Genomic DNA, 121,896 nt, shown 5'->3' with positions numbered 1-121,896 from the left:
CAAGCACGGTGGCTCATGCCTATAATCCCAGCACTTTAGGAGGCTGAGGTGGGTGAATCTCTTGAGCTCAGGGGTTCGAGACCAACCTGGCAACGTGGCAAAACCCCGTCCCTACGAAAAATACAAAAATGAGCCAGCATGGCCAGGCGCGGTGGCTCACATGTGTATCCCAGAACTTTGGGAGGCTGAGGCGGGTGGATCACAAGGCTAGGAGATCGAGACCAGCTTGGCCAACATGGTGAAACCCCATTTCTACTAAAAATACAAAAATTAGCTAGGCGTGGTGGCAGGCGCCTGTAGTCCCAGCTACTTTTGAGGCTGGGGCAGGAGAATCGCTTGAACCCGGGAGGCGAAGGTTGCAGTGAGCTGCAATCGAGTCACTGCACTCCAGCCTGGGTGACAGAGCAAGACTGTTTCAAAAAAAAAAAAAAAAAAAGCCAGCATGCCCCTGTGGTCCCAGCTACTTGGGAGGCTGAGGTGAGAAGATCACCTGAGCCTGGAGAGGTTGAGGCTGCAGTGAGCCATAATCACGCCACTATATTCCAGCAGTGCACTCTACGTGACAGAATGAGACCCTATCAAAAAAGAGAAAAAAACCAACCAACAGAAAAATCCCTCATGAGTGCCCAACCAGAGGTGAGCAGGATGACAGAGAACGTGTTGGCCATGGGATCCCCAGCCCGGGCCACAGCCTGTTACCTAACAGGTACTCCGTCCAGCTTACAACCTCCAGTAACTGCCTCCAAAGGCACAGAGTCTCATGGGGCAGAGAGATGAGCAGAGTTAACTCTCCTGTGGGTGCCCAAGCAAGGTTCCACACGGCCCAGCAGGCTTCAGAGAAGGGAGGGAAGAGGCCTCCCATGACACGAAGACCTCCAAAGGCCACTTTCTGTTATAGATTTATTTGATACTGTGACCGAGTCTCCAAGTTCAGACCCACATGTAACGGATTGCTTCATGGCTGTCAGAGGCTAGTGTGCATTATTTCTGAGGATTATATCCAATGACACGACGCAGAAAACACAAATGGACGGACAGACGGATGGACATAATCATTAAGACAAGAGACGCTAAAACGTGCCTTAGTGTCCACGTGATTGATCTAAGGCGGGGACCCTTCTAAGGTGGGGACCCGAGTGACTGATCTAAAGCAGGGTGGCTTCCAGCCACCAGGCGCTGACTGAGCTGTGTGCACTCCAGGCACCGGGGAAGGAACTGGCTTGGAACCAAAGCCTGCCCTCCCAGGGGCGACCTCCCCATTCCCGGCCAGTCTCTAAATGTCTGCTCTTCATGAAGGACCAGGTGGCGACAGGGCTGATGGAAGCAGCGAGGCCAGCGGTGGCACTGGGCACACCCATGCGGCAGGAGGTGGGGAAACAGAGTCTGGGCGAAGTGGCTCCTTTTGGCTCCTTAACACTGTGCGTGGAGAGGCCGGGCAGGCGCGAGGAGGAGAGGTGGGAATGGAGCACCGTTCATCCGGGGATTAGCCAACCCGAGTCTCCTCCCTCCTTGGCAGCTCCAGAACATTCCCTTTGGCCGAGAGCCACAGAAATGAGTGCCTGCCAAGACACATGGAGGAGAAAGAAAACAAGACACCAAAAAAACCAAAAAACAAACAAAAAAACCTCCCTGCCCCAGAAACAAATAGAATTCCTGGGCCAAGGTCACACCAGATCCGGAAGACACCCTGCACCCTGCGCCCAGGGAAACGAAACACAGTTCAACGTCTGGCTGCTTTGCTCAAGGGAAACTGCCACCCCACCCTGAGACTCCAACTCACTGGCCGTTAGTGTCTTCTTCTTCTTTTTTTTTTTTTTTAAGTGTTTTTTTTCTTTTTAATACCCAAACCATCCATTTTCAAAGCTTTTTTAAAAAAAAGTTTCCTGATTAAAAACAAAAAACAAAAAACTAAAACTGCCACAAAAACTGAAAAGGCAAGCTCCAGGCCTGGCCTTTCCAGCTGGAGGCCTGCTCTCCCGTGGACCGCACCGCAGAGCCCAGCCCGGCACCGCTGGGTGACCGTCCCATGGCTGGTTCACCCCGGACCACTCTGCTCAAGTCTGGGTGGGCATTAAATGCCCGGCGGCATCACTAAATAAGGACAAGGGAAAAAGGCAGCCCACCCTTCCTTGAACACCTTCCATCTGGGCTGAACTTTCTTGGGAATGTATAAGTTACCTGGATGAAGGAGGTGGGAGATGGAAAAAAATAAATACCAAGAACTAAAGTGAGAGTCCCAGGACCTCTGGTGGCAGCTCAGCCCCTGGGGCAGAGCTGGCCTCCAGGTAGGAGACCCTGATTATCCAAATACTGCGCTCTTGAGACTTGCTCTCCTCGACAAGCGCTTGCCCTGGGGGGGCGTGAGTCTCAGAGGGAGAAAAGGGGCCAGCCCTGCAGATACTGTCCTCTCGCTCTGGCCCGACTCACAAGCGGCCCCAGGCTCCTGCCTGGCCATGACGCTGGCCTGGCTGTCCAGGAGTTCTGGGAGAAGCTGGGCCTGGCCCTCTGGGCCTGAGGACTGGCCGGTGGTCCCGCTGCTTGCTGTGCTGGGCCAGCCTCGCTCAGGCCTGCTCCTTGTCAGCCCTCCAGAGCCGCTCCTTCACCTCGGGCGGCAGCGTGTTGAACAGGTCCTCCTCCACCACCAAGCCGCTGCGCTTGAGCAGTGGGCACTCGCCTAGCTCCACGGGCAGGCACTCCAGCCGGTTGCCTCGCAGCTCAATCTGCGTCAGGTTGGTCAGCTCGCCCACCCTGGAGGGCAGTGACTGCAGCACGTTGTTGCCCAGGTGCAGGGCCCGTAGCTTCCGGCACTGGAAGAGCTCTGGAGGGAGCGTCTCGATCTGGAGGGAAAAGAGCAGGGGTGAGAGTGAGGTGGGTGTGGCTCGGACGGGGCCTCTGGGCTTCCCTTCCTTCTCTCCCCCAGATCTCAGCATCTTTTCTGATCCCCAGGCCCTTTGCACCAGCACAATCTGGGCCAAACTCTGGTCAACATGTGCCTGTGTGCCAGGTCTCAGCTCTTCCTCACTTCCTCTAGGAAGCCTTCCTCCAGCAGTTACTTCCTCCAGGAAGCCTTCCCTGATCTCCTGGGTCTCATGGCCCCTGTGTCCCCACTTGCAGTGCTTATCCTTCCATCTGTTACCCCCTAGATGTGGGCTCTAAGGATGAGACCTGCCTGCCTCAATCCCCACTGTCTTCCAGCACCTGGCCCTGGGAAGTATATCACATTGGCCAGCTGCTCCCACCTCCGTCCCAGGGCTCACCAGGAGCCAGGCTGTTGGTTCTGCCCAGCTTAAGAACAATTTACAAAAGCAAAACAGCATGCTGAGAAAATCCACCCCCTAGGCCGGGCGCGGGGGCTCAAGCCTGTAATCCCAGCACTTTGGGAGGCCGAGGGTGGGGAATCACAAGGTCAGAAGTTCAAAACCAGCCTGACCAACATGGTGAAACTCCGTCTCTACTAAAAACATAAAAATTACCCGGGTGTGGTAGTGTGTGCCTGTAATCCCAGCTAGTCAGGAGGCTGAGGCAGGAGAATCACCTGAACCCGGGAGGTGGAGGCTGCAGTGAGCCAAGATCACGCCACTGCACTCCAGTCTGAGTGGCAAAGTGAGACTCCATCTCAATAAAGAAAAAAAAAAGAAAGAAAGAAAATCTACCCCGTTAACTCTTTCTGAGAAGTTGGGAGAGTTCACTGATAGGGGCGAGAATCCCAGCTGTGTCACTGCCCCTTCCTGGGCCCCAGTTTCCTCATCTGTTAAGTGACAGGGTGGGCATGCGTACAGGGAGCCTCCTCCTGGCCATCTGGAGCCCGCTCCTTGCACTTTTACCAAACATGAACGCAGGAGTCCCCCCTTATCTACGGTTTTGCTGTCTGTGGTTCCAGTTGCCCACGATCAACTGCAGTCCAAAAATATTAAATGGAAAATTCCATATTTTTTTGTTTTTGGAGAGACGAGGTCTCACTGTATTGCCCAGGCTGGTCTCAAACTCCTGGGCTCAAGTGATCCTCTCACCTCAGCGTCCCAAAGTGCTAGGATTACAGGAGTGAGACACTGCACCCAGCCTAAATTTTGTAGGAGTCTTGGTCTATTGCCCAGGCTGGAGTGCAGTGGCGTGATCTCGGCTCACTGCAAGCTCTGCCTCCCGGGTTCAAGCGATTCTCCTGCCTCAGATTCCTGAGTAGCTGGGACTACAGGCACCTGCCACCACGCCCGGCTAATTTTTGTATTTTTAGTAGAGACAGGGTTTCACCATGTTGCCCAGGCTGGTCTTGAACTCCTGGCCTCAAGTGATCTGTCTGCCTCCGCCTCCCAAGGTGCTGAGATTACAGGTATGAGCCACTGCACCCAGCCAAAATTCTGTGTTTTAACTTGCATGTCACTCTGAGTAGCGTGATGAAATCCATCCTGTCCAGGACGTGAGTGGTCCCTTAGTCCAGTGCGCCTACGCTGCATCTGCTACCCACGTCAGTCACTCAGGAGCCACGTCTGTGATTAGATCGACTATCATAGTCTCAGAGTGCTTTCAGGCAACCCTTACTTTACTTAATAATAGCCTTGGCCCGGCATGGTGGCTCACGCCTGTAATCCAGGCACTTTGAGAGGCTGAGGCGGGCAGATCACAAGGTCAGGAGATCGGGACCATCCTGGCTAACATGGTAAAACCCCGTCTCTACTAAAAATACAAAAACATTAGCCAGGCGTGGTGGCAGGCACCTATAGTCCCAGCTACTTGGGAGGCTGAGGCAGAAGAATGGTGTGAACCCGGGAGGCAGAGCTTGCAGTGAGCCAAGATTGCACCACTGCACTCCAGCCTGGGTGACAGAGCGAGACTCAGTCTCAAAAAAAAAAAAAAAAAAAAATAGCTTCAAGGCCTGAGTGTACTATGCTTAATTTATAAATTAAACTTTATCATAGGTACGTGTGAATAGGAACAAACAGAACATATAGGGTTCTGCACTACCTGCAGTGCCAGGCATCCATGGGGGACCTTGGACCGCATTCCCTGAGGATATGGAGCAATTACTATTAACAGACGACACCCTTACACAGCTTAATGCGTGGCAGGCTCACTCTGAGCACTGATACTATTAACTTATTTAACCAGCAAACTACCTATAAATACTCTGTCAATACTCTTCCCATTTTATAGATGGGGTAACTAAGGCCCAAAGATGCTGACTTGTCCAGCGGTTTAGCTGGTAAGTGGTGGAGTCAGGAGTCAGGATTTGAACCTGGGTCAACAGCCCATGCTCTGGTGAACCGTCCACACTGTTAGCGGAGCAAGGAGCAAACACGGGGCTGCAGTGGGTTTGTGTTGTGTCTCTTGGCAAACGGGAAGAGCCTCATGTATGCCAGTTTCTTCCCTGCCCTGCTGCGAGGAATCAGTTGGGGTCATGAGTTCTTACTACCTGCCTGTCCTGAGGCTGCCTCCTTCAGATGGGATGGGCAGGAGGGCAGGGGCCAGGAGCCCTGGGCCCTGATCCTAAGTAAGGATGATGGGGAGACTGCACAGCAGCCTTTCTGAGCTTGCTCTATCACCGCCCCCGTTTTCCTGCCAAGGAGACTGAGGCCCAGAGAGATGACATGCCACTCGTCTGAGGTTGCAGCCTCTCCGAAAGGGTCAGGAGAGAATGTACGTCTTACTTCCTCCCACTCAGAGCCCATCCTATATTCCCCTTCTGCCAAATACGGCACTCAGTTACAGGGTAACCCTGAAAGTCCCCTCCCTCTCTGGGCCTCAGTTTCCCCATCTGTAAAAGGCACAGGTTGGACTCGAAATGCCTCTGAGCTTGGACACTGTGGCTGAGGACCTTTTTGCAGACTTGGACCTCAACCTCACGGGCACTTGTTCTCTCCAGCCATTTTTGGAGGAGGACCCTTGTTCCTGGGGAGCAACTCGGCTTTCCCCGCAGGAAAATAAGCATGGCCAAGGCCTGGCCGAGTGCTTTTCCTTTTATTTATTTTTTTTGGCGGGGGGATGGGGAACGGAGTCTCACTCTGTCACCCAGAGAGTGCAGTGGCGCAATCCTGGCTTACTGTAATCTCCACCTCCCGGGTTCAAGTGATTCTCCTGCCTCAGCCTCCCAAGTAGCTGGGATGACAGCCGCACACCACCATGCCTGGCTAATTTTTGTATTGTTTGCAGAGATGGGGTTTCATTATTTTGGCCAGGCTGGTCTTGAACTCCTGACCTCAAGTGATCTGCCCGCCTCAGCCTCCCAAAGTGTTGGGATTACAGGCGTGAGCCACCACACCCAGCCCAGGTACAGTGGGTACTTTCAAGGAGGCTCCTCACCTGGGTATCTGACACTGCCACCACTGTGCCCAAGGATCAGGAATGCATCTGGGGTTGGGTTTGAGGTCAGCAGGGGCTGAAGGTCAGAGAGGAGACAGGAAGTGGGCTCTGGAGTACCCAGGGGCCACAGCCTTCCCAGAAAGTCCCCACTCCCACCCTGTGATCTCCTCTGCTGACACACGCCGTGGTCAGGGACAGTGGGAAAGCTCTGGCCAGCAAGCAGCAGAGCTCTGGTCCACATGGAGTCTGGCTCTGGAGCCCCCTCCCTGAAAGGCCTCCTCCCAGGAACATGCCCTTCTCTGAGCCAGGGAGCCTTCTCCAGGCCCCACAGAGAAAAGGGGAGGTGCTCTCAGTTGCTCGGCTCCCACCACAGCCACACCCATCCTCTGGACCGATCCTCCTCCGCCGAGTGTTGAGTGTCGCCTGCCTGTGCCTTGGAGGCCTGAAGTTGGATCCCAATCCCCCAACTGCACCCTCTCCTACCTCTCCAGAGACTTCAGTGGGTTTCCATCAGCACTGAAAGCCCTCAACTCGACCTGATCTTTGAAAAGGACAACTCTCCCAGGAGCCTTCCAGGCCCTTCCATTGTCCTTGGCTCTCTGGCCTTCCCGACCAACCGCCGGAAAGCCGCTGTCTCTCCTCACTCCGCCTCCACGACCCGGTTTCTGCCCCCGTCCACCCTTAACTCTCTGGCCAAAGTCACCAGTTCCTAATCCAGCCGACTCCCCAGGCCCCATGTGCCCCACGCTCTGGCCTCACTCTCCTCTTCTGTGGACTCCTGTCCTTCTCCCTCTCTGCTCTCCACAGTGACCGCGTCGAGAACCCCTCTTCACCCACGAGCGTGGAAAGGGTGACTCCTTGGGCTTCAGGCAGATTCAGGATGGTCCCTTGGACATCCCAGGGCCCCAGACACCTGACATGAGGCACACCTTGGCCTCTGAAAACTGGGCCTCCTCCAGTTTCAACAATCCATGCAAAAAACCTCGAGTCACTCAGACCACCCCCACCATCAACTCCCGTACCTTCGGCTTCTGCCTCCAGCATCTCCCATATCCATCCATATCTCTCCATCCCTACCTGCCTTGGCCATGCCAGGCCCCATGGCCTTACCTGATGGCTAATCGTGGTCTCTGAACAGCTCTCTTCTTCTCTCCCACCTCTCACTCACCCCACCCCACACACTACGGCAAGAGGAACCTCACGCTGCAAGTCGGCTCATTCCTTCACCCACTCAATCACTAGGAATTCGGTCAACATTTGCTTGAACAAAAGAGCTAGATCTTAGTCATCAGAGCCTATGGGCTGGCAAGGGACCAGCTGTTAAACAAATGAAGAGACAACTGAAACTGAGGTGTAGGACAGGACCCCCCATGCCAGCCAATCCCCCACCCGCCGTGCACCGCGTAGCCCCACCGCTGCTCTCCAGGATGCCCACATTCCTGGGCAGCCCATCTCACTGCTCCTCCCAACCAGAGCCTCCTGGACTGTCCCTTTCCCCTCCACCTGGCCTCCTCCTCCTCGTCCTTCAAGGGCCTGTTCCTCTGTGTTCCCAGGAACCTGGTGCTCCAGCAGAGCACCTACGCACTGTGCTAACTGCCTCGTTACTTGGCCTTCTTCATCCCTGTGTCCCCAGTGCCTTGTTCCATAGCTGGATTCTATGAATGCTCAAAATACATTTGCACAAAGGCCAGGCGCCGTGGCTCATGCCTGTAATACCAGCACTTTGGGTGGCCAAGGTGGGAAGCTTTGAGGCCAGGAGTTTAAAACCAGCCTAGAAAACACAGTGAGACCCTGTCTCTACCAAAAAAAAAAAAAAACCAATTTGTACAAATCAGTAAACAAGCGAACAAACGAATACCTGTCTTGTCAAGGCTTTCATTAGCAGGAGTATAAATCTGCAAAAACAGCACCCAAGGGCCTGGTCAGGCCACGCCCACCCCCCCTGGTCACCACAGGCCAAGGTGGCTGAGAAGGAGCCGTCAAGCCCCAGTGAGGAAGAAGAGGGGCTCAGGCCTCCCACTCAGAGTGAGGGGCCTGCCTGGGGTTGGCCCAAGTGAACTGTTTTCCCTATTAAGGCTCTGGTGTTCCAGGGGGTGGGGACAGGATGTGATTAAGCCGTGTGCTAAACAGGGTGTCCAGAGGGTCTCCTTCCTCTGGGACAGCACGCCTGCCGCCAGCTCCTTTCCTGAGGGGTGACCTCAGCCAGCAGGCACGACACTTAACAGGCAAGCTTGGTGGGAGGAGCTGGGGGTGGGGGACAGGATGGGGAGCCAGACTGGAGGCTCACACCCTCCCCCAACCAGGAGGACAGCCCCAGCACAGCACCTGGGACAGGGCAGGCATGGCAGGAGCTGTGAGGAAGTCCGAGCTTCTCAAGGGCAGCATTGTGCTATGGGGGAGCCAGGGGGTCTCTCCCTCCATAGATTAAAGAAGGGCTGGGTTTGTTCCGTGCTTCTCAAATGTGGCTTCTCCCCAGGGGACTCCAATTTTCCTGTTCAGTGGGCCTGTCCCGAAACTGCAAGAGAAAACCCTACCCTGGTCCACTCTCCCGCTGTGCTCAAGTCATAATATGGGATGGCGGGAGATAAGGACTTGTCAAAATCCCTGATACATGTGGGTTGCAAGTTGCTCTGCAGGAAGAGGGCCCTGGGGAAGAGCGGGGGAAGAGGGGAGGAAGGCTTCCAAGCCAGCAGGCTGGAGGGCCTGAAGCATCTAGTCTGAGTGATGCTGGAGAAGGTATGTCCTGTCCTGGAGCCCGGGAGGACAGACAGGGCATTCCAGGGGCCACCTCCCTCCGTGCCCAAGGATGCTATAGACAGCTCCTGTTGGGAGGACTCAGCAGGTTAGTAGGAGGAGGACAGGCGCGTCATGCCCGGCACAGGGTGAACACAGAGCAGGTGCCCATGAAACCAACAGGGGCTGCACCGTGAGGCTGCTGCATGGCAGATGCACCCAACAGTAACAACCGAACTAAGAAATGCGGCTCCAGGGCTCTTCATTTTTTTCTTTTTTTTTTTTGAGACTGGGTCTCACTCTGTTGCCCAGGCTAGAGCACAGAGGTACAGTCATAGCTCACTGCAGTCTCAAACTCCTAGGCTGAAGTGATCCTGCCTCAGCCTTCCACACAGCTGGGACTACAGGTACATGCCACCATGCCTTGTACCTGTAGATGGAGTCTCGCTCTGTAGCCCAGGCTGGAGTGCAGTGGCCGGATCTCAGCTCACTGCAAGCTCTGCCTCCCGAGTTCACGCCATTCTCCGGCCTCAGCCTCCCGAGTAGCTGGGACTACAGGCGCCCGCCACCTCGCCCGGCTAGTTTTTTGTATTTCTTAGTAGAGATGGGGTTTCACCGTGTTAGCCAGGATGGTCTCGATCTCCTGACCTCGTGATCCACCCATCTCGGCCTCCCAAAGTGCTGGGATTACAGGCTTGAGCCACCGCGCCCAGCCGATCATTTCTGTATTTTTGGTAGAGATGGGGTTTCCCTATGTTGCCCAGGCTGGTCTCGAACTCCTGAGCTCAAGTGACTGTCCCACCTTGGCTCTCGTAAGTGCTCGGATTATAGGTGTGACCCACTGTGCCTGGTCAACTCCGGGTCTCTTCTTTAGCCTCTTGAACCTGGTGGCATCCCTAGTGAAGTTCACAGGGGCCCCGGCACAACAGCTGCTGCTGTGTCGAGGGCAGAAGTGGTGACTAACTTGGCTCTCCCTTCTGTCTCCCAGCCCCTGGCCTCAGGCTTCCTCCACCACATGTCTCACTACGGAAATCTCCACCTGGATGTGAGGCCCAGGAGGACCTGCAGGTCCCCAAAAGGGGTGGAAGAGGGACGTTCCCCACAATGGCAGTGGCTTTGTTTCCATTTCGGAGACCAGACCACAGAGCCACAGGAGTACCCAGCCCTCCATCCACACTGCCTGCCTCCACCAAGGAGCCCTTGGATGGGGGCTTCCCCAGCCAGGTAAGAGACTGGCACCCACAGGCCACCAACAGTCTTGAAAGTATGTCAAAGGTGTGGCCTCCCAAACTCCCAGTGACAATGATTTGCACAATTTCCTTTTCAGAAAGACAGGCAGTGACAAGCTAGCCCCATCTAAGCCCAACTCTGCCTTTGACACCACCAAAAGCAGCAGAGAAAGGTGTGTGAGTGATGCTGGGAGCTGCAGAGACCATCTGAGGCTTCCCCTCTGCCAGCTCTGGCCAACCACACTGTGCTGGGTGGACCTGGATTGGCTCCTTGCCTCCAAATTCGACTGGGAACAAGTTGAGGAAGACATAAGCTCCAGGCTAAGTCTTGACTCCCACCACCCAGCTTTGCGAGAGAACCCCTGGGTTTGGACCTCCTGCCCACACACATCCCTGCTGAAGAGGAACTCGGCTCAAGGTCACCTTGGGGGACAGATCTTGCCTGGCCATACAGTCTCTCCAGGCAGGAGAACTGCAACATTTTGGAGCAAAGACAGGCCCCAGGCCCAGAGATTCGGATTCAGCAGGCCTGGGGATGGGGCCCCAGGAGTCTGTCTCTGGAACAGAGCTTCTATCCTGGGTGGTTCTGTAAACCCCCGGTGAGGACCACACTCAGGGGTATTGACGGTCCCAGGACACTGAGCCTGCTGAGTGCCCCACCACAGGCCCCGGCCAGGCTGCCCGCCAGCCCACGCACAGAGCCGTGGCCGGGCCACTCACCCGGTTGGCTGTGATGGCCAGGTTCTGGAGGTTCTGCAGGAGGCCAATGTCAGCGGGGAGGAAGGTCAGGTTGTTGTGGCTGAGGTCCAGGTAGCGCAGCTTGCGGCAGTAGAAGAGCTGGGTGGGGATCTTCTCGATCTTGTTGCGGTTCAGGTAGAGGCGCTCCAGGTTGGTGAGGTTGCCGATCTGGATGGGGATGTAGGCGATGTGGTTGTACCACAGCTTAAGGCAGGTGAGGCGGTGCAGGTGCTGGAAGCTGATGATCTCCTCGATGGTCTTGAGGTTGTTGTCCTTGAGGTCAATCTCCTGCAGGTTGTGGAGGCTGAAGATGGAGTGGGGGATGCGCTCCAGGTCGCAGCGGATCAGCTCCAGCTCAGTCAGGTTCGCCATCTTCTTGAGGCTGTTGAGGACGATGAGCTTGGTGCCCTCGTTGTTGATGGACAGCTTCTGCAGGTGCACGCCCACATCTGTGACCACCTGCGGCAGCTTGCTCAGGTTGCTCTTCAGCCGCAGCACCTTGAGGCGTTTGAGCTCCCGCAGCCCATCAATGACGATGTAGCGGTTGTTCTCCGCGCTCAGGTTGCCCGTCAGGTGCAGCTCCTCCAGGGTCTTCAGGCTGTAGATCCACAGCGGGATCTCCTTGATGTCGGTGAACTTGATGTGCAGCGCCCGCAGGTTCTCACGCAGGAAGGCCAGCGCGGGCGCCTCGATCTTGGCTGCCGTGTGGTAGAGCCACAGCTCCTTGAGGCCTGTGAGCTGGGCAATGCTGGGCGGGATGGTCACGTCGGGGATCAGCTCCAGCTTCAGGACCTCCAGCTCCACCAGGTCAAACACAGTGTCAGGGATGCCACTGAGCATGAACAGGTGCAGCTCCAGCTTGTCCTGCGCGTTCTTGGTGAGCCGCTGCCGGAGCTTGTCCAGCGTCCACTCGTTGTTGAGGTTCAGCTGCCGCAGCTTGTTCTCGCTCACCTCCGACAGGAAGACGGCGAAGCGCTTGGAGTAGAGCGGGTCGTATTGGTCGATGAGGTGCAGCATGAAGGCGAAGTCGTTCTTGACGTCGGGGATGTCGCTGTAGCTGCTCTCCTCGCGGATCGACTCGAACGAGTACTTCTTGAGGGAGCGCCGTAGCATCCACCACAGTGTGTACATGCAGATGAGGCCGTAGAAGATGACTAGGCTGATGTAGAAGGACGCCAGGATCTTGAAGAGTGTGGCCAGGGGGTGGGCACAGCGGTAGGTGCGGTAGCCTGTCAGGCTCTCAATGTCCACGGTGCAGTCCACGTCGAACTTGATGTTGTGCACGTAGTAGACGGTGTAGCAGATGATGAGGATGAACTTGATCACCTTGATGATGGTCTGCCGCATGTAGAGGCGGTACACAATGTCCCCCTCCTCCACGTGAGTCCGGAACTTCTTCACCTTCTCAAACAGCGCCTTGGCCTGCTCCCCCTCCTTCTTGTCCAGCACGCCTGTCTCTGAGCGGTCCACAATACCCTGCTCGATCCGTGACTTGGTCCTCTGCAGCATGGGCACGGTGGCCTCCACGTCCTCACTGACGGTCGATGACTTCTTGTCCATGGAGCCATTCATCTTGCTGAAGGCCGGCTTGGGGTCGCTCTCCTCCACCACCGTCTCTGACAGAGCCCTGGTGGTCCAGGGCGAGTCGAAGCACTTCAGCAGGATAGACACAAAGTGCTCCAGCTTCGAGCTGGTGCGCGGGAATTTGAACCAGAAGTTGCTGCAGGCCAGGAAGATGAGCGTGTGCAGAAGCACCAGGTAGGGGAAGTACTTGGCGAACCAGTGCAGCCGGTTCTCATAGCACACGGCGTCCACGTAGTTGTACTGGTGCCGGTCCAGGTCATACTTGATGCCTGTGGGGCCCGTGTCAGGGGTCGGTAGAATGGTGGAATTGGGGTAGGTGGGCTCCGGGCCAGGGGCTGCCCAGCCCCGGAACGAGTCATTGCAGGAGTCCTTGGTGACCCACTTACAAGGCAGGCAGATCATCTTGTCTTGAGTGACCTGCAGCGTCCCCCCGAAGACGGCGATCATCAGCATGACGATAGAGATGTAGTCCGTGAACACATCCCACCACGGCTTCAGGATCCGGTATGCTGGCTGCGTGTCCGCAAAGTAGCGGAGCTCTGTCACTGGAATCATGGTTCAACCTAAAAGGGACCCATAGGAGGGGGTTAGTGCAGGGTGGCCTGGCTTTCCTAGGACACAGGGGTCAGTGGAAGAAGACAATGAAAATTCTACCATTGTCCAAAATTCCACCTCAAATCTAGCTGGGAGCCAAAGCCTGCCCACTCCACAGGGCAGCCCACTTATCAGCCCTTCTGCAGAAAGCATGTGGCCACTTGGCTGGGAAACCACCCTGGGGGAGGCGGGCAGGCTCCCTATTTAACACACAGGAAGACTGAGCACAGCGAGATTAGACAGATCCCCAGTGCAGCCTCAGGGTTCTCTGCCCACCCCCTGCATTCCAGTAAGAGCATTTGGGAACTCCTTTCTAGAGCCCACCTATTTAACAAACAGACTGACCACAGGGACACACTTAAAACCCCCAGTTCACTGGGAACAAGCTGCTGTAAAGCTGCAGCAATGGGCTGGAGGGATTCCTGCAAAATATGAAAAAAGAATGCAACATGCAGAGGGGGTGCAACATGAACTCACTCCATAAAACAAAGAGCAAAGTTTAAAAATTCCACATGGTTCACGTCTGTAATCCCAGCACTTTGGGAGGCCGAGTCAGGCGGACCACCTGATGTCAGGAGTTCAAGACCAGCCTGGCCAACATGGTGAAACCCTGTCTCTACTAAAAATAAAAAAATTAGCCTAGCCTACTGGCAGGTGCCCGTAATACCAGCTACTTGGGAGGCTGAGGCAGGAGAATCACTTGAACCCAGGAGGCACAGGTTGCAGTGAGCCAAGATTGTGCCATTGCACTCCAGCCTGGGCGAAAAGAGAGAAACTCCAACTCAACAACAACAACAAAAAAATTCCGCATGGGGGCTGGCACAGTGGCTCATACCTGTAATCCTAGCCTGTAATGCCAGCCCTTTGGGAGGACAAAGTGGGGGGATCGCTTGAGTCCAGGAGGTCGCCTGGGTGACAGAGACCGTGCCTCAACAACAGATTCCACATGTGCGTATAGTTATGTGTGTACAAGATTCCGGGAGCACTCGGAAGACCAAAGGTCACACAGTGGGTCTTCATGACAGGCTCCTGGGGGAGCGGCCTCAAGACAGGGGATTAAGAATAAGGCTCTCCTCCCCTACAAACTGGGTGATCACGGAGAGGCCTTAATGTAAAATCATCTCTGGTGGCATGTGTATAAAGGAATAAAAAATAGCAGCAACAGCAGGCTCTCCCAGAGAGAGTCCAGTTTGACTACTATGGAGAGAAGCTGGAAACCTGATTTTTTTTGTTGTTTTTTTTGAGACGGAGTCTTGCTCTTTCACCAGGCCAGAGTACAGTGGCGTCATCTCGGCTCACTGCAACCTTTGCCTCCAGGGTTCAAGCTATTCTCCTGCCTCAGCCTCCTGAGTAGCTGGGACTACAGGCATGCGCCACCACACCCAGCTAATTTTTGTAATTTTTCGTAGAGACGAGGTGTCACCATGTTGGCCAGGATGGTCTCGATCTCTTGACCTCCTGATCTGCCCGCCTCAGCCTCCCAAAGTGCTGGGATTACAGGCGTGAGCCATCGTGCCTGGCTGGAAATCTGATTTTTGAGACGGAGTCTTGCTCTGTCAGCCTGGCTGGAGTGCAGTGGCCGGATCTCAGCTCACTGGGGCTCCGCCCCTGGTTTACGGCCATTCTTCCTGCCTCTCAGCCTCCTGAGCTGGGACTGGCTTGCGGCGCTCGGCCACCGCCTCGCTAGTTTTTGTATTTTTAGTAGAGACGTGGGTTTCACCGCAGTTAGCCAGGATGGTCTCGACTGGACTCCGCGGATCCGCCTGGGCCTCGGCCTCCCAAAGTGCTGATTACAGGCTTGAGCCACGCCCGCAGAAATCTGATTTTTAACACATAACTTGGGTGACTCTAATGATTGGCTGCTTGGGAAACTCTGGGCTGAGAAGCCACATTAGGAAACCCAGCCTGTGCCACAGGAGGCACGCTGCAAGATCTGTGAGAACTCCTCTCTGGCGGCCATCTTCGAGGTCACGAGCCAAGGCCTATTGTCTACAACGCCCGCAGAAGCTTTTTACGGAGGGAAAAGGTACCAGATGTCTCTCTGAAACACACACAGAAAATTGTGTTGTGAATATAAAAATCCCCTGTACAGTCACTCACCAGGATTACATTAATTGTTAACTTCTAGAATTGAATAATAACCTTCCAGTCCTTTCTGTGTATTTTAGATTTTTTTGAGACAGAGTCTTCCCTCTGTCAGCCTTCAGGCTGGAGTGCAGTGGATGATCTCAGCTCACTGCAAAGTCTGGGCTTCCCCAGGTTCATTAATCTATCTCTGCCTCAGCCTCCCAGTAGCTGGGATTCACAGGTGCCAGCCACCATGCCTGGCTATTTTTTTTGAGATCGGATCTGCCTCTTGCCGCCTGGCTGGAGTGCAGGGTCGGATCTCTCAGCTCACCAAAGCCTCCTCGAAGCCATTCATTCTCCCCTGCCTCAGCCTCCCCGAAAGTAGCTGGGACTATGTATACTCGGGCTAGTTTTTTGTATTTTAGTAGAGACGGGTTTCACCTGTTAGCCAGGATGGTCTCATCTCCTGACCTCGGATCCCCGCCTGCCTCGCCTCCCAGTGCTGGGATTACAGGCTTGGAGCCACCACCGGCCTCTGGGCTTTTTTATTTTTTTATTTTAGTAGAGACGGGTTTCACCTGTGTTAGCCAGGATGGTCTCTGACCTCCTGACCTCGTGATCTGACCACCTCAGCCTCCCAAAAGTGCTAGGGATTACAGGCTTATTTTAGAATTTTTTAATTTTTATTTTAAGAAACCAGATCTTGCTCTGTTGTCCAAACTAGAGTGCAGTGTCGTGATCATGACTCACTGCAGCCTCAACCTCCTGATCAAGCAATCCTCCTACCTCAGCCTCCCCCAGGTGGCTGGCTACTGGTGTGTGCCAGCATGCCCGCTAATTTTTTTTTTTTGAGACGGAATCTCGCCAGGTTGCTTCCCAGGCTGGAGTGTAGTGGCCGGATCTCGGCTCACTGCAAGTCTCCGCCTCCCGGGTTCACTTATCTTCCCCGCTTCTCAGCCTCCCGAGTAGCTGGGATCACAGGCTCGGCCACCTCGCCTGGCTAGTTTTTTGTATTTTTAGTAGAGACGGGGTTTCACCATGTTAGCCAGGATGGTCTCGATCTCCTGACCTCGTGATCCACCCGCCTCGGCCTCCCAAAGTGCTGGGATTACAGGCTTGAGCCACCGCGCCCGGCCCCGGCTAATTTTTAAAATTTTTTGTAGAGACAGGATCTCGCTATGTTGACCAAGTTGGTCTTGAAATCCTGGCCTCAAGCAATCCTGCCTTGGCCCCTCAGAGTGTTGGAATTACAGGAATGAGGCACAGCACCCAGCCCTTTCTGTGTATTAAAATAAATTGTGCTTTTACTTACTATTTATTTAGAGACAGAGTCTCGCTCTGCTATGCAAGCTGGAGTGCAGTGGCACAATCTCAGCTCACCACAGCCTCCGCCTCCTGGGTTCAAGAGATTCTCCTGCCTCTGCCTCCCAAGTAGCTGGGATTACAGGCACCTGCCACCACGCCCAGCTAATTTTTGTATTTTTAGTAGAAACGGAATTTCGCCACGTTGGCCAGGCTGGTCTCGAACTCCTGACCTCAGGTGATCCACCTGCCTTGGTCTCCCAAAATTCTGGGATTATAGGTGTGAGTCACCGCGCCTGGCCAAATTGTGCTTTTACTTTACACTCTATTTTTACCTTACACTGTAACCCAGAACCTAGATTTTTATCTAAACCAAGTTTTAAATGCCTGCGTCAAATGTGTCTGTTTCTCTTAGGAGAGGAACAGGGGTGCCCAGAAGATGGGCCACCTTTCTTAGATTACTGATAATGTTAATAACCAGAAGAGTAACAAACTCTTTTCTTTTTTTTTTTTTTCCTTTTTGAGACCATCTCACTCTGTCACCCAGGCTGGAGTGCAGTGGCATGATCTTGGCTCACTGCAACCTCCGCCTCCTGAGTTCAAGCGATTCTTGTGTCTCAATCTCCCAAGTGGCTGGGATTACAGGCGTCCACCACCACATCCAGGTAATTTTTGTATTTTTAGTAGAGACGAAGTTTTGTCATGTTGGCCGGGCTGGTCTTGAACTCCTGGCCTCAACCAATCCACCTGCCTTGGCCTCCCAAAGTGTTGGGATTATAGGTGTGAGCCACCGTGCCCGGCCTAGTAAGGAACTCTTTATGAACAGCACCTCTCGGGCCAGGCGCGGTGGCTCATGCCTGTAATCCCAGCACTTTCGGAGGCCGAGGCGGGTGGATCACGAGGTCAGGAGATCGAGACCAGCCTCGCTAACACAGTAAAACCCCATCTCTAATAAAAATACAAAAAATTAGCCGGGTGTGATGGCGGGCGCCTGTAGTCCCAGCTACTTGGGAGGCTGAGGCAGGAGAATAGCATGAACCCAGGAGGCGGAGCTTGCAGTGGTCCGAGATTGCGCCACTGTACTCCAGCCTGGGTGACAGACCAAGATGCCATCTCAAAAAAAAAAAAAAAGAACAGCATCTCTCTGCAAATGCCAAACACTCCCCATCCCCAGTCTTTCTAGGCTATGTTGGATGGGGAGGACAGGAGGAAAGCAGAGCAAGACCCCATGTGAGGCAGGTGGAATGGGGCACTCAGCAGGGGTGATGATGGCCACAGCCGGTGCAGTGCTGAGGGCCTGAAAGTCTGCCAGGCACCAGGCAGGCCTCCCCTGCAGGCCCTCCTAGGGTCCCTTTGATGCCCGAGAGACCAGGCCTCTTTAGCCCCATTCCATAGATGGGGGTGCTAAGGCTCAGGGAGGTGACATCACCTGCCAACATCACCCTGCTATTAAGTGGCAGAGTAGAATAAGAACTAACCCAGCAGGCCTGTCCCCCACTACCGGGCTCAGGTCCTCGCCACCATGTGGGACTTGCCCTCCGCCTCCCCAAGGTCTCACCCAGGCAGCGCCAAGAGAAACGGGCCTGGGAGTGCAGCTTCCCCGCCCCTCAGCATTACCAGTGCTCAGGTCACCAAGGGGCCAGCAGACACCACCACCCGCCCTGGGCTGGCAGCTCCAGCCCAGAAGTCAGCCCTCCTAGCGATGCCAGGACTCACGGGCCAGCACAAGCACCCGCCCCACAGGAAGGCCCGGGCCCTCTAATGACCAGCTGGGTCCACGCACCACCTACACTGCTGGGAAAGAAAGTGGCACTGGGAGGGTCTGCTGAATCACACAGCTGCCTCCACTGAGACACGCGGACACCTGGAGTCCCCATCCAGGGCCAGAGCCTGAAGACTGGGGAACGGAAGCGGGAGGAGAGGAGCCCGGTGCATGCAGCAGCCTGCCTGCCCCCGAGTCTGGAATGAGACAGCCAGGGCGGGCGCGGCCGGTTGAGTGGGCAGGATGTGGTGGCAATGATACTACGCCTCCCTCGTGTTCAGGGAGTGGGGTGTGTTCACTCACAGAAACACCCGCTTCCTCTGCAAGGGGCCGCCCCAGCGCCACCGGCCTGGGGCTTGTCTGCACCACCCACACTCCTCCTCCTGAGGCAAGAAGTGTTCCCAGCTCAGTCACACAGGTGAGGGAAACTGAGGCTCACAGAGGTAAAACCACCTGCCCAGGGCAGCAAACACCGTCCCGATCAGGTCTGATTCTGACCACCCGCCCCCACTCCGTGCTTGATCAGGGCACATCTGGAGTCTGTTCAGCCCTTGGCTAGGTCCAGTGGGGGCCAAAAAAATGACCAAGGTGGGACTTCTGCTTCAGGTTCCTCTCTCCAGTTTGAGTGTGTGGGGGGGTGTGGAGGAGAGCCCTGGGGTTCCAACAGGCACAGCCTGGGGCTGGCTGCAGAGCTGAGAAGGGCCTGGACTAGAGTCTCTCGCAGGCCTGGTCCGCCCAGTGCCTGGGCCTACGCTGGTGAGGGTAACCTGTTCAGAGGGGTCACCCCCAGCTGCGCCCGTTTCCTCGTCCTCTGCCGTGTGATTCTGGACAAGTCACTGCCCCTCTCTGATGCGGTGTCAGGGGAGATCAGGAAAGAGGGTACAGGCACCAAATCCAGGGCTGATTTCCCAGGGGTGTGGGGAAAGGAGCCCCACCCCAACAGGAACCAGCGGGTGGTGACAGCCGCCTGCCTGCCCCCTGCAGGGGCGGGCTCCCTCCCACACGGCTCTTGCTGAGGATGAAGAGGGGAAGCCAGCACCAAGGTGTGGGCCTGGACTCTGGCAGCCTCGCTGTGGGACCTTGGACAAGCTCCTCGCTGCTTGCAGCCTCAGTTTCTTCACATACACGATGGGCACCATACCACACAGGGCTGCTGAGAGGCCACGGAATTATTTTAATTAAATGGGACAGGGTCTTGCTATGTTGCCCAGGCTGGTCTTAAACTCCTGGCCTCAAGCAATCCTCCTGCTTCAGCCTCCAGAGTAGCTGGGCTGTAGGCGTGCAGCACCACACGGGGCTAAAAAAAATTTTTTTTTTTTTGAGGCAGAGTCTCACACAGTCGCCAGGCTGGGGTGCAGTGGTGTGATTTGGGCTCACTGCAATCTCTGCCTCCTGGGTTTGAACGATTCCCCTGCCTCAGCCTCCCAAGTAGCTGGCACTACAGGCGCGCCACCACCATGCTCGGCTAATTTTTCATATTTTAGTCAAGAAGGGGTTTCACTATGTTGGCCAGGATGGTCTCTATATCCTGACCTCATGATCCGCTCGCCTTGGTCTCCCAAAGTTCTGGGATTACAGGCGTGAGCCACTGTGCCTGGTTTTGTTTTTGTTTTTGTTTTGAGAGGGAGTCTTGCTCTGTCCCCCAGGCTGGAGTGCAGTGGCATGATCTCGGCTCACTGCAACCTCAGCCTCCCGGGTTCAAGCAGTTTTCCTCTCAGCCTCCGGAGTAGCTGGGATTACTGGCACGCAGCACCATGCCCAGCTAATTTTTGTATTTTTAGTAGAGACAGGGTTTTACCATGTTGGTCAGGCTGGTCTCGAACTCCTGACCTCGTGATCGGCCCACCTCAGTTTTCCAAAGTGCTGGGATTACAGGTGTGAGCCACTGTGCCGGGCCTTACACTGGACTAATTTTTTAAAACTTTTTAGAGATGGGGTCTTGCTTTGTTGCTCATCTGGCCTCAAACTCCTGGACTTGAGTGATCCTCCCACCTCAGCCTCCTAAGTAGCTGAGACTACAGGCATGAGCTATTGCACCCGGCAAGTCTAGGGAACCAAATGCTTTTATTTTTATTTTTATTTTGAGACAGAGTCTTACTCTGTCACCCAGGCTGGAGTGCAGTGGCATGATCTCAGCTCACTGCAACCTGTGCCTCCTGGAGTCAACCGATTCTATTCCCTCAGTCTCCTGAGTAGCTAGGATTACAGATACCCACCACCACGCCCGGCTAATTTTTGTGTTTTAGTAGAGACAGGGTTTCACCATGTTGGTTAGGCTGGTCTCGAACTCCTGACCTCAAGCGATCCACCCACCTCAGACTCCCAAAGTGCTGGGATTACAGATGTGAGCCACCGCACCCAGCCCCCAAATGCTTTTAAAGTGCTTTGTGCAGAGTGGGGTGCAGTCACCCCAGGCTGGTATAATCTTTCCTCCATCTTCTCAGCGCCTAGTGAAGTCGGATTCTCTTTGAGGACAAGAGTCAACTGTTAGGACTCGATACACTCAGAGGCTCTCCCAGAGAGTGCCTGAAAGGGGACAAGGTGGGGTGGGGCGCTGCAGGGCGTGGGCCCCAGGTGTGGTGGAGAGGCCGGCAGCAGTTTCAGGTGGATGTGGGTTGGGGCTGGGATAGGGAAGGCAGCTAAAGCCAGGCGGCCTGGGCCCTTCCTTTCCCTGCCCAGCCCCAAGGAATCCCCACAGGGAGGGGCCCACTGGAGGGACCCGCCCAGGAGCTCAGGACTGCAGATGACCAGACACCCACAAAAGAGCAGTTCCAGTTCAGAAACAGACAATCGAGGCCAAGGCCAGATTCTCCCTCGCGCAGAGCCAGGAGGTCCCCATTGTTTCCAGGTCCATTTTTTCCCTCAATTTTTTTAGACTGTCATAAAAGACATGCAACTGAAAATTTACCGTCTTACCCATGTTCAAGGGTGCAGTTCAGTGGCATGAGGCACAATCACTGTTGTGCAGCCATCACCACCATACACAGAACTCTCTTCACCTTGTCAAACTGAAACCCCGCACCCCTTAAACACGACACTCCTTCCCCCCACCGCCTCCTGGCACCCCATCCCACTTCCTGTTTCTGTCAATCTGGCTCCTCTAGGGACCTCGTGTAAGTGGAATCATAAGGTATTTGTCCTTTTGTGACGGGCTCTATCACTTAACATAATGTCCTCAAGGCTCACCACGTTCTAACACATATGAGAATGTCCTTTTGTTAAGGCTTTTTTTTTTTTTTTTTTTTTTTTTGGGTGTCCATTTTATAACCAGGGAAACCGGCTCGGATACAGAAGTCTTCTGCCCAACTTCATACCGCGGGGAAGTGACAGAGGCGGCCTTCGAACCTGGCTGTGCAGTGGGCCCAGACAGGCAGTGACAGAGGCGGCCTTCGAACCTGGCTGTGCAGTGGGCCCAGACAGGCAGCACCTCCAGGGTGGGCCATTCAGATGGAGCAGAGCCCCGTGAGAGCCCTTCTTGGGGCGCGCCTGGGTGTGGTCGGAAATGCCGCGGAAGGGAAGGGAGCCTCTGAGTCGAGGGATGGGGGTGGCTGGGCTATCTCTGCCTTCTGGAAAGTGCCCTTGCTTATCGTCCCTGTGCTCGGCCCTCTCAGCTGGCGCTGCGTCCTGGCGGAGCTGTGGAACAGCTTCTCTCCCAGGGCCGCAGTTTCCCTGTCTAGAAAGGAGCAGCAAATCTGTTAAAGATGTGTCCATGTTGTGTAAAAAATGGACCAAGGGGTGGGTGGGCCCAGGCCTCTGCCCAGCCTGGACTCCTCCTTCCCCCTCAGCTGCCCACCCCCGCGTCAGACTGCTGGGCTGTGACTGCAGAGTTGCCGCCACCATCACAGACACCCCTTGTCCTCACTCTTCTGGCCTCCAGCTGGCAGAGACGGAGGGGACTACCCAGGAGCCAGGACGCCTTCCCCTCTCAGCACCTTGGTTCCCCATCGTAACATGGGGGAAGGTGACAAATGCCCTGCGGGCTCTCAGGACCCTCATGAAGATCACAGATATGGGGCTTCCCAAACGACCTGTGTGAGAGCCCAGGGGGGTGGAGAGCAAGCCCTCTACACGAGCTTGGAGGCAAGGGCCGGGTCAGGGCCAACCTGGCTCTGCTACTTGTGATGCTGGGCAGGTGACTTCGCCTCTCTGAGCCTTAGTTACCCCATCTGTGAATGGGGCTAAAGATAGGCCCTGACTCAGAGGGCTGCTAAAAGGCCAGGGCCTGAAATACTCAACACATCCAGTGTGCCAGGACCAGTCAGAGCCTGCAGGTGGATGTGAACAGGAGGTAGAGAGCAAGAGAGGCCTGGCCCGGCCCTGCCAGAGCGACCCTGGCTTCAGGAGAGGCCTGGTGAGTGAAGGAAAAGTGTGTTCGAGAGTTAAGTTGGGAAATGGAAGAAGGAAAACCATCAGAGGACTCCGGGACACCTGGTAAAGATACAGTTAGGCGGGGCCTGGCACACAGTAGGTGGACAATAAGCACACCCTGGTTAAAGAAGCTACCAGACCAACTACTCGGGAGGCTAAGGCAGAAGAATCGCTTGAACCCGGGAGGCAGAGGTTGTGGTGAGCCGAGATCATGCCATCGCACTCCAGCCTGAGCAACAAGAAGAGTGAAACTTCCGTCTCAAAAAAAAAAGAAGAAGCTACTAGAGGCCAGATGCAGTGGCTCACACCTGTAATCTCAGCACTTTGGGAAGCCGAGGCAGGAGAATCACTTGAGCTCAGGAGTTGGAGACCAGCCTGGGCAACATAGCAAGATCCCATCTCTACAAAAAAATTAGCAGTGCATGTAGTTCTACCCACTCAGGAGGCTGAGGTGGGAATATTGCTTGAGCCTGGGAGGTCAAGGCTGCAGTGAGCTATGATTGCACCACTGCACTCCAGCCCTGAGTGACAGAGACTGTCTCAAAAAAAAAAAAAAAAGCAGCCATGAGAATGCAGTCGAGAGGGTCTGTTCAGTGGAATGAAGTAGCTCTTCATATACTGCCATTTAGGACAAAAGCAAGATACAAAATAATAAACAGCTGCTAATGGTGGCCTAGTGTCTCAGTAATCCCAGTACTTGGCAGGCCGAGTATGGGTGGATCACTTGAGGCCAGAGCTTGGAGACCAGCCCACAACATAGTGAAACCCCATCTCTACTAAAAATAAGCAAAATCAGGGCTGGAAAGCGTGGCTCACGCCTGTAATCCCAGCAGCACTTTGGGGAGGCTGGGAGGCGTGGTGGATCATGAGGTCAGGATAGAGACCATCCTGGCCTACATGGTGAAACCCTCTATCTCTACTAAAAATACAAAAAAATTGTAGGCCGGGCATGGTAGTGGCACCTGTAGTCCCAAGCTACTGGGAGGCTGGAGGCAGGAGGAATGCATGGAACCTGAGGGTGGAACTTGTGCAGTGAGATGGCTTCTACTCAAACCTAGCCTGGGCAGGACAGACAAGACTTGTCTCAAAAAAAAAAAAAAAAAATCAGCTGGGCGGCTGGTGGCACCTGCATCCCAGCTACTCCAGGAGGCTGGACGAGGAGAAACCCGGTTTGGAATCCAGGAGGTGGAGGCTGCAGTGAGCCAAGATAGCACCACTGCACGCCAGCCCGGCGATGTGCCAAAGACTCCGGCCTCAAAATAAAATGTAACAAAAGGCCAGGTGCATGCAGGCTCAATGCCTGTAATCCCAGCACTTTGGGAGGCCAAGGCAAGTGGAATCACGAGGTCAGGAGGATCGAGACTCATCCTGGCTAACGCATTGAAACCCTGTTCCTACTTCAAAAGATACAAAAAAAATTAGCCGGCAATGGTAGTGGGAGCACCTGGGTAGTCCCAGCCACTCAGGAGGCTGAGACGGAGAATGGTGTGGAACCTGGGGAGGCGGAGCTTCAGCAGTGAGCCACGAGACTCCACCACTGCACTCCAGCCTGGGCAACAGAGTGAGACTCCATCTCAAAAAAAAAAAAAAACGAAAAAAAAAAGACTTATTAAATGATCAGATAAGGGAATACTATGTAATCCCAAGGGTGTGTTAGAGCAAAACGCTTGATAACAAGAGGAAATGTTCAAAGTATGTTAAATCTAAAATGTAGGTAACCCCTCTGCCATAAATTACACGCACACACACTGAACAATCTTAGAAGTGAGATTAGACTTCTGTTTATTATCCTTTTTCACCCCAAACTTATCTTTTTCTTTCTTTTTTTTTTTTTTGAGACAGAGTCTCACTCTGTCATCCAAGCTGGAGTGCAATGTCGTAAGCCACCGCGCCTGGCCTCTATTTTTTTATTATAAGCATTTGTTACTCATAATTAAGAAAAAACATTATTTTGTCGGGCGTGGAGGTGCATACCTGTAATCCCAGCACTTTGGAAGGCCGAGACAGGTGGATCACCTAAGGACAGGAGTTTGAGACTAGTCTGACTAACATGGTGAATACCCATCTCTACTAAATACAAAAAATTAGCCAGGCATGATGCCGGGTACCTGTAATCCCAGTTACTTGGGAGGCTGAGGCAGGACAATTGCTTGAACCCAGGAGGCGGAGATTGCAGTGAGCCGAGATCATGCCATTGCACCCCCAGGCTGGGCAACAAGAATAAAACTCTGTCTTAAAAAAAAAAAAAAAAAATTTTTTTTAAATCACTATCTCAAAGAATCAAGAATAGCTAAGACAGGCCATGTGTGGTGGCTCACGTCTGTAATCCCAGCACTTGAGGAGGCCGAGGTGGGCGGATCACCTGAGGCCAGGAGTTTGAGACCAGCCTGGCCAACATGGCGAAATCCTGTTCCTACTAAACATTCAAAAAATTAGCCAGGTGTGGTGGCAGGAGCCTGTAATCCCAGTTACTTGGGAGGCTGAGGCAGGAGAATGGCTTGAGCCAGGGAGGTGGAAGTTGCAATGAGCCGAAATCAGGCCACTGCACTCCAGACTGAGCAACAAGAGTGAAATTCTGTCTCAAAATGAAAAGAAAAATCAGAGACTATCTTAATGTCATTAAGACAGGAATATCTTACCACAAAGTGTATAAATCCTTATAGGAAACGTAATGTATTGATCACATTAAAGTTAAAACATACATCGAAAGACAATAATATACAAGTGAAGTAGCTTACAGACTAGAAGATTTCTTTTTCTTTCTTTTTTTTTTTTGAGAGGGAGTCTCGTGACTGTCGCTCTTGTGGCTGGGAGTGCAGTGGCCGGATCTCAGCTCACTGTAAGCTGCCTCCCTGGTTTACGCTATTTCTGCCTCAGCCTCCTGGAGTAGCTGGGACTACAGGCTCACTCCTCGGCCTGGCGGTTTTGTATTTTTTAGTGAGATGGGCTCTACCAGGTGTTAGCCAGGATGGTCTCATCTCCTGACCTCCTGATCTCGGCCTGTCTGGCTCTCCCAAAGTGTGCTGGGATTATGGGCTTGCTTCACGCCCGCCAGGAAGATTTATTTCTAAAGTTTAAAACTACAAAAAGATTAATATCTAGAATACAGCTGGACGCAATTGCTCATGCCAGTAATCCCAGCACTTAGGAAGGCTGAGGCAGGTGGATCATTTGAGGTCAGGAATTTGAGACCAACATGCTGGCCAACATGCTGAAAACCCATCTCTACTAAAAATACAAAAAAATTAGCTGGGCGTGGTGGCACATGCCTGTAGTCCCAGCTACTCAGGAGGCTGAGGTAGGAGAATCCCTTGAACTCAGGAGGTGGAGGCTGCAGTAAGCAGAGATCATACCACCACACTCCAGGCTGGGTGACAGAGTGAGACTCCGGCTCAAAAAAAAAAAAGAAAAAAGAAAAGAAAAAAGAAAAGATTAATATCCAGAATAAATACAAAAATCCTGCATATATAAGACAAAGACAATCCAATGAAGGGAAATGGCAAAATATATGCACAGGCAATTCACAGGGGAAAAATGCAAATGGAACTATGTATGAAATAATTCTTAGCCTTGCTAATAATCAAGGAAAGTAAATTAAAATAATCACATATCATTTTACTCCCCCAAATTGGCAAACATGATGAGCTCTTAGAGAAGGTAGGATGCACATACTCTACAACCCGCAACTCCTCTCCTCATTATTTATGCATCTTAGAGAGCTGCTGCACACAAAAGTGAGAAACCACACACAAGAATGCTCACTGAAGAATCGTTCGTAATAGCAAACAATCAGAAATGACCTACATATTCATCAACAGGAGAAAGAATACGTTGTTCTGATCATACAATGGAAATGCTTTAAATCAATTAAAGTTAATGAACTGTAGCAACATGTATCAATATGGATGAACTTCAAAAGCAATGTTAATCCAAAAAACAAGTTGTAGATGATGCATACATTATATAAAGTTTTCTACAAGGTGTATACCCAAGGATACTGAAGATACAAAAGCATGCATGGAAAGTCTCCAAACCAAGATAATGATTGCATCTAGGGAGGGAAGAAAATGGGAAAGGGGCTTCAACTGTGCTTGGAATATCTTACTTAAGTGCATGCGCACATTCGAGTGTGGGTGAGCGGTGTGTGCATGCATGTGTGTGTGTGTGTGTGTGTATCTGAAACAATTACTGCAAAACACTGAAGTCTGACAAAGCTGAGTTCTTGATACGGATGTATCTGTTCTAGGTTTTATACTTTTCTTAAACCATTTCATCACAAAACTCACCGAAACAATCATGCATTCCTACCCTGCATAGCCAGTGCTCTCCCCAACCTCACACAGGCGAAGGCTCAGCAGGGAGCAGCAGCTACTGCATCTTACCGGGTTACCAGAGCAGCGGAGGCGGCTCCTCCTTCCAGCTGCTGCTCCTCGGCCCCTCAGGACTCTGCAGATCTCATAAGCACTCCCTACCTGGTCCTGCCTTGCTCCCAGGGAGATGTAGAAGTGGGTATCGTGCAGAACAGACCCTTCCCACAAGGCAGCTCAAGCAGGTGCCTTGGACAAATGAGACCAGGTTCCTGGCTAGGGCCAGGGCATCCCTGTGCCTGGGAGTTAAATGAGTAAACCAGAGAGCCCCAGCCTTCCCTCAGGCACAGGTGGATCTCAGGGAGCAGAGAGAGCAAGAGACTTGAAGTTTGGGACATGTGGGTCCAAATCCAGCTCCAGCAAGAAATAATTCTGTGACCCCAGGCAAATTGTTTAGCCTAAGCCTCTGCTTTTACAATTTCTTTTGTTTTGTTTTTATATTTTTGGAGACAGAGTCTTGCTCCACTCCGTGGTCCAGGCTGGAGTGCAGTGGCAAGGTCTTGGCTCACTGCAACCTCCACTTCCCAGGTTCAAGCGATTCTCCCACCTCAGCCTCCCGAGCTTCTACAATTTTAAACCAGGAATAACGCCACCTTCCTTGTAGACGTGTATGCAGTGACCCAAAAGACGTCTAAGAGCTATGAAGCATAAAAGAATGTTGCTGAGCAGTACATAAAATCTGTGAAAGAAGCCAGTCATAAAAGGCAAATACTCGGATTTCACTTATTCACCTAAGTGAATACACAGAAAGCAGAAGGGATACCAGGCCCTGGGGGAGTAGGAAATGGGGAGTGAGCATTTAATAGGTGCAGAGAGTTTCAGTTTTGCAAGATGAAAACAGCTCTGGAGATGGGTGGCAGTGATGGATGCACAACATGAATGTACTTAATACCACTGAAGTGTACACTTACAAATGGTTAAGATGGTAAATTTTATGTCATGTGTATTTCACCACAATAAAAAAAAATTAGGAAATATGATCTTTTTTTTTTGAGGTAGAGTCTCACTCTGTCCCCCAGGCTGGCGTACAGTGGTGTGGTCTTGGCTCACTGCAACCTCTACCTCCTGGGCTCAAGCGATTCTCCTGTTTCAGCCTCCCAAGTAGCTGGGACTACAGGTGTGCGCCACCATTCCTGGCTAATTTTTGTATTTTTAATAGAGACGGGGTTTTGCCATGTTGCCCACGGTGGTCTCAAACTCCTGACCTCAAGTGATTCACCTGCCTTGGTGTCCCAAAGTGCTGGGATTACAGGTGTCAGCCACTGCACCTGGCCTGTTACTGGTATAATTTTTGAGATAGAGTCTTGCCTTGTGCCCCAGGCTGGAGCGCAGCATGCATCTCGCTCACTGCAAGCTCACTTCCTGTAAGTTCATCATCATTTTCCTTGCCTCAGCCTCCCCAGTAGCTGGGACTACTATAGGGCGCCTCAGCCACTCAGCCTCCCAGCTAATTTTCTTGTATTTTAGTAGAGACGGGTTTCACCATGTTAGCCATGATGGTCTCATCTCCTGACTCGTGATCTCACCCATCTCGGCCTCCCAAAGTGCTGGGATTAGCAGGTTTGACAATCGCGACCGCCAATTTTTGAGACAGAGTCTCGGGCCTGTCGCCCAGGCTGAGCGAATGGCACAATCTCTGCTCACTGCAAGCTCCGCCTCCCAGGTTCAGGCCATTCTTCCGCCTCTGCCCTTCCCAAGTAGCTGGGACTACAGCAGGCCAGCCTCTGCCACCATGCCCAGCTAACTTTTTGTATTTTTAGTAGAGACGGGATTTCATCGGTTAGCCAGATGGTCTCACCTCTCTGACTCATGATCCACTCCGCCTCAGCCTCCCAAAGTGCTGGGATTACAGGCGTGAGCCACCGCTACCAGCAATTTTTGAGACGAGTTCAGCCTCTGTAGTCCAGGCTGATGCACGATCTCAGCTCACTGCAGGCCCGGTCCCTGTTCACGCCTCATTCTCCGGCCTCAGCCTCCCGAGTAGCTGGGACTACAGGCGCCCGCCACCTCGCCCGGCTAGTTTTTTGTATTTCTTAGTAGAGACGGGGTTTCACCGTGTTAGCCAGGATGGTCTCGATCTCCTGACCTCGTGATCCACCCATCTCGGCCTCCCAAAGTGCTGGGATTACAGGCTTGAGCCACCGCGCCCGGCCCCAGCAATTTTTTAAAACAAGAATGATGGCTGGGCACGGTGGCTCACGCCTGTAATCCCAGCACTTTGGGAGGCCAAGGTGGGTGAATTACTTGAGGTCAGGAGTTTGAGACCAGCCTGGCCAACGTGGCGAAACCCCATCTCTACTAAAAATACAAAACAATTAGCTGGGCATGGTAGCATACACCTGTAGTCCCAGCTACTCAGCAGGCTGAGGCAGGAGAATCGATTGAACTTGGGAAGCGCAGGTTGCAGTGGACTGAGACTGCGCTGCTATACTCCTGCCTGGGTGACAGAGTGAGACTCTGTCTCAAAAAATAAAATTGTATCAATAACAAACTTATTACTGTGTACAGAAAAAAATTTAGAAAGCTATGCATAGAACTGTATATAGTTAAGTCTACACGTGGTAAGACTGTAGAGGGCTATCTATATTACACATTCTTCCATTATTTAAATCTGGTACGTTTATGAGTTGAAAAACTACTTGAAAATAAATCAAAAGACCTTCCTCACTGTGTGGTTTCTCAGGATGATAAAAGAATTTATGAGTAGCTGCCATCCGTATATTAGAAACAGGTCAGCCTCATCCTGCCTGCCCTACCTCATAACACTCACTCTCAGCAGCTTGTAGTCCTCACCTCCTGGGAGCAGAGCAGGGAGGAGCTCAGACCCCAGAGCCAGGCAACTCAAAAATCCAACCCCACCACTGCCTCAATGGGGCCTCAGAGCCTCTGTGTCCTCAATGGCAAGACGGAAATATTACATTCTAAAATATTACAGCCTAAAATGGGTTATAGCTGTGAAATGGGTTATCGTGAGAAATAAAAGTAAGGCATCATATGTCAAGACAACACCGGACACACGCAGGCTGTCGTTCCACGGTCCCACCTGCCATCGCAGATGACCCTCCCAGAATTCAGTGGGGACTGACCTGGGTGAGGGTCGAGCCTCAAGCACCATGTCTCTGAGCAGGGGCCAGACCACTCGGAGACCCCCAGGACCCCCTAAGACTCGCTGGGACTCGCAGAACCTCGAACACTTGGAGACCCTCCCAGGCTCAGGACCTCCGTGTGGCAGAGTTGGCCATCTGCTTTCAGAGCCAGTCCTTAGCTTCAGCCCCAGTCCACATCCCCTGGATGCTTCTCGAAGACAGGGAAAGGAGTCAAGAAATGACAAGCTGCTCACTCTGTCCCAGAGAGAGACACCCCCCAGCATGCACCAGACCCCATGAGGGCCCACGGGGATTTGGCGTGGCTCCCACACCTGGGCGGCAGGCAGGCGGGCTGCGGGTAAACAGGGCACAGAGAGCCTTTTGTGAAAGCACAAACAAGGCTGAGCCGGGAAAACTTCCCAGGCAGGAGGGAAGGCGGGAGGCTGGCACCCCTCCTGTACCGGAGATGGGAAGGCTGGCCCTCCAGTGCTCTCCCAGGGAGCAGGAAGGGGCCGCTCTCAACAGGCCCTGTCCCGGGAGGCTTCCAAGCCTGTGGATCTGTTCCCACCACGGGCCATGAGTCATGTGCTTCCCCCATCCCAGAGCCAGAGGGGGAGGAGAGGTCTCAGCCTCCACCCTCCCCAGGGCGGCCACTGCCCTGGAGGCCCCCACACCCAGCTGGGGTGAGTCAGAGGCTGCTAGCTGGGGGTGCTGCCTGGCTTGGGATTCACCCTGTGTAGAAGGGCACACCCTCACTTCCTGGGGAGAGGAAGAGGGGAGATGCCAGGGCTGGATGGGGAGGGGAGCACGGGTCAGTTCCAAACTGTTCTCACCTGCGCTGGGCCCCCAACCAGGTTCATCCTCACGCCAACTTGTAAGGGCATGGCCCGCCTTCTAGGGTGAAAGGCGACAGGCGAGGGACACCCACCTGGGCTTCTCCCAGCAGCTCCAGAGCCAAGCACAGAGAGGAAGCAGGTGGGGCTGGAGGTGCAGCCTCAGGACCTGCCCTCACCCTGCTAGGCTGGGGCAGGAGCACCCAGTTACTGACTGTCAGCTAAGTGTCCTTGCCCCATCTCCCAACCTTCATGCAAAGCCGCAAGGTGGCACCCACCTCACCACGAGACCGTGAGAAAGTCCCTTCACCTAGCTAGGCTCTAGTTTCCTCATCCGTAAAATAGGCTGACAAGTCTATTGCTCGAAGGGTTGTGATGAGGACAGAAGGAGACAGTCCATATAAAGCTTTTGGACTAGTGCTTGCCACACAGTAAGGCTCTGGAAGCTTCGCTGGTGTTATTATTATGGAAGAGTTTATCAGTCCTTTCATGGGTGTGATGTCTGAGGCCCAGAGAAGTTTGGTAACCTGCCCAAGGCCGCTAGGGCTAGGAAGAGCTGGGAAGACGCACCCCAAGCCTGATTTTCCATTGTGCCAACCTGCCTCGAAGGCAAGTGGGCCTCCTGGACCCGCCTGGGACCCAGGCCCTTGAAGATAATTCTTGAGACAAGACCCTCTTTTCCCTAGGGGTACATGGAAGCCAGGGCTCTACAGGGAACCCTATCAGGCCATACTCAGATGGCTCTGGTCTCACAGGTACCGCTATAAGGAAGCTCTGGAAGGGAGCCTAGCTCTGGGTTTAGGGCCAGAAGGCAGTGTTAGGTCTGGGCCCTGGGGTCAGAGGGGCCTGGAAGGCAAGCCATTTTAATGTTTTTTGAGACAGGATCTTGCTCTGTCGCCCAGGCTGGAGTGCAATGGTGCGATCACGGCTCACTGCAACCTTGAACTCCTTGGCTCAAGCAATCCTTCAGCCTCAGTCTCCGAGTAGCTGAAACTATACGCATCTGCCACCATACCTGGCTATTTTAAAAAATATTTTGTAGAGCTAGGTTGTTACGTTGCCCAGGCTGGTCTTGAACTCCTGGGCTCAAGCAGTCCTCCAGTCTCAGCCTCTACGCAGCTGAAACTACATGCACATGCCACCACACCTGGCTAATTTTTTTTTTTTTTAGACGGGGTCTCACTCTGTCGCCCAGACTAGAATGCAGTGGCACAATCTTGGCTCATTGCAATCTTCACCTCCCAGGTTCAAGCGTTTCTCCTGCCTCAGCCTCCCAAGTAGCTGGGATTACAGGTGCATGCCACCATACCCAGCTGATTTTTGTATTTTTTAGTAGAGATGGGGTTTCTCCATGTTGGCCAGGCTGGTTTTGAACTCCTGACCTCAGGTGATCTACCCGCCTCGGCCTCCCAAAGTGCTGGGATTACAAGCGTGAGCCACTGCACCCGGACTAATATTTTTTATTTTTGTAGAGACAGGTCATTATGTTGCCCAGGCTGGTCTGGAACTCCTGGGCTCAAGCAATCCTCCCACCTCAGCCTCCCAAAGTGCTGGGATTACAGGTAGGAACCACCACGTCCAGCCAACACTCATATTTGCACATGGAGTCATGGCCACACATGGTTTACAGGACTTAACCTGTTACGAACACCAGCACTGCCTTCTTAGACAGGTTATGAAATGTGGCTACCAGTACCCTAGAGAGGCAGCAGATGCATCTTCTGTTGGGATCCCGGGGGACTGGGCACTGGCCAAGCCCTAGGCAGGTCAGGCGGAGGACTGGAGGGTCTGACAGAGGGTGAGTTGCCTGGTACCTGACTCTCTGGGCTAGAAGGGGGTTACCCCCAGTGATCCTGACCCATGGAGTCAGCTGGGAGATGCGAGGTGTCCTGCAGGGCCAGGATTCCCACCCACCACCCCCGCTGCTGGCCAGTGCGTTTGTCATGCTGACCGTCAGAGGGCGCAGGTTTGGCAGATGCACTCTGAGGGCGTCCAGGTAGCATGTGAAAGCTGTGGAATTTTACAGCCACTTTTACTCCAGTGGAACATCGCTCTAGGCGTGAGGCTTAGATTGCAGCAAGCAATTTAATTTTGAGGTTTTAAGCCCTCAAGAGACGTTTAGATGTAGACGAACTTGCTGCGAGACGCAGGACGCAACAGAAATGCATCTGGAAGACGGCAGGGAACATTTGTGGCCGGGAGTAAAAGCCCTTCTAGAAACCTCAGCCCCACACACCCTTGAGGAGGGAAGCTTAAGCCCCTCGCCTTCCCAACACACACACACACACACACACACACACACACACAAAATGAAGCCACTAAAAAACAACTGTCTGGCCGAGTGCGGTGGCTCATGCCTATAATCCCAGCACTTTGGGAGGCCGAGGCGGGTGGATCACCTGAGGTCAGGAGTTCAAGACCAGCCTGACCAACATGGTAAAACCCCGTCTCTACTAAAAATACAAAAATTAGCCGGGCGTGGTGGTGCACACCTGTAATCCCAGCTACTTGGGAGGCTGAGACAGGAGAATCGCTTGAACCCAGGAGGCAGAGGCTGCAGTAAGCCAAGATGGCACCATTGCACTCCAGGCTGGGAAACAGAACGGGACTCCATCTCAAAAAAATAAAAATAAATTTAAAAAAATAGGCCAGGCGTGGTGGCTCACGGCTGTAGTCTCGGAACTTTGGGAGGCCAAGGCGGGTGGATCACAAGGTCAGGAGAACGAGACCAGCCATGGCCAATATGGTGAAACCCCATCCCTACTAAAAATACAAAAATTAGCCAGGTGTGGTGGCGGGCGCCTGTAGTCCCAGCTACTCAGGAGGCTGAGGCAGGAGAATGGCGTGAACCAGGGAGGTAGAGGTTGCAGTGAGCCGAGATCCGGCCACCGCACTCCAGCCTGGGCGACAGAGTGAGACTCCGTCTCAAAAAAAAAAAAAAAATTAATTAATTAAAAAAGTAAAAAAAAATACCAACTGTCCAGTCCCAGTCCTGTGGGGAGCTCAGCCCTGCATCCACACCAAGGGCATGAGTTCTGCGGTAAACGACGGGGACTAAGGCTGAAAGAGTGGCCTCTGGTCAGTGTTTCTCAGCATTGTTTGTAGCCCACCAGCCTCACAACTGCTGGGGAGGCATCTTCAAAGCGCAAATTCCTGGGGCCAACCTTCCCGGGCAGACTCTGCAGGTCTGTGGTGGTGGGCTCAGGGGAACAGCATTTTAAACAAGCTCCCAGGTGACTCTGAAGGCCCCCAAAAGCCTGGGAACCTGAGAAAAAGGAGCAATGGAGAGTGAAGCAGAAAGAGCCCCGGCTGCCAAGTCATACCAACCTGGGTTCAAGCACTGGCTTTGCCACATGTACACTGTATAACTTTGGGCCAGAGACCTCATCCCTCTGGGCCTTGGTCTGTAAAATGGTAAAGCAACCTCACACACAAGGCTGTGGCGAAGGTAAGATGGGCAAATTCGTGCAGCATCCCAGCATGCGGCTTAGCACTGAGACACGGTGCTGAGGATGACCACGCACTGTAAAGGTGCTACTGCAGGAAGGAGGAGAAGCCGGAGATGCCGAGCACCATCTGTGGAGCGGCCAGCTCCGCGGCTCTCTCCCAAGCAGTGCATGGGAAAGAAAAGAGACTCCTAGGGTAGAATGGAGGAAGTGACATGGGGGAGGGACAGCGACAGGACAGTGAGCCTGAAAAACACAGGTGAGATGTCAGGAGCTCCAGCACAGACCTCACTCCCAGCGCGATCCTGCCAGACGCTCTGGCAGCCCCACAAAATGAGGCCGCCACGCCTGTACACTCTCCTTGCCCAAACCCTTCCTGAGGTCAGCTATACCCCAAAAGAGAGCATCTTTGGACCCAGGTAGCAGGGTGGACCCTCCTCCTGCTCCTCACCTGCCCACTCTCAGAACTAAAACTTGAAAGGAGCATGCCAAAAGGACCACAACCAACACTTTCTCCAGAGACAGCAAGGGTAAACTGAGTCAGGGTCTGCCTGTTCCTTCCTGTCCCCGGGAAGGGCCGGGCTCAGGAGAACAATGGCTCAGACTCAATTTGTCTCAGCTTGATTCATGTGTGTCCCCTGAACCCAGGCAGTGGGTGGAGGCCAAGACCCCTCAGGCGGGCCCATGCGGTTCACTCCACACCATCCTTGGCAAGGAGGAGGAATTATGATCTGACAAGCAGGACATGCTGCTTCCTGCTTAGCGCTGCCCAGCATGAAAGACTACAGTTCAGGCCTCCCCTCTCTCCAGGGGACAGAGTTCCTCAAAACCAACAGGAAACTCCTACAGGGCAGAGCCAGGAGTTGGCTGACCTTGTCCCATAAACAGGAGAGTGGACACAATCACACACCAGGCACTTCCCACCTCCCTCTGCTGCTGTAAATGCCCAAACAGCTCAAAACTCTCAGCATGTGAGGGGGAGGGGCCGGGGGGGTCTCGGGGGTGTGCATTCTGCCAGGACCACACACAACTCTATCTACCTCTTGCATGGGAAAGAGGTCCAGGGGATATCATTAAATGAAACAAAAGCAAGCTGTGAATCAGCAACTCAAACATGACCAGATTCATATAAAAATAAGCAAATGGTAATAACAGATGTGGAAGAGTATATCCCTTCCCATTCACACCTCTGAAGATGGGAATCAGCGGAGCCTCATTTCCTAGATGACATTAAAGATCCAAACAGGCCTGGCATGGTGGCTCACACCCGTAATCCCAGCACTTTGGGAGGCCAAGGTAGGAGGATCTCTTGAACCCAGGAGTTCGAGACCAGCCTGGGCAATGTAAGGCTCTATCTCCACAATAAATAAATAAAATTAGCTGGGCACAGTGGTGCATACCTGTAGTCCCAGCTACTTAGGAGGCTGAGGCAGGAGGATCACCGGAGCCTTGGAGATCGAGGCTGAATCATGATGGTGCCACTGCACTCCAGCCTGGGCAACAGAGTGAGACCCTGTCCCCCAAAAATAGCCAAACAGTATAAAAACATACAATGAATATGCAACTATGTTGGTAATGACAAAAAAAAAAAATTACTATTTCTTTTAAAATCCAGGCTGGGAGACTCAGGCCTTTCTTCACACAAAAAACTGAGGTGAGACGTAAAGGCAGGGAGGCCTCAGGGCAGAGAACGAAGGGCCCTGGCCCAGGATTCCAGGGTCTGGATTCAAGCCGCATGTCCTTGCCTTCTTTACAGATGAGTCTGGGCAAGTTGCTTCCTCACTCTGATCCTCAGTTTCCACATCTGTAAACTGGAGATAATGGCCACTGCCTGAGCATCCTCAAATGGTCAAATGAGATCACCGACCTGAGTATGTTTGGAAAATTATACAGCCGTCTATACATACACCAGCTATGACTCACGACCACCTTCTAGGACATGCACTCTGCCAACTGCCTGCTCTATGTCAACATATTTAATCCTCCACATGCTCTCAAGGGACTCTCCTGCCTCTGGGAACTGTTTTCCAAAGCACAGGCCAAGGAATCCGAGTCCCCAAAGATGTCTACACAATCAAATAAGTGTGGGGAAACATGAGTCGCTAGCTCCCTTATCGTGGTCAGCTCAATCCATTCAAGGCTCTGATAAGTCCTACAGCAAGGATAACAAGAAGTCTTTGTTTCCCGGAATGAACACTGTGACCGAAGAAACTGGTGTCTCATGGAGCACACTTGGGAAACGTGGTTCACGCTTTTTTGGGAAATGTGGTCATGAGGCTGCATTAGCAAAACCCAGACTGATAAGATCTGGGGTGAGGGAGCAAAAACAGAGGTTTGCAATGAAACAACTCAGCAGTCAATGAATGCAGCAAGCAGACATTACTCAGCGGGAGAAGGAAGAAGACAGTAATTCTGCTGTCTGCCACTCTGCCCTGAACCTACAGTAAGAAGAGCAAAGGACTGTGGGGACAGAGATGCTACCCTTTGTTCCCCAAGCTGGGAAGGGCACTTGACTGGAGCTGGAGCTGGCCGGGAAGGAGAGGGGCCCAGTCCTTACCCCAAGGACGGCTCTGCTATCTGCGCGTCGGCTGTCGGTGCTGAGGCTGGCCCGCGTCTGCCCGGGCAGGGTCCTGGCATTCCTTTTGCTCCATGGACGCTGCCTCCCTACAAGGAAGCGAGAGCTGCCGTCAGCAGGCACATGTGTGACTGTCGCAGTTACCTGCCGCACTGCCAGCACTTCCTGAGAGCCTGCTTGGTAGCAGGCCCTTGGCTGGGCTCTGGGGTGACAAAAGAGGTTTTTTTTGAGACAAGAGTCACACTCTGTCACCCAGGCTGGAGTACAGTGGTGCAATCTCGGTTCACTGCAACCTCCGCCTCCCGCATTCAAGTGAGTCTCCTGCCTCAGCCTCCTGAGTAGATGGGATTTCAGGCACGCACCACCAAGTCTGGCTAATTTTTGTATTTTTAGTAGAGACAGGGTTTCCCCATGTTGGCCAGGCTGCTCTCGAACTCCTGATCTCCAGCGATCTGCCCACCTCAGCCTCTCAAAGTAATGGGATTATAGGCATGAGCCACCGCACCTGGTGGACAAGAGAGGTTCTGACAGAGCACGTCCCTCCAGAACCTGGTCGACTGAGGAGGTGCCAAGTCAGTAGCGATGGTCTGAGACCTCAGAGCTCTGCTGCGGGGGAGCCAGGAGAAGCGCTAGACCCAGACTAGTCGGGTCAGGGAAGGCTTTCTGGAGGAGGAGTTGTCTGAGTTGACTCCTAAGAGTAGGAGCTGGAAAAAGAACATTCCAGGCAGGAGGAACAGCACACCTTTACCTGGAGGAGAGAAGACATGGCATCCGGAGAAGGCTTCAGGGCTCGACATGGCGAGATCCAGAGCCAGAGAGGGGAAGTGGCAAGAGATGAGCCACAGCGGGGTGGCTGGGTCAACCAGCCTCTGCCCAGACTCCAACTTAAACACCAAATCAACCCATCACCTCCGACAGTCAACCAGTCTCCAGTGAGCATCTACTCTGTATGCACCAGACACTGTGCAGAACTGTGCATGGGGGTGGCAGGGTGGGGAAAGAGGTGTGATTACCACAATACACGGGTTTCAGGGAGCCGGGAGCTTAGGAGAGTGGCCCAGCCACCAGAGAGAGCCAAAGGATCAGCAGGAGTTACCCAGGAAGGAGGAGGGCGGGGGCAGACAAAGACACCTGGACTGATCTAGGAGGGATGGCTGTTTTTCCAACATTTCTACCACTGGGTATTTATTTACTACACTGACTAAGTTCCAGGCACTGTGCTGGGAGGACAGACATGGAAGATGGTCATGGGAAGTAGGTCAACAACCCCGCAATTCCACATGGGGTGGGGGGGTGACTAGGCAGTAAAGCACCTACAGCTATATAGGCACAGAGGCCATCCAAGCCAACCTCTACCTCACTCTACCCTCCGTGTCAAGGATGAGGCACCCACTGAGGCTGTGTGGTCCAATCACCTGCCCATGGCAGAGTCAGGTCCAGAACTTGGGCCCCTGGACTCCGTCACTAATGATTCTAGTCCCTCCTCTTCCAGAAAGCATACCCTGACCACCCGCTACATACCCACCCCGAGCTAATTCCTTCTTCCTCTGGGCTGCTACTGTAATATTTCCATTAATATGGTGGCCATAGTGTATCAGAACTTATGTGTCTTCCGGTCTGCCTCTCCTCCCAGACTGCAGTTCTCAGGAGGACAGGGATGTTTTCCCAGCTACCCCAGGCCCCAGACGGGCACTTTCTAAAGAATGGCTGAATGAGTGAATGAATGAATGAATGAGTCAAGGCATGGAGAGACCGTGTGCTGGGCTCTAGAGCCCCACATCCATCCCACCTGAATCTCCAAGAGGTCTTGGCCCATCAGTGTGTGCCTCAGTTTCTCCATGTGAAAACCTAGAATCACCTCTACTCGAAGAGGAGGAAGTCAGGAACCAGGATGATTTCCTTCCAACTCCTACAGGCAAGGTCCAGGCCAAACCAGGCAGCAACCCAGGGTCTGGCCACTTCCCTGAGTTCTGACCCACGGGAGTGATCCCCAGGATCCCCTACAGTTCAGAATGGCCACTCAGAGTTTGCAAAGGAAATGGTTTCCTGGTGGGTGTGCCTATGGGATGGAGAACCACCACATCTAGTCAAGTTCTGGGGGGAAGTCATGAACATTTCCTGCGCCCCCTGCTCTGTTTTTTTTTTTGTTTTTATGAGACTGAGTTTTGTTCTTCTTGCCCAAGCTGGAATACAATGGTGTGATCTCGGCTCACTGCAACCTCTGCCTCCTGGGTTCAAGCAATTCTCCTGCCTCAGCCTCCCGAGTAGTGGGGATTACGGGCGCGCAGCACCATGCCTGGCTAATTTTTTGTATTTTTAGTAGAGACAGGGTTTCACCATGTTGGCCAGGCTGGTCTCAAACTCCTGACCTCGTTATCTGCCCACTTCAGCCTCCCAAAGTGCTGGGATTACAGGTGTGAGCCACCACGCCCGGCCCTGCGCCCCCTGTTCTATACCCTATGGTCCCTAGAAGGCAGGGGGCATGAGACCCCATGCCAAAGCCCTGAGACCAGGAAAACAAGGAAGCAGAGACCAGTCACCCAGTCACTCATCTCTGTCATGTCCACAACAGCCTCCTCCAGCACAGGTCATCTGTCCTTGCCTCCCTTCATGAGCCAGAGGAAGACTTGACCTTCACGGAAGCTACATCAGTGAGACTGAGCAATCAGCACTGCCCAGCCTCTCTGAACAAACTCCCACTCCCCCATCCCCTCCACAGGAAGTATCAGCAACAGCTGATCTCCTCCCCCTTCTCACAGTCTGTCTGCCAGGTGGTCTGCTCCAAAGGGCAGAATACAGTTTGGCAGGGGTTAAGAGTACTACCAACAGAAGAGGTGGAAGAGACCCTTGGGAACTTCGGGCTCCCCCAGTTCCCTTCCTCTCACCGGGTGCTCTCCCTCCACACCTCATTCTCAAAAGGCTTCCTGAGGTAGGGCAGGGGAAAAGGAGTCAGTGGAAGTGTGGCTCACGCAGGAACCACCCACCCTTCCAGCCAACTCTCCATCAGGAGGCGGCTACCAGACAACCCCTGACCCATCGCTCCTTCCCAAAAAAGGCAACAATCACAACAGCTGAGAACCCCGGTTCACTCCAGTCCAGATCAAGGGGAAGAAGCAGTCAGCGAAAGCAGCAGAATCATCACGAACTCCATGACCCCAGCTATGCCCCTTCAGCCTGGGAGCTCAGTTTGGTGGGTGTCCAGCTCACCTAGGGCTGGACCAGGCCCGGACCTCACTTGATCTGGCCCTCGGGGCCACCTGAATGCACAGGACTGGGACAGGGTCTGGGTTCTTAGATCCCGGACCGGTCTTCCCAGATATCCCATCCCAGACAGGCCCCAAGAGCCTAGCCGGGGATCCTGCCCCCAAGTCAGGGCACTGCCCCTATCGGGAACGAGAGGAAGGAGGGGTGCAAGGGAAGAGGAGGGGACCAGGAACTCAGGAGAAGACAACTACGGGAATCTCTGGAAAAGAAATGGCAAGGGGAGAGCCCACAAGTGGAACCTCTAGGAAGGGGAGAGTGTGTGTGGAGGGGTGAGGATCTGGGGGGACCCAGGGGATGACAAGGGGACATGGGGGAGCCGAGGCGGAAACTCCTGGTTTCTGGAGCACAAGGAGGCACAGGGGGGCCTGGGAGGGGGCTCGCGCGCCGCGGAGCCGGCAAGCGGTGGTGCCCCGGAGACCCCAGGCACTGGGGAGCCCAGAGGTAGGCCGAATACCGCGGGAGGTCCCCAGGGGGCCGGCCCCGGGACAGAGCCCCAGATGCCCCCGGGCGCCCGGGACCGGGCAGCTGGCCGAGGGCGTGTGTAAGTGGGTTTCAAGAGGTGACAGCTCGCGCCCCTTTCCACACCCCCTCCACTCACCTGGGCTCGCCGCGCACGGCCGCCCAGCAGGCAGCCCCAGGCCCCGGCCGCTCCGTCCCGCCGCCGGCCGCAGCGCTGCTCCGGCGCCTCCTTTTGTTTGTCCCTCACTGCACCACTCAGCCTCCTCCGCCCCGGAAGTGACGTCACCGCCAGGCGCGAACGCGGCGGCCAGGGCGTCGCCATCTTTATGAGGGGAACTCTAGCTGCGCCTTCACCCGCTCTCGCCCCCGCGCTACCGCCCTGTTGCTTCGGGGCGGAAGTAGCGGAGCCCGGGCTCGGCCCCCTTAAAGGGACAGGGACTGCTGCAACCTACCGGGTGTACTTGGGAACGAGAGGTGAAGCGGCCCAGGCGGGGGTGAGTAGCTGTGTCGGAGCGTCACTGCCCGGAGGTCAGGTGCCGAGGCTGGGAGGGCCTGCTAACGGTTCCGAGTTTGGTTGTGCTAGAGTGCTTAATGAGTTTAACGCTACTAAGGATAACGGAGTGGCTGCTCAGAATGATTGAGCCGCCCGCGGGAATCAACTGCGCGTGCTGCTCGCCGATCCTCGCTCGGACACTGGAGCTGGTCCTCTCTGCACCCAAATCCTCCTCCCACGACCGCTCCGGTGGAGATGGCACCCGAGACAACAGGGAATTCTGGGCAGATCTGGGGTTGGAACTGGGTCCCCAGGCTCCAGCTCTGCAGCTCCATGAATCCCCCTAGGTCCTCGAAAATTCCCTGGCTGATAACAGTAACGGCAACCAAATTAAAAAATAATCCATACAATGGAGTACTGTGCAGCCATTAAGACGAAAAATGTTTAATATGCACTAATATAGGGCGACTTCTAAGATACCTTAGGTTAGAAAAGGAAGCAACAGAAAAAACAGCGTTGATGGGTGCTGTCCGTCTTTGCGTAGAAGGACACGTGAGGGTGGGGGTATCTGCGGGTGTGCGCGCCAGCTGTCTGATAAGATGCATAAGAAGTTGTTAATTGCGGTTGTCTCCGACAGGAGAACTGGGATCCTGGGTACCTGGGCCAGGGCGAGAAATTTACTACCCTGTGCAGAGGTAGATAATTAAAAATAAGATGATGACGATAGTCACGGCTCCCATCCATCACGTGTTAAGCCAATGCCTGGTTTCACTTCTCCTGTTTGGAGGTCTTATTTTTCCCTTTTAATAGAAAAGAAAAGAACCTTAGAGGTTAACTTAGCAATATCATAGCCAGGGCCGGGCGCGGTGGCTCACGCCTGTAATCCCAGCACTTTGGGAGGCTGAGGCCGGCCGATCACGAGGTCAGGAGATCAAGACCATCCTGGCTAACAAGGTGAAATCCCATCTCTACTAAAAATATTAAAAAATTAGCCAGGCATAGTGGTGAGCGCCTGTAGTCCCAGCTACTCGGGAGGCTGAGGCAGGAGAATGGCGTGAACCCAGGAGGCAGAGCTTGCAGTGAGCGCAAATCGCACCACTGCACTCCAGCCTGGGCGACAGAGCGAGACTCCGTCTCAAAAAAAAAAAAAAAAAAAATCATAGCCAGGAAGTGGAGAAGCTGGAATTTGAACCCTGGACGATTTACACTGATGACCATGATCTAGCTTCCCCCCTCCACACTGAGAAGCTTTTTCTGTTGTCAGTCACGCAACACTCGTCTTGGGGCCTGGCACACAACAGGTGTCCAGTAACTATTTATTGACATGATGTGTAGTGTGAAAAGCAAATGTTGAAGGTCAGAGCCCAGGCTTAAAGTCCAGGGCTTGGGCACCTCTTTCCAACCTGTGGACTGTGGGCCTGCCAGGTACTCCATGGGCCTCCATGTCCCTGCCTGTAAAACGAACAACCAGAACCACAGTTGTAGACAGTGAATGTTCCCACGTATTACACTTTGTACTTTACACGCAGATAAGCCTCATTTTACAGATAAGTAAGTGAGGCACAGAGAGATTAAGAAAGTTGCCCGAAGGGGGCTCCTACAGGTCTCCCTCCCTCCCTAGGAAGACTGTTGGGCTTCTAGGCCTCTCCCTTAGCTTCCCAGGATCATCTGGGCTAATGCTTTGGGGACCTACGATGTGCTGAGTGAGCTGCCAGAGGCTGAGGATCTCTCGGAGAACAAGTCAAGCACATAGTTCCTGTCCTTGGAGTTGAGTGCCCCGGTGCTGAGTACCTTGAGGGCAGACATGTGGCTTAGCCTGGGTGGAGTCAGAAAGGGCTTCTCCAAGGAAGGGACTTTCAATGTGACTGGAAACTGTAGAATGTCCAGAAGGAGAAATGATGGGGCTGGAGACTCCAGGAGAGATGTGCTCCTACTCTGGACTTGGCCTTGGGGTCCACCAAGAAACTGAGGGTGACCAACAGGATTGGAGAATATGCAAGTTAGACCCATTTAGTCTGGCTTCAGCAGGAATCTTTCCTCCCGGAGAATGCCTCCATTAGGTGCCAACCACCAGAACTCCACACTAACCTTTCCAAGCTCCAAAGAGTAGGGCGCCTGATTTTATAATCCAGGTGGGGGCGATAAAGGAATGCAGAAGCGTTCGCAGCCATGAGGCAGTCACTGTAACTCCTGCCAGAAGAGACCTGGGGCCACATCCCAGTCCTGGATGGCACTACCAGTTCCCTGCAGAATTCCTTTTTTTCTTTTTTTTTGAGACGGAGTCTCGCTCTGTCGCCCAGGCTGGAGTGCAGTGGTGCAATCTCGCCTCGCTGCAAGCTCCGCCTCCCGGGTTGACACCATTCTCCTGCCTCAGCCTCCCAAGCAGCTGGGACTACAGGCACCCGCCACCACGCCCGGCTAATTTCTGGTATTTTTAGTAGAGAGGGGGTTTCACTGTGTTAGCCAGGGTGGTCTCGATCTCCTGACCTCGTGATCCGCCCACCTCGACCTCCCAAAGTGCTGGGATTACAGGGGTGGGCCACCGCGCCCGGCCTCCCTGCATAATTTCTAAAATGCTCATCCTGTGACCTCATTCCCCAGCTTGCAGCTGGGGGCCTCCTGGTGCTTTTCTGGGACTTCAAGTAAGTCATTTCCCCTCTCTGAGCCTCAGTTTGCCCACCTGTAAAGCTGATGCCACCTCCTCCGAGGCTCCTGCGAGGCTGTCTGTCTGCCTATCTCTTGTGGGTTCCTTCAATGTACGAAGCCGCCCTCAGGAGTGAGATTGTGGTTTTGGAATCTGGGTCCTGTGCCAGGGGGAATAAGTGGTGGGATACCTACTGTTTGTCTCACTCAGGTCTTCCTCCAACCCCTCCAGCCTGGAAACCTGCAGTCTGGACTCCAGAAGTCATTTCTCTCTCCTCTGCCAATTCCTAAGCCCAGGGGGACTGTGTCTGAGTGATGTGATTGTTAGATCTCCTTAGACAGGCTGTTCTCTCTAGGAAAACATTGGCTCAACAAATTGTCACCAAACATTTGTCTTCAGGGGATTCTGTTTTTTTTCTATCAAAAAAAAAATTGGATTAATTATATAATAAGAGATTCTTCATTTTGCTTGGTTACTAATTTTATGGAAAGCCTGGTAGGTTTAAATGTTAATAGCTTGTTGGCTGGGTGCGGTGGTTCACGCCTGTAATCCCAGCAATTTGGAAGGCCGAGATGGGACGATCGCTTGAGCTCAGGAGTTCAAGACCAAGCTGGGCAACTTGGTAAAACTCCATCTCTACCAAAAATACAAAAAGTAGCTGGGCGTGGTGGCACGTGCCTGTGGTCCCAGCTACTCTGGAGGCTGAGGTGCAAGAATCGCTTGAAACTGTGAGGCGGAGGTTGCAGTGAGCCAAGATTGTGCCACTGTGCTCCACCCTGGGCAATAGAGCAAGACTGTCTCAAAAACAAAAAAAAGTTAATAGCTTGTTGTCATTGACAGGTGGCTGAGCCAGGACCCACAGTATATTTTCTGTGGATTCTTGTCACCCCCATTGTACAGATAAGGAAGCTGAGCCTCCAAGAGGCTGCGGCCTGGCATGATCAAGGTCCCATAGCTAGTTTATGGTGGAGCTGGGACCATTTGATCCAAGTCCAAGGTTTGGTCCTCTGTGGTTATTCATGCTGTAGACTGGTCTTCCTGGGCATGGTATCCCCAGTCCTGTATGCCTTCTCTAGAGGTGCCATGATGTGTGTTGTCTCAGTAACTGGGAGTCTCCTGGCATTTTAAGCCCAGGGATGCTAAACATCCTTCAAGGCTCTGGATAGATCTCCCCAGTGAAGAACTGACTCACCTCAAATTCTAAGTGTGCCCCTGTTGAGAAGCTCCGAAACCGAATACTTGAGTGATGTGACGTGGGGCCAGCTTGGGAAGCCATGGTCACCTTACCTGCCCTTGTAAGCAGCCATACAAGGTGAAGTTGGACAAGATGTGGCTCCTGTCCCCAAGGGGCTGGTGGTCTCCTGTCAGCTGCATCACCCGCCTGAGAGGAGATTTCGGGGGACAGAATTTGGACTTTGGAAATAGGCAAACCAAGGTTTGAATCACAGCTGGAGTTCTCTAGGCTAAGTGAGTTTTCCTTGTTCTCCTTTTGAGCAAAATAGAGTAAATAATACCATCCTAATCAACTGTGATGAGGATTAGAGAATTTAGGCCGGGCGCGGTGGCTCAAGCCTGTAATCCCAGCACTTTGGGAGGCCGAGACGGGCGGATCACGAGGTCAGGAGATCGAGACCATCCTGGCCTGTGCAGTTTGAAACCCCGTCTCTACTAAAAACAAAAAAACTAGCCGAGAGGAGGCGGGGTGGTGAGCCTGTAGTCCCAGCTGCTAGGAGGCTGGAGACGGGAGGGGCCAGCTAAGCCGGGAGGCGGAGGCTTGCGTGAGCTGAGATCCGGCCACTGCACTCCAGCCTAGGTGACAGAGCTGAGGAGCCTCCGTCTCAAAAAAAAAAAAAAAAAAAAAAGAAATTTAGCATGGGGTTGGGGGCGGGGTCTCCAGGCACAGTGGAGAGCTCTCTGGGAGTTCAGCAAAGGGCCTGGAGTGGACTAGAAGCTGAGAGGAGAGCACAGGTGGAATGGAGGCCCTTCCAGGGGATTTCAGATTGGAGGGAGTAGCATGCCCAGGCAGGGAAACAACTTGAGTGAAAGGTGGGCAGCATTTATTGAAAAGCAAAGGGTGACTGGACATGGTGGTTTCAGCACCATAATTCCAGCAATTTAGGAGGCCAAGGCAGGCAGATCGCAGAGGCCAGAAGTTCAAGACCAGCCTGGCCAGCATAGAACTCAATCTCTACAAAAATGCAAAAATTAACCAGGCATGATGGTGGGTGCCTGTAATCCCATCACTTAGGAGGCTGGTGGGAGGAGGAATCCCACTTGAGCAGGAGGCTGGGGTTGCAGCAGCCAGGTGTGCCACTGCACTCAGACTGGGTTACAGGGTGGCAGAGAGAGACTCTGTCTCAAAAAGGGGCCCAGCATGGTGGCTCAGCCTGTAATCCCAGCACTTTGCCAGGAGGAGCCGAGGTGGAAGCGGATCCACAAGGTCAGGAGATTGAGACCATCCTGGAGACAATACAAGCTAGCACAGTGAAACTCTGTCTCTACTAAAAATACAAAAAAAAATTAGCCAGGGCATGGTGGGTGCCTGTAGTCCCAGCTGAAGGCGGGGAGAATGTGATGAACCTGGGAGGCCCGGGCTTCCAGTTAGCTGAGATAAGCGCCACTGCACTCCAGCCTGAAGTGACAGAACCAGACTCCATCTCAGTAAAAGAAAAAGAAACAGAATAAGAGGATGACTGGGTGTGAGTGTCTCAATGCCTATAATCAAGCTGTAATCCCAGGACTTTAGGGAGGCCAAGACAGGAGGGATCACTTGAGCCCAGGGTTCAAGACAGGCACAGACAACATAGGGAGGCTATACTCTATTTAAAAGTAGTGTTTCAGAGCCAGGGGTTAGAGGCATGCACCTGTAGTCCCAGCAGATACTCGGGAGGCTGGGGCAGGAGGATTGCTTCCAGCTCAGAAGGTTTAAGGCTACCCTAGGTGACAAAGGGAGACCTATCTCTAAAATGAAAAAAAAGAGTAAAGGGAGGGTGGAGGCCTAGTTACAGCCAGCTCAAGGCCAGGCCAGGGAGGAGCTGGACTGTCAGTGTCACCACAGGCTTCTGGGCAGGCTACCAGTCCAATAAGGGGTTGGGGTATATCCAGTGGCATAGCTGACATCAGCCCCTGGGTTATTGACATCAGCCCCTGGGGTGCATCAGTGGCATTCCGGCGGGCCCAAGATCATCCACCGCCTTTTAGATTAAAGCATGTAGCCAGTTGCCTTGGGCTGAGTGGAGGTGTGTTGGAGCAGGACACAGGCCACTGGCCCTCGGCCCCTGGCACAGCAGCCAGGGGAGGCCTCAGATCTTAGATGCCTGGGAGGCAGAGGTCCGGCACAGCTGTGGTCACACTGTGGTGCTGGGCTCTCGGTACCTGCCAGAGCACCTGGGCTGCCTCCCATTTGCAGCCAGTTCTCCCACACATTTTTTTTTTCTTTTTTGAGACAGAGTCTTGCTCTGTCACCTGGACAGCTATCAGAAGCTGGGTACCCAGTGACTCCAGTCTTGGCCCCTACAACCTCCGCCTCCGGGTTCAAGCACGCCTGCCTCCAGCCTCCTGAGTAGCTGGGACTACAGGTGCCCGCCACCACACCTGGCTAATTTTTGTATTTTTGTAGAGATGGGGTTTGCTATGTTGGCCGGGCTTGATCTCGAGCTCCTGACCTCAGGAGTGATCCACCTGCCTCGGCACCTCCCAAAGCGCTGGAGATTGCAAGGCGTGAGCCACCACGCCAGTGAGCCAAGGTCACATCACTGCACTGCAGCCTGGGCGACAGAGCAGGACTCCATCTCAAAAAACAAAAACCAAAAACAAAACCAAATTGAACATAGATGGAATAATGGAAGAAATAGCTAGCTGTGGGGATGTCAACTCTGCAGCTGTTCACTGTTTGGGAAACTTGGGATCTGCATCCAGAGAAACCTCACGAAGGCAAACTTATCAACATAAATGAGGAAAGTGGTTCTAAAGAAAAAGATAATGACCCAAAGGAAATAACACCAGCAAAATCTTCACATTAAAGGAACTCCCTGGGCCGAGCGCAGTGGCTCACGCCTGTAATCTCAGCACTTTGGGAGGCCGAGGTGGGCAGATCACTTGAGGTCAGGAGTTTGAGACCAGCCTGGCCAACATGGTGAAACCCCATCCCTAATAAAAATACAGAAATTAGCTGGGCATGGTGGTGTGTGCCTATAATCCCAGCTACTCAGGCGGCTGAGGCAGGAGAATCATTTGAACCTGGGAGGCAGAGATTGGAGTGAGCCAAGATTGCACCACTGCACTCCAGCCTGAGTGACAGAGCGAGACTCCTTCTCAAAAAACAAACAAAAAAAGAGACAGGACTATCTCACCACAAAATGTATAAAACAGGAACTCCCAGAGATATTTGACAACATTGAAAGCACAAAGGATGGCTAAGGATGACTTGTATTCACTAAGACATAGAAGATGTCAGGCGCAGTGGCTCACACCTGTAATCCCAGCACTTTGGGAGGCTAAGGCAGGATGATTACTTGATGCGAGGAGTTCAACATCAGCCTCAGCAACATAGTAAGACCCCCATCTCTACAAAAAATAAAAATAAAAAAAATAGCTGAGCATGGTGGTTTGTGCTTATTGTCTCAGCAACTCAGAAGAATGAGGTGGGAGGATTTCCTGAGTCCAGTAGGTTGAGGCTACAGTGAGCCGAGATCACACCACTGCACTCCAGCCTTGGCAACAAACATAGAAGAAATGCTCATTCTATATTGTAAATTAAACCACTGGAAGACTACAGCACTGTTCAGTTCAGAATATTCTTTTTTTTTTTTTTTTTGAGACGGAGATTTACTCTGTCACCTGGGCTGAAGTGCAGTGGTGCGATCTCCACTCACTGCAACCTCTGCCCCCCAGGTTGAAGCGGTTCTCCTGCCTCAGCCTTCCATGTAGCTGGGATTACAGGTGTGCATCACCACTTTTGGCTAATTTTTTTGCATGTTTGTTTTTGCAGGGGCAGTCTCGTTCTGGCGGTGCAGTGATGCTCACACATGGCTTCCTCATCTCCCGGTTTCAGGGATTATCCTGCCTCAGCCTCCAGTGGCTGGGATGGTTGGGTGCCCTGCCACACACAGCCTATTTTTTGTAATTTTAAGTAGGCAGTTTCACCATGTTGGCCAGCCTGGTCTCAAAAAGAGCTCTTGGCCTCAAATGACCTGCCTGCCGTGCTCCAAAGTGCTGGGATTGGTGAGCCACCGTGTCGGCCCCTTATTTCATGATAAATTTTTCCTTGATAAACTTTTATAAAGAGAAAACAGGCCGGGCGCGGTGGCTCCGGAAGCCATAATCCAGCACTGGAGGCAGCGTGGCGAATCGAATGGTCAGACCATCCTGGCTAACAACGGTGAAACAAATCTCTACTAAAAATACAAAAACTAGCGGCCCAGTGGCGAAGCCTATAATCCAGCCTCGAGAGAGGCTGGGCTGAAAATAAGCGTGAACCGGGGAGGGCACCACAGTGAGCTGAGATCTGGCCACTGCACTCCAGCCTGGGTGACAGAGCAACATCTCTGTCTCAAAAAAAGAAAGAAAACATCTTAATTTTCAATGTTTTTACAATATTAAATTGCAGTGTACTAAGTTCTTATTAGTTATATATTTTTTCATTTCCCTATACTTTTTTTTTTTAGAACCAGAGTCTCACTGTGTTGCCCAGGCTGGTCTCTGAGCTCAGTGATCTCCTTGGCCTCCAAAGTCCACAGGACTTCCCTGAGGCATGAGCTACCACACCTCGTTTTAACAGATGCTAGAGTTTTAAAGGTTGCAGAACAATTGTCTTATTATTTCTTTATCCAATATGCTTTCTCATTGATTATTAGAACCTATATTTTTAATTTCAGAGTATCGTTTTTCTTTGTTTGTTGGCAGGAGTCTCACTCCTGTCACCCAGCCTGGAGAATGCCAATGAGTGTGATCCCGGCTACTGGAACCTTTGCCCTCCCGAATTTCAAAGCAATTCTCTGCCTGAAGCCTCCCAAGTAGCTAGGATTACAGGCACCTGCCACCCAGGCCGGCTAATTTTTTTGTATTTTAGGCAGGGCCGGGGTTCATCATGCCCAGCCAGGCTGGTTTGAGACTCCTGACCTCAGAGTGATCTGCCCACCTCGGCCTCCCAAAGCACTGGGATTGCAGGCGTGAGGCCACAGCGTCCTGCCAACATGGTCATTTTTTTTTTTCCGGAGACAGTCTGCTCTGTTGCCCAGGTTAGGTACAAGTAGTGGAATAGAAACCGCTTACTGGCCTCCCACCTCCCAAGGTTCAACTGATCTCCTGTCTCAGCTTCTAGTAGCCGGGATTACAGGTGTGTGCCACCATGCTTGCCACCTTTAGTAGAGATGGGCTTTGCCATGTTGACCAGGTTGGTCTCGAACTCCTGACCTCGGAAGATGATCCACGCCTCGACCTCCCAAAATCCTGGGATTGAGTGTCTTCCACCACCGACACCTCCATACTGATGGCTCTTTTTGAGACGGAGTTTCGCTCTTGTTGCCCAGGCTGCAGTGCGGTTCAAGCGATTCTCCTGCCTCAGCCTCCAGAGTAGCTTGGATTACAGGCGTGTGCCACCACCCCCAGCTAATTTTTGTATTTTTTTTTTAGTTGAGACAGGGTTTCACCATGTTGGCCAGGATGGTCTTGATCTCTTGACCTCGTGATCCACTCGCCTCAACCTCCCAAAGTCTTGGGATTATAGGTGTGAGCCACCATGCCCAGACAACATGGTCATTTTTGTAGTCCCACACTACTATGGAAAATAAAGACTACCTGAATATGTATGTGTATGTGTATATATATAGTATGCATCCTCACATATGTATCTCCACAATTTATTTTGTGTGTTTATTTTTTGAGACAGGATCTCAGTCTGTCACCCAGGGATGGAATGGAGTGGTGTGATTACGGCTCACTGCAGCCTCGACTGCCTGGGCTCAAGTGATACTCCCAGCTGAGCCTCCCGAGTAGCTGTGACCGCAGGCATGGGCTACCACACCCAGCTTTTTTTTTTTTTTTTTTGAGACAGAGTCTCAATCTGTCACCCAGGCTGGAGTGCAGTGGCGCGATCTTGGCTCACTGCAAGCTCCGCCTCCCAGGTTCACGCCATTCTCCTGCCTCAGCCTCCCAAGTAGCTGGGACTACAGGCACCTGCCACCACGCCCGGCTAATTTTTTTGTATTTTTAGTGGAGACGGGGTTTCACCGTGTTAGCCAGGATGGTCTCGATCTCCTGAGCTCGTGATCCGCCCACGTTGGCCTCCCAAAGTGCTGGGATTACAGGCATGAGCCACTGCGCCTGGCCCACACCAGCTAATTTTTAAAAAATTATTTGTAGAGACAAGGTCTCGTTATGTTGCTCAGGCTGGTCAGGAAATCCTGGGCTCCGATCCTCCTGCCTCGGCCTCTCAAAGTGCTGGGATTACAGGTATGAGCCACCTTTCCAGGTGTGAGCCACCACGTCCAGCTTTCTCTACAATTTAAAAAAATGCAAATAGAGTTATATTGTTCTTCAACCTGCTCTTTTTGTTTGTTTTTGTTTTGTTTTGTTTTAAGACAAGGTCTCACTCTGTCTCCCAAGCTGGAGTACAATGGCACGACCTTGGCTCACTGCAGCCTAAACCTCCTGGGTTCAAGCGATCCTCCCACCTCAGCTTCCCAAGTAGCTGGGACTACAGATGCGTACCACCATGGCCAGCTAATTTTTTGTATTTTTTGTAGAGATGGGATTTCACCATCTCTACATTACCAGGCTGGTCTCAAACTCCTGAGCTCAAACAATCCACCCGCCTTGGCCTCCTAAAGTGTTGAGGATTACGGTCCTTGACCGGCCCCATACCTGATTTTAAAAAATGTAAACGGGTTATATTGTTCTTCAACCTTTTTAAAAAATTGCCATACTTCTTAATTGGTGAAATTCACCTAACATACAAGTAACTATTTTAAGGTATACAATTCAGTGACATTTAGTGCATTCACAATGTTGTAAGCATATGTCACTGTAGTTTCAAAACTTTCTCATTCCATTAGGAAAACACTCTGTACCCGTCAAATAATCACTCCCCATTCCCTCCTCCCTGTCCTCTGGTTACCTCTCGTCTGCTTTCTGTCTCTATAGACTTGTTATTCTAAGATATTTCTAGGAAGGAATCTCCATATAGCCTCATTGACTATTTTGTCAGCTTCTTTCACTTAGTGTGGTTTGTTTGTTTGTTTGTTTGTTTTGTTTGTGACAGGGTCTTGCTCTATCCACCAGACTGGAGTACAGTGGCATGATCTCAGCTCACTGCAATCTCTGCTTCCCCGGCTCAAGTGATCCTCCCACCTCAGCCATCTGAGTATCTGGGACTGCAGGTACACACCACATACAGCAAATTTTTGTGTTTGTTTTTGAGAGATAGAGTCTGGCTCTGTCGCCCAGGCGGAGTGCAGTGGCGGGATCTCCAGCTCTGCAAGCTCCGGCTCCCGGGTTTACGCCGTCCCGCCTCAGCCTCCCGGTGGCTGGGACTACAGAGAACCCCATGCCTCATCCCGGCTATAGAGTTTTTGTATTTTTAGTAGAGGCAGGGTTTCACCGTGTTCGCCAGGATGGTCTCGATCTCCTGACCTCGTGATCCGCCTGTCTCTGTATTTTTTGTAGAAACAAGATTTTGCCATGTTTCCCAGGCTGATCTCAAACAATGATCCTCCCACTTCAGTCTTCCAAAGTGCTGAGATTATAGTCATGAGCCATGTGGCTCGGCCTCACTTAACATATTTTTGAGGTTCATCTAAGTTACTACATGCATCGATACATGTTTCATTCCTTTTTGTGGCTGGATAATATTCCATTGTACAGATACGTTATAATTTATCCATTCATCCATTGATGGACAATTTGGTTTTTTTTCCACCTGTTGGCTATGATGAATACTGTTGATGTAAACATTTGTGTACATGTTTCTGTGTGGACATATGTTTTCAGTTCTTTTGGGTATATACCTAGGAGTGAAATTGCTAGGTCGTAAGGTAATTCTATGTTTGGACTTCATAAAAATTAAACAGTTTTGTGTGCCAAAGAACATTATCTGCCAGGCGCGGTTGCTCACGCCTGTAATTCCAGCACTTTGGGAGGCCAAGGCGGGCGGATCACAGGGTCAGGAGATCGAGACCATCCTGGCTAACACAGTGAAACCCCGTCTCTGCTAAAAATACAAAAAATTAGCCGGGCCTGGTGGTGGGTGCCTGTAGTCCCAGCTACTCGGTAGGAGCATGCCGTGAACCCAGGAGGCAGAGCTTGCAGTGAGCCGAGATGGCGCCATTGCACTCCAGCCTTGGCAAGAGTGAGACTCTGTCTCAAAAAAAAAAAAAAAAAAATGGGCTTGATACCGTTGTCAAAAATCAATAAGGCCAGGCGCAGTGGCTCCCACCTGTAATTCCAGCACTTTGGGAGGCCAAGGCCTTTGTATTGCTTGAGTCCAGAAATTTGAGACCAGCCTGGGCAACATAGTGAGACTCCCATCTCTACAAAAAATTTTTTAAAATGGCCAGGCACATGGCTCATGCCTGTAATCCTAGCGCTTTGGGAGGCCAAGGTGGGCAGATCATGAGGTCAGGAGATCGAGACCATCCTGGCCAACGTGGTGAAACCCCATCCCTGCTAAAAATACAAAACTTAGCTGGGCATGGTGGTGAGCACCTATAGTCCTAACTACTCAGGAGACTGAGGCAGGAAATTGCTTGAATCCCAGAGGCAGAGGTTGTAGTGAGCCGAGATCGTGCCACGGCACTCTAGCCTGGCAACAGAGCAAGACTCCATCTCAAAAAAAAAAAAAAAAATTTAAAAATTAGCCAGGCATGGTGGCATGTGCCTGTAGTCCCAGCTACTCAGGAAGTTGAGGCAGGAGGATTGCTTGACCCTAGGAGAACAAGGCTGTAGTGAGCCATGATTGCACCACTGCACTCCATCCTGGGTGACAGAGCGAGACCCTGTCTCAAAAAAAAAGGAAAAAAAGAAAACAAAAATATCCAGCTACTTGGGAACTGAGGTGAGGGAATCACCTGAGCTCAGGATGTCGAGGCTACAGTGAGCCATGATTGCACCACTGTACTTCAGCCTGGGCTACAGAATGAGACCCTGTCTCACCAAAGAAAAAAAGGAAAAAAAAATCAGTGGGCTAGGCTGGGCACGATGACTCATGCCTATAATCCCACCACTTTGGGAGGCCGAGGTGGATGGATCACCTATAGTCCCAGCTACTCAGGAGGCTGAGGCACAAGAATCGGCGGAGCTTGCAGTGAACCAAGATTGTGCCATTGCACTGCAGCCTGGGCAACAGAGTGAAACTCTGACTCAAAAAAAAAAAAAAAAAAAAAATCAGTTGGCCATAGATGTCTGAGTTTATTTCTGGGCTCTCAATTTTATTCCATGGGTCTGTCTGTCCTTAATGCTCATACCACACTGTTCTAATTATAAGCTTTGCAATAAGTTTTGAAATCAACCTGCATTTTTCACATAACCTGAATATCTTTCCATGTCAGAGTGCTAAAAGCAATCTTATTCCTTTTAGTGGTTGCACAATAGTTCATTCAATGGTTAAACCACACAGTGATACAGCGATACTGAACTAGCCCCAGGTTGGTGGACATCAGATTGCCTCCAGTTTTTTTTTTTTCTCTCATGCTCAGTGCTGCGTTAATCATCCAAGTGTTTATCTTTTTGTATATGTGTGTGAATATTCCTGTAAGATCAGTTTTTAGGGCTGGAGGCACTGGCTCACACCTGTAATCCCAGTACTTTGGGAGGTCAAGGCAGGAGGATTGCTTGAGCCCAGGAATACAAGACCAGCCTGGGCAATGTGGTCAGACCTTGTCTCTACTAAAAATAAAAAGTTAGCCCAGCATGGTGGCATGCACCTGTGGTCCCAGCTACTTAGGAGGCTGAGGTGGGAGGATGGTTTGAGCCCCAGACGTTCAAGCTACAATAAGCCATAATCGTGCCACTGCACTCCAGACTGAGTGACAGACCAAGACCCTGTCTCAAAACAAACAAAACAAAAAGCTTTCAGGAGAGGAAGTATTTGGAGTCAAGAGTGGTGTGTATTACTATTAAGTGCCCTCCCAGGGCTGGTGTCAGAGCTATGAAATCCCAGCACTTTGGGAGGCCGAGGCGGGTGGATGCAGAGGTCAGGAGATCAGAGACCATCCTGGCTAACACAGTGAAACCTCTCTACTAAAAATACAAAAAAACTAGCAGTGAGTGGCGCCCATAAGTCCCAGCTACTCAGGAGGCTGAGGCAGGAGGAGATGGGCGTGAACCAGGAGGGAGCTTGCAGTGAGAGCTGGGATTCCATTACTGCATCAGCCTGGAGCCAGAAGCTGAGACTCCGTCTCAAAAAAAAAAAAAAAAAATTGCCTCATTACTTGCCGGTGCTCTCACTTTTATTTTCTTTGTTTATTTTTTTTTTGAGGCCAGTCTGCTCCTCGCCAGGCGGGTACATTCTTGATCCTCACTGTGGCTTTCTCCGCCTCCTGGGTTGATCTCACGCCTCAACCCTCCCAGCCTTGGACCCCGCCCTCATGCCTGCTTGGCTGAGTTCCACTGATACAATGAGATAGACTCCCCGTGTTAACAATGTTTTCCTAAAATGATCCGCCGACCTCCCAAAAGTGCTAAGGATGAGCCAGCATCAAACTCTCTTAACCTAGTGCTTTTTCCGTCACAGAATTCTTACCTTATTTTGTGGATGAGTTTGGGTGAATTAAGTTTGTCTTCCATACATCTGAGGCAAAAATAGTATACTTTGGTTTGTCGTGGCCTGGTGCAAGCATCCTTTCGAGGTTATTGACTCTTTTTTTTTTTTTTTGTGAGTTGCAGGGCTGTGCATTTGGGATCTCAGCTCTTTCCTGGCTCCACTTTAGGGTTTCCATTCTCCATACCTCCCAGCCTCCCGAGTAGCTGGGACTGCATTCCCGCCCGCCTCACGCCCGGCCCCTAGTTTTTTTGTATTTTTTTGTGTGGGGTTTCACCGTGTTGCATTGGGATAGTCTCGATCTCTGACCTCGTGATCCGCCCGTCTGCGGCCTCCCAGTGCTGGGATTACAGGCAGAGCACGCGCTTGGCTTTTTGAGATGGAGTCTTGCCCTGTTGCCCAGACTGGAGTGCAGTATTTGCCGATCTGGGCTGCGCTCCGCCTCCTGAGTTCACGCCATTCTCTTGCCTCAGCCTCCCCGGTAGCTGGGACTACAGGCGCCCACCACCACGCCCGGCTAATTTTTTGTATTTTTAGCAGAAGCAGGGTTTCACTGTATTAGTCAGGATGGTCTCGATATCCTTACCTTGATCTCCTGACCTCGTGATCCACCCGCCTCGGCCTTCCAAAGTTTTGGAATTACAGGCGTGAACCACAGCGCCCAGGCTTTTTTTTTTTTTTTTTTTTTTTGAGACAGAGTCTTACTCTGTCTCCCAGACTGGAGTGCAGTAGCAAACACAATCTCAGCTCACCGCAACCTCCACCTCCTGGGTTCCAGCGATTCTCCTGCCTCAGCCTCCCAAGCAGCTGGGGTTACAGGCGCACACCACCATACTTGGCTAATTTTTTTTTATATTTTTAGTAGAGACAGGGTTTCACCATGTTGGCCAGGCTGGTCTTGAACACCTGGCCTCAAGTGATCCACCCGCCTCAGCCTCCCAAAGTGCTGGGATTACAGGCGTGAGCCACTGTGCCCGGCGACTTTTTTTTTTTTTTTTTTTGAGACGGAGTCTCACTCTGTCACCTAGGCTGGAGTGCAGTGGTGCGATCTCGGCTCACTGCAAGCTCCACCTCCTGGGTTCACACCATTCTCCTGCCTCAGCCTCCCAAGTAGCTGGGATTACAGGCACCTGCCACCACACCCGGCTAATATTTGTATTTTAGTAGAGGCAGGGTTTCACCATGTTGGCCAGGCTGGTCTCAAACTCCTGACCTCAGGTGATCCGCCTGCCTCAGCCTCCCAGAGTGCTGGGATTACAGTCACCATGCCTGATGACTATTTTCTTTTGTGAATTTCCCATTTATATCTTTTTCATACTTTTTCTTATTGAGAAACTGGTCTTTTGTTGTTGATTTATAAGAATCCTTGCATATTAAGGCTCATATTATATTAAAATGGCCCAATTACTTGTTTGTGTCCTTGATTAGATTGTGCGCTCCTTGGAGGAAAGGAAGGTATCCTATCACCTTTGTATCCATGGCGGCTAGCTTAGGGAATGAATAGCACAGTAGGAATTCGTTGCAGAGGTGTACACCTACCATATAGCAGGCTCTGTGCAAGATGTTGAGAATAAAAAGATGAACAGAAGAGAATCTTTGTTCTAACAAAGCTTACAGTCTGGTGCACGTGATAGACACTCATTCTTATTCTGAGGGTTTGTTGAGCAGCTACTTTGTGCCAGGTGCGTAACACCCATTGGAAGAGCCAGCTTATTAGGATGAGAAAAATGTCAGGACTGGGACTTCACTAATCTGGTCCTGGGAAATCTGGGTGGGTCAGTTCCCCATCCCTGGTTATCAGTATCCCCATCAACAAAATGTGAGTAACTGGACCAAATTATCTCATTTCCTATTGAGCATCCACCCATCTGTGCTGCTTTGGCTTTTGGAAAGTAGGAGTCAGAGTCCTGAGTTCAAATATTGGCTCTGTGCTGGGCGAGGTAGCTCATGCCTGTAATCCCAGCACTTTGGAAAGCCAAGGTGGGTGGATCGCCTGAGGTCAGGAGTTTGAGACCAGCCTGGACAACGTGGTGAAACCCCGCCTCTACTAAAAATGCAAAATTAGCCTGATGTGGTGGCACATGCCTGTAATCCCAGCTACTTGGGGGGCTGAGGCACGAGAATCGCTTGAACCCAGGAGGCAGAGGTTGCAGTGAGCCAAGATTGCACCATTGCACTCCAGCCTGGGTAACAAGAGCAAAACTCCATCTCAAAAAAAAGAAAAAAAAGAAAAAATATGTATTGACTCTGCTACTTATTAGCTGTGGCCTTGGGTGTATTACTTAGCCTTTTTTTTTTTTTGGCGGGCTGGGGGATGTGGGGAGAGACATGGTCTTGCTCTGTCGCTCAGGCTGGAGTGCAGTGGTGGGATTATGGCTCACTGCAGCCCCAACCTCCCAGGCTCAAGTGATCCTCCCACCTCAGCCTCCCAAGCAACTGGGACTACAGGCACGCACCACCACTCCCAGATAATTTATTATTTTTTGTAGAGATTGGGTCTCACTATGTTGCCCAGGCTGGTCTCGAACTCCTGGGCTCAAGGGATCCTCCTGCCTTGGCCTCTCTTGTAGGCGTAAGCCACTGTACTTGACCACTTAACCTCTTGAAGGAATCCTTCTTATAGAATTAAAAGTGATGGGAAGCCAGGTGCAGTGACTCACGCCTGTAATCCCAGCACTTTGGGAGGCCAAGGCAAGTGGATCACTTGAGGTCAGGAGTTCTAGACCAGCCTGGTCAACATGGCGAAACCCTGTCTCTACTAAAAATACAAAAATTAGCTGGACATGGTGGTGCACACCTGTAGTCCCAGCTACTCGGGAGGTTGAGGCACAAGAATCACTTGAAAATGGGAGGCGAAGGTTACAGTGAGCTGTGATTGCACTGTTGCACTCCAGCCTGGGCAACAGAGGAAGACTTTGTCTCAAAAAAAAAAAAAAGGAAATAAATAATAAAAGTGATGGGACCTGATTTCAAGTAGTCAAAATCATAGAGACAGCAAATGGGTTGGGCTATGGGCCAGAGGGTAAAGGGATGTAATTGTTTAATGGGTACAGAGTTTCAGTTTTACAAGATGAAAATGGTTCCAAAAACTGTATACCTATACATGGTTAAGATGGTAAAGTTTATGATATGTGTATTTTACCAGAATTTTTAAAATGAAAAACTTTTTTTTTTTTTGAGACAGAGTCTCACTCTGTCGCCCAGGCTAGAGTACAATGACGCAGTCTCGGCTCACTACAAGCTCCACCTCCCAGGTTCACACCATTCTCCTGCCTCAGCCTCCTGAGTAGCTGGGACTACAGGTGCCCACCACCACGCCTGGCTAATTTTTTTGTGTGTTTTTAGTAGAGACAGGGTTTCACCATGTTAGCCAGGACAGTCTTAATCTCCTGACATTGTGATCCCCCACCTCAGCCTCCCAAAGTGCTGGGATTACAGGTGTTGAGCCACCTTGCCCAGCCTGAAAAACATTTTTAGGTGGTGGGACCTGTAGGGCTCCACGGGGCACCTAGCACAGGAAAGCGTGTGGTAAATAAAAGGTCACTGCCAGGGCTGTTGAGGGGCTGACTAGGAAAGGCCTGCTTCCTAGAAAAGGGGTGAGGCCCAGGGCATTGGAGGGAGGCGTGCCTGGGAGGTCAGCAGTCCTGCCTTATGGGGGAACCTGGACCAGCACCCTCCCTGCTTTGGGCCTCCTCTGTGAAGTGAGGCATAGTCCCCTCCTGGGGCCAGCAAGTTGCCCTGTGACCCGGGCCAGCAAGCTGTAAGCCACGAGGGGTCTGGCTCCTTGCGCACCCTGCTGGCCGACTCGGGAACAACACACCCACAAGCCCCCAGGTTGCTTCCAAACCAACCTGGCCAAGTTGCTGGGTTAAGGCAGCCTAAGTAGCCCCCTGTACCCTTCCTGCCTTTGGCTCAGAACCTCCCATGACTTCTCCCTCCATCTCTCCCTCCCAAGTTCCTGTAACCTACCTTCACCACACCGATAAGTTCACAGACAGACACAGAGATATGTGCACATGCTCAGGTGCAAGCTCTTGTATTTGGATCCTTTTTTTGTTTTGTTTTGTTTTTTTGTAGAGAACGGGTGTTGTTATGTTGCCCAGGCTAGTCTTGAACTCCTGAACTCAAGCGATCTGCCCACCTCAGCCTCCCAAAATGCTGGGATTACAGGCGTGAGCCACCATGCCCAGCCTCCATGGATTATTATTATTTATTTCATACATACAGAAATTGATGTTTAGAGAGGTGAAATGGCTTGCCTCACGTCACACAGCCAAGGTCATCAAAGCCTGTGTTCTTTTTTTTTTTTTTGAGACGGAGTCTCGCTCTGTCTCCCAGGCTGGAGTGCAGTGGCCGGATCTCAGCTCACTGCAAGCTCCGCCTCCCGGGTCCACGCCATTCTCCTGCCTCAGCCTCCCGAGTAGCTGGGACTACAGGCGCCCGCCACGTCACCCGGCTAGTTTTTTTTGTATTTTTTAGTAGGGACGGGGTTTCACCGTGTTAGCCAGGATGGTTTCGATCTCCTGACCTCATGATCCGCCCATCTCGGCCTCCCAAAGTGCTGGGATTACAGGCTTGAGCCACCGCGCCCGGCCCAAAGCCTGTGTTCTAATCCTTCCCACGTCTCTCACCCACTGCCTTTCTCCTTGGGTGTCTACTTGGGGCCTGATCCTGGGTGTGATAGTAGAACATACCTACCCTGTGGAGGGTGCAACATAATATTCACTTCTGGCTGGGCGCGGTGGCTCACGCTTGTAATCCCAGCACTTTGGGAGGCCGAGGTGGGTGGATCATGAGGTCAGGAGTTCAAGACCGTCCTGGCCAACATGGTGAAACCCCATCTCTACTAAAGACACGCAAAAAAATTAGCCAGGCATGGTGGTGCATGTCTGTAATCCCAGCCACTTAGGAGGCTGAGGCATGAGAATCGCTTGAACCTGGGAGGCAGAGGTTGCAGTGAGCTGAGATCGTGCCATTGCACTCCATCCTGGGCGATAGGGCGAGACTCTATCTCAAAAACAAACAAAAAACAAACATTCACTCCTATGCCCAGTCTTACCTGGCCACACATAGGCCTGATGCACTGCCAGTCCCCTGCAAAGGAAGCCTATCCTGGTTTCCAGCCCCAGCCCCAAGGCTGCAAGATTGTTTAAGCATATCTGTATCCAGCACAGGTGCCACCCAGCTCCTTGGCCTCGTGGAGGCAATGCTCTGGACACACAGAAGGCACTGTCTTTCCTGAGAACTGGCAGTGCCCAGAGAAGGCAAGGGGCCAAGCCTGGGGCAGGGAGAGAAGAGGGCCACAACTGGTATCCGTTTCTCCTGAGTTTCTGCCCTGTGCTGGCACCAGGTGTACAATCTGCTGTAAGGCCTACAGGAGCTCAATGTAAGTGTGATTTTAGCATGATAGGAATTTCCTCTCCTGTTAATGAGGGTGAGGATAGCACTTGCTTTGCAGAGTTGTTGAAGGGGATCCAGTGACAACAGTATTGGGACAGAGTGAGTCCTAGTAAATTAAAGCTGATCGTATTATTAATATTATTCTCAGCCAGGTACGGTGCCTCACATTGTAATCCCAGCACTGGGAGGTTGCGGTGGGAGAATGCCTTGAGCCCCGGAGTTTGAGACAAGCCTGGGCGACACAGTGAGACCACATCTCTACAAAAAATACAAAAATTAGCTCAATTCACTTGAGACGATGAAGCCATAATTTAGGATGTTGTCACTTCAGGAAAAAAGACTGATTTGATAGACACAGAGTCCGACGTGTGGGAGAGTGTCAGAGAGAGAATCAACCTACCAGGCAGCTGTGGGTTCTTAACTCAGTGGTCAGAAGGCAGTAGAGTGGGGTCCAGTAGGATGAAATCCAGCTCCTCCTCTAGTCCTGGAGGAGGTAGCAGGATGTTGAGTCCAGGACAGGAAATGGCTAACCCAAGGGGACCCTTTGGCCCAGGATGGTTCCCATCCCAAGACACCCCTCAGTCCTGGGCCAACGGATAGTTGGTCTTCATAGAACAGGCAGAGGGCACAGGGTGCCTCCCATGACTAGCCCTGGGCTTGGGCCTGGCCTTGGGCCGCTCTCCGCTTTAGCTGAGTGCCCTGAGCTAAAGCACCAGACTCCCTCCCTTGAGGTGACACCAAGGAATGTCTCTCCTGGGATGGGACACTACCCTTTGTTGCTCAAAGCACAGGTACTTAGTTTCAGGGGTCAGAGTACATACCTCAGGCCTCTTGTGGGAACTGCTTTCAAATCTAAGCAATGAGAGGGTGAGCTCTGGCATCCCCTTGTGTGTTAGCCCATTCTCCCACTGCTATAAAGAACTGCCCAAGACTGGGTGATTTATAAAGGAAAGAGGTTTAATTGACTCACCGTTCCTCATGGCTGGGGAGGCCTCAGAAAACTTAAAATCATGGCAGAAGGGGAAGCAAACATAGCCTTCCCATGGGGGCAGGAGAGAGAAGTGCTGCTCTAAGGGGGAAAAGCTATAAAACCATCGGATCTTGTGAGAACTCACTCATTATCTCGAGCACGGCAGCATGGGGGTAACCGCCCCCATGATTCGATTACCTCCCACTGAGTCCCTCCCAGGACACGTGGGGATTATGAGAATTACAATTCAGGGTGAGAGTTGGGTGGAGACACAGCCCAACCTCATCACCTTGGATTCGATTCCTAAGGCTGTTGTCACCTACGAGCCATGCTTCGTTGTATTGCGTTTGGCAGATACCGTGGTCTGTACAAATTGAAGCTTTGTGAGAACCTTGCACCAAGCAAGTCTATTGGTCCCATCGTTCCAACAGAATGTGCTCCCTTAGGGTCTGTGTGTCATATTTTGGTAATTCTCACAATATTTCCAACTTTATCATTATTATATCTGATATGGTGATCTGTGATCAGTGATCTTTGATATTACTATTGTGCTGGTTTTGGGGAACCACAAACCATGCCCATATGAGATAGTAAACTTAATAAATATGTGTGGGCCAGAGGCAGTGGCTCATGACTAATCCCAGCACTTTGGGAGGCCGAGGTGGGCAGATCACCTGAGGTCAGGAGTTCGAGATCAGTCTGGCCAACATAGTGAAACTCCATCTCTACTAAAAATACAAAAATGAGCCAGGCGTGATGGCATGTGCCTATAATCCCAGCTACTTAGGAGGCTGAGGCAGGAGAATCGCTTGGACCCAGGAGGTGGAGGTTGCAGTGAGCTGAGATTGTGCAACTGTACTTCAGCCTGGGCAACAAAACAAGACTCCATATCAAAAAAAAAAAAAAAAAACAAGCCGGGCATGGTGGCTCACGCCTGTAATCCCAGCACTTTGGGAGGCCAAGGCGGGCAGATCACAAGGTCAGGACATCGAAACCACAGTGAAACCCCGTCTCTACTAAAAATACAAAAAACTAGCCGGGCGAGGTGGCGGGCGCCTGTAGTCCCAGGTACTCAGGAGGCTGAGGCAGGAGAATGGCATGAACCTGGGAGGCGGAGCTTGCAGTGAGCCGAGATGGCGCCACTGCACTCCAGCCTGGGTGACAGAGGGAGAGTCTGTCTCAAAAAAAAAAAAAACCAAACCAAAACAAAACAAAACAAAACAAAACAAGAACAAACTGAAAAACCAGCAGCTCTTTTTCAGTTCACTGGAAAATGAGGTCGCAGGGTCATCTGCTGCCCCCAGACTGGACAGACAGAAAGATAGACACAGAGAATCATGATTTGCCGGAGCAGAAACCTTCCCTGGAATCAGTACCTGGGTGGGAAAACCTGAACTGCCACTGTCGAATACCTGGCAGCGTGGATGTGTGCTGCTGGTTAACGTTAGGTGGCCGCTGGACTGGAGTAAGGGATACCTAGAGAATGGTGAAGCATGACTTCTGGGTGTGTCTGTGAGGGCATTTCCAGAGGAGATTGGCATGGGAGTCAGTGGACTGAGTGGGGAAGATCTGCTCTCAATGTGGGTGGCACCATGCAGTTGGTTCAAAGCTTGCATAACACAAAAGAGGAGAAAAGATTTTCCTCTCTCTCTCTCTCTCTCTGTCTCTCCTGGAACTGGGAGGTTCTTCTTGTCCGGCCCTTTGGATATCAAAACTCTAAGCGCTTCCACCTCGGACTGAGAGTGACTGCAGTGACTACCCTGGTTCTGAGGCTTGCAGACTTGGACTGAGCCACGCTACTGGCACCCCTTGCAGATGGTCTGTCATGGTCTTCTCAGCCTCCATTAATTGCGTGAGCCAATTTCCCTATAAATCCCCTCTGATTTCTATTGATCTAGCCATCATGTAGGTTCTGTCTCTTCAGAGAACCCTAACACAAGTTTGAGAGTTAAAAACTGGCTGGGTGGGCTGGCGCGGTGGCTCATACCTGTAATCCCAGCACTCTGGGAGGCTGAGGCAGGCGGATCATGAGGTCAGGAGTTCAAGACTAGCCTGACCAACATAGTGAAACCCCATCTCTACTAGAAATACAAAAAAAAAAAAAAAAAAAGTCAGGCATGGTGGTGTGCACCTGTAATCCCAGTTAGGAGTCTGAGGCAGGAGAATTGCTTGAACTGGGGAGGCAGAGATTGCAGTGAGCTGAGATCATGCCGTTGCACTCCAGCCTGGGCGACAGAGCGAGACTACGTCTCAAAAACAAAAAAACAAAAAAACAAAAAAAAAAAACTGACCAGGCAAGGTGGCTCACCAGCACAATCTTGGCTCACTGCAACCTCTACCTCCTGGGTTCAAGCAATTCTCCTGTCTCAGCCTGCTGAGTAACTGGGATTACAGGCATGCCCAGCTAATTTTTGTATATTTTTAGTAGAGATAGGTTTTCACCGTGTTGGCCAGGCTGGTCTTAAACTCCTGACCTCAGGTGATCCACCCACCTCAGCCTCCCAAAGTGCTGGGATTACAGGCTTAAGCCACCACGCCCAGCTGAGAGTCACTTTTTTTTTCTTTGAGACGGAGTCTCCCTCTGTCGCCCAGGCTGGAATGCAGTGCGTGATCTCCAGCTCACTGCAAAGCTCCACCTCCGGGTTCATGCCATTCTGCCTCAGTCCTACCCGGCTGGGACTACAGGCGCCACGCTGCCACGCCTGGCTAATTTTTTGTATTTTAGTAGTAGAGACAGAACCGTGTGTTAGCCAGGATGGTCTCGATCTCCTGACCTTGTGATCCACCTGCCTCGGCCTCCCAAAGTGCCTTGGCCTCCCAAAGTGCTGGGATTATAGGCGTGAGCCACCGCACCCAGCCAATTTTTTGTATATTTAGTAGAGGTGGGGGTTTCACCGTGTTAGCCAGGATGGTCTTGATCTCTGACCTCGTGATCACGTAGCCTCCAGGCTCCCAAAATGCTAGGATTACAGGCGTGAGCCACTGTGCCCAGCCAATTTTTTATATATTTAGTAGAGGTGGGGTTTCACCCTGTTAGCCAGGATGGTCTCGATCTCCTGACCTCGTGATCCGCCCACCTCAGCCTCCCAAAGTGCTGGGATTACAGGTGTAAGACACCGCGCCCGACCAAGAGTGACAGATATTCTTAAGTATGCCAGAGCATTCCTCCAAAACATTATTTTTCTTCTTTTTCTTTTTCTTTTTTTTTTTTTTGAGACAGACTCTCCTTCTGTCACCCAGGCTGGAGGGCAATGCATAATCTCAGCTTACTGCAGCCTCCACCTCCCGGGTTCAAGCAATTCTCGTGCCTCAGCCTCCCAAGTAGCTAGGATTACAGGTATGCGCCACCATGTCCAGCTAATTTTTGTGTTTTTAGTACAGACAGGATTTCACCGTGTTGGCTGGTCTGGTCTCAAACTCCTGACCTCAAGTGATCTGCCCACCTCAGCCTCCCAAAGTGCTGGAATTACAAGCGTGAGCCAGTGTGCCTGGCCCAAAACATTCTTTTTCTTTTTTTGTTTTTTGAGATGGAGTTTCACTTTTGTTGCCCAGGCTGGAGTGCAATAGTGCAGTGGCTCACTGCAACCTCCACCTCCCTGGTTCAAGTGATTCTCCTGTCTCAGCCTCCCAAGTAGCTGGAATTACAGGCACATGCCACACGCTTCGCTAATTTTTGTAGTTTTAGTAGAGATGGGGTTTCATCATATTGGTCAGACTAGTCTCAAACTCCTGACCTCAGGTTTATCTGCCCGCCTCGGCCTCCCAAAGTGCTGGGATTGCAGGCATGAGCCACCATGCCCGGCCTTTTTTTGATACAGGGTCTCACTGTGTTGCCTAGGGTGGAGTGCAGTGGAGCAATTTTGGCTCACTGCTGCAACCTCTGCCTCCTGGGCTCAAGCAATTCTCGTGCCTCAGTAGCTGGGACTACAGGTGCGTGCGACCTCACCCAGCTAATTTTTGTATTTTTGGTAGAGACGGGGTTTTGCCATGTTGGCCAGGCTGGTCTCAAACTCCTGACCTCAGGTGACCCACTCACCTCGGCCTCCCAAAGTGCTGGGATTACAGGCATGAGCCACCACGCCCAGCCTCAGCCATTTGTGTGTTTTTTTTTTTTTTTTTGAGGTGGAGTCTCACTCTGTTGTCCAGGCTGGAGTGCAGTGGCAAGATCTGGGCTCACTGCAAGCTCCAGCCTCTGGTTCCACACCATTCTCCTGCCTCAGCCTCCTGAGTAGCTGGGACTACGAAGCCGCCACCACTCGGTTAATTTCTGTATTTTTTAGTAGAGGCGGGGGTTTCACCCCGTGTTAGCCAGGATAGTGCAGTCTCCTGACCTCATGATCCGCCCGTCTCGGCCTCCCAAAGTGCTGGGATTACAGGCGTGAGCCACCACGCCTGGCCTGTGTATCTTTTTTTTTTTTTTTTTTGATCACGGAGTCTCGGCTGTGTCACCCAGGCTGGAGTGCAGTGGCGATCACCGGCTCACTGCAAGCTCCGCCTCCCAGGTTCAGGCCATTCTCCTGCCTCCAGCCTCCCGAGTAGCGGCTGGGACTACAGGCACCGCCACCACGCCCGGCTAGTTTTTGTATTTTTTACAGTAGAGGCCGGGGTTTCACTATGTTAGCCAGGATGGTCCTGCGATCTCCTGACTTCTCATGATCCACCCGCCTCGGCCTCCCAAAGTGCTGGGATTACAGGCTTGAGCCGCCGCCCGGCCTGGCCTGTGTATCTTTTCTGGAAACATTCAGATTTATGATTTTCAGATATTTCCTCCCATTCCATGGGCTGTCTTTTCATTTTCTTAATGGGTATTCTTGAAGCACAAAGGTCTGAATTTTGATAAGGTCCAGTTTATTTTTTCTTTTGTTATGTATACTTTGGATGTTATGTCTGAGAAACCCAAGGTCACAGAGATTTACTCCTGTTTTCTTCTAGTTTTATTGTTTTAGTTCATACATTTAGTTATGTGATTCACTTTGAATTAATTTTAGTATATGGGGCAGGGCACATGGCTCACGCATGTAGTTTCAGCACTTTGGGAAGCTGAGGAAGGAGGATCACTTGAAGCCAGGGGTTCAAGAACAGCCTGAGCTGGCCAGGTGCAGTGGCTCATACGTGCCATCCTAGCACTGTGGGAGGCTGTCAGGAGCAGAACAACTTCAGGCCAGGAGTTCAAGACCAGCCTGGCCAATATAGCAAAACCCCATCTCTAATTAAAATACAAAAATTAGCCAGGCATGGTGGCACACACTTACAATCCCAGCTACTCAGGAGGTTGAGGCAGGAGAATCACTTGAACCCAGGAAGTCAAGGCTGCAGTGAGCTGAGAAGGCACCACTGCACTCCAGCCTGAGTGACAATGTAAGACTCTTTCTCAAAACAATAATAATAAAGAAAGAAAATGAAAAATATATATGTGTGTATTCTGTGAGATAGAAGTCCAAATTCATTCTTTTCTTTTTTCTTTTTTTTGAGACGGAGTCTTGCTTTGTCTCCCAGGCTGGAGTACAGTGGTGTGATCTTGGCTCACTGCAACCTCTGTCTCCCGCTCAGCCTCCTGAGTAGCTGGGATTACAGGTGCCCGCCACCACACCTGGCTAATTTTTTGTATTTTTAGTGGAGACAGGGTTTCACCATCTTGGCCAGGCTGGTCTTGAACTCCTGACCTTGTGATCAACCTGCCTCGGCCTCCCAAAGTGCTAGGATTACAGGCATGAGCTGCCGCGCCCAGCCCCAAATTCATTCATTTACATGTGGATATTTAGTTGTCCTAGCACCATTTGTTCGTTTGTTGAAAAGATTATTTCCCACCCCCAACCCCCCCCTCCTTTTTATTTTGAGCCCGTGTCTCCCTCTGTCGCCCAGGCTGGAGTGCAGTGGCGTGATCTTGGCTCACTGAACCTCTGCCTCCTGGGTTCCCACGATTCTCCTACCTCAGTCTCCCGGGTAGCTGGGACTACAGGCACACACCACCACATCCGGCTAATTTTGTATTTTTCGTAGAGATGGGGTTTTACCATTTTGGCCAGACTGGTATCGAACTCCTGACCTCAGGTGATCCATCTACCTCAGCCTCCCAAAGTGCTGGGATTACAGGCGTGAGCCACCACGCCCGGCCTCCCCACCTGTTTTTTTGAGACAGAGTCTCATTTTGTTGCTTAGGCTGGACTACAGTGGCACCATCTCAGCTCATTGCAACCTCTGCCTCCCAGGTTCAAGCGATTCTCCTGCCTCAGCCTCACAAGTAGCTGGGACTACAGTCATGTGCTACCACGCCCAGCTAATTTTTGTATTTTTATTAGAGATGGGGTTTTGCCATAATGTCCACTCTGGTCTCGAACTCCTGACCTCAAATGATCCTCCCACCTTGGCCTCCCAAAGTGTTGGTGTTACAGGCATGAGCCACACCTGACCGCCCAAATTTTTTTTTTTTTTTTTTTGAGACAGTCTTGCTCTGTCACCCAGGCTGGAGTGCAGTGAGTGGTGCAATCTCAGCTCACTGCATCCTCCACCTCATGAGTTCAAGTGATTCTTTTGCCTGAGCCTCCCAATAACTGGGATTACAGGGCACACCACCATGCCTGGCTAATTTTTGTATTTTTAGTAGAGATGAGGTTTCAGCATGTTGGCCAGGCTGGTCACAAACTTCTGACCTGAAGTGATCCACCTGCCTCAGCCTCCCACAGTGCTGGGATTACAGGCGTGAGCCACCGCGCCTGGCCCCCATTTGAGTTTCTTAGCATCTTATCAAATAGGAATTGTCCATAAATGTGAGAGTTTATTTCTGGACAGTCAATTCTATTCAATTGACTTATATATCTGTCTTTAAGCCAGTATCATACTTTCTTGGTTCCTGTATGTTTGTATTAAGCTTCCAAATTGTGCAGTGTGATTTCTTCAACTTTTTTCTTCTTTCTCAGGCATTGACTTTTTTTTTTTTTTTTAAGACGGAGTCTCGCTCTGTCACCCAGGCTGGAGTACAGTGGCTTGATCTCGGCTCACTGCAAGCTCCGCCTCCCGGGTTCATGCCATTCTCCTGCCTCAGCCTCCCGAGTAGCTGGGACTACAGGCGCCCGCCACCGCGCCCGGCTAATTTTTTGTAATTTTAGTAGAGACGGGGTTTCACCGTGTTAGCTGGGATGGTCTCGATCTCCTGACCTTGTGATCCGCCCGTCTCGGCCTCCCAAAGTGCTGGGATTACAGGCTTGAGCCACCGTGCCCAGAATTTTTTTTTTTTTTTTTTTTTTTTTTGAGACATACCTCCCCCTGTCGCCCAGGCTAGAGTGCAGTGGATGGGATCAGGGCTCACTGTAGCCTTGACCTCTCCAGGATCAAGTGATCCTCCCGCTTTAGCTTCCCCAGTAGCTGGGACTACAGGTGTGCACCATTGCGCCTGGTCAATTTTTATATTTTTGTAGAGACGGTGTTTCAGTATGTTGCCCAGGCTGGTCTCAAACTCCTGGGCTCAAGAGATCCTCCTGCTTTGGCCTCCCAAAGTGCTGAGTTTACAGGTGTGAGACACATTGCCCTGCTTGAATTTGTTGATTGCATCTCCATGATGTATTTAACATGTTCTTCTGTCCTTTATTTTAGTCATTCAACAGTGTGATCTAATTTAGGGCCACTTTTACCGCAGGAATAATTTGCAGGTGGTGCGTGTGTTTCCAGAGTCAGAACGTGTTTGGTTTATGCTCTTGGTGATATTCCGTGCTATCAGTGGTCCTCTCCTGGATCATTTTTTAATTAGAGGTGATTTGTGTTTTGAAAGGGTCCCTTGGGTTGCTGGGGGGTGTAGTGTGCATGAGCAACAGAGTTGTTGCAAGGACGGAGTCAGATAATCGTGCAACAAAGCACTTGGTGCTATTCCTGGCACACAATGACCATATTGTTGTTGTTGTTGTTAGAGCTGTAGGGGGGTACTCAAGTCCTGAACTCAGAGGCATTTTCTGGCCAGGGCTGTCTCCTCCCTTCTCCTCTGCCCCTGGAGAAGTCTGCAGTGCCCCAAAGCTCTGGGAGGCATGTTCAGGACTGCAGCAGCCATCTCTGTGCACCTGGTGGGGCCCCTTCGGGGAAGGAAGGCTGGAGCCCCACTCACTCGGTGCTTGCACCAGACTGTAAGTGCCCTAACCCCAATACGCTGCCACCTGCATGGCCTGGGGCTTCTGGGATCTGGCTCATTCCTGGATTCAAAGCTGTGCATGAGCCTTCTCTTTTAGGGGCCCTCTTTAACTGCAGCCTGGATGTGTGCTTCTCCCTTGCCCCTGCTTCTCTAGTCTAGAACTTGTAGCTCTGCATCTGAATAATCTGCTTGGGCGCTGTAGGGCGCTGCTTCGCATGATCCCCTGTGCCCAGCCCAGAACCCAGTACATGGTAAGGGTTCAATACATGTCAACTGAGCCGGGCGCGATGGGGTTCCTGGGCTATGGAAGACCTGGCGCTTACTCAAATGGTCCCCAAGGCCCTTTCAGGACAGGGGGGCCTGGTGTTGAGATTACTGTGGCTGCCACCCTCACCAGGTCCTTGCCAGCTTCTCCTCTGACCTTGGGCAGGTACCTGAGCCTCTTTGAGCCTCAGTGTCCTCATCTGTTAGATGGACACTGTTGTGGCACCTCTGGTGAGAGTGCAATGGGAACTGAGCGAGGTGGAACCCAGCAAAATCCTGAGCCAGGGTTCACCATTGGCCACAGCAGGCAGCTGAGAAGAATGTTGGATCCCCGGCTCCACGGCCCACCAGCCATCTGGGACTGGCAAACCCATAGGGACAGAAGGTTCCTCAGAGACCCCAAAGCCCATGCGAGGTCTCTGGTGTTGAAGGGATTCTGAGGACAGGAGGAGCCAAATTGCCTATCCAGGGTCACCCAGCCAAGGCGGGTTAGGACCTGAGTTTGGTGGCTCTCAGGTCTGGCCAGTTTCTTTCTTTCTTTTTTTCTTTTCTTTTCTTTTCTTTTCTTTTCTTTTCTTTTCTTTTCTTTTCTTCTTTTCTTTTCTTTTCTTTTCTTTTCTTTTCTTTTCTTTTCTTTTCTTTTCTTTTCTTTTTTGATGGAATCTTGCTCTGTCACCCAGGCTGGAGTGCAGTGGCATGATCTTGGCCCACTGCAACCTTCGCCTCCCAGGTTCAAGTGATTCTCAGGCCTCAGCCTCCTGAGCAGCTGGGATTACAGGTGTGTGTCACGACGCCCAACTAAGTTTTTTTTTTTTTTCCAAACTGAGTTTCGCTCCAGTGCTCAGGCTGGAGTGCAGTGGCCTGCTCTCGCCTCACTGCAACATCCGTCTCCTGGGTTCAAGCGATTTCTGTGCCTCAGCCTCCCGAGTAGCTGGGATTACAGGTGCATGCCACCACGCCCAGCTAATTTTCGTATTTTTAGTAAGGATGGGATTTTACCATGTTGGCCAGCTGGTCTCGAACTCCTGACCTCAGGTGATCTACCTGCCTCAGCCTCCCAAAGTGCTGGGATTACAGGCATGAGCCATTGCACCCAGTCCCTGGCCAGTTTCTGCACACCGGTGGCTGGGTAGGGAGCTGGCCTGGGAGGAACACTGGGAGGGGAGGGGGCGAGCCGGGAGCCAGGACCCTGGAACTCTCCCAGGACTGGATTAGTGCCTCCCTCAGAGTTAGGACATGGCCTTGGGTCCAACAGGCCTAAGTCTGAGTGGGTGTGTTGTGTGGCCTTAAACACATCACTCCCTCCCCTGCACCCTCCAGCCTGTTTTCCAACTCCTGTTTTCTCATTGATAAGATGGGCCTGGCCAGGTCATTCTGGGAATGAAATGGAAGTGCTTAGCAAGACCTCTGTAAGTGGAGGCTGCTGCTGTCACTGTTGCCATTATCCTCCCTTTCTGCTCCACTGACCTCCTGCTCTTCTTCCTTAACCCTCAGCCCTTCCTGAGTCAGACTAACCTGACCAAGTCAGGGCTCTGTCTCAGGACACGTGGAGCCAGGGCTGGAAGCCTCCACTGGACAGGCGCCAGGCAGCCCCTGCAGGTTGGGGAGGTGGAGGCTGCTGGAGTCGGGAGGAGCCAGGTGAGGGTGTTGGAACATAACAGGCTTGGGAGGCAGGCAGAAACCTGCCCTTCTGGGAGCTCTGATCTCTGCCCCCTCCTGGGAGCAGACAGGGTAGGGCTGTGGCCTGAAAGCAGCTGTCCCTCCTTTGCACAAGCCCGGACCGCTGCACCCAGACAGACTCCATCTCTGACCTTCCACTTGTTCGTCTCCAGCTCACCATGGCCAAACAGCTGCAGGCCCGAAGGCTAGACGGGATCGACCACAACCCCTGGTGAGCCAGCTGAGCTGGGGAGGTGTGTGGGTGTCCCCTCGGGCATGGGTTGGCCATCTGTGGGTTCACAGCAACTCAGCAGTGCCCCGGATGGTGGCGGTACACAGACTGCCAGATTCCAGCCACAGCTCAGGAGAGGCAGGGCCCGAGGGAGCAGGCTTGGTTCAAATCTCAGCTTTCTCCTGCATGACTGTGGCACTAGGACAGGTGACATACCTGCTCTGAGCCTCATGTCCCCAGCTGCAAAATGAAGAATTATACCTACCTGGAGAGCACTGGGGAGGAGAAAGTGAAATGCCGTCCAAAGCCATTTACCCAGGCGCCAGGCTAAGCACTTTCCAGGGATGACTTTCTTTCTCACTTGGTACAGAATCAGTTACCCTAAGATAAGTAAGATAAGCAAGTAAGATATAGTTGGATCTTCACCAGACATTTGCAGAGGTTGATATTGTTTTCTTTTTTGACTTGTTTTCTTTTCATTTTATTTTTGAGATGGAGTTTTGCTCTTGTCGCCCGGGCTGGAGTGCAATGGCGTGATCTCGGCTCACTGCAACCTCTGCCTCCCAGGTTCAAATGATTCTCCTGCTTCAGCCTGCCGAGTAACTGGGATTACAGGCGTGCAACACAATGCCCAGCTAATTTTTTTTCTTTTTTTTCCCCCCAGATGGAGTCTCACTCTGTTGCCCAGGCTGCAGTGCAGTGGCATGATCTCGGCTCACTGCAGCCTCCCCCTCACGGGTTCAAGCAATTCTCCTACCTCAGCCTCCCAAGTAGCTGGGATTACAGGAGTGCGCCAGCCGGGCGCGGTGGCTCAAGCCTGTAATCCCAGCACTTTGGGAGGCCGAGACGGGCGGATCACGAGGTCAGGAGATCAAGACCATCCTGGCTAACACGGTGAAACCCCGTCTCTACTAAAAAATACAAAAAACTAGCCGGGCAAGGTGGTGGGCGCCTGTAGTCCCAGCTACTCGGGAGGCTGAGGCAGGAGAATGGCGTAAACCCAGGAAGCAGAGCTTGCAGTGAGCTGAGATCCGGCCACTGCACTCCAGCCCGGGCGACAGAGCGAGACTCCGTCTCAAAAAAAATAAAATAAAATAAAATAAAATACAGGAGTGCGCCAACCACACCCAGCTAATTTTTTTTTTTTTTTTGTATTTTTAGTAGAGAATGGGTTTCACCCTGTTGGCCAGGCTGGTCTCGAACTCCTGACCTTGTGATCCACCCGCCTCAGCCTCCCAAAGTACTGGGATTACAGGCATGTGCCACTGTGCCTGGCCCTAATTTTTATATTTTTAGAGAAGATGGGGTTTCACCATGTTGTCCAGGCTGGTCTCAAACTCCTGACCTCAAGGGATCTGCCTGCTTCGGCCTTCCAAAGTGCTGGGGAATACAGGCGTGAGCCACCGTGCCCAGCCAAAAATGACACGCTTTAGACATATTTATTGGTATGCAAATTCAACTCAGCCAAGTCTTGACTCTGCTCCAAACTAGCCCCAAACCACATACCAGCCTCTTCATCCAGCTTCCCAGCCTTTCTCCCACCTAGAGAGGTGGCCACCAGGCAGAGCCAGAACAGAGGATTATGGGTCCAGAGATGATGTGTGCCTGGGATGGTGGGGCCCTGTTCTGCCCAGAGTAGGGTAAAGAGCATAAAACTTTGCTTGAGGTGGAAGTAGAAAGGCTGACTGGCTGTGCCTTGTACTAGCTGGGAGGCTTTAGGCAAGTCACTCCACTCCTTATCCCCACAGTGGTCCAGGAACAGGACATGCCTCACAGGCCATTGTGAAGGTTGTATGAGCAGCGCATTTAACTGTGCTGTTGACAAATCCAAGGAGGAGTCATGCAATCTGTACAGGGAGTCTCAACTAGTATTTGGAAAGAATAGAGTAGGATAGGACAGGACAGGAAATACTGCAGGAGATTGCACCAAGAAGGATGAAGCTTCCATTCCATGTTTGTGCTGCACAGGGTTGATGATGCAAAGATGATTTCTTGGCCGGGTGTGGTGGTTCACGCCTGTACTCCCAGAACTTTGGGAGGCTGAGGCGGGTGGATCACCTGAGGTCAGGAGTTCGAGACCAGCCTGGCCAACATAGTGAAACTCTGTCTGTACTAAAACTACAAAAATTAACCAGAGCGTGGTAGAAGAGCCTGTAATCCCAGCTACTCGGGGAGGCTGGGGCAGAAACACTTGAATTTCAGGGAAACAGGAAGGTTGCAGTGAGTTGAGATTGTGCCACTGCCACTCCAGCCCTGAAGGGACAAATGAGACTTTCAAAAAAGCAGAGCTGGGAAGTGAGGGAGTGTGGCTCCATATAATCCCAGCACTTTGGGAGGCCGAGAGGCCAGTGGATCCATGAAGATCCAGGAGGATGAGACCATCCTGGCCAGCAAATTGAGCATGCGTCCTCTACAAAATACAGCCAGGTGCAGTAGAGGCGGGCACCTGTAGTCCCAGCTACAGGGCTGAGGCAGGAGGAATGGCGTGAAACCACAAGGCGGGGAGCTTGCAGTGAGCGAGATTGCAGCCTGGGTGACAAGCCAGAGACTCCGTCTCAAAAAAAAAAAAAAAAAAAAAGAAAAGAAAGAAAGGTCTTTCTTCATGGGGGACGAGTAAGGTGAAGAACTACAGAGCCCCGGGCCTGACTCTTGTGATCATCAGTGTGCCTGACTGACTAATCTCAATACAGGGGACCAGCTGTGGCACTCAGGCAGCTCTTCAGGCTAGGACAGTCGCTGGTTTTCCAGTTTTTGTTTTTCTTGCGTGTGGTTTTTTTTTTTTTTTTTTTAGACGGAGTCTCGCTCTTGTCATCCAGGCTGGAGTGTGATGGTGCGATCTCAGCTCACTTCAACCTCCAGTACCCGGGTTCAAGCGATTCTCCTGCCTCAGCCTCCCGAGTAGCTGGGATTACAGGCCCCCGCCACCATGCCCGACTAACTTTTATCTTTTTAGCGAAGACAGAGTTTCACCACGATGGCCAGGCTGGTCTCAAACTCCTGACCTCAGGTGATCCGCCCACCTCGGTCTCCCAAAGTGCTGGGATTACAGGCGTGAGCCACCACGCCCGGCCAATTGTCCAGTTTTTGTAAACAGGCCAAAGTCCAGGTCACCATGTAGGGCTGGTCTGGTGCTGATTCTCCGTTTGTTACCCAGGGTGGAGTTTGTCAAACTGGCCAGTGAGCATGACGTCGTGAACTTGGGCCAGGGCTTCCCGGATTTCCCGCCCCCAGACTTTGCCGTGGAAGCCTTTCAGCATGCTGTCAGTGGAGACTTCATGCTCAACCAGTACACCAAGGCGTTTGTGAGTCTCCCCGTCTCCCTGGAGGCACTGGGGGAGGAAGGGGTTGGGGCTTTCTGGACATCAAGCCCACACAGGCGTCAGGCTTCAGGGGACAGAGCCAGGGGATTCTGTGTGACCATAGTTCAGTGTTTACTGAGCGTGTCCTCTGTCCCAGAGCCTGTGCCTCATGGTCTAGTGGGGATGGCAGACAAGAAACCAGTAACGACAGGCAGTGGATATGTGCCGTGATGGAGGAGGATGGGATACCACGGGAGTGAGAAAGAGGGAATGAAACCTGGGGAGGGGACTGGAGAGATGCGCTAAGACTTCCTGGAGGAGGTGACACTTAAACCAAGTCCTGAAAGACAAGCTACTATTTGGATTACACTCTAAATCCAAACTTTTTCTGGAAAGGACCACGTAGTAAATACGCGACAGTACCTGGATTAGAACTGTGGTTCTTTTTTCCTTTTTCTTTTTTGAGACAGGGTCTCACTCTGTTATCCAGGCTGGAATGCAGTGGCGCGATCATGGTCCACGGCAGCCTCGACCCTGCCAGGCTCAAGTGGTCCTCCCACCTCAGCCTCTGGAGTAACTGGGACTACAGGTGTGCGTCACCATGCCCAGCTAATTTTATTTATTTATTTATCTTTGAGTCAGGGTCTCACTCTTGTCACCTAGGCTAGAGTGTAGTGACATGATCACGGCTTACTGCAGCCTCTACCTCTTGCGGCTCACATGATATGTCATTTCCTGGGGCTCATGTGATCCTCCCACCTCCGCCTGTAGAGTTGCTGGGACAACAGGGGTACGCCACCTCGCCCAGCTAATTTTTTTTGTATTTTTTGTAGAGACAGGGTTTCACCATGTTGCTCAGACTGGTCTCAAACTCCTGGGCTCAAGTGATCCTGCCACCTCAGCCTCTGAAAGTGCTGGGATTACAGGCGTGAGCCACTGCGCCCTCGTTCTTTGTTTTTTTGTTTTTTTTTTTTTTTGAGACAGAGTCTCCCTCTGTCGCCAGGTTGGATTGCAGTGGCGCAATCTCAGCTCACTGCAACCTCCACCCCCCAGGTTCAAGAGATTCTCCTGCCTCAGCCTCCCAAGTAGCTGGGACTATAGGCGTGCACCACCTCGCCCAGCTAATTTTTGTATTTTTAGTGGAGATAGGGTTTCACGATGTTAGCCAGGATGGTCTTGATCTCTTGACCTTGTGATCCACCCACCTGGGCCTCCCAGAGTGCTGGGATTACAGGCGTGAGCCACTGCACTCGACCGCACTCATTCTTTTTAATGGCTGCATACTGTTCTGTTGCCTAGATGTGCCATAATGTATTTAAGCATCCCTGCACTGATGGACTGCTTCTGCTATCTCAGTATCATAAGCAGTGCCACGGCGAATTTCCCTGTGTGGACATCTTTGTATACATGTGCATTTCTCTAAGATAAATTCCTAGAAGTAAAACTAGCGAATGAAAGGCTATAAATATTTATAAATACAATAGGTGGATATTGTTAAGAAATAGTGTGTGCCTGTAATCCCAGCTACTTGGGAGTCTGTGGCAGGAAGATCACTTGAGCCCAGGAGTTTGAGGCCGGTGCAACATAGTAAGATCCTGTCTCAAAAATTAACACCTAAGTAAATAATTGCCTTCCAGTAAGGTTTACTCATTTACATCCTTGCCAATAGGCTGGTCTCAGAGTTGGTTGTAACGTTCCTTCTTTGATCCAAAAAAAAAAAAAACCATCTGGATATGTATCTTTTTCTTGCTGCTTTTTCTTTTCTTTCTTTTTTCTTTTTCTTTTTTAATAGAGACAGGGGCCGGGCATGGTGGCTTACGCCTGTAATCCCAGCCTTCTGGTAGGCTGAGGCTGGCAGATCCCCTGAGGTCAGGAGTTCAAGACCAGCCTGGCCAACATGGTGAAACCCTGTCTCTAATAAAAATTAGCCGGGTGTGGTGGCGGGCGCCTGTAATCCCAACTACTTGGGAGGCTGAGGCACAAGAATCGCTTGAACCCGGGAGGTGGAGGTTGCAGTGAGCTGAAGTGGCACCATTGCACTCCAGCCAGCGTGACAACAACAACAACAACAACAACAAAATAGAGACAGGGTCTCCTTATGTTACCCAGGCTGGGCTCAAGCAATCCTCCCACCTTAGCCTCCCAAAGTGCTGGGATTACAGGCATGAGCCACTGTGCCCAGCCTCATTAAATATGTTAACCTCTTTCTTTTATGTTGCAATATTTCTCTCTTCCTGTTCTAACTTTGCTCATGGTGCCTTTTATTTTTATTTAATTAATTAATTTATTGTCTGAGACAGAGTCTCAATTCTATTACCCAGACTGGTGTGATCATAGCTCACTGCAGCCTTGATCTCCTGGGCTCAAGCAATCCTCCTGCCTCAACCTCCCGAGTACCTGGGACTACAGGCATGTGACACCACACCTGGATAATTTTTTGATTTTCCATCAGTAGAGACGGAGTCCTTCTGTGTTGCCCAGGCTGTTCTCAAACTCCTGGCCTCAAGCAACCCTCCTGCCTCATTCTCCGAAAGTGCTAGGATTACAGGAGTGAGCCACTGTGCCTGGCCTGTGCCTTTTGTTGTACAGAAAATTTTTATTTTTGTGTGGCCAAATCTGGTTTAGTGAGTTACAGAGTTAAGTTCTAGACAAGGTTTTGATCACTTGGCTTAGCCTTGAGTATTTTTGTTTTGTTTTGTTTGTTTGTGTTTTTTTTGAGACAGAGTCTTGCTCTGTCGCCCAGGCTGGAGTGCAGTGGTGCGATCTCGGCTCACTGCAAACTCCGTCTCCCGGGTTCACGCTATTCTCTTGCCTCAGCCTCCCGAGTAGCTGGGACCACAGGTGCCTGCCACCACGCCCGGCTAATTTTTTGTATTTTTAGTAGAGACGGGGTTTCACTTTGAGTATTTTATAAGTGTCCTCAGCAAACAAGTTTCTGGATCTAATCTTCCTCTCAAAAAGGGGTGCTTCCAAAACTGCAACATGAGGTTCCTGACCCTCAACTGTGTGTGACTTTAGACAAGTAATTTCTTTTCTCTGGGTCTCTATTTTTCTACCTGTCAAATAGTGGGAATCAGGCCAGGCGTGGTGGCTCACATCTGTAATCCCAGCACTTTGGGAGGCTAAGGCAGGCGGATTACCTGAGGTCAGAAGTTCAAAACCAGCCTGGCCAACATAGTGAAACCCTGTCTGCACTAAAAACACAAAAATTAACCGGGCATGCTGGCGTGTGCCTGTCGTCCCAGCTACTTGGGAGGCTGAGGTAGGAGAATCACCTGAACCCAGGAGGCGGAGGCTGCAGTGAGCCACGATTGTGCCATTGCACTCTAACCTGGGTGACATGAGTGAGACCCTGTCTCAAAAAAAAAAAAAGCCTCTCCTGCAAAGCTGCTGGGAGGATCAGGTGGGCACAAACATCACAAACATGCTTCTTAAACTTAGAGATGTGGAAAGTGGGGAGTTTCTACTGCCTCGCGGGCTCTTGGACTGAGGTTCATGGAGGCAAACACTTCCTCTGGTTCTCTGCTGAATCCCCACCCTGGGCTCCGGGCCTGGCACAGAACAGGCCCTATGGCAAATGCTGGTGGAGGAGATGGAAGAGCATATATCTGAGTCAGTGCAGGCCTGGTGGTTGGGACCCTGGAGTCTGGGACCATATAGATTGTGTAACCTTTACCTCCCAGAGTACACAGGATCACAATAGCACCTGCCTCTGGGTTGCTGAGAGGATGAGATCAAAGAAATCCCACAAATAGCTTGGTGTGTAGAGAAATCCAGAGTGTTGAAAGCTCATCTATTCCATGTCCCCTGGGGCCCAGGCTACCAGTATCTGACTTTGCCCCAGACTTGCTGCTGAAAGGTGCTAGAACTGCCTGGATACAGCTGGGCAGGAGGATGGGCCCAGCTGAGCTGGACAGTTGACCCCCGCTGTCCTGGCAGGGTTACCCACCGCTGACAAAGGTCCTGGCAAGTTTCTTTGGGAAGCTTCTGGGTCAGGAGATGGACCCACTCAGGAATGTGCTCGTGACTGTCGGTGGCTATGGGGCCCTGTTCACAGCCTTCCAGGCCCTGGTGGACGAAGGAGATGAGGTGAGTGGGCAAGACTTGGGCTGAGTGGGACCGAGAGGTCAGGGCCGTGCTGACTCCAGCTGATTTGAACCTTCTATCAGGTCATCATCATCGAACCCTTTTTTGACTGCTACGAGCCCATGACAGTGATGGCGGGGGGTCGCCCTGTGTTTGTGCCCCTGAAGCCGGTAAGGATGCTAGGTAGAGGATGGATGGGCAGAGGGATCCAAGGCATGGGCAGAGTTGGACCCTGGCCGTTGGAACAGGAGGAAGGAAGTGAAGGAAGCCAGTTCCCCTAAGCTGGGAGGGCAGAGGGGAGGTGTGTGTGTTGGGATCCCAGGGGAGAGAAGGTGGGGATGGATGCTGGGGGAAGAGCTGCACGTCACGTGGGTAAGTGGTACCACCCCTGCCACCTTGCAGGGTCCCATCCAGAACGGAGAACTGGGTTCCAGCAGCAACTGGCAGCTGGACTCCATGGAGCTGGCCAGCAAATTCACATCACGCACCAAAGCCCTGGTCCTCAACACCCCCAACAACCCCCTGGGCAAGGTACTGGAGGGACCTCCTTCCCTGGCCGCCCGCAGAGCTAGTCATGTCTCCTGCACTGTTACTGAGTTGCTGCTGTGGGGCCTCGTGTGGGAGGGCCATACACAATGAGCTCTGAGGACCAAGGCTCCAGAGGTCCCAGGACAGGGGCAGGAATACCCAGGGAAGGCCTGAGGGCTGGAACAGTGAACTGGGCTGGGAGCCCCCATCACTTCCCAGTGACCATGGAATAGTGACTATGCTTCTCAAAGTATCTCATGTGTAATGTGGGAACCTGAGGGGACTGACCTCATGGGTCATTGTTGCAGGGATCCAATGCAATGGTGTGGAACAGCCCATAGCACTGGGCTTGGCTGTATTCGCCATTTATTTATTTTTTCGTCTCGCTCTGTCTCCCAGGCTGGAGTGTAGTGGCGTGATTTTGGCTCATTGCAACCTCCGCCTCCTGGGTTCAAGCAATTCTCCTGCCTCAGCCTTCCGAGTAGCTGGGATTACAGGCACCTGCCAACATGCCCAGCTAATTTTTGTGTTTTTAGTAGAGACAGGGTTTCTCCATGTTGGCCAGGCTGGTCTCAAACTCCTGACCTCCAGTGTTCTGCCCGCCTTGGCCTCCCAAAGTGCTAGGATTACAGGCGTGAGCCACCGCACCTGGCCGCAGCTGTGTTCTTTAACCTCTCTGAGTAGGCCTCTGTGTTTGGGGATGGTCTCAGCTGCAGGTCTGGGCTCTCCTTGGGCATCCACAGGTGTTCTCCAGGGAAGAGCTGGAGCTGGTGGCCAGCCTGTGCCAGCAGCATGATGTGGTGTGTATCACTGATGAAGTCTACCAGTGGATGGTCTACGATGGGCATCCTCACATCAGCATTGGTGAGCCAAGCCTGCCCAGGGCCCCTCCCCTGCACATTGGTGGCAGGGCCTTGACCCCACCTGAGAGTCAGCGCAGGCCTGGTAGTTAGAACCCAGGGCTCTGGAGCCCTGCAGATCCTGTGACCTTTGCCTCCCAGAGTACACAGGAAAACAAAAAACAATAGCACCTGCCCCCCTGGTTGTCGAAAGGATGAGGTCAAAGAAATCCTATGCCGGGCATAGGATTACAGGCTCACGTCTGTAATCCCAGCACTTTGGGAGGCTGAGGCTGGCAGATCACTGGAGGTCAGGAGTTCGAGACCAGCCTGGTCAACATGGTGAAATCCCGTGTCTACTAAAAGTACAAAAATTAGCTGGGCATGGTGGTGCGTGCCTGTAGTCCCAGCTACTCAGGAAGCTGAGGTAGGAGGATCACTGGAACCCGGGAGGCGGAGGTTGCAATGAGCTGAGATGGTGCCATTGCATTGCTGCCTGGGCAACAGAGCGAAACTCCATCGAAAAAAAGAACGAAAAAAAGAAAGAAATTCTGCAAATAGCTTAGTATGTAGAGGAGTCCAGGATGTCAAGAGCCTATGGGTGCCCCCTGGGGCCCAGACCACCACCCTTCCCCTTACCCCTCACCCCAGTCTCAGCAGCTGCTCTGTTCGGCCTTGGGCAGCCAGCCTCCCTGGCATGTGGGAACGGACCCTGACCATCGGCAGCGCGGGCAAGACCTTCAGCGCCACTGGCTGGAAGGTGAGTTGCTGAGGGTGGGAGGTCACCAGCCCCTGCAAGATCCTTGGCAAGTGAGGTGGGCCTGGGAATGAAGAAGGCTTTAGCCAGGCCTGGAAGGACCTCCCCCACTACCTGTGCTCCTGCTCCAGGTGGGCTGGGTCCTGGGTCCAGATCACATCATGAAGCACCTGCGGACCGTGCACCAGAACTCCATCTTCCACTGCCCCACGCAGAGCCAGGTGAAGAGGGCAGGGGATGCCATGGGGGAGCAGGGAGACAATGAAAGAGCCCAGGCTGGCCCCCGCGTCAGGGAACAGCTAATCTGTCTGGGTGTCTGTCTGTCCTGCCTAGGCCGCAGTAGCCGAGAGCTTTGAGCGGGAGCAGCTGCTCTTCGGCCAACCCAGCAGCTACTTTGTGCAGTTCCCGCAGGCCATGCAGCGCTGCCGGGACCACATGGTACGCAGCCTACAGTCAGTGGGCCTGAAGCCCGTCGTCCCCCAGGGCAGCTACTTCCTCATCACAGACATCTCAGACTTCAGTGAGTGAGACTGGCCGCTCTGGGCAGGGCGCAGGGGCTGGAGGCTGCAGGGGGCTCAGTGTGGCCTCTGTCTCCCAGAGAGGAAGATGCCTGACTTGCCTGGAGCTGTGGATGAGCCCTATGACAGACGCTTCGTCAAGTGGATGATCAAGAACAAGGTGGGCTGGGCCTCTGCCGTGCAGCCATGTATGGTTTCACAGGTTGTGTGCTGCTCAAGGGTGCCCAGGCAAGAGGCTCCTGGGCCAAATCCTAGTCTGCCTCTGCCGTGAACCTTGGGGCAGGGTTGTATCCACTTAAAAGAACGAGGAGCCTTTTTTCTCTTTTCTTTTCTCTTCTCTTCTCTTTTCTTTTCTTTTCGACTTTCTTGAGACGGAGTCTCGCTCTGTCGCCCAGGCTGGAGTGCAGTGGCACGATCTCGGTTCACTGCAAACTCCGCCTCCCGGGTTCATGCCATTCTCCTGCCTCGGCCTCCTGAGTAGCTGGGACCACAGACGCCTGCCGCCACGCCCAGCTAATTTTTTTTGTATTTTTAGTAGAGATGGGGTTTCACCGTGTTAGCCAGGATGGTCTTGATCTCCTGACCTTGTGATCTGCCTGCCTCGGCCTCCCACAGTGCTGGGATTACAGGCGTGAGACACCGCGCCCCGCCTTTTTTTTTTTTTTTTTTTTTTGAGACAGTCTCACTCTGTCGCCTAGGCTGGAGTGCAGGGGCGCAATCTCAGCTCCCTGCTACCTCCACCTCCAGGGTTCAAGTGATTCTCCTCCCTTAGCCTCCCAAGTAGCTGGGTAGCTGGGATTATAGGCACATACCACCACGCCTGGCTAATTTTTGTATTTTGTAATTTTGTAGAGACAGGGTTTCACCATGTTGGTCAGGCTGGTCTCCAACTCCTGACCTCAGGTGATCCACCCCACTTGGCCTCCCAAAGTGCTGGGATTACAAGCGTGAGCCACCATGCCTGGCCCAAGGAACCTGTTTCTCACTTGCACAGAGATACTGTGTGGGCTGGCAGGATTTCCTGCCTCTTTGGATCTCCGTCTTCCCGTCTGTACAGTGAGGAGCTGGACCATTAACTCTGAGGTCCATCCAGGTTCGATCTGTGACTCTAAGGCTTTGTTCTTCTCTGGCTCTGCCCTGACCTGCTCCGTGAACTTCCCTCTCTCAGCGTCTGTCTGCCCTCTGTACCCAGGGAGGGACTTGGAATGGCGTTCTGGGATCCTTTTCCTCTGACTTTGTGTTTGTTTTTGTTTTGAGACGGATTTTCTCTCTTTCACCCAAGCTGCAGTGAAGTGGCGCAGTCTCAGCTCACTGCAACCTCCACCCCTGGGCTCAAGCAGTTCCCCTGCCTCAGCCTCCCAAGTAGCTGGGATTACAGGCATGCGCCACAGCGCCCAGCTAATTTTTGTATTTTTAAGAGATGGGGTTTGGCCATGTTGGCCAGTTAGTCTCGAACTCCGGACCTCAGGTGATCCACCCGTCTCAGCCTCCCAAAATGCTGGGATTACAGGCGTGAGCCACCACGCCCGGCCTTTTTCCCGTGACTTTGAGGCAGCACTAGGTGCAGGATTGGAGCTAACTCTCCTTCCCCGCCTGGTTGTGGGAACCTGTCTGTTCCCTCCGGGGCCAAGGCCTGCTGGGCCACAAAGCCGTGTTGAGACATGTCCTTCCTCCTCCCCAGGGCTTGGTGGCCATCCCTGTCTCCATCTTCTGCAGTGTGCCACATCAGAAGCACTTTGACCACTATATCCGCTTCTGTTTTGTGAAGGTAAAGGGCGGGGCTGGGGGAGGAAAGACCTCCCAGAGCTTCCCAAGGCCTGCTGGGGGCATGGGGAGAGTGTGGGACTAATCTGTGCTGGTGCAGGATGAAGCCACGCTCCAGGCCATGGATGAGAAGCTGCAGAAGTGGAAGGCGGAGCTCTAGCCCTGAAGTCACACCTTGGCCCTGACATCCCCACCTGCCCGCAGAGATACTCTTGGGTGTCTTGTCCAGGTTTCAGACATTTCCGGGTCGGGGAAGATGCTGTTAGGAAACCTCTTCTCTGTGACACAGAATGTCCTGGGTGGGAGCCGCCCTTCTTCATCTTAGAGAACCAAGTGCCTCCTGTCTGAAAGGTGAGGGCGGCCTGACCTGGGCCTCTCTCGGCTCCTCTGTAGGTGGGTTTGTCGGGTCTTGGGTTACTTCTGGTCTCTCCAGGCTTGGCCGATACCGACGGTAGAGTCCCACCGTGTTATCGATCACATCCCAGCCCTGCATGGGCCCTGCTAAGGCTCAGGCATAACCTCACCTTTCCTGGCTCATCTCAGCCTTGGGGATTTGCCTTTAGACTTGAGTGCTCAAGCCACTCCTTTTCATCCATAATAAAAGGTTTAAGTTATTCAAATCCTTCTTGACGTTTTCTCTCTGTTTCACACTCGAGCTGATGGCTGATCTAACTTGATAAGAATGCCCGGGAGAACCTCAGACACCCCCACAACTTTGTACAAATGATTTCTGTAGTCACATAGTTAGTGGCACAACCAGGCCTAGAACCCAAGGCCCCCAAATGAATTCCTTACTATTAATCTTTTTTCTTTTTGTTGTTTTTGTTTTTTAGACAGAGTCTCACTCTGTCACCCAGGCTAGAGTGCAGTGGCATGATCTCGGCTCACTGCAACCTCCACCTCCCGGGTTCAAGCAGTTCTGCTGCCTCAGCCTCCTGAGTAGCTGGGACTATAGGCACCCGCCACCACACCCAGCTAATTTTTGTGTTTTTGTAGAGATGGGGGTTTCACCATGTTGGCCAGGCTGGTCTCAAACTCCTGACCTCAGGTCATCCACCCGACTCGGCCTCCCAAAGTGCTGGGATTACAGACATGAGCCACCATACCTGGCCTCTCATATTAATCTGATGGTAGCAGTTATTGGTGCTGGGTGTGGTGGCTGGGGTGGGGGTGTCGTGTGTGTGTGTGTGTGGAGGGGATTGGGGCTTGTGACAAGGAAGACATGGACATTCCCACGGGGGTGAGAGAACAGCACAGTGGGGGCCAGGAGGACCCGGGACTTAAATAATTCTCAGGAGGAGGAGAACTGAATGTTGATCGTGCACGCCCTACCTGCCAGGCACTCGGACGCACATTATCTTACACAACCCTCTGAGACTGAGACCTGAGTTATCTCCAGTTCACAAGTGAGGAAAGCCCTCTGGAGGTGAGGTGAAGTGGTGTGCCCAGGCCAGGCCTTCTAGCTGGCCCCGATTGGGTCTCACTGGATAGCAATAGTAGCTCCTGAATTTCTTTGGAAGGTGGTGTTAGGGGCCTGGTCTCGAAGTTGCATTTGCATAGCAAGCACATGGGTTTGGCTCATATCATGTTTAACTGGGTGAGCTGATAGGAATATATCTTACAATAAAATACGTATTAGGTCTTTGCCCCTGGTCCTTAGTAAAGAATTCCTAAAATCCTTGGAGTTTCTGGAAGATAGGCATGTCGTGTTAGTCACATGGAATCCCTCTGCACTGTGCGATCACGGGGTCAGAACTTTTAGCCCATTGGGCCCCCTCCATCTCTGCCTCCAGGGAGGTGTGAGGGACTAGACTTTGAGCCCAATCACATGGTCTGTGTCTTTTTGTTAATCATTTTTTTGAGGGGGGGGGTTTGTTTGTTTGTTTTTTTTTCTTTAGTAGAGACGGAGTTTCTCCATGTTGGTCAGGCTAGTCTCCAACTCTTGACCTCAGGTGATCCACCCAGCTCGGCTTCCCAAAGTGCTGGGATTACAGGAATGAGCCAATCACAAGCCAGCCTCTTTCTTTAATTAACAGACTATATTAGTTGGGGACTACAAGTGAGTCACCATGCCCGACTAATTTTTTTTTTTTTCTTTTTGTACAGTGTCTCACTATGTTGCCAGGGCTGGTCTCAAATTCCAGGGTTCAAGCAATCCTCTCAACTTGGCTTCCCAAAGTGCTGAGATTATAGACATGAGCCATTAATGCCTTTAATTTTTTGAGATCTAGTCTCACTGTTGCTCAGGCTGAAGTGCAGTGGCATGATCTCTGCTCACTGCAACCTCTGCCTCCTGGGTTCAAGCAATTCTCCTCCCTCAAGCTCCCAAGCAGCTGGGATTACAGGTGCCTGCTACCAAGTCCAGATAATTTTTGTATTTTTTAGTAGAGACGGGATTCTCCATGTTGGTCAGGCTGGTCTTGAAATCCCAACTCAGATGATCCACCTGTCTCGGCCTCCCAAAGTACTGGAATTACAGGTGTGAGCCACCGTGCCCAGTCTCGAACTTAGATCTTATAATAAATTTGTTGTGATTTTTGACAGGTTTATTTTGTAGGCATGACTAAGACATTGGCCATGTGAAAAAACAAACACAGCCGGGCTGTGGCCTCGCCTGTAATCCCAGCACTTTGGGAGGTCAGACGTGATCACGCAGGTCAGAGATCGGGGACCATCCTGGGCTGGGAATACTCTGTGAAACCCCATCTCTATTAAATGCCAAAAACTAGCTGGTATGGAGGGCGGGCGCCTGTAGCCCCAGCTACTTGGGAGGCTGAGGCCGAGAATGGCGTGGAACTGGGAGGGCGGTTTCTGCAGTGAGCTGAGATCCAGCCACTGCAGTCCAGCCTGGTGATAGAGCTGGTACTCACCAAAAAAAAAAAAAAATTCCAGACTTTGGGGAGGCCGAGACAGGTGGATCATCTGAGGTTGGGAGTTCAAGACCAGCCTGACCAACATGGAGAATCCCGTCTCTACTAAAAAATACAAAAATTATCTGGACTTGGTAGCAGGCACCTGTAATCCCAGCTGCTTGGGAGCTTGAGGGAGGAGAATTGCTTGAACCCAGGAGGCAGAGGTTGCAGTGAGCAGAGATCATGCCACTGCACTTCAGCCTGAGCAACAGTGAGACTAGATCTCAAAAAATAAAAGGCATTAATGGCTCATGTCTATAATCTCAGCACTTTGGGAAGCCAAGTTGAGAGGATTGCTTGAACCCTGGAATTTGAGACCAGCCCTGGCAACATAGCGAGACACTGTACAAAAAGAAAAAAAAAAAAATTAGTCGGGCATGGTGACTCACACTTGTAGTCCCAACTAATATAGTCTGTTAATTAAAAGAGAAAGAGGCTAGGCGCGGTGGCTCATTCCCGTAATCCCAGCACTTTGGGAAGCCGAGCTGGGTGGATCACCTGAGGTCAAGAGTTGGAGACTAGCCTGACCAACATGGAGATACTCCGTCTCTACTAAAAATACAAAATTAGCCAGGTGTGATGGCGCATGCCTGTGATCCCAGCTACTCGGGAGGCTAAGGCAGGAGAATCGCTTGAACCCAGGAGTCAGAGGTTTCCGTGAGCCGAGATCACGCCATTGCACTCCAGCCTGGGCAACAAGAGCGAAACTCTCAAAAAAACAAAAAAAAGAGGCCAGGTGCGGTGACTCACTCCCATAATTCCAGCCCTTTGGGACGCCGAGGCGGGCGGATCACTTGAGGTCGGGAGTTCAACCAGGTTGGTCAACATGGGGTCAACATCAACCCCATCTCTACTAAAAACACACAAAAAATTAGCTGGGCATGGTGGCACGCTCCTGTAATCTCAGCTACTTGAAAGGCTGAGGCAGGAGAGTTGCTTGAACCCAGGAGGTGGAGGTTACAGTGAGCCGAGATCGCGCCATCGCACTCCAGCCTGGGCAGTGAAGCGAGACTCTGTCTCAAAAAAAAGGAAGAGCACATGAACGAATCTACAAGAAACCTGGATTAAATTATCTCATTTTCAGCTCCGAATCACACTGCAGCTCAAGGCCCCGGAGTCCCCATGTATAAAGCGTTATAGGAGCTAGGAGTGGTGCTGCGCACCTGTGGTTCTAGCTACTCGGAGGCTAAGGTGGGAGGATTCCTTCAGCCCAGGAGCTCAAGTCTGCAGTGAGCTAGAATCGCGCCACTGCACTCCAGCCTCGGCAACAGAGCGAGACCCTGTCTCAAAAAAAAATTTTTTTAACAAATAAACTACTCAGAGATCTGAGTGTTGTATTTGTCCCAACTCAGAGCCATCCAAAATTCTGGACAGTACCCGTGATGCCGCCCATTTGGACACCTATTCCCCCCAACCTACACCAGCCCGTTTACTCCTGCAGCAGTCTGGCGCCCAGGCCACGCCCCGGGGCGACATTGGCTTTCCGATTGGACAACTTAATGGAGGTGTGGCCGGAAGAGGCGAGTCTCATTGGCAGAGGCGTGACCGACGGTGTGTGCGAAACATGGCGGAGCGTGGGAGGAAGCGGCCGTGCGGCCCGGTAAGTGCGGGCGGCGGGACCCCGCGCAGGGCAGCACGGGGAAGGCGTGAGGACCAGTGGCGTGCGGACCTCCGCCGGGACCGGGCCGCGCCTCCTGCTGCCTGCTTCCCGCTGATCCCAGGCCGGAAGCCCCCGAAGGTGCGGCGTGAGCCGCAGCAGGATGGGAACAGCGCCCGTGTCCTCTCCGGAACCCCCCTGCGGCTCCCTGGCCCCCGCTGGATTACGGAGGCGGGACCCTGCTCTCAATCCTGAATCCGGTGCCCTTTCGTGGCTTACGTCTTCTGACTTCCAGGGCGACTGTGGGCAGTCCTGTCCCCTGAGCCTCAGTTTTCTACTCTGTTCTGTGGGAACTCATTCAACAGTTTCTTGAGCGCTTTCTGTGTGCCAGGCTGGGCCCCAGGCGCTGGGGATACAGCGGGTCCCTGCCCTCCAGACGCTTTCTGGGGCAGCAGTTTGCAGAGGTTCCTTGGCTTCCTTGCCGCCCCGTGTGGCGAGGCTGGCTGTGGTGCAGCAAACGGACCTCCTCCAGGTGTGACCATCAGCCTCACACTCATAATCCTCCTACCACTCCTTCTCCAGGGTGAACACGGCCAAAGGATTGAGTGGCGAAAATGGAAGCAACAGAGTAAGTAAGGGTGGGGGTAAGAGTATCTTCCCATAGACCACTCCACCAGTGCTCAAACCCTGGAGAAAGACACCAACTTTGTTCCCTCTGGGTCCTGCAGCACCCAAAGTGGGGAGGCAGGGTCCGGGAGCCCTGGGGAGGCTCCCTTGCTGCCCTCTGGCTGCTCACCCAGTAGCTCTCCATAGTCCAGGCTGACCCGATGAGTGGGAACTATCTCCTCGGCCAATTGGGATGTTCTTTTATCCAGAGAAAGAGGAGAAAAAGAAATGGAAGGATCTCAAGCTGATGAAAAAACTGGAGCGGCAGCGGGCACAGGAGGAACAGGCAAAGCGCCAGGAAGACGAGGAGGCAGCAGCAGAGAAGGAGGACCGCGGTGAGCTGGGGTCATGGGGAGGGCCACAGGTTGTGGCCCACAGTAGTTGTCCTGGAGGCAGAGCAGATCTGGAAGGGCCCTTACAGACAAGTAGGTCCAAATATCTTGTCCTGATGGAGAAGCTGAGGTCCAGAGAAGGGAGGGAGCCAACAAACTAAGTTCTGACCTCCTGCTTAGGTAAATTTCAAGCCTATGGAAGGTAAGCCTCATCTCTCTTTTTTTTATTTGAGATGGTGTCTTGCTCTGTTGCCCAGGCTGGAGTGCAGTGGCACCATCTCCTCTCACTGCAACCTCCACTGCCCAAGTTCAAGCAATTCTCCTCCCTCAGCCCCCCGAGTAGTTGGGATTACAGGCGTGTGCCACCACACCTGGCTAATTTTCGTATTTTTTAGTAGAGATGTGGTTGCACCATGTTGGCCAGGCTGGTCTTGAACTCTTGACGTCAGGTGATCCGCCCAATTCACGTCCCAAAGTGCTGGGATTACAGGCGTGAGCCACCGTGCCCAGCCCAAGCCTCATATCTCTTAGACCTCTAGAACTTCATGATCTTCCTGATTTTTTGACTTTTTTATTGAGCATTTTCTCTGTGCTTTAATTTCATTTTTCATTTATTTTGATTTCATAATAAAAATGACAGATCATGCCTGTAATCCCAGCACTTTGGGAGGCCGAGGCGGGCAGATCACGAGGTCAGGAGATCGAGACCATGGTGAAACCCCATCTCTACTAAAAATACAAAAAATCAGCCGGGCGAGGTGGCAGGCGCCTGTAGTCCCAGCTACTCAGGAGGCTGAGGCAGGAGAATGGCGTGAACCCAGGAGGCGGAGCTTGCAGTGAGCCGAGATCATGCCACTGCACTCCAGCCTGGGTGACAGAGCGAGACTCTGTCTCAATAATAATAATAATAATAATAATAACAGAAAACTACAAAGAAGAAAGGAACAATCCCAGCAAACATTGTAGCAAAAGTTTGTCCAAACAATTTTATCTACTTATCCTTGCCTTGCATAGCAAAGTATAGATACAATGTTACAACAGTGAAACCCTGTTATCTATGTGCTTCTTGGGATTTTTTGTTTGTTTTTGAGACAGTCTCCCTCTGTTGCCCAGGCTGGAGTGCAGTGGCGCGATCTTGGCTCACTGCAATCTCCACCTCCCAGTTCAGTCGATTCTCCTGCCCTAGCCTCTGGAGTAGCTGGGATTACAGGCATGCGCCACCATGCCCAGCTAATTTTTGTATTTTTAGTAGAGACAGGGTTCCACCATGTTGGCCAGGCTGGTCTTGAACTCCTGACCTCAGGTGATCCGCCCGCCTCAGCCTCCCAAAGTGCTGGGATCACAGGCATGAGCCACCTTTTGTGTGACCTTGGGCCATGTATTTGACTTCCCGGGGCTGAAGGCTCCTGGTCTATAAATGGGGATAATGGCAGTATCCTCACTAAGGATCAGGTTAATGGCTATCGGGTTAACGTGCACACACTAGATATCAGCTTTATTGGATATCAGCTTTCATTTTATCCCCATTTGATAGCTGGAGAACTGAGGCACTAAGTGGGAGAGCCAGGATATGAACTTAGGCCATTGCTCCTAACTGCTCCACAGCCTCGCCCAGTGGTCTGCCCTGTTCAGAGGAGCCATGGAGATTGCTGTGTCCATTTTCCTCCTGGGAGACTGAGGCCCAGAGAGGGGAGTTGAAGCTATTTTGCTCATCTCAAAATTCCTCCCACTTGGGAAATTCTCAAACCATGGGCGCTGGGGACAGAGAAAGAGAGAGGAAGGTGGGGGGCCCTTGCCTCTCAGGCTGACTGGGAACACCCCTCCCCTGCTCAGGGCGGCCCTACACACTGAGCGTAGCCCTGCCGGGCTCCATCCTGGACAATGCTCAGTCGCCGGAGCTTCGGACCTACTTGGCCGGTCAGATTGCCAGAGCCTGTGCCATCTTCTGTGTGGATGAGATCGTGGTGTTTGATGAGGAGGGCCAGGATGCCAAGTGAGGGGCCATCCCACAGGGTGCCAGGGCTCAGGGAGAGGGAGGGGCTGCCGGGATGGGCCGGGGCTTCACCCTGCCCCTGTCCACATGCCTGGCTCTTTCCTCGTGTCCTGCCTGAAATACTCCTTCTGTAATCCTTAGGGGGTAGGGTTGCCAGGTGGGGGTGATGACTGCAGAGGTGGGATTGGGAGCCAGAAGGTCTAAACCCGTATCTCAGCTGTCACCCAGGCTGGAGTGCATGCAGTGGCATGGTCATGGCTCACTGCAGCCTCTACTTCCTGCGCTCAGGTGATCCTCCTACCTCAGCCTCCTGAGTAGCTGGGATTATAGGCGTGCACTTGTAGAGAGGAGTTCTTAAAGGCCACAGCTGGTTCCTGAGCCCCCATCTCTCTCTTTCCAGGACCGTGGAGGGGGAATTCACAGGAGTTGGGAAGAAGGGGCAGGCGTGCGTACAGCTGGCCCGGATCCTGCAGTACCTGGAGTGTCCGCAGTAAGGGGGTCACTCCCCTGAGCATGAGGGAGGGGTGTGTCAAAGTGGAGGCCAGGGAGGAGGTAGCTTCCCCTGGGACCATCCTGAGGTCAGCATTCTTTCCTAGGTACCTGAGGAAGGCGTTCTTCCCCAAGCACCAGGATCTACAGTTTGCAGGTAACACTGTGTGGGCCCGCCCCCCATTTCCCCTGGATTGTGCCACAGACACTGAGAGACCACCCAGTCCTACCCTGCCCTGTCCAGGTGGGAAAGCAGGCCCGGGAGAGCAAGACCTGTGCCTGACGCCAAGACGCAGGTCTGTGGCAGAGCCGGGACTCTGCTCCAGGGTCCCCACTGCACCCTGTGTGCCCTAGCACTTCCTAGACTCCTCCCGGCCCTGCCTCCGCAGGGCTCCTGAACCCCTTGGACAGCCCCCACCACATGCGTCAGGACGAGGAATCCGAGTTCCGAGAGGGCATCGTGGTGGATCGGCCCACCCGGCCAGGCCACGGCTCCTTTGTCAACTGTGGCATGAAGAAGGTAGGAACAGAGAGGTGGGCTGGGTCACACCTCCAGGACACACCCTAGCGATGGAGCGCAAGCAGATGGATGTTGGGGGGAGTCCTGGAGCTGCCCCAAATCCCTCACTGATGCAAATTTGGGCCAGAGAATTGTGCAAAATGGGGCTCAACAGATAAAGCCAAGAATGAATTTACTGTTGCTTAAAAAGCAAATCAACAGAAGACAGTTCTCATGCTCCAAACAAAACCCTGCAGAAACAAGTTGAAAGTCACTCTGGAGCTGCTCCCGTGTGGCACAGAGCCAAGCTGGGACGAGGGCATTAATTTGCTACCTCTTTACCCTCAAGTCTTCTCAAATCAGAGGCAGAAACCTTTCCATGTATGGAGTCCCCTCCCATCAGAAAGCACAACCCAGGCGCAGTGGCTCACGCCTGTAATCCCGGAACTTTGGGACACTGAGGCAGGCGGATCATTTGAGGTCAGGAGTTTGAGACCAATATGGTGAAACCCCGTCTCTACTAGAAGTATAAAAATGAGCCAGGTGTGGTGGCCCGCGTCCGTAATCCCAGCTACTCAGGAGGCTGAGGCGGGAGATTCACTTGAACCCAGGAGACAGAGTTTACATTGAGCTGAGATCACGCCACTGCACTCCAGCCCGGGTGACAGAGCGAGACTCCATCTCAAAGTGGCAGAGCTACCAAAATGCAGAAAACTGGGTTTCATGTACTTCTTCTACCTTGTGCCATGAGCGCCCCAAAGGTGTGTGTTTGGCCAGTGACCTGTGTTTTGCACAAATGGTCTCTTGTGAGCAGGTTCAGCTGGTGCCAGGGGTGGAGGGTGACAGGTTGACCTGGACCCCTTGGTCCCTTGCCAGCCCCAGGGCTCCCCTGGTGGCATCTGGAAGAGCCGTGGCCCCTGCTGATCTTGAGAGGAATGGCACCCATTTCTTCTGGCTTTTCCCCAGGAGGTGAAGATTGACAAGAACCTGGAGCCTGGGCTTCGGGTGACCGTGCGACTGAACCAACAGCAGCTCCCAGGTATCTGGAAGGTTCCCCAGCCCCTGGGTTGGCCTGACGAGCTCCAGGGTTCAGCCACCTCCTTCCATTCCCTCACCCCATCTTTACAGACTCTGTTACCCCTCCAGAATGCAAGACCTACCGTGGCAAAGTGGTGTCATCACAGGACCCTCGCACCAAAGCTGGTCTCTACTGGGGCTACACCGTCCGACTGGCTTCCTGCCTCAGTAAGCACAGAGCTCACTTCTCTATCCATCCCTCTGGGAGGTGGCCAGGAGCCTTGCCTGATCCAAATATCAGACCAAGGTTTTTGTCCTATCAACTTGCTGTGTGTCCTTGGGCAAGTCCTTTTCCTTCTCTGGGCCTTGTTCCCCCTGGATGTACTGCCTGGAATGCTGTTAAGGACTCCTGAGCCAAAGTATCATCATTGATCAATAACGTTTCTGTAGAGTTGCGAATGGAGGCAAAAGGGCCAGAGAAGTCAGAGGCCCACTTCATGCTCTTGGTGCCTCTTCCTATCCAGTCTCTGCCCTGTTCCCCAGCCAAGCACAGGCTTGGTGTCCGCCCTGCTCAGTCCTTGACTTCCCAGGAACAGCTCTACCCACCGCTGCCTCGGTACACACACACACACACAGAGCTCTTCCCACCCACCCCTGCCTCAGTACACACACACATACCCAGAGCCCTTCCCACCCACCCCTGCCTCAGTACACACACACACACACACACAGCTCTTCCCACCCACCCCTGCCTCAGTACACACACACATACCCAGAGCTGCGGCTTATGGGGCGCAGGACCCGCACTGCGTTGGCCCCATCCCCAGGTGCTGTGTTTGCTGAGGCCCCCTTCCAGGACGGGTATGCACCTGACCATCGGGACGTCAGAGCGTGGCTCGGATGTGGCCTCTGCCCACCTTCCCAGCTTCAGGTGTGTACCTCCTGGGGCCGGGACCAGGGCAGGAGGAATGTGGCCAGGAACCTGCCTGGTGGGTGAAGCTGCACGGATGGGCCCCTGCTGTCTGGGGGATGGAGGGACAGGTCTGGGCGCTGTGCTGGGTGGGGCCTCGATGACCACTCAAGTCACCCCCTCTTACATGTGCCAGGCATGCTCTTGTGGTGTTCGGGGGCCTCCAGGGGCTGGAAGCTGGAGTGGATGCTGACCCCAACCTGGAGGTGGCTGAACCCAGTGTCCTCTTTGACTTGTACGTCAATACCTGTCCTGGCCAGGGTAGCCGCACCATCCGCACGGAGGTGAGCCCGCCTGCCTCCCCGACCGCCAGCCGTTGGGGCCTTGGGATCTGTCCAAGGGGCAGTTGCCACTCTTGCCCTGTCACCCACCCTTGCCCATGGTGCCTTGTCTGGAGGTGGTCCTCTCATCCCCTCTTGGCCTCTTGCCACAGCAGTCTTGCCACAGCGTTGGGACATGAGTGTAGCTGAGAGTCAACCATGGGTGCTAGTGCCCGTCCTGTGCTCCCAGGCAGGTGACCCAGAGGGCCCTGCCCACCCCTGCTCCGGGCCTCTGGTTCCTTAGCTGTGCGCTCAGTGATCTCCCAGAGCCCTGGTTCTGCTCCTTCCTTGTGTATGACCACGGTGGGCACAGCAGCTCTCCTCTTGGGGTCTCACTTGCATCTGTCCCACGGGGGAAGCCACGTGCAGCTGAAGCCTTCGTCCTGGGCCTCATGGAACCACTTTTGGAGTCAGGCGTAACACGCTGTGCTACAGGAACTGCCGGCGAGGCTGGTCCTCCCATCAGTCTCACAGGGCTGACAGCCCTGTCTACCTATCCCTAAGGCCTCGCCCAAGCCAAGCACTGAGCCTGATAGCCACACCCCCCAGCCAGAACCCTGGCTCCCCCGCTTCCCATCCCTGCGTGAGGGCTGAGAACTTCTTGCCCACCTCCTTGCCCTCCCCTGGCCCTGGGAGGTGGGCATTGTTACCTTTACCCCCATTTTACAGAAGAGGAGCCTGAGGTCCTCTTCTCAGGCTCAGAAGAGGAAGCTCTGTGGTCCTCCAGGTGGCAAGTGTGCAGTGTGAACCTGGGCCTGTCGTTAACCTCACCAGGCTCTGCTAAGGACAGGGGACCCCAGTGGGCTGGGTCTTGGGCAGCAGGCACTGAAGACAGGCTAGGAGTAGGGGCACCCGCTAGCCTCCCAGTCCCCAGCCCACTGCCACACTTCTCTTCCAGGAGGCCATCCTCATCTCCCTGGCCGCCCTGCAGCCTGGCCTCACCCAGGCCGGTGCCCAGCACCCCTGAAAGTTCTAAGGGGCCAGGACATCAGTGAAGCAGCAGTGAAACCAGGGGCTCTGCAGGTCACTTGGGATGGACGCCGCCAGACTTGTCTCCAAAAATCACCACCTTTAATGCTCCCCGGCCTGCACACGCCCAGCCTTGCTGGGCTCTGCCCTCACTTACTGCCCGCCGTGATGGCCTTGAGGCTGCCTGCCCGCGCCAGGATGTTTGGCACAAAGAGCAGCCCCGAGGCCCGCTCAATGCTCTCGATGGGCACCAGGAAGCGCTCCAGTGGGATGGCCTCGTCCACAGGTGCGTTGGGCATCACGTAGGAGCGGAGCTCAATTTGCCCGCCTGCGGCCTCCAGGATCAGCACCTTGAAGAAGTGTGTGGGCACTGCCACGTGGTTTTTGCCGATGACCTGGTACTTCACATAGGATTTCCCATCAGCCTCTGTCCTGTAGGCAGACCCAGGCACACGTGGGCAGGAGGCCTGGATGAACCCAAGGCCACCTCTTCAAGGAAGCCTTCCCTGATCTGTCCTTTAACTTCTGTCAGCCTGCAGGACCACTCCCTCATGTGAGGCTTCTGTAGCCCGCCTGGCTCCTCCTTGAGGCTGGAACTCTCTCCAGGGTGGAGGTTAACTCTCCCTCTGTTTTCCTTATGCCCAACACTGGGTCAGGCAGAGTGGGCGACAATAAATGCCGCTGGAAGATTTGAGCCTTCTGCACATTCACATTCATCTGGGGGGAGACTTAACAACTGTCTGTCTCTCCCCATGGAGGTGAGCACCAAGTGGGCAAGGACCATGACAGGTGATATCCCAGCACCAGCACGGGTGCTGGGACACCGGACGGGGGCTTCCCCTCAGCAGAGTCTCCTCCCTTGCCCCGGGCCCTAGGAGGCACCTGCTAATGAAATTTGATCAGTGCCCCAACCACCGCCTGTGGGCCAGGCCCTAGGGAAGCATGTGACATCAACCAAGAGGTCCAAGGTTTTATAGTGGGGGACACAGGTCCTTTGCCCACAGCACCAAGGAACTAGGGCATGAGGCAGGCCTGGACTCCATCCCGAGCCTGTGGATTCCAGAGTGAACTGCTCAGCTCCACATGTTGCCTCTCAGTCCCAGCCCTCTGCAGGCCAGAAAAACCACGGAGCATGCCCAGAGGTGCTCCGTTGCTTCCATCTGAGAGGCAGGGCTGCAGAGGGGCAAGAGTGGAGGCCCCGGGTCAGGCACATCTAGGTTCAAACTCCTGAGAAGGGTGGAGGAAAGTGCTCCAAGCAGAGCAGAGACTGAAGGTGGGAGAGCTCGGTGCACCGGGGACCTGCAGGGGTTTCCATATGGGCAGAACAGGATCGGTTGGGCATGCCAAGAGGTGACAGCAGGGAGAAGCGGGGGCAGATTCAGGGCCTGCTGCTGCCCATGGGCAGAGGAGAGATGGTCAGGGGTACCCGACAGGTCTTTAGCTGTGGAAGTGGAATGAGGGGACCCGAGGCAGGAAAGCTGACAGGCTTGCGAGGAAACCAGATGAGTAGGGAACTAGCTGACCTGCTTCCAGCGGCTCTGGCCCTGTAGGCAGGTTCTGCCTCTCGCCCCCTGGTTTCCACCTTACCTGGGCAGGAAGAGTGGCCCTGTGCAGACATAGACGTTTTGGTAGCTGCGGGTCAAGCTGCGGCTGTATTTCCAGGCCATCTGCACTCTGGGTTGGGAGGGTGCCCCAGGAGAGGTAGGGCTTAGCAGAACTGTGGCTGGCACCCTTCCTCCTCTATCAGAGGGCTGCCCCAGGCCCTGAGGGGATGGACACGCTCAGAGATGTCCAGTGAGAGACAAGCATGAGGAAACACTCAAGGAATGCAAGTCACTCTGAAACCACATGGACTCACACAGGGCTGACAAGTGTTAGCCATCGCCCTCTGTCCCTTCCACAGCCCGGCTGTCAAAGTCTTTTCTCAGCTCCCAAGAGCCGAATGAAGGAAGGAACGTGTCTCCACCTTTCAGAGAGAAGGACTGAGACCTATCCCCAGCCCCACCCAGGGGCTCATGGGAAGACCAGCCCTTCCAACCACCAACCCGTTCCTTTTCCCAGTCTGAGCCACAGGAAGAGCCTAGAGGGAATGTCATGAATCGACCTCCATCCTGAGCTCTCCAGGCCTCGGACAATGGAAAGTGGGTAGGGGGCTGTGCTCCCAGAAGGAAGTTGGGTCAGAGGCTGGTGCCCCATGGGCTCCACCCAGAGCCCCATGGCAGTCTCCATCCTTTGGTGCCAGGATGTGCTGGGAACAGGCTGAGAGGGCGGTTGGCCCAGTGCACAGTGCCTGGCACTAACAGCCTGACCATGGGTCAGGTGTCTGCCTTGAAACTGCCCATGGCCGGGCGCGGTGGCTCAAGCCTGTAATCCCAGCACTTTGGGAGGCCGAGACGGGCGGATCACGAGGTCAGGAGATCGAGACCATCCTGGCTAACATGGTGAAACCCCGTCTCTACTAAAAAAAAATACAAAAAACTAGCCGGGCGAGGTGGCGGGCGCCTGTGGTCCCAGCTACTTGGGAGGCTGAGTCAGGAGAATGGCGTAAACCCGGGAGGCAGAGCTTGCAGTGAGCTGAGATCCGGCCACTGCACTCCAGCCTGGGCGACAGAGCGAGACTCCGTCTCGGAAAAAAAAAAAAAAAGAAACTGCCCAAAGGCAGACAGGGTAGGACGATGTCTGGAGGCTCACGGTTTTATAAGCCAGGGGTCCCCAACCCCTGGGCCACGGACTGGTACCAGAACTGGGCCACACAGCAGGAGGTGAGCACAAGGCCAGCAAGGGAAGCTTCATCTGTATTTACAGCCATTCCCTATTGATCTCATGGCAGCCTGAGCTCCGCCTCTTGTCAGATCAGTGGCAGCTGGAGATTCTCATAGGCGTTGGAACCCTAAGGTGAACTGCGCATGTGAGGAGGTTGCGCGCTTCTTTTGAAAACCTAATGCCTGATCTGGCATTATCGCCGTCACCTCCAGATAGAACTGGAATAGATTGGAGGAAAACAAGCTCAGGGCTCCCACGGATCCTACATTACTATGAGATGTATATTTCACTATATATTACAATGTAATAATAATAAAGTGTACAATAAATGTAATGCACTTGAATCATCCTGAAAGCCGCCCTCACCCACCAAGCCGTGGAAAACCTCTCTTCCACGAAACCCGACCCTGGTGCCCAAAACGTTGGGCGCTGAGGTTCTACAACAGACAGCCTGCCTTCTGCTGTGTGGCACTGTGCCCATCACTTTGCCTCTGTGAGCCTCAGCGCCTCATCACTACCGCAGGAGGAAGGTGAATAACGGTATCATCCCCATTTTTTTAGACGAGAAAGCGACGCTCAGGGAGGTGCCCAGGGTTCCCAGTTGAAGCTCAAGCCCTGGTCGGCCTGCAGAGCCTGTGCCTGGAGCCCAGTGCTCCTCTCTCCCGTCACGGGATGTCACTGCGATGCCTGACCGGGGGCGCGTTGGGCGGCTGCCCCGTTCTGCAGAGGAACAAACCGAGGCCCCGAGAGGCCAGGCGCCCGCCCCGCATTCCGCGACCGGCCCGGGGCGCGGGCGCTACCTGGGGCGCGACGTTGCTCAGGTAGAACGTGTCGTCCATGGCCTTCTGGCTCCAGCGGTGGTTGGCGGCTGCGGCCAGGTGGCCGCGGTCGAAGCCGCTGCCGCGGTAGTCGGCGTTGGTGGCACGGTGGTACGCGTGCACCGAGTCGTCCTCGTGGAAGTCGCATGTTCGTCGGTCGCCGTCGCCGCGGAGACGCTCGGGTCGCAGCTGCTCCACCACCCAGAGCGCGCCGCGGGTGCGCGGGTCGTAGCACAGCACGTACGACTCGCGGCTCTTGAGCTGCGCCAGCCCCGGCAGCCCGTACTTGGCCAGCTCGCCCGGGCCGCGGCCCGCCGGTCCCCCGGGCACGGCTGGCAACTCAGCGGCCGCCGCCACGGGCAGCACCGGCAGCCGGCCCAGCAGCCCCGGCGCCGCCCGCGCGTCCTCCCGCCGCCGCCGCCAGCCCTCGGCGGCCGCGCCCAGCCCCGCGCCCAACACCAGGGTCAGGCCGGCCCGCAGCGCCTGCATGGCTGGGGAGTGACCTCCGGCGGGCGACCTGCGAGGCTCTTAAAGGAGCCGCACCGCGGGATCCAATGAAGGGACGGGGCTGCTGGGGCCGCGGACGATAGCGTGACCTCCCTTCCACTCACAAACGCTCCCAAGGGGTTGAGAATCGGAACCTAGAGGGGAGAAGCAGACCCCAGGCCGGTGTCCCTGGCGCCCTTTCTTTGCGCATTTAAGATGCCGGCATGAGGGGCGTGCCACCGTCGCCTCAGCTCGCGATTGGCCACCATGAGGCCTGGCTCCGCACCCACCTAGCAAGCCCCCTGCCGGTCGTGGGGTGGGGCGGCACCCACTTCTCTGCGCCTGCGCAGGGAGCTCCTGCTTCATAAGCTCCGCGGAGGGGTCAAGCACTGTCGAGCACTTTTATTGTCACTGGTTAGTCTCACCCTCTACCCCGCTCGGAGAGTGAGCTCCTAGTTCGCAGAGCAAGCACAGGGCCCCAGGTATATCTGGCCATCTGGCCCCAGGCTATGCTCCATGACACCATAAAATAAGCCCCGCAATTCTACCAGATCGGCAAAGGATTTTTTGTTGTTGTTGTCTTTGAGACGGGGTTTTGCTCTTGTCGCCCAGGCGCGAGTGCAATGGCGCGATCTCGGCTCACTGCAACCTCCGCCTCCCGGGTTCAAGCTATTCTCCTGCCTCAGCCTCCCAAGTAGCTAGGATTACAGGCATGCGCCACCACGTCCGGCTAATTTTGTATTTTTAGTAGAGACGGAGTTTCTCCATGTTGGTCAGGCTGGTCTCAAACTCCCGACCTCAGGTGATCCGCCCACCTCCTCCTCCCAAAGTGCTGGGATTATAGGCGTGAGCTACCGCACCCGGCCCAGATTGGCAAAGGTTTTAATTAACACCGGCGTGAGGACCAGGATGCAGGCGGCTAATGCTGGCTGCTGGCTGGAACAGAAACCTGGGACGAAGATTCCAAAAAGCAGCTTGACAGTACAAGCTAAGTCTTTTTTTTTTTTTTTGAGACGGAGTCTCGCTCTGTCGCCGAGGCTGGAGTGCCGTGGCCGGATCTCAGCTCACTGCAAGCTCTGCCTCCCGGGTTTACGCCATTCTCCTGACTCAGCCTCCCGAGTAGCTGGGACTACAGGCGCCTGCCACCTCGCCCGGCTAATTTTTTGTATTTTTTAGTAGAGACGGGGTTTCACTGTGTTAGCCAGGATGGTCTCGATCTCCTGACCTCGTGATCCGCCCGTCTCGGCCTCCCAAAGTGCTGGGATTACAGGCTTGAGCCACCGCGCCCGGCCCAAGCTAAGTCTTAAAAAGGTTCATACCCTTCAACCCGCCCAGAGGGCTGAGCTGGGGAAATCTCGGGAATGCGAGGATCTCGAACGCAAATATTCACCAGAGTATTACACTGCCGGTAGGAATAAGCAAAATATTCAGAAATATGGACTGATTAAGGATTTTTTTTTTTTTTTTTTCGAAACGGAGTCTCACTCTATTGCCCAGGCTGTAGTGCAATGGCACGATCTTGGCTCACTGCAACCTCTGCCTCCCAGGTTTTCAAGTGATTCTCCTGCTTCAGCCTCTCAAGTAGCCGGGATTACAGGTGCGCACCACCACGCCCAGCTAATTTTGTTTTGTTTCTTTTTGAGACGGAGTCTCGGAGTCTCGCTCTGTCGCCCAGGCTGGAGTGCAGTAGCATGATCTCGGCTCACTGCAACCTCCACCTCCTGGGTTCAAGCGATTCTCGTGCCTCGGCCTCCCGAGTAGCTGGGACTACAGGCGTGTGCCACCACACCCAACTAATTTTGTATTTTTAGTAGAGAACGATCTCGAACTCCTGACCTCGTGATCCACCCGCCTCGGCCTCCCAAAGTGCTGGGATTATAGGCATGAGCCACCTCACCCAGCCACTCTTAGCATTTTTTTTTTTTCCTTTAAGGAAAATAAGGTCTTGTGCTGTCACCCACAGGGGGTGCAGTGGCAAGATCACAGTTCACTGCAGCCTTGACCTCCTGAGCTCAAGCCATCTTCCTGCCTCAGCCTCCCGAGTAGTTAGGACCACAGACACATATAATGATGCCTGGCTAATTTTTAAATTTTTTGTAGCGATGGGGTCTTGCTATGGTGTCCAGGCTGGTCTTGAACTCCTGGCCTCCAGTGATCCTCATGCCTTGGCCTCCCAAAGTTACAGACATGAGCCACTATGCCCTCCTGAAGTCAGGAGTTTGAGACCAGCCTGGCCAACATGGCGAAACCCTGTCTCTACTAAAAATACAAACATTAGCTGGGCATGGTGGAGCATGCCTGTAATCCCACCTACTGGGGGCTAAGGCAGGAGAGTCATTTGAACCTGGGAGGCGGAGATTGCAGTGAGCTGAGATCATGCCACTGCACTCCAGCCTGGGCAACAGAATGAGACTCTGCTTCAAAAAAAACACATGGGATGGGGTCTTGCTTTGTTGTCCAGGCTGTTCTTGACCTGGGATCAAGTGATCTGTGGGCCTCCTGAGTAAATGGGCTATGGTGTATCACCATACTACTTTTAGCAATTTTGAATTTTGAAATATACATTAATTATAGTGACCATACTGCAGTGTTTTTGTTTGTTTGTTTTGGTTTTTTTTTGAGACAGAGTTTTGCTCTTGTTTCCCAGGCTGGAGTGCAATGGCGTGATCTCGGCTCACCACAACCTCCACCTCCCGGGTTCAAGTGATTCTCCCGCCTCAGCCTCCTGGGTAGCTGGGATTACAGGCATGCACCACCATCCCCGGCTAATTTTTTGTATTTTTAGTAGAGATGGGGTTTCTTCATGTTGGTCAGGCTGGTCTCAAACTCCTGACCTCAGATGATCCGCCCACCTCGGCCTCCCAAACTGCTGGGATTACAGGCGTGAGCCACCGTGCCCCGCCATACCATGCTGTAGTTCTAAAAAAAAATTCCTGGGTTGGGTGTGGTGGCTCAGGCCTGTAATCATAGCCCTTTTGGAGGACAAGGTAGGAGTATTGCTTGAACAAAGGAGTTCAAGATCAGCCTGGGCAACATAGCAAGACCCCCATCTCAAATTAAAAAAAAAAATAATTCCTCCTGTCTAGCTGAAACTGTACCCTATGACCAACATTTCCCCATTCCCCACCGCCCCAACTCCCACCAATCCCCAGACTCTGGTACCATCATTCTACTCTCCACTTCTATGAGTTGTTTTAGATTCCAAATATAAGTGAAATCATGTCGTGTTTGTCTTTCTGTGCCTGGCTTATTTCATCTACCGTAACGTCCTCTAGGTTCTTCCATGTCACAAATCTGGTGGGTTTTTTTGTTTTTGTTTTTTGTTTTTTGAGGCTGAATCTCACACTGTCCCCTGGGCTGGAGTGCAATGGCACAATCTTGGCTCACTGCAACCTCCCCCTCCCAGGTTCACACGATTCTCCTGCCTTAGCCTCCCGAGTAGCTGGGATTACAGGTGCATACCACCACACCTGGCTAATTTTTTGTATTTTTAGTAGAGATGGGGTTTCACTATGTTGGTCAGACTGGTCTTAACTCCTGACCTTGTGAGCTGCCTGCCTCGTCCTCCCAAAGTGCTGGGATTACAGGCGTTAGCCACTGCACCCAGCCTTGTCTCTTTTTTTTTTTTTTTTTTTTGAGACGGAGTCTCGCTCTGTGGCCCAGGCTAGAGTGCAGTGGCACGATCTCAGCTCACTGCAAGCTCCGCCTCCTGGGTTTACGCCATTCTCCTGCCTCAGCCTCCCAAGTAGCTGGGACTACAGGGGCCCACCACCTCGCCTGGCTAGTGTTTTTGTATTTTTTAGTAGAGACGGGGTTTCAGCGTGTTAGCGAGGATGGTCTCAATCTCCTGACCTCGTGATCCGCCCGTCTCGGCCTCCCAAAGTGCTGGGATTACAGGCTTGAGCCACCGCGCCCGGCCCTTGTCTCTTTTTTATAAGCCATTCTGACAGGTGTGAGGTGGTATCTCATTTTGGTTTTAATTTGCATTTCCCAGATGATCCATGCATTGTTCAGCATTTTTTCAGATCGTTGCCGGACATTTGTATGTCTTATGTCTCTTTTTTTTTTTTTTTTTGAGACAGAGTCTGGCTCTGTCACCAGGCTGGAGTGCTTTGGCTCGATCTCGGCTCACTGCAACATCCGCCTCCTGGGTTCAAGCACACGCCACCACGCCCAGCTAATTTTTGTATTTTTAGTAGAGATGGGGTTTCACCATGTTGGCCAGGCTGGTCTTGATCTCTTGACCTCAAAATTCGCCTGCCTCAGCCGTCCAAAGTGCTGTATGTCTTCTTTTGAGAAATATCTATTCAGGTCCTTTGCCCGTTGTTTAAATCACATTGTTTTCTTGCTATTGAGATTTTTGTTTGTTTTTGTTTTTGTTTAGACGGAGTCCTGCTCTGTCACCCAGGCTGTAGTGCAGTGGCACGATCTCGGCTCACTGCAACCTCCACCTTCCGGCTTCAAGCGATTCTTCTGCCTCAGCCTCCCAGGTAGCTGGGATTACAGGTGCCCACCACCATTCCTGGCTAATATTTTTGTATTTTTATTAGAGACCGGATTTCACCATATTGGCCAGGCTGGTCTTAAACTCCTGACCTCAGGTGATCCACCCACCTCAGCCTCCCAAACTGCTGGAATTACAGGCATGAGCCACCACACCCAGCCGCTATGGAGATGTTTTAAGTCCTTATATATCTTAGATGTTAACCCCTTATCAGATGTATGGTTTACAAATACAATCATGCATCATGTAAAGATATGTAATCCCAGCTACTCTGGGATGCTGAGGCATGAGAATTCCTTGTACCCGGAGGCTGAGGTTGCAGTGAGCTGAGATCATGCCACTGCACTCCAGCCTGGGTGACAGAGTGAGACTCCATCTCAAAAAAAAAAAAAAAAAAGAAAAAGTAGGCCAGGCTCAGGGGCTCACACCTGTAATCCAAGCACTTTGGGAGGCCAAGGCAGGCAGATCATGATGTCAGGAGTTCAAGACCAGCCTGGCCAACATAGTGAAACACTGTGTACACTAAAAATACAAAAAATTAGCCGGGCGTGTTGGCATGAACTTGTAATCTCAGCTACCGGGGAGGCTGAGGCAGGAGAATTGCTTGAACCCAGGAGGCAGAGGTTGCCGTGAGCCGAGGTAGTGTCGCTGCACTCCAGCGTGGGTGACAGAGTGAGACTCTTGTCTCAAAAAAAAAAAAAAAAGTAATGATAACAAAATAAAGAATGGTACACCTATCTGTATAAAGCACTTACCATGAATGGAACTTCTGGGACACGAAGTTGCTCTGCGTGGGTCGCTGAGGAGTGAATGTCAAGGCACAGGACAAAGTCTACTGTACGCGACTGTAGACTTTATCAACCCTGTATATTTAGGCTACACTAAATTTATTTGAAATACTTCTTTCTTCAATAATAAACCTTGGCTTACTGTAAATTTTTACTTTACAGATTTTTATTTATGTATTTATTTGAGACAGTCTCACTCTGTTGCCCAGGCCAGAGTGCAGTGGCACAATCTCGGCTCACTGCAACCTCCGCCTCTCAGGTTCAAGCAATTCTCCTGCCTCAGTCTCCCAAGTAGCTAGGATTACAGGTGCCTGCCACCACGCCCAGCGAATTTTTGTATTTTTATTTATTTATTTTATACATATATATTTTTTGAGACGGAGTCTTGCTCTGTCACCAAGCTGAAGTACAGTGGCGCCATCTCTGATCACTGAAATCTCCGCCTCCCGGGTTCAAGTGATTCTCCTGCCTCAGCCTCCCTAGTAACTGGGATTATAGGCACATGTCACCACGCACCCAGCTAACTTTTGTATTTTTAGTAGAGATGGGGTTTCACCATGTTGGCCAGGATGGTCTTGATCTCCTGACCTCCTGATCCGCCTGCCTCAGCCTCCCAAAGTGCTGGGATTACAGGCATGAGCCACCGTGCCTGGCCTACAAATGTTTTAATTTTTTAAAACTTTTGGACTCTTTTGTAGTAACCATTAGCTTAAAACACAAATACAGCTGGGCGCGGTGGCTCATGCCTGTAATCCCAGCACTTTGGGAGGCTGAGGTGGGCGGATCACCTGAGGTCAGAAGTTCAAGACCTACTTGGTCAACATGGTGAAACCCTCATCTCTGCTAAAATTCCAAAAAGAATTATCTGGGTGTGGTGGCGGGCACCTATAATCCCAGCTACTCGGGAGGCTGAGGCAGGAGAATCGCTTGACCCTGGGAGGTGGATGTTGCGATGAGCCAAGGTCGCGCCATTGTACTCCAGCCTGGCAACAAGAGTAAAACTCTGTCTCAAAAAAAAAAAAAAAAAAAAAATCTGGGTGTGGTGGCTCATGCCGGTAATCCCAACACTTTGGGAGGCCGAGGAGGGTGGATCACCTGAGGTCAGGAGTTCAAGACCAACCTGGCTAACATGGTAAAACCCTGTTTCTATTAAAAACAAACAAACAAACAAAAACCTAAAAAATCAGCCGGGGGTGGTGCCATGTGCCTCTAATCCCAACTACTCTGGAGGCTGAGGCAGGAGAATTGCTTGAACCCAGGAGCCAGAGGTTATAGTGAGCCGAGATCACGACATTGTACTCTAGCTAGGGCAACAAGAGTGAAACTCCGTCTCAAAAATAAATAAATAAATAAAAATTAGCCAGGCATGGTGGCGTTAAGTCTGTAGTCCCAGCTACTTGGGAGACTGAGGCAGGAGAATCACTTGAACCCGGGAGGCAGAGGTTGTAGTGAGCCAAGATGGCACCACTGCATCAAGCCTGGGCGACACAGGGAGAGGCTGTCTCAAAAACAACAACTCAAACAACAACAACAACAACCCCACAAACACAGCATGGCACAGTGGCTCGTGCCTATAATCCCAACACTGGGCGGCCAAGGCAGGAGGATTGTTTGAGCCCAGGAGTTCTGAGACCAGTCTGGGCAATGCAAAGATACCCTGTCTCTACAAAATATAAAAACCTAGCTGGGCGTGGTGATGTGTGCCTGTGGTCCCAGCTACTCCAGAGGCTGAGGGAGGATCACCAGAGCCTGGGAATTCAAGGCTGCAGTGAGCCATCATCGTGCCACTGCACTCCAGCCTCAGTGACAGAGTAAGAACCTGTTTCAAAAAAAAAAAAAAAAGATAATCAATTCACCCCCAAATGCCTGGGTTCATTTCTGGGCTCCTCTGTTCTGTTCCTTTGGTCAGTGTGTCTATTTTACACCAGTATCATGCTGTTCTGGTTACTAAACCTTTTTGTTTTTTCTTTTGAATAGGAGTTTCACTCTTGTTGCCCAGGCTGGAGTGCAATGGCATGATTTTGGCTCACCGAAACTTCAGCCTCCCAGGTTCAAGTGATTCTCCTGCCTCAGCCTCCCAAGTAGCTGGGATTACAGGCATGCGCCACCACGCCCAGCTAATTTTTGTATTTTTAGTAGAGATGGGGCTTCACCATGTTGGTCAGATTGGTCTCGATCTCTTGACCTCATGATCCGCCCACCTCCGCCTCCCAAAGTGCTGGGATTACAGGCAAGAGCCACTGCACCTGGCCCTAAATATTTTTTTTGAGGAAGTACTTACAGTAAATGAGATTTTCTCTATTTCTTTTTTTTTTCTGACTTTTAATTTCTGCTTTTTTCTTGATTTTTCAGATAGTTTGTTAAGTGTACAGAAATGCTACTTATTTTTGTTTGTTGATTTTGTTTCTTACCACTTTAGTTCTAACAGCTTTTTGGTGGAGTCTTTAGGGTTTTTTCTAATACAAGATCATGTTGCTGGCAAACAGAGACTATTTTTCTTCTTCCTTTCCTATTTGGATGCTTTTTCTTTCTCTTGCTTAACTGGTCTGGCTAGTACTTCCAGTACTATGTTGAATGACAGTAGAGAGTGGGCATCCTCATCTTGTTCCGGACTTTTTTTTTTTTTTTGAGACAGAGTCTCGCGCTGTCGCCCAGGCTGGAGTGCAGTGGCCAGATCTCAGCTCACTGCAAGCTCCGCCTCCTGGGCTCACACCATTCTCCTGCTTCAGCCTCCTGAGTAGCTGGGACTACAGGCGCCCACCACCAAGCCCAGCTAATTTTTTTGTATTTTTAGTAGAGACAGGGTTTCACCGTGCTAGCCAGGATGTTCTCGATCTCCTGACCTCGTGATCCGCCCACCTCGGCCTCCCAAAGTCCTAGGATTACAGGCGTGAGCCACCGCGCCCGGCCTTGTTCCTCATCTTAAAGGAAAAACTTCTCCCCCTTGAGTTGTGGCCATACCATAGATAGTTGTTACTGTTATATGTTATGCCATATTATGTTGAAGTACATTCCTTGTTTGCTTAATTTGAGTTTTTATCATGAAAAGATGTTGAATTTGGGCCGGGCGAGGTGGCTCAAGCCTGTAATCCCAGCACTTTGGGAGGCCGAGACGGGCGGATCACGAGGTCAGGAGATCGAGACCATCCTGGCTAACATGGTGAAACCCCGTCTCTACTAAAAAAATACAAAAAACTAGCCGGGCAAGGTGGCGGGCGCCTGTAGTCCCAGCTACTCGGGAGGCTGAGGCAGGAGAATGGCGTGAACCCGGGAGGCGGAGCTTGCAGTGAGCTGAGATCGGCCACTGCACTGCAGCCTGGGCGACACAGCAAGACTCCGTCTCAAAAAAAAAAACAAAGATGTTGAATTTGGTCAAATGCTTTTTCTACAGATAATGGGATGATACTTTTTTGTTTGTTTTTTTGAGGGTCTCACTCTGTCACCCAAACGAGTGCTGTGGTGCAATCTTGCCTCACCGCAACCTCTGCCTCCCAAGCTCAAGCGCTTCTTCTGCCTCAGCCTCCCGAGTAGCTGGGATTACAGGCATGTGGCACCATACCCGGCTAATTTTTGTATTTTTAGTAGAGACGGGGTTTTACCATGTTGGCCAGGCTGGTCTCAAACTCCTGCTCTCAAATAATCCACCAGCCTCGGCCTCCCAGAGTGCTGGGATTATAGGTGTGAGCCACCATGCCCGGCCTAAATTTTTTTAATCTAAAAAATAACTGACGGCCGGGAACGGTGTGTCATGCCTGTAATCCCAGCATTTTGGGTAGCTAAGGCAGGCCAGGAGTTGGAGACCAGCCTGTCCAACATGGCAAAATCCTGTCTCTACTAAAAATACAAAAATTAGCCAGGCGAGGTGGCACACACTTGTAATCCCAGCTACTTGGGAGGCTGAGGTGGGAGAATTGTTTGAACCCGGTAGGCGAATTCCAGCCTGGGTGACACAGTGAGATGCCATCTTAAAAAAAAAAAAAAAAAAGCCGGGCGCGGTGGCTCAAGCCTGTAATCCCAGCACTTTGGGAGGCCGAGACGGGCAGATCACGAGGTCAGGAGATCGAGACCATCCTGGCTAACATGGTAAAACCCCGTCTCTACTAAAAAATACAGAAAACTAGCTGGGCGAGGTGGTGGGCGCCTGTAGTCCCAGCTACTCGGGAGGCTGAGGCAGGAGAATGGCGTGAACCCGCGAGGTGGAGCTTGCAGTGAGCTGAGATCTGGCCACTGCACTCCAGCCTAGGTGACAGAGCGAGACTCCGTTCTCAAAAACAAAACAAAACAAAACAAAAAAATTTGTTCCCAGCCAGGCGCGGTGGCTTACGCCTGTGATCCCAGCACTTTGGGAGGCTGAGGCAGGTGGATCGCCTGAGGTCAGGAGTTCGAGACCAGCCTGGCCAACATGGTGAAACCCCATCTCTACTAAAAATACAAATTAGCCTGGCATGGTGGCGGGCGCCTGTAATCCCAACTATTTGGGAAGCTGCGGAAGGAGAATCGCTTGAACCCAGGTGGCAGAGGTTGCAGTGAATGGAGATCATGCCATTGCACTCTGGCCTGGGCAACACAGCAAGACCCCGTCTCAAAACAAAATAAAATAAAATAAAAAATAAGGAAAAGCTGTTGGATTTTGTCAAATGCTTTTTCCACATATAATGGGATGGTCTAAGTTTTTTTAAATCTAAAAAATAAAAGTAATCATGTATGCAGAACCTCCTTCCCCAGTATCATTCCCTCCTCCCCTAGCTGCAGACTGCTGAGGCTGAACTGGAAGAATCGAACAGGCACTTCCCAGAAGGATTTCCTGGACCTTTTTTAAGAAGGGCCACTCTAAGAGACTCTGAACTCCATCCCTGTTCAAACATTTTTCCCTGTTCTGAGGTCTCCAAAGTTTCAGCTCATCACAGCACCAATGCCCATTGCAAAGAACACATGATTTATTCAGGACAACTCGTCATCAACAGCACTGACTCAAGGAACAAAACAGATAAAAAACTACAGCAAACGTTCTGACCCTCTGGAGTGAGACCCGCTGAATTCATACAGCTCAATCTGTAAGTGTCCAAGATCCAGGGGGCAGGTTCTCAAGCAGGAAGCCTCAGGCACTCTGGTTCTGTGGGAACCTCCCTTGGGCATCTGCTTGAGAATCTGGGGAAGGGTCACTGTCAGGGCAGGTCCTTTCTGCAGGCGGTATCCTGCTGGGAGCTCAGCCTAACCAAGGCCTGGTCTCTGTGCTCTTGACCTTCATCTCAAGGCCAAGGAGAGGGCACTTGACCCAACTCTGCCAGCGAAGCAAATCAGACGGTGATTCAAGTAGTGTGGTCCCAGGAGCAAGGCGGGCGCAGACAAGAGCGAGTGCATTAGGAGTCCTGGGCAGTGAAGTAGTGTGGTCCCAGGAGGAAGGCGGGCGCAGACAAGAGTGAGTGCACTAGGAGTCCTGGGCAGTGTCTGCTGGGTCCCAGGCAGTGGCCCAAGGTTGTGAAGGGGTTGGAGAAGGGGCTGAACCACCAGCTGACAAGTACTGGAGAGAGGGTGGCCCAGGCCGGCAGGAAGCATCATGTCTCTGCCTCATCCTGGAGGTCCTGGAGTCAGCCCAGTTCTCTTCCCACCTTTACACTCAATTCCAGTACAGAACTCAGAGCCCACCCAGCCAGGACCTGCTGGAAAATCAGGCAGGTCCTAGAAGCATGGGGAGAAGAGGCTGACTTTGATCTTGGAAAATGAAGAGGATCTTGTCTCCAACTCCTTTCTACCTTCCTACACCCACGCCTCATCCCCAGAGCACTCACCAATGTGCAATACATAGCCAGGAGTCTGAATAAATAGTCAAAGTCTCCCAAATACTGCGCAGGTGCAGAAATCCAGGTGGCATCCAAGGAAAAGCCTGGTAGAAGAGCCCCCTGGGGAAGCCGTTTCTGGCCCACAGCCAGGCTTGGGAGGGCAGCGAGAAGTCCTGCCCACCAGACTCGGAAGGCTTTGGGGGCAGGAGGGCTGCTGGGGCCTGACTCCTGCCAGCCAGTCTGGAGGACAAGGGTACTCACTATGGCACCTAGCTTCTGGACGCAAACCTTGTACAAGGAGGGAGGTGACTTGGTGAGAACTGGGAGCGGCCAGCTGCCCCTGCTCAGGGTATACCTGCCCCAGCCCTGGGAACAGCTCAGGCAGGGGTCAGAGAAGGCCCTGCACCTCCCTCAGTCCGCAGAGGGTGGAGGGATACACAGAGGCACAGACATAGCCCTCCTGGTACTGGCAGGACCCAGGGCCTTTAAGCACAGCTACCCCCGGCCCCAGAGAAGCTTCCTCAGGCCCCACTTGTCCTTTGTGGGACTCACCCACCCTGGGTTGGGACCTGGAAGCCGAGGAAATGACAACTCTTCTGAAGCAACAGGTTCCGACCCTGGGCTCAGAATCAAGGTCCTTTTCTTTTGGGACAGGAGGGCCTCTGGGAGAACCTCCAGAAAAACCAGCTCCCCCTCTTCCTTCTCCCTCCCCGGGCAGAGCACAGGGGCAGGAAGCTCAAAGCTTCGTCCTTACTCAGCAGCATTTGGTTTCCAAGATTTCTGTGTAGGGAACGGGTTCAGAACCCTCTAAGTGAGGCACGGAGGGCTCCCTCGCAGTCGGGGGGACCCAGGAGCCTGGGGCTGGGGGATGGGAACAGGAGGCAAAGGCCAAGCTTGACCTCCAGGGGCCTTGCTGAGCCAGTCTTCTCATCTGTCTCCCAGGTTCAGGGGAGCAGAGGGAAGCAGGGAGAGGAGGCGGCTCAGGATAAGGCACCCCAACAGAGAAGGGCAGGGAGAGTAATGGACAGAGGAAACATGGAGCAAGACATAGTCCCACTCTGGGAAGGAGGCGGAAGGAGACAGGCAGAGAGGTAGAGACAGAGAAGGAGGGGCTGGGAGACCTGGAGGCCTGAGAGACCCTCACCCCCTCACACACACATACGCGGGGAGGAGACGCCTGGGGACTTGGGCCCACGTCCACACCAACCGACTACAGACATCTGTGGGTGAGAGAGATGGCAGGCCTCTGCTTTCAGTGTTGCCTTCCCTGTGGAGCAGCCGAAGTGCCCCACTCAGAAGCGGTTTCTGGCCCATTGGCCAAGCACCTCCCCTGACCAGAGCCCAGGAAAAGACCAGAAGCAGGAACCCAGGCTGGGGCAGCAGAGCCGAGGCAGGGAGGGGCCGCTGGGAGCCTCCCAGTGCCGGAAATGGCCCTGGCCCGGGAAGGACAACTTCCCGAGCTTCAGCCCTGCTCAGTATCCTGGGCAAAGAGGGCAGGGTGCAGGGCAGGCGGGGAGCTGGGCGTGGTGGCAGAAGAAGGAGCACAGCACAGTGTGTCCCCAGCGGGCACCGCCTGGGACTCGGGCCAACCCTGCGGTTTCCCCTCAGGCTGGGTTCCTACAGGTTTCTGTGAGTCCCGTGAGCCAGGGCACAGGGTCGGGTGGCTTCTCTCCCAAACATGAGCCTCTTGCCGCCGGGTTACTTTGAGTCTTGGAGTTCCTTGGCTTTCTGCAGGATCTGGCAGACATCTGTGATGGGGTAGTCCTGGGCACAGGAAAGGCCAACAGTTGCCTCTGAAGCTACCTCACCCCTGCCACACTGACACCCTCCCTGCTGGGACCCGTTGCCATGCTGGATCCTGGGCCTCAGGGGCAGGAGCATGGAATACCAGGCATCCCACACTCCCCAATCCCCAGAGCCCTGCATGCAGCTGACGCTACACCATGCAGCACCAACTCAACCGATCCACACACAACCACTCCCAGGCTCTCGCGGCCCTTTCCTCAGGACCAGACCGTGCTGCCTCAGCTCTCCCACTACTGCCACTGAACTCGAGCTCCCTTATGTGGAGTCAGTGGCACTGGGCCAGTGTCTGAGCATCAGCTCGAAGTCCCAACAGTGCTGTGAGTGGCTACTGTGATTCTGCTCATTTTCCAGATCTAGTCCATGAAGTTATGGAAAACCAACTCTAGGCTGGGCACAGTGGCTCACGCTTGTAATCCCAGCACTTTGGGAGGCCGAGGCGGGTGGATCACCTGAGGTTGGGTGTTTGAGACCAGCCTGACCAATGTGGAGAAACCCCATCACTACTAAAAAGTACAAAAAAAACTAGGCGGGCTTGGTGACGCATGCCTGTAATCCCAGCTACTCAGGAGGCTGAGGCAGGAGAATCGCTTGAACCCAGGAGGTGGAGGTTGCAGTAAGCTGAGATTGCGCCACTCCAGCCTAGACAACACAGCGAGACTACGTCTCAAAAAAAAAAACAACAACAACAACAACAAACCAAACCCACACTAAGGCCAGGTGCTGGTGAAGAAGCTGAGACCCAGAGATGCTGTAACTTGGCTTGGGTCACGTGATGAGCACAGCAGAGCAAAACTGTGGACCTAAAGCTGTAGGCCCTTGAGCCCATCTTTTTTTTTGGAGACAGAGTCTTGCTCTGTCACCCAGGCTGCAGTGCAGTGGCGTGATCTCGGCTCATTGCAACCTCCACCTCTCGGGTTAAAGCGATTCTCCTACCTCAGCCTCCCAAGTAGCTGGAAATTACAGGTGCCCGCCACCACGCCCAGCTAATTTTTGTATTTTTAGTAGAGAGACGGGGTTTCGCCATGTTGGCCAGGCTGGTCTCGAACTCCTGACCTCAGGTGATCCACCCACCCCAGTCTCCCAAAGTGCTGGGATTATAGGCATGAGCCACCGCGTCCAGTGAGCCCATGTTCTTAATCTCTACACCCCAACCTCCTTCCCCTGGCCTGAGCATGGCCACCAGCAAGCGCAGCCACATTGTGGGCACCTGCGGTGTCCCGGGTGTGAACACCTATGTAGAATACACAGTTTGAAGGCCAGGTCACTTGCTCAAGGCCACCCAACATTCCAGGTCAATGGCAGAACCAGGATTCAAACCCAGATCCAAACCAGATCTGCCTCAGGGGTGTGGACTCTAATCCCTGCTACGCTCCACTGCCCCTGCCCAGTCTGTCACAGTGGCTGGCGTGGGCGGGTGCCTGGCAAGTGCCGGCCTCATGGCAGTGGCTGGGCCTGCCCCCAACTCCCATTACCTGCAGCAGCCGCATGTTCACAGTGAAGTCCCCTTCCAGCAACTGCTCCCGGATCAGCCTATGAAAAGCAGCAGCAAAAGCGCTGGGACCTGGGATACTCTGAGCACAGGCCCTGCCCACTACTCCCTCCCTACCCACCTCGAGTTTGGTTTGGCGCCGTCCCAAGGACTCCAGAAGCCCACTCCAGCCATGAGAGAGCAGCCCTGCCCACCCTTCAGGGCGGAGGGTCCTCCCGTCTGGCTTCTCCAAGGACCGCCCTGGTGAGCTGATGCCAGCTCATGCCCGCACTCACATGAGCATGGCGCAGCAGACGAGGAGGAGGAAGTCAAAGCGGTTGTCATCGGCGAAGAGGGAGTCCCAGATGCGGATGACATCAGGCAGCAAGAACTCCTGGGACAGCAGCAGTGTCAGCCAGCGGAAGGCGAAGAACTGGGGTTTGATGTTCTGCTCTTGCTGGGGAGACAGCGTGGGGGGGTGGGAAGCGGGACTCCATGTTGGCTGCTGGCCATGGAGCACCACGCAGTGGGTCAGAAGTGAATTCAGAACAGCAGGGCCCAGCATGCCAGGTGTGAGCACCAGGGCTGGCACCAGGCTTCCAGATAGCCTTGCTTGGAAAAGGGGCAGAGCCTGTTTGCTGCCAGCCAACATCCTCAGATCTTCCTATTTTTTTAAGAGAAGCTGGAAACCCAAACCTTTATGTAATAAGCTCTCCAGATTTATAAATGATGGCTCAAACTCTTCACACACTTTGCAGATGATAGCCTTGGGTTTGTGGATGTGCTGAGTGACCATCACAGGGCACTTACTATAAGCCTGGGCTATGCTCAGCATATTAACTATGTCCTCTCACTCATTTGATCCACAGAACAATTCCACAGGCAATTATTCCCACTACAGACGAGCCTTCTGGTCAGCCACAGTGAATATTAACTGAAAAAGCGTGCTACAAAACAGCAAAAGCATACTTCCTTTTTTTTTTCCCCCAGAGATGAGGTCTCGCTATATTGCCTAGGATGAAGTGCAGTTGTACAATCAAGGCTCACTGTAACCTTGACCTTGAGAGCTCCTCCCTTGGCCTCCTGAGTAGTTGAGACTACAGGCCTGTGCCACTATGCCTGGCTAATTAGTTTTTAAATTTTTTGTAGAGACAAAGCTTCACTATGTTGCTCAGGATGGTCTCAACCTCTGGGTTCAAGCGATCCTCCTGCCTCAGTCTCCCAAAGTGCTAGGATTACAACTGTGAGCCATCACACTCAACCCTTGTTTAAAAAGAGATGATTATTCCTGGCCAGCCAGGCACAGTGGCTCACACCTGTAATACCAGCATTTTGGGAGACCAAGGTAGGCGGATCACTTGAGGTCAGGAGTTCGAGACCAGCCTGGCCAACATGGCGAAATCCCATCTCTACTAAAAATACAAAAACGAGCCGGGCATGGTAACGCATGTCTGTAATCCCAGCTATTAGGGAGGCTGAGGCACGAGAATTGTTTGAACCTGGGAGGTGGAGGTTGCAGTGAGCCGAGATTGCACCATTGCACTCCAATCTGCCCTCTGACAGAGTGAGAGTCCGTCTCAAAACAAAAGACAAAAAAGGGCTGGGCGTGGTGGCTCATGCCTGTAATCCCAATACTTTGGGAGGTCAAGGTGGGTGGATCACGAGGTCAGGAGATCAAGACCATCCTGGCTAAAACAGTGAAACCCTGTCTCTACTAAAAACGCAAAAAATTAGCTGGGCGCAGTGGCGGGTGCCTATAGTTCCAGCTACTTGGGAGGCTGAGGCAGGAGAATGGCGTGAACCCATGAGGCAGAGCTTGCAGTGAGTGGAGATCGCGCCACTGCAATCCAGCCTGGGTGACAGAGCGAGACTCCGTCTCAAAAAAAAAAGATATGCTTAGATATGTATTTTATTTTTCATGAAACTTTTTGTTTATATGTAAATAAATTCCTTTTGTTTTATGAAATAAACACGGAATGCCAGTACAATTTTTTAAATTATATTAATTTTAAAAAATGAAGTTAACACTTACCTCAGAAGACTACTAATAGCTTAACCAATTAAGTTCATAATAAATGCCCTGCAGTATGCCTGGCACACAGTGGGCACCATTCTCAACTTTCCTTTTCCCTCCCAGCTTGCTGGGCTCTGGCCATCAGCTGCCTCAGCACATGGGTCAGTGTCCCGGGCAGCAGCAGCAGCCGCCACGTCCGACCGCCAGACCTTGCCCTGGGCTGGGATGGCGCAGCAACTCTCTGCCTCCTGTCCCTTTCCATCCCTCTGTTCCTGGGGTCCTCACCAGTTTCAGGTAGAGCTCCACGTCCTTATCCTTCAAGGTGGAGTAAACCTTCTCCATCTTGTAGGTGATGCCACACTGCGAGTCATCTAGGCTCTTGATGAAGTTGTCCCGGATCTCGGCCATGAGGTTAGTGAAGCAGAAAAAGGTGTCTGCCTCGGCGTGCTCTGGGAGAGACGCAGGATGGGGGCAGAAGTGGCGCACTCCAGGCCCATCCCACCTCTTACCTACCAGACATCTGCCCCGCTCTGAGCCCCACTGAGTTGCCCCGTCCTCGTGGTGGGGCTCAGTCCTTCCTCTGTCCTTGATCCCCTCCACCCCCAGGTTAAAGACATCGCCTCTTTCTTCTCACGTCTGGCAACACTGTACATTCACTTAGCAATTTATTACATACTCTCCTGATGACAATTTAAAAATTATTATTTAAATCTTCTGGCCGGGCGCGGTGGCTCACGCCTGTAATCCCAGCACTTTGGGAGGCTGAGGCGGGCGGATCACGAGGTCAGGAGATCGAGACCATCCTGGCTAACACGGTGAAACCCCGTCTCTACTAAAAATGCAAAAAATTAGCTGGGCGTGGTGGCGGGCGCCTGTAGTCCCAGCTACTTCGGAGGCTGAGGCAGGAGAATGGTGTGAACCCGGGAGGCGGAGCTTGCAGTGAGCCGAGATCGCGCCACTGCACTCCAGCCTGGGCGACTGAGTGAGAGACTCTGTCTCAAAAAAAAAAAAAAAAAAAATTATTATTTAAATCTTCTAATTCGGCTTCCTATATATCTACCTTCTCTACCAGAAATTAAATTACAAATATCAAGAGATCAGTAAACATCCAACATTCTAGAAGATCACAGCTGCAAAGGATCTCAGAGATGATCCAGGCCAACTCCTCAACTGGCAGAGGGAGAACAGAGGCCCGAGAGGGAAAGTGAGCTGCACAGCCTGGCACGGGCCAGCAAAGACTGATGTGAGCACCAAGAGCCTTCTTACCTTTCCACTCACTGTTGGGGTCGGTGGCAAAGGTGTAGTAGAGGGGCCCCACGATTTCATTCATGCCTTGCACGTAAGCGATGCCAGGGTTGAGCTTGGCATAGATGAACAGGATCCGCTCCACCACCTCCCAGTGGGCCTCACAACCATTGGGCAGCACTTCGTATTCATTTAGGGATGATGGCGCAGAGTTCTTTTGTGGGGAGCTCATCTGGAGGAGAAAAGGAGGACCCCATCAAGAAAGACAATGCCAGGGTGGGTGGCTCATGCCTGCAATCCCAGCACTTTGGGAGGCTGAGGTGAGAGTTGAGCCCCAGTGGCTGGGGCTGCAGTGAGCTGTGATTATACCATTGCATTCCAGCCTGGGTGACAGAGCAAGACCCTGTCTCAGGAGAAAAAAACAAAAACAAAAAGAGACAACATGGGCCGGCCACAATAGCTCAAGCCTGTAATCCCAGCACTTTTGGAGGCCAAGGCAGGAGGATCACTGGAGCCTAAGAGTTCGAGACCAGCCTGGACAACATAGGGAGATCCCGTCTCTATAAAAAAAATGTAAATATTAGCCGGGTATGATGGCATGCACCTGTGTTTCCAGTTACTTGGGAGGCTAGGGCAAGAGGATCACTTGAGCCCAGAAGGCTGAAGCTGCAGTGAGCTATGATCACACCGCTGTACTCCAACCTGGGTGACAGCAAGACACTATCTCACCAAAAAAAAAAAAAAAAAAAAAAAGGACAATGTGAAGGAGGACAATGTGTTCTTGCCAGAAATGTCAATGTTTACTGTTAAGCCTGGACCTAGCTAGCATATGGGACATACGTTGGCGCAGAGGAACAAGTCAAACACCACCATAAGGAAACAAGGAGACAAACCTAGAACATGGCACATTCTACAATACAACAACGGTCCTAAAACCTAACTTATGGTGGTAAAAGTCAGAGCAGTGAGAAGTACTAACTGGAAAGGGGCATGCAGGACCTTTCTGGATGTGGACATGTTCTTTATCTTGACTGACTGGCACTTACACAGGTACACACACAAGAAAAACATTTTCTAATTGTACACGTCATTGCACGTAAGTTACACTTCAATTTAAAACAAAAACTTTAGGGCCAGGCATGGTGGTTCATGCCTGTAATCCCAGCACTTTGGGAGGCCGAGGCGGGCGGATCACCTGAGGTCAGGAGTTCGAGATCAGCCTGACCAACACGGAGAAATCGTGTCTCTATTAAAAATACAAAAAAATTAGCCAGGCATGGTGGCACATGCCTGTAATCCCAGCTACTCGAGAGGCTGAGGCAGGAGAAGCGCTTGACCCCAGGAAGCAGAGGTTGTGGTGAGCCGACATTGCACCATTGCACTCCAGCCTGGGCAATAAGAGTGAAACTCTGTCTCAAAAAACAAAACCAAAAAAATACCAAAAACTTTAAATATGTCAAAAACAGACAACTGGCCAAGACTTTTCTTTCTTTTTTCTTCCCCCCAGACAGAGTCTTGCTCTGTCGCCCAGGCTGGAGTGCAGTGGTGCGATCTCGGCTCACTGCAACCTCCACCTCCCGGGTTGAAGTGATTCTCCTGCTTCAGCCTGCCGAGTAGCTGGGATGACAGGCACCTGCCACCACGCTCAGCTAATTTTTTATATTTTCAGTAGAGATGGGGTTTCACCATGTTGGCCAGGATGGTCTTGAACTCCTGACCTCGTGATCCACCCAAAGTGCTGGGATTACAGGCGTGAGCCACCATGCCCGGGCCTGGCCAAGACTTTTCAAAAAGTCAGCTGTTAAGGTGATGGGGTTGGGGAGGAGAGGCCTAGTCCAAATCAAGAGACCAAAGAAAGAGAATCTCCAAAGATACCACTGGCACAACTGAGGACATCTCAGTCGTTCATGGGTGATATTATGGACTCATGGTTAATCTTCCCAGATGTGGTACTGGTAAGTAGGAGAATGCCCTTCTTCTTTTTTTGACATGGAGTCTTGCTCTGTCACCCAGGCTAGAGTGCAATGGAGTGATCTCGGCTCACTGCAACTCTGCCTCCTGGGTTCAAACTATTCTCCCATCTCAGCCTCCCAAGCAGCTGGGATTACAGGTGACCACCACCACATCCGGCTTTTTTTTTTTTTTTTTTTTAAAGTAGAGAGGGGGGTTCTGCCATGTTGGTCAGGCTGATCTCGAACTCCTGACCTCAGGTGATCCGCCTGCCTTGGCCTCCCAAAGTGCTGGGATTACAGGTGTGAGCCACCGCGCCTGGCTGACAATGAATGCCCTTATTCTCAGGAGATCCTGCTGAAGTGCTTGGTGGTAAAAGGTCAGACATCTGCAACTTACTCTTTTTCTATATATAATACACACACGAATAAAGTAATGTGAAAAATGTTAACAACTGTTGCATTTAGATGGAAAATATACAGATAATTATCCAGTGTACTCTCCTTTCAACTTTCCGGAATGTCTGAAAATTTTCATAAGAAAAGGCTGGAGGCCGGACACAGTGGCTCACACCTGTAATCCCAGCACTTTGGGAAACTAAGGTGGGAGGATCACTTGAGGTCAGGAGTTCGAGACCACTCTGGCCAAAAATCTCTACTAAAAATACAAAAATTAGGCCAGGCGCGGTGGCTCATGCCTGTAATCCCAGCACTTTGGGAGGCCAAGGCAGGCGGATCACAAGGTCAAGGGATCAAGACCATCCTGGCTAACACGGTGAAACCCCATCTCTACTAAAAAATACATAAAAAATTAGCCAGGCATGGTGGTGGGCGCCTGTAGTCCCAGCTACTTGGGAGGCTGAGGCTGGAGAATGGCATGAACCCGGGAGGTGGAGCTTACAGTGAGCCAAGATCGCGCCACTACACTCCAGCCTGGGCGACAGAGCAAGACTCCTTCTTAAAAAAAAAACAGGCCGGGCGTGGTGGCTCAAGCCTGTAATCCCAGCACTTTGGGAGGCCGAGACGGGTGGATCACGAGGTCAGGAGATCGAGACCATCCTGGCGAACACGGTGAAACCCCGTCTCTACTGAAAATACAAAAACTAGCCATGTGAGATGGCGTACTTATAATCCTGTGCAACTTGGGAGGCTGAGGCAGGAGAATGGCGTGAAACCCGGGAGGCGGAGCTTGCAGTGAGCTGAGATCACCACTGCACTCCAGCCTGGCGACAGACCGGCCTCAAAAAAAAAACAAAAAACCAAAACCAAACAGGCTTCAGGCGCCGTGGCTCAAGCCTGTAATCCCAGCACTTTGGGAGGCCGAAGGAAGGATCATGAGGCCAGGAGATTTGCATCCATCCTATTAACACGGTGAAACCCCTGGGCTCTACTAAAATACAAAAAACTAGCCAGGGCGTAGGTGGCGGAGCCAGAAGTCCCAGCTGCTCGGGAGGCTGAGGCAGGAGAATGGCGTGAAACCTGGGAGGCGGAGCTTGCAGTGAGCTGAGATCCCGCCACTGCACTCCAGCTCACACAGAGCTGAGACTACATCTCAAAAAAAAAAAAAAAAAAAAAAGAAAAGAAAAACAAAACAAACAAACAACAACAAAAAAATTAGCCAGGTGTGTGGTGGCACGCAAATGCTATCCCAGCTGTTCAGGAGGCTAAGGTATTGTCTGTTGTTCCAGGAGGCGGAGGGCGCCAGAGCCAAGACCTGTGTTACCGTAATCTGTCCCGGGCTTAAAAGAGCCTTTGTATCACTCAAAAAAAGGTTGAAGATAAAGAGACGATGATCCCTACTGAAGACTCATGCAATGAGCCCGGGTCCCCAACACCAGCTGCCTGTTAGGATCCCTTGGGAACTTTGTAAAGATTCACGTGCCTGGGCCCTGCCCTAGACCTGATCGGTCGGAAGCCCCAGAGGTGAGTGACCCATCTGAGAGAATCCATGCAGTGACAGTGGATGAAGCCATCCTGGAAGCGTAGGGTCCTGGAGAGACATTAAACTCTCTCTCCCATAACATATACATACATATGTATGCATACACATGCAGGGATGTTCACACAGAGACACACATCAGTCACATTTACCAAGAGCTTTTTATGCGGCAGACAGTGCTATATGGGTATTCCTCCATTTAATCCACTGAACAATCTAAAATATTCTCTCAACATTATTTTCAAGATGAGGAAACTGAGGCTCAGAAATGTCAGACTGCTCCTTAAATGTCTAACATTAGGTGGTGGCATCAGGACTTGACCCTGAACTGGCTGACTCCCAAACCTAAGGTCCAGGGCTTGAGGGCAGGCTGCCTCCTGAGGATGCCCAGGGCTTTCTGCTTTTGAAGAATCTGCACAGCCATGACCTCATTTCATCCTCTTGGCAACTCAGGGAGGGCAGAAATGATTATGCCCAGTTGATGGTCAAGGAAACAAAGGCCAGGATGTGAACCTGGTATGACTTGCCCAGAGTCACACAGACGGTC

The 121,896-nt window shown here is 52.4% G+C and overlaps 5 protein-coding genes across 14 annotated transcripts in view; 2 read left to right on the top strand and 3 right to left on the bottom strand.

Annotated features, from left to right (window-relative positions):
* Positions 1-883: 883 nt before the first annotated feature.
* On the bottom strand, positions 884-40,974 carry LRRC8A (leucine rich repeat containing 8 VRAC subunit A). 5 transcript variants are annotated; one of them, XM_017949279.3, is made up of 5 exons: positions 40,841-40,946; positions 36,961-37,067; positions 36,000-36,214; positions 10,977-13,141; positions 884-2,837 (listed from the first exon to the last, which is right to left on the bottom strand). In XM_017949279.3, the coding sequence occupies exons 4-5, from the start codon at positions 13,131-13,133 to the stop codon at positions 2,562-2,564; spliced, it is 2,433 nt and encodes an 810-aa protein (XP_017804768.1). In that variant the 5' UTR covers positions 13,134-13,141; positions 36,000-36,214; positions 36,961-37,067; positions 40,841-40,946; the 3' UTR covers positions 884-2,561. The 5 variants fall into 5 exon arrangements, with proteins under 5 accessions (XP_017804768.1, XP_009186327.1, XP_017804767.1 ...); XM_009188063.2 differs by lacking the exon at positions 36,000-36,214 and having other exon boundaries at positions 40,841-40,974; XM_017949278.3 differs by lacking the exons at positions 36,000-36,214; positions 40,841-40,946 and adding an exon at positions 37,727-39,150.
* A 46-nt stretch (positions 40,975-41,020) lies between these two features.
* On the top strand, positions 41,021-84,650 carry KYAT1 (kynurenine aminotransferase 1). 6 transcript variants are annotated; one of them, XM_009188057.4, is made up of 14 exons: positions 69,401-70,074; positions 71,838-71,981; positions 72,176-72,234; positions 75,389-75,536; positions 79,473-79,622; positions 79,703-79,789; positions 80,022-80,150; positions 80,891-81,011; positions 81,670-81,746; positions 81,875-81,964; positions 82,077-82,263; positions 82,342-82,421; positions 83,943-84,029; positions 84,126-84,650. In XM_009188057.4, exons 1-14 carry the CDS (start codon positions 69,979-69,981, stop codon positions 84,183-84,185), a joined length of 1,515 nt encoding a protein of 504 aa, XP_009186321.1. In that variant the 5' UTR covers positions 69,401-69,978; the 3' UTR covers positions 84,186-84,650.
* Positions 84,651-88,410: 3,760 nt separating this feature from the next.
* On the top strand, positions 88,411-96,483 carry SPOUT1 (SPOUT domain containing methyltransferase 1). Its single transcript, XM_031654623.1, is given in 13 exon segments — positions 88,411-88,537; positions 89,117-89,162; positions 89,410-89,535; positions 91,366-91,525; positions 91,926-92,015; positions 92,122-92,171; positions 92,404-92,534; positions 93,480-93,552; positions 93,660-93,758; positions 94,358-94,395; positions 94,397-94,461; positions 94,637-94,784; positions 95,719-96,483. Coding segments are annotated over 13 exon segments (1,131 nt in total). The 5' UTR covers positions 88,411-88,501; the 3' UTR covers positions 95,788-96,483.
* On the bottom strand, positions 95,870-100,155 carry ENDOG (endonuclease G). Its single transcript, XM_031654624.1, has 3 exons — positions 99,331-100,155; positions 97,377-97,461; positions 95,870-96,221 (listed from the first exon to the last, which is right to left on the bottom strand). Exons 1-3 carry the CDS (start codon positions 99,857-99,859, stop codon positions 95,939-95,941), a joined length of 897 nt encoding a protein of 298 aa, XP_031510484.1. The 5' UTR covers positions 99,860-100,155; the 3' UTR covers positions 95,870-95,938.
* Positions 100,156-110,063: 9,908 nt separating this feature from the next.
* The window catches only part of TBC1D13 (TBC1 domain family member 13), a 14,675-nt gene continuing 2,842 nt past the window's right edge, over positions 110,064-121,896 (bottom strand). The window contains exons 2-6 of the mRNA XM_031654622.1: positions 117,483-117,693; positions 116,502-116,665; positions 114,499-114,659; positions 114,207-114,264; positions 110,064-112,692 (exon numbers count right to left, since the gene is read on the bottom strand). Coding sequence (XP_031510482.1) covers positions 112,627-112,692; positions 114,207-114,264; positions 114,499-114,659; positions 116,502-116,665; positions 117,483-117,693 — 660 coding nt within the window. The 3' untranslated portion in view covers positions 110,064-112,626. The remainder of the gene's footprint in view (positions 112,693-114,206; positions 114,265-114,498; positions 114,660-116,501; positions 116,666-117,482; positions 117,694-121,896) is intronic.

This window comes from Papio anubis, chromosome 13, assembly GCF_008728515.1.
Source record: "Papio anubis isolate 15944 chromosome 13, Panubis1.0, whole genome shotgun sequence".
NCBI classification, from domain to species: Eukaryota; Metazoa; Chordata; class Mammalia; order Primates; family Cercopithecidae; genus Papio; species Papio anubis.
The sequence above is the reverse complement of the archived record's forward strand: the minus strand, read 5'-3'. Positions and strand labels throughout refer to the sequence as shown.

Excerpts from the sequence above, each read along its gene's own strand:
- ENDOG (XM_031654624.1), bottom strand. The coding sequence starts at position 99,859 with ATGCAGGCGCTGCGGGCCGGCCTGACCCTGGTGTTGGGCGCGGGGCTG. Across the intron at positions 97,462-99,330 it reads AGCGCCCGCGCCCCGGGCCG|TGCAGATGGCCTGGAAATAC; the intron begins GTCGCGGAATGC and ends CCCAACCCAGAG. Across the intron at positions 96,222-97,376 it reads GGGCCACTCTTCCTGCCCAG|GACAGAGGCTGATGGGAAAT; the intron begins GTAAGGTGGAAA and ends GTCTGCCTACAG.
- LRRC8A (XM_009188063.2), bottom strand. The coding sequence starts at position 13,133 with ATGATTCCAGTGACAGAGCTCCGCTACTTTGCGGACACGCAGCCAGCA. Across the intron at positions 2,838-10,976 it reads TGGCCATCACAGCCAACCGG|ATCGAGACGCTCCCTCCAGA; the intron begins GTGAGTGGCCCG and ends TTTTCCCTCCAG.
- KYAT1 (XM_009188057.4), top strand. The coding sequence starts at position 69,979 with ATGTTCAGGACTGCAGCAGCCATCTCTGTGCACCTGGTGGGGCCCCTT. Across the intron at positions 81,747-81,874 it reads TCAGCGCCACTGGCTGGAAG|GTGGGCTGGGTCCTGGGTCC; the intron begins GTGAGTTGCTGA and ends CTCCTGCTCCAG. Across the intron at positions 82,264-82,341 it reads CACAGACATCTCAGACTTCA|AGAGGAAGATGCCTGACTTG; the intron begins GTGAGTGAGACT and ends TCTGTCTCCCAG.